The 128,156-nt window shown below is 41.0% G+C and overlaps 1 protein-coding gene and 2 long non-coding RNA genes across 6 annotated transcripts; 1 reads left to right on the top strand and 2 right to left on the bottom strand.

The window, feature by feature from the left end:
- Nucleotides 1-20,185: 20,185 nt before the first annotated feature.
- On the bottom strand, nucleotides 20,186-27,653 carry LOC139084564 (uncharacterized). The gene is made up of 3 exons (XR_011542049.1): nucleotides 27,414-27,653; nucleotides 27,038-27,252; nucleotides 20,186-21,884 (listed from the first exon to the last, which is right to left on the bottom strand). It is a non-coding gene; the product is annotated as an uncharacterized lncRNA (long non-coding RNA).
- A 68-nt stretch (nucleotides 27,654-27,721) lies between these two features.
- On the top strand, nucleotides 27,722-78,357 carry SMAD4 (SMAD family member 4). 4 transcript variants are annotated; one of them, XR_011542044.1, is made up of 13 exons: nucleotides 27,722-28,141; nucleotides 41,867-42,245; nucleotides 43,088-43,262; nucleotides 44,657-44,686; nucleotides 49,232-49,444; nucleotides 52,780-52,899; nucleotides 52,994-53,110; nucleotides 54,588-54,638; nucleotides 60,904-61,087; nucleotides 62,717-62,885; nucleotides 70,206-70,344; nucleotides 70,857-70,968; nucleotides 71,815-73,352. XR_011542044.1 is itself a non-coding variant. In XM_070627601.1 (12 exons), exons 2-12 carry the CDS (start codon nucleotides 41,997-41,999, stop codon nucleotides 72,024-72,026), a joined length of 1,659 nt encoding a protein of 552 aa, XP_070483702.1. In that variant the 5' UTR covers nucleotides 27,722-28,141; nucleotides 41,867-41,996; the 3' UTR covers nucleotides 72,027-78,357. The 4 variants fall into 4 exon arrangements, 2 of the variants coding, with proteins under 2 accessions (XP_070483702.1, XP_070483703.1); XR_011542045.1 differs by lacking the exon at nucleotides 27,722-28,141 and adding an exon at nucleotides 28,243-28,517; XM_070627601.1 differs by lacking the exon at nucleotides 70,857-70,968 and having other exon boundaries at nucleotides 71,815-78,357.
- A 23,889-nt stretch (nucleotides 78,358-102,246) lies between these two features.
- Nucleotides 102,247-113,027, bottom strand: LOC139084561 (uncharacterized). Its single transcript, XR_011542041.1, has 2 exons — nucleotides 108,796-113,027; nucleotides 102,247-108,588 (listed from the first exon to the last, which is right to left on the bottom strand). It is a non-coding gene; the product is annotated as an uncharacterized lncRNA (long non-coding RNA).
- Between the last annotated feature and the right edge of the window lie 15,129 nt (nucleotides 113,028-128,156).

Below are 128,156 nucleotides of genomic sequence, written 5' to 3' on the forward strand. Positions count from 1 at the left end.
CATACATTTAGTAATAAAATATTGAAAGCCTTCCCCCTGGGATGAGAGACAAGGATGCACACTTAGTACCACTTCTATACAGCATTGCCTTGAAGGTTGTAATAAGGGAAGAAAAATGAATGAAAGGTATAAGGATCAGAAAGGAAGAAATAAAACCATCATTGTTAGCAGATGATATGATTATGTACATAGAAAATCCAAAAGAATAAACAGATAACCTGTTAGGATTAATAAGTGAATTTACCAAGGCTGTATACTCAGTCAGCATAAAGAAAATGAATTTTGTTTCTATATTCCAATAACAAACAGATTGAGATTTTTTAAATGAAACCATTTACAGGAGCATCAAAACTATCAAAAACCTAAAATTAAATCTCATGAAAGATAGGCAAAAATCTCTCCAAAACTTCTCCATTGAAAATGACAAAACATTATTGAAATATATTAAAGAAGATGCAAATACCTGGAACAATATATCATGTTAATAAATTTGGAAGACTCAGAATTGGAAAGATGTCATCTATCTCTAAATTTATCTGTAATTTCAATGCAATCTCAATCAAATGCTACAGGTTTTTATGTGGATATATATATGATAAAATTGATAAGCTGTTTCTGAAGTTTATATGGACATGCAAAGGATCAAGAATAGCCAGGAAAATCTTGAAAGGAGAATAAAATTTGAAGACTTACACTACCACATATCAAGACTTATTGTAAAACTGAAATCATTCGGAAAATGTAATATTGTTGTAAGGAGGACAAGTAAACCAATAGAGTAGAATAAAGTCCAGAAAAAACTCCACATATATATGGTCACTTTATTTATGACAAATATGAAATTCCTGTGCAATAGAGAAAGGATTGTCTTTTCAATAAATTGAGGGTCAATCAGATATGCATAATGAAAAATAATGCCCGTAATTCCTACTGTAAACAATACACAAAAATCAATTCCAGATAGATTTTTACACATAAACGTGAAGATAACATAGAATAGCTCCTTGACTTGGGGTAAGCAAAGATTTCTTAAACAGAATACAAGCACTAACAATAAAGGAAAAGACTGTTAAAATGGACATTAAAATTAGGATCTTCTATTCATGAAAGATACTATCAAAAGAGTGAAAAGGCAAGCCACAGAGTGGCAGAACATGGCTATATCTGATAAAGGATTTGGACCTAGAATTCAGTAGTAGTTACCTGTTGCTGCATAACAAATGACCTAAAAACATTGTAATTTATCATCTCACAGTTTTAGTAGGTCAGGAATCTAAGCACAGCTTAGCTGGGTACTTCTGACTCTGGATCTTTCATGAGGTTGTAGACAAGCTGCCAGCTGTGGGTTCATCTAAAAACTCAACTGAGAGGGTCCACTTTCAAGCTTTGTCATGTAGTTGTTGGAAGACCTTGGTGCCTTGCCACATGGGCCTCTCCGTGGGGCTGCCTCAAGACATGGCAGCTGGTTTCCCACAGGGCAGGCAAACTAAGAGAAAGTGAGCACTCAAGACAGAAGCCACAGTCTTCTTATAACTTAATCTTGAAAGTAATATCCCATAACTTCTTCCATATTCTATTCATTAGAAGTGAATCAATAAGTCCAGTTCACATTCAAAGGAAAGCGATGACACAAGAGCATAAATACCAGGAGGTGGGGGCCATGGGTTGGGGGGAGACTATCTCAGAGGCTGCCTACCACAAGAATACATTAAAAACTCTTAAAAGTCTTGATTTAGGTGGGGGTTATATGGGTATGTTCATGGCATGAAAATAATCAAGCAATTTCATTGTGATTTGGGCATTTCTCTGTACGTAGGTTATACATCAAGGAAAAGTTGACTTAAGAACATTTTTTACTTACACGTCAATTGTATCTCAATAAAGCTGGAAAAAGAACACTTTTGATGAAAAATTCTAGGCAGCATTCTAAAGATTCTTATTTCCTGGTTATTCAATCAAGCACCAATCTAGGTACCACTGTGAATGGATTTTGCAAATATAATTAAAGTCCCAAGTCAGTTAACCTTAAGATATGGAAATTATGTTAATTCCATATAAGATACGGAAACACCTGACCCAATTAGGGGTGCTGTTTGAAAGCAGAGAATTTTCTCTGGCTAGTAATAGAAGGGTAAAGTAGAGAGGCTTGAAGCATGAGAAGGATTTGACAGCCCATTGCTGGCTTTGAAGATTGAGGGGGCCGCATTCAAGGACCTGAGAGTGACATCTAGGAGCTGAGAGTGGTGCCCAGCCAACAGCCAGCTAGAAAATAGGGACTTGAGTCCTAGAACTGCAAGGAGCTTAATTCTGCCAACAACACGAATGAAGCGTATTCTTCCCCAGAGCCTCCAGATAAGACAGCCCTTCTAACACCTTAATTTTGGACTTGTGAGACCCTAAGCAAAAAACTCAGTCAACAACCACTAACCCTCGCCCAAAGACTTCTCAACGACAAAACAGTGAGAAAAGAAATGGGTGTTGTTTTAAGCTGCTAATTTTGTGGTATTTTGTTATGCAGCAATGGAAAACTAATACAACTGCTATGTAATTTTAAAAAATGTTTTATTATGATATAATTTATGGGGCTGGCCCCGTGGCCGAGTGGTTAAGTTTGCTCGCTCTGCTTCGGCGGCCCAGGGTTTTGCTGGTTCGAATCCTGGGCGTGGACATGGCACTGCTCGTCAGGCCATGCTGAGGTGGCGACCCACATACCACAACTAGAAGGACCCACAACCAAAAAAAATACACAACTGTGTACTGGGGGGCTTTGGAAGAAAAAGGAAAAATCGAATCCAAAAAAAAAAAGATATAATTCAATACCACACAATTCACTCATTTAAAGTGTACAATTCAATGGCTTTCAGTATATTCATAGAGTTGTACAACCATCACCACAATCAATTTTAGAACATTTTTATCACCCCCAAAAGAAACCCCTTACTCTATCATCCCTCAGCCTCCCATCTTCCTGGCCCTCAGCAGTCACCACCAATCTACTTTCTGTCTTTACGGATTTGCCTATCCTGGACATTTCATATAATTAGAATCATACAATATGTGATCTTTTGTGCCTAGTTTCTTTCACTTAGCACAACGTTTCAAGGTTCACCATGTCATATGCATGTATCAGAACTTCATTCCTTTTAATGACTGAATAATAAATATTCCATTGTATAGATATGTCATGTTTTGTTTAGCCATTTATAGGTTGATGAATCAGGCTTAACTCCTTTTTTGTTTAATTGTGGTAAAAAAACACATAATAAATTTTCCCTCTTAACAATTTTTTTTTTTTTTGAGGAAGACCAGCCCTGAGCTAACATCTGTGCCCATCTTCCTCCACTTTATATGTGGGACGCCTACCACAGCATGGCTTGCCAAGCGGTGCCACGTCTGCATCCGGGATCCGAACCGGCGAACCTTGGGCCACCGAAGTGGAACGTGCGCACTTTACTGCTGGGCCACAGGGCCGGCCCCTCCCTTAACAATTTTTAAGTGTACATTATTGTTAACTATATACACATTTTCTTACAACTGATCTCTAGAACTTCTCCATCTTGCATGGCTGAAACTTTATATCCGTTGAAAAACAACTCCTCATTTCCCCCTCCCCACAGCCCAGGCAACCAGCAATCACAATGTAATTTTTGTCACATGACTTGGACATAGTTCAAACATTTGGGTAGCATTTTTATTAGAAAATTATGACCATCTCCATTGACTTATTTATAAAATAAGACTCTCAGTGCTCACATTTATAAAAATGAAAAATAGAGATAGTATGGATGTTGAATGTGGTCATGTTTTAGCATTAAGTAATGTTTATCAATGGATACAGAACTAATTTAAAAAAAAAAAGATGCCCATCTCATTTAAGAAAAAGGAATGATGAAAAATTTCATCAGGAGGACCACGGGTATAGCAGATGAGAGCACAAACTGATATAAATCTGAACATGGTCTTGGATAAGTTATTTCATCTCTTACATCTTAGTTCCTTCATCTGTAAATCTGCACTAGTGGTAGTATTGCTATGAATAAATTGTCACAAAGATTAAATGAATTTTTTTTTAAAGATTGGCACCTGAGCTAACAACTGTTGCCAATCTTCTTTTTTTTCTTTCTGTTTTTTTTTTCTCCTCAAAGCCCCCCAGTACACAGTTGTATATTTTAGCTGTGGGTCCTTCTAGTTGTGGCACGTGGGACGCCACCTCAACGTGCCCCGATGAGCAGTGCCATGTCCGTGCCCAGGATCCGAACCAGTGAAACTCTGGGCCAGCTCAGTGGAGCGTGCAAACTTAACTACTTGGCCACAGGGCCAGCCCCAAGATTAAATGGTTTAACATAAACATTTGGAACTGAAAGGGCTGTATACAAGCTAGACATTATCATTATTAAACCTCAAATTGGAACCTGGAGTGTTTTCTCATGGTTCAGGTGAGCTTTAACTCCCATGGAGTTTTGGAAACTGTCCTCACTGTGCTCCACCAGCCCAGAGGGTGGGTACAGAGTGCCTACAACCCCCGAGTTGGCTAGTCCAAACAAAGATGTGCTGTAAGCGGAAAGTATTTACTGGATTTCAGACATTATGAAAAAAAAAGAATGTAAAATATTTCAGTCATTTTCACATTGATTATATGTTGAAATGATATTTTGGACATATTAGGTTAAAGAAAATATATTATTAAAATTAATTTCACCTGTTTCTTTTTACTGTTTTTAATATGGCTACTAGACAATTTAAAATTACAGGTGTGGCTTACATTGCATTTAATTGGACAGTGCTGCTTCAGACAGTCTGTCTCAATGTCAGCAGTCAGTGATCCTTTGGAAATATAATTCGGGTCACGTCACTACTCCACTTAAAACTCTCCAATAATGTCGCATCTCACTCAAGAGTAAAGGTCAAAACCATGACCAAGATCTACCAGGACCTACGTGATCAGCCCTACTGACTGCACTCCCAACCCCTCTGGTCTAGGGTGGGATCCAGATTTTGCCAAACCTGAAGCTTACACCATAGGCAAAAGGGAGCAAAGGGGAGGAGGCACATGGGTCCTTGCTAAGGAAAAGAATACAAATTATGAATATAAAATTAGGTAAGAATTGAATGTTAATTTAGAATGAGAAAATAAATCACAACAATTTAGTTCAAGTCCCATTCTTCTCCTATCTCTTTAGGCAATTTACCAGACGTTCTTACGTAGAAATGCTTCTAGGTGGCAGCCTGGCTCTACCACCCTACCTAGAACTCTCCACAACTCCCAAAACTGTCCTCAGGAACAGCAGCCCACACAAGTGTCATTGGCTTCACAAATCCTCCTCTGCTCCAACCTCATATCCTGTCATTTCCCCACTCTTTCCATCACCTTGTTGTTCCTCCCACCAAAAGAGCGCCCACCTTAGGGCTTTTCCAGTGATTCCTGAGCTTGAAACATTTCATCCCCAGCTATCCACAGAGTTTACCCTCTCATTTCCTTCAGGTTTCTGCTCAAATGCCATCTCATCAGAGCAGCCTGGCCTGACCACCCTATGAAACCAGCAACCCCTCCCCTGGCACTTCCTCTTCTCTTTACCTTGCTTTGTCTCCATTACACTGTCACCAACTGACATGGTATCTATTTACATGTTCATTTGTTGATTATTTGTCTCCCACCTTTAGAGTGGAAAATTCAAGAGGACAAGGACTTTAATCTTGATGCATATACCCAGCACCTAGAACAGTGCCTAGCCCTTGATAGACACTTGAAAAATTCTGTTGAATGAGTGAATCCATATAAATCGAATGACAAGGAAGCCCTTTCATTTTTCAATATGGAATTGATTCTTCAAGAAAATAATTTACTCTGCACCCCCAGCCCACATCCTCAATTGTCATTATTTAGGACCTACCAGGTGTGTGGTAGCTATTGTTTTTGGCTACCTGGCATGCTTCCACATCATTCTATCCCCAATCCCACACTCAGCTTCTGCTTGGTACCCTACTTCCCAGCCCCAGGTATAAGCACACATTCTAGGCTTGGCCAATGGGAGTGCTCCAGAATGATTGGTCAGAGCTGAGCTCATGACTTAAACTTGCCCAATCCAAGGCTTCCTCAAGATCGTTTTCACTGGAGGTGGGGGAGATGAAGTAGCCCCTAGACTGCTGTGTTACATCGTTCAGTTAGAGGGCTGTGAATGAAGGACTCTGGGGGATGTATTTTCCCCAGGCAGAGCAAAAGATGGATGGAAAGAAAGGGAGTCCCAGCAGCATGGAGCCCTGGATCCAGTCTCCGGAGCTCCTCTGCTTCCTACAACTCTGCTTTCCTCTTTCTTCAACCCATAAGCTCCCCCAGCATCCTTCCAACACATTTCTTTCTGCTGTAACAAGTGCTAGTTGGGCTCCTGTCACTTACAATTAAACCTGCTCACTAATATGATGCATCAGGCTCTGGGCTGGTTGCTGAGGATGTAACAATGACTTGGACACTATCCTTGCCCTCAAGGAGCCCCCAGGAAGAGACAGGAGGGAAATTGACTTGCAATGCAGTATGGACATACATAATGGGCTTGGGACTCACCAGAATTCAAGGCTCTGACACATCTCTCATGACATTGGTCAGCTTCTCTAAGTCCTTAAGACGATTCTATGATCAAAGCAACCTAAGATTCCAAAGTACTACAGCCCCTGTTCAAATCAATAAGTATCATCTGAGCATCTATCATGTGCAAGGCTCAGCATAAGTGCTGTGATACAGACCTGCAGAACATTCTCAGAGGGGTAGGGGCACATGTAAAAAACAAAGACGAATATATGATAACCATGAAGTGAAGTCATAGGACATTCTGTTCCTTCCTATCTGTGTCTTTCTAGAAGAGCAATTTAGTATGGTGGCTAAGAGCATAATCTTTGGAATACCAGCATTGTCCTAGCCATGTGACCTTGGGCAAAGGCACTTAATTTCTGTGAGATTCAGGATCCTCTGTAAACTGGATAAAAAACAGTATCTATCTCACAGTGTTGTTGGGAAGATTAAATGAGTTGATATCAGTAAAACACTTAGAATAGTGCCTGGCACATAGTAAGTCCTCAATAAATGTTAGCAAACAATATTATGTTGAAATTATATAGATTATAAACTCCTAAAAAGCAAGAGCCCTTGCATTCCTTAGCTCAGCTAACATGTAGGGACCACTTGAGATTTTTCTACTTGCTCTGCTCAGCAGTATTAATTTATTAGCAGATGCAGGCATTGTCTTGCTTGCTGTTTTCTCCATCTGCTCTAAATTTAGTACTAAATAAAGACAGTTGTGGGGTGGAGGAGGTTTTAGAGATCTCTGGTTCAAATCCATTGGGTTTTGTTTTATTTGAAAGCTGTAATCCAGAAAGCATTTAGAAGCTGCTGAACACCATTTTTAGGCATATTTTGCAGAAATTTGTAGCATCTATTTACACTGTTACGTGCATCCATACTTTGAATTTTCAACCATTTACATATAGTAATATCCTAACCAATGTTCCAAATTTGATGCTACTCTATATATGACCCTGCTTAATTCTTAACTCATTATAATATATGCTTATTAAATAAATTGATTTATGAGAAGCAATTCACTTTTCAGTCTTGGTAAGTAGAATAGTCACAATCCTACAATCCCAGGTTTGAATAAAGATATCTAAGAATAGGGCGTCATAATTTAACTTTACATTTGTATAGTGCATAATAATACTTATGTCTTTGTACCTTTTTAGTGCTTACAACCACTCAGTGAGGTAGGCAGGCAGGGGAGTATCATGAATTCCATTTTATGGATGAAGAAATTAGAACCAAGAAGTGTTAAGCAACTTGCCTTTTACTAAATGGTAATAAATGGCAGAACCAAGACTATACTTAGGTTTCCTGACTGCTAGCCAGTGCCCTTTCCACTCTATTGGTAGAGGGAAAAGTTAGGAATTCTCATTTTCTTCCATCAAGTTTTACAGCCCAACTCTACTAAGGACCTGACAGTGCTTGCCAATGGTGGTCTGTGTGTGAGCCTTCAGTGAAGCCTGGGCCTCCTTTGGTCAATCCCATTTTGTAAATGCTATAGGCCCTCCCCCTGGGCAAGGAGGATTTATACCAGGCAAATGTTGCACATAACAGTGTTTAACTGCATCTACTGGAACTGAGAAACTTTCGAATTGAAAGATCGAAAACAATCATAGATGAAATAACTTGAATAATGGGAGATAATCTTGTAGTCAATATCAGCTTCTTTGCTTCTCACTTCAAGTTAAGGATGCCTATGAAACCCCACATAATGTGGCAGCAGAAGGTATTTTGTAGACAGAACTTTGAACAAAAGCAATTATACAAGTTTTTCAGAGGTTGTTTTCACTGGAAGAGAGCCACCACCCCAGAATTTCTCATCATTGAATCGATGGGAGGGAGCAGGATTAGAAGTAGAAAGGGAAGTAGCCTGAACACATAGTTGATGGGGACTGACTCTATGTGGTTGAGAGAAAGTGTTTATACAGTAAAGGAGTTAGCCTGAGTAGTAGAGACAGAATGACTAAAATCTCTATGCAATTAGTATATACATTATGACCAGACTCGTGTAAACTGGCATAGACAAATATGAAGCATTTGATGTTGGACATAAAAATGGGTGAAGAGAAAGCCAGACAATGTAAAGGATCCATTCCACATAACACCTCAGTATGATATTTAGGAGTCTTCATATTTCAAGACACTGAAAACCAATTCAATGAGCTCGAACAATAACAGAATTTATTGATTTCTTATAAGTCAAAAGAACAGGGATGGTACCAGCATCAGAGCTCAAAGGATATCAGGGTTTTCCCTCTCTCTCCTTCTAACTTTTAACCTGCTCTCCTCTGTTTATTATCCTCTTTCCTACTGCATGGGCTTCCTCATGTAGTCATAGAAGATGACTTCCAGCAATGGCAGGCCGATGGCCCAACCTAGCAAAGCAATCCCAGCACAAAGAAAGAGCATGACTTCCATGTATAAATTCCCAGAGGAGGATTGTGACTGGCTAATGCGGGTCATATGTCCACCTGTGGACCAGTGTCAAGCTCTAGGGCAACTGAATACCAGGACAGGTCAATCTTTGGTCATGTTTCCACACTTGAATCAAAGCAGATGGAGTGTGCTACCAGAAAAGCGGTGGTGAGGAATTTGGCTGGGTTATCGTAGTCCACTGCAGCAGTAGTTCCCAAATTTACCTGCAGATGAAAATCACTTGGACCCCCATTAAAAAACGGATGCCTGGGCTCCCTATTCAGACCAATGGATCAGAATTTACAGGGGTGAGGGACAGTAATTTGTATATTTAACAAATACTCCAGGTGTATGAGTTTCCTATTGCCACTGTAATAAATTATGAAAACCTTAGTGGCTTAAAACAACATGAATTAATTATCTTATATTTCTAGAGGTAAGAAGTCAGTTTCAATGGACTAACGTCAAAGTGTTGAGAGGACTGGTTTCTTCTGGAGGTGCTGAGGGGAGAATCTGTTTCTTTGCCCTTTTCAGCTTCTAGTGGCTTTCTAGTGGTATTCTTGGCTTGTAGCCCCTTCCTCCATCTTCAAAATGCATCACTCCAATCTCTGTTTCCATTATCACATTGTTTTTTCCTCTGACTCCTCCTGTTTTCCCTTTAATAAGGACCATTGTGATTGCATCAGGCCCACCCAGATAATCTCCCCACCTCAAGATCCTTAACTTAGTCACTTCCACAAAGTCCCTTTTGCCATACAAGGTAATGTTCATAGGTCAGGGATTAGGACATGGACATAGTTGGGTCATTATTCAGGTAATTCTTATTATCAGGTAAATTTGAGAAACCCCACAAGGAATGGTTAGTTAACACCAGAACTGCAACATAAATATTCCAAACTACAAATACTATACAAGCATATTAATTATTTAACTGTATATAATATATAGATGTCCAAATTGAGCGGCCCAACCACCACGTTTTTTGCATGTATCAATAATTCATGACATTTTATTGTTGTGTAGTAGATCATTGCATGAATTTTCCACAATGTTTGTACATTCACCTGTGGATGGAAATTTGGGTTGTTTCCATTTTTTGGCTATTTTGAATAAAGCTACTATGAACAATTGTGTACAAGTCTTTGTGGAGACATATGTTTTCATTTTGGGGGGATGATATCTAAGAGTAGAATTGCTGGGTCATATGATAAATGTACATTTAATTTTTTAAGACCCTGCCAAACTGCTTCCCAAAGTGCCTGTACCAGTTTATACTCCTATTAGCATTTCAGGTGTTCCACATCCTCATCAACCCTTGGTATGGCCAATCTTTTCTTTTCTTTTCTTTTCTTTTTTCTTTTGAGGAAGATTAGCCCTGAGCTAACTATGGCCAATCCTCCTCTTTTTGCTAAGGAAGACTGGCCCTGAGCTAACATCCATGCCCATCTTCCTCTATTTTTTATATGTGGGATGCCTACCACAGCATGGGGTTTGCCAAGTGGTGCCATGTCTGCACCCAGGATCCGAACTGGTGAACCCCAGGCTGCCGAGAAGCGGAACGTGCGAACTTAACGGCTGGGCCACGGGGCTGGCCCCTGGCCAATCTTTTTAATTTGGCTATCCTAATGGACATAAAGAGGAATCTCGTGGTTTTAATTTGCATTTCACTGATGACTATTACCATTGGGTCTCTTTTCATGTGATTTTGGCCATTTGTATATCTTCTTTTGGCTTTTTTTTTTTCCTTTTTTTATTTGTACTATTTCTTCCCAGAACTCTTTCCCAATTTTTTTGAGACTCTGCTAATGCAAATGCCCTTGAGGCAGCAGTGGTAGCTTCATCCATGGTGGTTTCTGCTAAGTGAGGTCTTGGAAGGAAGTGGTGATGGTAGATGAGGTTCGGGAGGTGGGGACTGGTGCGGTTAACGCTGAGGGCAGAGTGAGGATGAGCAATGAGAAGCTGTTGATCAGGAAAAGTCCTGAAGAGAGCAGTTGTTTGGGTAAAAATGAAAGCCTCTCCCGTTGTCTTAGGGCTTCCCTCCCTCAGTGGTTCCTGTTGAAGTTTTGTTATTTGCAACCAAAAGAGGAGCAACTACTGTAACCTAACAGGTCACTGTGCTCCCTAGACATCTGATCCGATAGAAACTCTGACAGTCCTGGGTAGTAGACGTGAGACTTCCTTGGATTTTTGTCTTCTGAGCCTCCGTTTTCTTATCTATAAAAATGAGTTAATGGCACCTTCCTCACAGAATTGCTGAATAGCTGAAATGAGATCAGACATTGTAAGGTTCAAGTGTGAGGTGTAAAGCGTTGTTGTTCCTAGAGCTGTTACCCTGGAAGTGACTGACAGCAGGGTTCGCTTTGGTAATCTGTTAGCTTGTGAAATGGTATTCCATTTCTGGATCCTTTTTGCCAACTTCATTGTTTCCAGGTGAAAAAGTCTGAAAGCCACTTGGAAATAAGAGTTTGACAAAAAGGGATGGGGCAAAAGAGCCAATATTTGACTGATTGGTGAATGTAACTCATTTGAGTCTCACAACAACCTTAAGTGTCCTTTGAGGATAAGCTCAGGAGTGCAACTGCTGGGTTTTAGGGCTCCCAAGCCTTATTTTCACGCAGTACTGCCGACTGCTGTCCTGAATGACTGCCCAATTTACACTCCACCAAGAGCACCTTAAACATCCTGTCGCCACACTCACTGCCAGTTGTTAGTAGTAGCTGATTTTCTTTTTTCCAATATGAGAGGTATAAAATGGTATTTAGTTTTAATTTACATTTCATTGATTACTAATGAGGCTAAACATCTCTTTGTAGACTTATTAGTCATTCAGCTTTCTCCTTCTGTGAATTGTCTCATCATGTCCTATGTTCATTTTGTTTTCTGTTAGATTTCCTGTCTTTTCCTTAAAGCTATCTTGAGGTAGTGTTTTGAATGTTATAAATCTTGATTTTGTGTTGATTTTGAATATCACAAATAACTTCCCATTTGATCACCTATCCATTAGTTCTGTTTATGATGGCCTCTATAGGACATAAATATTTATTTTTGATTTAATCAAATCTATGGATTTTTTTCACTTTAAAATTTGTACTTTTGGCATCCTTTTTTTTCCCCTGAGGAAGATTTGCCGTGGGCTAGCATCTGCGCCAATCTTCCTCTATTGTGTATGTGGGTCACTGCCATGGCCTCTGTCAAGTGGTGTGGGTCCACGCCCAGGGAACTGAACCCTGGCTGCCAAAGCAGAGCACGCCGAACTTAACCACTAGGCCAATGAGCTGCCACAAAAAGTGACTTAATTATTTGTAGATATGTGTTCTTCCATATATATTTAAGAATCAAATTCTCTTCAACTAGAATTTTGATGCAATTACATTTAATTTATAGATGAATATTGGGAGAATTGCTATTTTACAATATTAAGCTCTTCTATCAATGAACATAAAACATGTTCTCATTTATTCCATTTTCTGAATTTGTTTTTTTCTTTCTTTAAAGAGGGAGGGAAGTGGCTTAAATGAACCATATTTGCCTTCCACAACATGTATTTATTTATTTTATGCTTCTTTTTTTTAGTGAGGAAGATTGTCCTTGAGCTATCATCTGTTGCCAATCTTCCTCTTTTTTTTTCTCTCCCCAAAGCCCCAGTACATAGTTGTGTATCCTAGTTGTAGGTCATTCTAGTTCTATGTGGGATTTCACCACAGCATGGCTTGATGAGCGGTGTGTAGGTCCATGCCCAGGATCTGAACTGGCAAACCCTGGGCCACGGAAGCAGTCTGTGCAAACTTAACAACTTGGAGACGGTGCCAGCCCCTGAATATGCCTTTAATAGAGTTTTATATTTTTATCTAGATAGTTTATGTGTATTCTTTGGTAGTTTAATTTCTACATATTTTTTAGTTTTATGACTACTGTAAATGGTTATTATTTACTGAGTTTTGAAGGTGTAGAGGAATATTCTTGATTTTTGTATGTTGCCCTATCTGGCAACCTTCCTAAACTTGTATTAGATCTAATAATTTGTTAACTCTCTTGGATTTTCCATGTAAATGACAATAACAAGTTTCTCTCTTTCCTTCCAATCTTTAGTCTCTCTCTCATGACATTACATTAGTTGGTGCACTATCTTTATGTTAAACAGCAGTGGTGGTAGCAAATCTCTTTGTTTCTGAATTAGAAGAGGTCACATTGTTACCAAGCAAGGTTGCTACCTAACACACTCATAGAAAACAATACGATGGCACTGGCTTTTGAGAAAAGAAAGAGCTTTATTGTGAGGTCGACTGGCAAAGAGACAGGAAGAAAGGGCTCAATTCTATCTCCTCCATCCAAGGTTTGGGGCAAAATTTAAGGAGTTAAAGGCTACCAAGCTGCAGCTGGGCCTGTGTAAGCTGACTGCTAGTTTCGAACCAGTCCATATATGGTAATCAAGCTACTTGGGCTGCTGGAAGCCAGATTTTCCTTATTGAAGGCCTTCTTGCTTCCAGTGGCAACATTTCTAAAGATTCTTGATTCTGGGGTCATCTGGGCGTTATGGGTTCCTGCCTGGCACATTCACAGTGCCATCTCTATTATTGAGCAAGGTTTGATTAATCAATAACCTGTTTTAAGGAAGCAAAACAGTTTAATCTGGTTAATGTTTTATGTGCTGTTTCAACATCTAAGAGTTCACAATGCAGAGCCTCTGATTTCTAGATCCTTTTTTAAAGGGCTACCTGATTAGGTCAGGCTCACCCAGGATAATCTCCCTCTTGATTAATTTAAAGTCAACTGATTCAGAACTCTAATTTATGTCTACAAAATCTCTTCACATCCTTTCATATCCCTTTGCCATATAATGTAACTTAATCACGGGATTGACATCTCATCATATGCACAGGTTCTGCCCACACTCAAGAGGAAATTATACAGGGGCTTGTCTCAATCGGGATCATCTTAGAATTCTTCCTACCACATACTTCCAATTCAAATTCAGGACTACATAACCTCTATCTTACATTTGTATCTATGTCCATACATCTATATCTCATTTCTGCCATGTCAAAAATCTCAGTTCTCAATACCACTAATATAACTACTCATTTGCTTTATCCTGCAACACACACTGTCTCAGAATAATAATAACAAAACTCCACCATCAATATGATTATCAAAAATAGTTTTTAAGATTTTTTACGTGTGTGTGTGTGTTGCAGTTCCTTTGTCCTTCAGCTATGTCCCCCTAGGGATGTAGAATCAAATTATTTGTTTTAAAGTCACTTATAATAGCTCCTCCCTCTGCTACCAACTTGATACAGAGTTAGGTTCATTTCCTTCAATTTTTTTTTGAACTTTTTAGGGATTGCTTTTTAATTTAAATTTAATTTTTAAATTAAATTTTATTTCATAAGTGTGTTAAATATTTATATAATTCTACAGTAAAATCCAGAGAACAAGGTATATTTGAGAATTCTAGCTTCTCTATCCTTGTCTCTTTCCTCCTAAGTAACTTTAAACATTTTTTTATGATTTAGTCTCCCACTGTTTTCTAATATAAGCAAATATGTATATGTTTATATCTGATGGGGTGGGGGATCTCATTATGATTTCAAATTTTTTAATGGTTATTTTTCTATTCAAAATTTCTGTTTCTCCTTGTGTCATTAGGTATTTTATAGGTTTACAGCTGTGTATCCCTTTCATCTAGACTTTCAAATTTATTAGCATGTAGTAAGTAGTTCATAACCTTTTTAAAAATTCTATGTTGTCTGTAAATTATTTCCTCCTTTTTATTTTGTGCTCTGTTTACTTGTATATCCTCCTACTTTTTATTGATCTGTCTTATGATGGGATGGTCAATCTCAGTAGACCTTTTCAACAAATTATCTTTTGATTTTGTTATTCATATTCATTGCTTTTCTCCCCTATCCCCAACACCTCATATCATTGATTTTCACCTTTATGTTTATTATTTCCTTTCAGTTTACTTCCTTAGGATTTTTGCACTGAACACTTAGCTTATTTGGTTTCAATATTTCTTGGTTGTTAAATACATGTATATAACACTATAAATCCCCTTTAAGTACTGCCTTACCAACACTTTGACACATAGTGCTTTCATTGTACTTTGTAATTTTCCTTATAATTTCTTTATTCTTGTATTTAATAGTCTTTTTTACATTCCCAGACTTTTAGGAATTTTAAGCTATTCTTTTGTTATTGATTTCTTTTTTTTTTCCCCAAAGATTGGCACCTGAGCTAACATCTGTTGCCAATCTTCTTTCGGTTTTTTTGCCCCTCTTCTTCTCCCCAAAGCCCCCCAGTACATAGTTGTATATTCTAGTTGTAGGTCTTTCTGGCTCTGCTATGTGGGATGCCACCTCAGTATGGCTTGATGAGTGGTGCCATGTCCGCTCCCAGGATCCGAACCTGTGAAACCCTGGGCCACCGAAGCAGAGTGAATGAACTTAACCACTCAGCCACAGGGCTGGTCCCTACTGATTTCTAAATTTATTGCATCATGGTCTGAGAACATGGACTGTATGTCAATTCTTTGGAATTCATTGAAGTGCATGACTAGTACATGACAGATCTTTGTGACTATTCCATATATTCTTGAAAAGAATGTATATTCTTTATTTGTTGGGTATAAAGCTATTGGACTGAACTTACCAATTGAATCATTCAAATATACTTTATCTTCACTTTAAAAAAATACTGTTTGATCTATCAGTTTCTAAAGTAATATATTAAAACCTCCAATTATAGTAGATTGTTCTGTCAGTTGTTACTTTATATATTTTGAAGAGACATTGTTAGTTGCATATAGTTTGTAATCTTTATAGCTTCTTGATCTACTCTGCATATAAAGTCGTCTTTATTACGACTATCTTATGATGTTTTCCACCTTAAGGTCTATTTTGAGTGATATTAAAATTGCTACTCTGGAGTTCTTTTGATTCACTGGGCACTTTCCTAGGCAGTTGGACAATAGCATGGCAAGCAGCAGGATGCCCCTGACTGCAAGCTCAGCTCCTATGGTTGGAGTAGGCAGCCTCAGCTGTCTCTGATCCCGCACTGCACCCTGCTCATTTTCTTATTAGTTTCCTCCCCCACATCTGTCTTGTTCATTATTATATTCCCATCTTGTAGCACAGTGCCTGACACCTGGTAGGCACTCAGTAAATATTTGTGCAATAAATGAATACACTCAAAGAGCATACAGCCTTGACTCCTTTAGGAACAGTTATAATTTAGGAGCACTTACTACATGCTAAATCTTTTCCACACATATTACCTCTCTGATCTTATCTCCTACATTGCTCCTCTCTCTTACCCTGCCCTAGCTGTGTGTGATGATATCTGCTTTTACAGATAAACTTACTGAAGTGGAGAAACGTTCAGTAAACTTACTCAGGAGCACACAGCGAGGAAGCCAGGACTTGAACACTTGTTGGTCTGACTCCAAAGCCCATTCATAACTTCTCCTCCACACTACAGTCTCCTAATGAAGTAGCAGGTAAACATACAAGAGAGCAGGAAATCAAGGGCCAGTGGAGTGGCTTGCAGTTTCTTGGATGAGATCAGCTGGGATGGAGTCATTGATAGGAGGAGAGTTGGGCATCACGGATGGGTGAGATTTGGAAAGGTGGAGGAGGAAGGGAGGGCACACCTCCAGCCTGAGCCTGTGATTGTCTGCCGTGGCCTTTTCCTTGGCTGAAGAATCAGTTCTGATTTGGGGGGAGCAGTGAGGATGGAGGGCAGGCTGCAGGGGAGGATTTGTAAGCCTGCATTCCTGGGCCTTTGGGTCAAATCCTCCAACAAAGAACCCTTTCCAAGGAGCCTTTGTGGACCGTGGTTAGGACTGGAATCAGGACTCGCATTCTAACTAACCGGTGTAGCCTCAGGCAAGTTCAGACCAACTTCACAGCTCTCCTGTGATGCCAATTATCTGTGTGCTTGGGAGGGCAGAGGGGGCATCCAGGCTGGAGATGGGCTTCTGAGCCAGGGCATCTTTCTTAGAGAGGATCGGTGGGGATTATCGTTGAACCAGGTAGGAGCTGACCTGGGAACCAGCCTCCCTGAAAAGGAGTAGGGAGGGAAGCAGCTCTTACTACCTTTGGCCTCTGGGGCCTTCGGCCCTGGGGTGCTGAGTTCTCATTTCCTTGCTGAGTAAAGATATGTGCCTGGATGCAGAAGTTCTGAGTGATGGAGGAGGCTCCCTTAGCCCCAGTGTGTCTTAGGAGCGACCCTGGATCCTGCGGCACTTCTCCACTTGGGTCACTGTGCAGGGCAGGCTCCAGTGTAGTTAGAGGTGGGGAGGGAGCAGAGGGCAGGAAGTGTGGGGACAGTTAAAAGGCAGCAGCTGGATGCAGCTTGTCAGAAGTGCCAGGGAAGTGAAAGTCAGCCAGGCAAAGGAAAGGGGAAGAAGCAAAAGCAGAGGTGGCAGCAGACATTAGGAGAAAGGGAAAGAAAAATCCGAGTGGCAAGTGTTCTGGGTGCTTCAGAGAGGTGAGGGTTCTGCTGGCCATCTTTTCTTGAAGGAAAGGGGCTGAAAGGCTGAGTCTTGGAACCAGCTATCCTTATCTTTCCCACAGCTGCTTCCTGAGGAGTAGATGGGAGGTACCTGCTGCTCAAATGCTCACAGCATCCTTCTTCTCCTTCAAATACCTCATTTCCACCTCTAAAAGGTGGCACTTGATTATCCTCGAAACTTGAAAAAAATAGTAACTGTAACTTTGGTCCAAGGCAAAGTTAATTATTTTCCTCAAGGTTGTCTCCCAAGAAAAATGCTTTAAAAATAAGAAAAGATTGTGGTGATGTTAAAGTAAGATATTTTCCCCCTCAGGGTTGAAAGCTAAAAACCCTTCACACAAATATTCATTATAAGATTCTGTCACTAAAATGATGCTGCCACACACATGTCAACTCTATCTTTCTTGTTTTTGCTTTTGATAAAATTGTCATTTCCAGCACTCCTTGCCTGCAATGTTCTCTCATATGCCTGTGACACTGAGTGAGACTGTTAGATGCCAAGTTAACCCGTTGGATTAAAAACTGTCTAGATTTAAGGCTGATTTTGAGTCTCCTAGGGGAAGGGAAAGAGATAAATTATAACTGTTTCAGTTCACGTTTGTCACCATTCAATTCCTCACTCTAAAGTATGGCGTCCAGTAGGCTCACTCTGAAGTATGGTGCTCAGGATTCAAACCGACGAAACACTGGGCCACCTGCAGGGGAGCGTGCGAACTTAACCACTCGGCTATGGGGCCGGCCCCCGATGGTTCCGTTTTACCACGTGTAGATTGAGAATAATTCCTGCTTCATATTGTATCAAATAAGTTAAGACCTACAGCAGGCTTGACACATGGCAGGTGTGGATAGGTTAAACAAGCAGCTAACACTAATTAGGCACTGGTCAGTACCACGCTAACTGCTTACACGCACGATCTCATTTAGTCCTCCCTACAGCTCTGGGACATAGGCTCTATTTTTACTCACATTTCACAGATGAAGAAACTGAAACTTAGAATAATGTGTCCATGGTCTCATAGCTAGTAAGGAGTGAAATGGGGACCTGACCTGAACCAAGTCAGTCTGCCTCCAAAGACTATTTGCTTAGTAACCATGCCAGTGGTGCTTACCTAAATGTAAACTTTTAAGTTAAAGTTTATATAGCATAAAATTCACTATTTTAGCCTTTTTTTTTTCGTGAGGAATATCAGCCTTGAGCTAACATCTGTTCCCAATCTCCCTCTTTTTGCTTGAAGAAGATTGTCACTGAGCTAACATCTGTGCCAATCTGTCTCTATTTTATGTGGGATGCTGCCACAGCATGGCTTGATGAGCAGTGCTAGGTCCATGCCAGGGATCTGAACCTGTAAACCCCAGGCTGCCAAAGCAGAGTGTGAGAACTTAACCACTATGCCACCGGGCTGGCCCCCATTTTGGCCATTTTATTTCCCCCTCAGCTTTACTGAGATATAATATACATATAATAACATATAACATTGAGTAAGTTTAAGGTGTGCAATGTGATAATTTGATATATTTATATATAGTGAAATGATTACCTATAATAAGGTTGGTTAACACACCTATCACCTCATATAATTACAATTTTTTTGTGGTGAGAACATTTAAGATCTACTCTCTTAGCAATTTTCAAGTATATAATACAGTATTGTTAACTATAGTCACCATGCTATATATTAGAACCCCAGAACTTATTCATCTTATAACTGAAGGTTTCTATCCTTTGATGGACATCTCCCTATTTCCTCCACACCCCAGGCCGTGGCAACCACAATTCTGCTCCCTGTTTCTATGAGTTTTAACCATGTACAATTTAGCATCTTTTAGTATATTCACAGTGTTGTACAACCATCAGCACCATCTAATTCCAGAACATTTCCATCACCCCAAAGAGAAACCCCATCCCTCCCAATTACCTCCTCTCCTATCCCCTGACAACCACTAATCTACTAATCCACTTTCTGTTTCTACGGATTTGCATATAGACACAATAGAACACCACTGAACAATAAAAAGAACTAACTACTGATACACACAATAACATTTTGGATCTCAAAAACCTCATACTGAGTGAAAGAATCCAGATACAAAAACCACATACTATAAAATTCCATTTATGTGAAATTCTAGAAAAACCAAAACATTAGCAACAAGAAACATGTCAGCGGTTGCCCAGAGCCGGGAGTATGGAGGTGGGGACTGACTGCAAAGGGGCATGAGGGAACTTTCTGGAGGGACGGAAGTGTTCTAAAACTTGATGGTGGCTGCATAAATATACATTTACCCAAACTCATCAGACTCCTTACTTAAAAAAGTTGATAATATTTAAATTATATGTCAATAAGACTGTAAAATAAAACCTCCAAAACCCAAACATATCTGGCCCCCAATGGAATTCATCAGCACGTCTTCCTTCCTAGTCTGGCCCCAAATCTATCCTTCTGGCCTTGTCTCCTGCCTCTGTCCTCTGTGTTTCATTCGACAAACATTCTCTGACACTTGCTGTGTGCAAAGCCCAGTGTTAGGCACTCAGACAAAGAGAGGAAAGAGGATCTGTCTTGAGGGAACTGACAGCATCATCTGGGAGCAGAAAGAAAGGGCACTGAAACCTGACAAACATCAGGGCTCCTGGAGAATTGCTGAGTCTTGAAGGAGAAGAATATGAAAATATGGTCCAGTCACTTTGAATTTCAAGTTTGAATTAAGTTTCAGTTTAATTTTTTCAATAGGTAATATAATTACATAGTTCAAAAATAAAAGAAATTATACGGTGAAAAATTTCCTCCCACCCATCCCCCATCTGCCCAGGTTCCACTCCACTCCATAGAAACATAATTATTAGAAATATATATTATTTTCCCTTCTTTTTAGAAGAAAATATAGAATAATGTACACACTGTTCTGGACCTTGCTTTGTCATTTGGCAGTAAACCTTTGCGATATCTCCATATAGGTACAGTGAAAATTTTCACTCTGCTTTACAGTTATGTAATGGTCCTTTGTATGGATGTGCCATGATTTATCTATCCAATCTCCTTTTGGTAAACACTGAGTTATTTCCAATAGTCTGTAATGGCAAACAATGCTGTAATGTGTAACCTCTTATAAGTGATGTCTTATGTTTTGTTTTGTATATGGCAAGTATATCTAAGGCTACACGCTGAACTTTTTAAAACCACTTTGCAAACACACTAACCACTTTCGTATCTCTAGGCTGTTTTGTCTGCCTTGAAAGTCCTCACTCAATCCTACTGGCAAATTCCTACTTTACCTCAAGATCCAGCTCAACTGCTACTTTCTTGTAAAGCCTTCTGAATTCTCTTAGACAAGATCAGGTTGCTCCTTCTCTTTTCTCTCACAGTATTCCATTCTCACATCATCAGAATTGTCTATTAACACTTCACTCTTCCCCTACTAGACTGGGAGCTACCCAAGGTCATGTGCTATAGTGGATTTATCTCTGAATCCCTTAGTACTTGGTACCTGATAAGTTTTGAATAAAACATTCATTGCAGTCAGGACTGAAAAAGGGTGTTGGACTGCTCCTGTCCCTCACTTGCCGCTGCCTCCCAGCCTCTGTTAATACTTACAGGACTGCTATTAGACAAAGGTGGGCTGTGATTTCCCTTCCCCTCCCACCTAATTCCTTCCTTCCTGCCTCCACCCCTTTCCCCCCTTGGGATTCTGTCCACAGCTGCCCTTGTGGCCCTTGCTGGATCTGGCATGGAGAGCAGCTATTATAGCTTTTTAGAAAATACATAAATAAATAAATAAAATGGAGCCTTGGCTCCACCTATCTTCTCTCTTCCTCACCAAGTCTTTGGCTTCCTCTAAAGCTAGAAGAACAAATCACCTGATAGTCAAATGCCCATAAGGCACCCTCCAACATACCTTCCTCCACTTTAAGCCATAGGAGATGACAGAGTTTACTATGGTGCTTTTAGAAATGTGTTCAGGTTAATCAATGTTAAGTGATTTTTCAAAGGCAACTTGGATTATTTTTAAAAACATCGGGTTAAGTCTAAAATGTCTTGATGCTGATCTGTGCCTGGAGCTGTCAATTGCTAGGTCATTTCCACGTTAACATATTACTCTATTGCTTCCTAGTGGGCAGTGCTGGAGGTGAGAGCTCTCTGTCTCCACCTCTGGGATGAAAAGCTTAAAGTTCTGTATTCTCCTCACCCTTGGGAAGCTCCCATTCATAGGAGGGAGAGCCATCAATGAAAACAAAAGGGAAAGACAGCTTTCAAGTCTTTGCCTGCTCAGGTCAGAGATGGATGTGGGAATGGAGATGTTTCTCCTGGAGAAGTCTCAGGAAAGGTGGTTGCTTAGCTTCCTTGCAGCGCTTTGGGACTGTGATCTTCCAAATTTCTTGCTGGCTCACCTCCTAAAGAAATTAGAAACTGTGTTTCTTCTTCTATTTCTAAAGGTCACATCTAAAATGTTTCATCTGAAGTTTAAATAATGACAGAGTTTGTTATTTCTGGCATAGTATAAGTATTGGCATTTTAAAATAAGATTGTTACATCATTCTTTAAGTGTATCCAAGAGAATGTAAATATCATAATGCATTTATCATCTATTTAAAACATACATGAACAAGGTTTTCTTTAAAAGAAATTTTACATCACTCTTCTTCTACTTATCTTTTGTTTCCTTTCAACTTGCTCCTGAACATTTTAATATAAGATTTTTAGGCTGGAAAATCTTTTATTGATCAGCCTATCATATTTCCCTACAAAAAATTTTTAAAAAGATCTTTTGACTGAGTTTTTAAGTTTAAAAAAAAACTCATCTTGATTTTATATTGATACAATTTTAAATGCTTAATTGATCTAAACAACATAAAATATTACAAATTTTGATAATCTATTAAAATTAAAGTGTAGAATATTTTTGCCAGAATGAAAGAGGATTCAGAGTCAATTCTATTCCTAGTTTTCACTTGTATGGATAGAAGCATGAAATACTTTGTTCATTCACTCAACAAATATTTACTGAGCACCTCCTATGTGTAAATTGCTACTCTAGGCACTTGGGATACATTAGTAAACACTATAGATAAATCCCTGCCCTCATGGAGCTTATATTCTAGTGGCAAGTGATACACAATATGCAATAAGCACAACACATAAGTAAATAATACAGCATGTTAGAAGATAAGAGCTACGGGAAAAGCTATGGGTAAGGGGCATCTGGAGTTCAGAGTGAGGGTTCAGAATGGGTTGTGATTTTAAAAAGGTCAGGGTGGGCCTCATTGAGAAGGTGATATTTGACTAAAGTAGCTGAGGGAGTTAGCAATGCAGATATCTGCAGGAAAGTTGTACCAGGCAGAAGGAACAGCCAATGCAAAGGCCTTAACTTGGGAACACTGCTGTTATCATCTAGGGTCAACAAAGGAGGTCAGTAAGGTTGCAGCAGTTATCCAAGAGGAGAATAACAGGAGGTGAGATCAGAGAGGTAATGATCAGGGTGGGGCAGTGATGCTGATCTTGTAGAACCCTGTAGACTGTTGTAAGGACACAGACTTTTACTCTGAGTGAAATGAGGAGCCATTGCAGGGATTTAAGTAGAGGAGTGACATGATCTGACATGTTTTAGGAGGACCACTCTGGCTCTCATGTTGAGAACAGACTCTAATGAGCAAGACTGAGATCAGGGAGAGCTTTTAGAAGACTAATCAAAGCATGTGATGATGGTGGCTCAGACTGGGGGAAGCAGTGGAGGTGGTGAGAAATGCTGTGATTCTGGACTAGACAGGAGATATAAAAGAAAGAGGGAAGTCCAGCATGACTCCAGGGTTTTTGGTCTGAGCAACTTGAAGGACGGACTTGTCATCAACCAAGATAGGAAAGTTGGTGGGTTGAACAGGTTTGAGGGAGAATACTGTTCGTTTTGTAGCATGTTAAGTTTGAGGTGTGCAGTAGATTAATGGGTACCAGAATCTAGAGTTCAGATGAGACGTCTGAGCTTAAGATATAAATCTGGGAGTTGTCATCATACACATTATCATTTATCTTAGACAGTATTGAAAGTTAGGAGACTTGATGAGATCACCAATAAAATGAGTATAGACAGAAAGAGAAGCAATCCAAAGAATGAGCCCTGGGCCACTGCAAGGTTAGGAGGTCTGGGAGAAAAGATGGAATCAATAAAGAAGAAATAAGACAGGGAAGGAGAGACCAGTGATGAAGGAAGAAAAGCAAGAGGGTGTAGTTAAAAACAAAAGGTGAGGGGCCGGCCTGGTGGTGCAGTGGTTAAGTTTGTACATTCTGCTTCTCGGTGGCCCGGAGTTCGCTGGTTCAGATCCCAGGTGTGGACATGGCACCACTTGGCAAAGGCCATGCTGTGGTAGGTGTCCCACATATAAAGTGGAGAAAGATGGGCATGGATGTTAGCTCAGGGCCAGTCTTCCTCAGCAAAAAGAGGAGGATTGGCAGTAGTTAGCTCAGGGCTAATCTTCCTCAAAAAATAAAATAAACAAATAAAAACAAAAGGTGAATCAAGTGATTGGCTGTGTCAACTCTTAGAGTCAGGTCAATTAAGATGAGAGCTGAGAATACATCATTGGACTTAGACAATGTGAAGTTCATTATTGATCCTGACATGAGTAGCTTTGATAGAGTAGTAAGGTGAAAGCAGGAATGGAGTGTGTTTAAGAGACAGTGGGAGACTCTCTCAGCTGAAGAACTAAAATATGCCATGGATGTAACATTGTGTGTGTTGTTATGATTCCATTACATATGTAGGTAGTCTTATTATACACATTGTATTTGCCATGTTTTTGAACTTTATATAAATTGTATCATATGGCACGTATTCTGCTGCTGCAGAATGGGAGGAGAACTAGAGACAGAAGGTACAGAAAACTCCTTTAGAAGTTTTGTTGCAAACGAAGCAGAGAAATGGGGCAGTAGCTGACGGTGGAAGTGAGTCAAAGAGAAGATTTTGTAGAATTGGAGAAACAACAGCTGCATATAAGCTTATGGGAATGCCCCAGTAGAGAGGGAAACACTGATAATATAGACGAGGGGGGATAATTGCTGGAGGGATGGTGATGATCTTGAGCAGGCAAGATGAGATTGCCTTAGCGGAGGGCCTGGCTTTAGCTAGGAGCATGGAAAATCAACTATGTAATGGAAAGGAAGGTACAGAAGAGGATTATGTGGGAGTTTTCATCTCATTGCTTCAATTTTCTCAATGAAATAGGAAGCAAGGTTATTAACTGAAAATGAGGATGAGAGGGAAGGAGGTGTAGGTTAGAAGACAGAGAAGGTATGAAATCCAGAAGAATGGAGGAGAGAAGCAGGATTCCTGGGCAGCACTAAGGGCTCACTTGAGGTTCACAGTGATGAAATTAAAGTGAAACTAGTCAGTGTAATTGTGTTTTTTTCTCTAGCCACATTCAGATGCATGGGTGCTGGCATGGAAGAGATGGAGAGCTGGCTTGAATCAGGATTGTGGTTTTGTCCAGCAAGCACAACAAAGGGGGAGGGGGAAGGGGCTGAGGGTATATGCAAGAGAGTGATTGTAATGACTGGTCAGGGGTTTAAGCTGGGTTAAGGATGGGAGAGAGCAGATATGTAGGTTGAAGAATTGCTGGAGTCAGAGTACTACAGGGAAATGTGGAAATATGAGGTGGTGTTCACTGTGTGATATGTTTGGCACTGTGATGATAAGGAAGTTGCAAAGTTTCATAAGGCTCCGGTGATTATGCCCATGAGAGTGAGTGGCTGAGTTAGGGTAAGACAAGATCCTTGGAGAAGTCAAGGAGCTGAGAGGTCAGAGTATTGGGAAGATCATCTAAGTATATGTTATAAGCACCTAGAATTAAGGCAGAAGTGGTATTGGAGTGACTGACAGGAACAAATGGTGAAAAAATGAAGGGGAATGAGAGCACTGTTGAGGGCTACTGGATTACAAGATTTAAAGCTGCAGGTTAAAAGGGAGGAGAGAGAGGGATGGTCTGGAAGCAACGTTGAGGAGCAAGGAGGACACCTACCTCACCTCCAGGCACAGTCTAAGATGCTTTTGGTTGAAAACACAGTTGGCACTACTTGAAAGGGGGAAGTGGAAGCAGTGTCCCAGGGGAAAGTCAGGTTTCCCTTAAGCAAGAAGGTGAAGGGAACCTGAAGAGAAATTCTGAGGCAGTTGAGTTAAAGGGATTGTCATTTGCATAAATAAACAGATGGTGTGGTGGACATACCCTAATGTGGCCCCATATTATCCCCACATCCTGGTGTTCATGCCCTTGTGTGGTCTCCGTCCTTTGAGTGGGGGTGGGACTTGTGATTGCTTCCAATCACAGCAGAGTATGGCCAACAGAGTATGACAAAGGTGACAGGATGTATGTGATCATGTGTACTTGATTATGTTACATAAGATTGTAACTAGTGTCTTACACTGAGACTCTCCCCCTCACTGGCTTTGAAGAAGCAAGCTGCCATATTATAAGCTTCCCTATGGAGAGGGCCACATGTCAACAAACTGAGGGGGCCTTCAGCCAACAGCCAGCAAGGGACTAAGGCTCTCAGTCCTGCAGTTTGCAGGGAACTGAATGCTGCCAATAACCACCTGAGTCTGGAAGTGGATCTTTTCCCAGTGAAGCCTCACTTTGTGATCTTGTAGAGGACCCAGATAAGCCATGCCTGGACTCCTCCTGACCCAGAGAACCTGTGAGCCAATAAATGTGTGTTATTTTAAGCTGTTAAATTTGTGATAATATTGTTATATAACAATAGATTAATACAGATGGGAATGGAAGAAGTTTAGTCAAAGCCATGTTACTCAATTCTTTTAACTCCTTCTGAGGTATATGGCCTAAGAATCACATGTTGATCTGTTATCAATTCACCTGGTTAGGTCTTTCTTCAATTTCATTGATAGCAAAGAACTGCAAACCACCTGCCTTGCAAAAGAATTTATAACTCATTCATTTGTCTCATTCACTTTCTTGCACAGACACCAATTTTTGAATTGTCCCTTTGAATTGCCCTGGAGGTTTTTACATCTTCGGTAGACAGTAACTGGTGCAAATGTTGACTTTTTTTCACGAGGTGGGAGAAGGGCAGTTTTGAAAGGGAATGCAGTGTTCTCAGGTGCTTTCTCAAGATGAGCACTTCCAGAAAATAGTACATATAGTGGTGGAAGATCTGGAATGAATTCCCTTAAAACTAGTCTTGGAAAGCCTTCATGAACCCCAGGGGTAATGGAACACCAGTGAAGATGATAGTTTTAGAGGCTTTCTGGTAGAAGAGAGAAGAGCCCAGGCTGTGATGGCGAGGACAGCATGGGGCCAGGGGGTGGGGCACTGTGTGTGAAAGGTAGGAGGGGCACTAGACAGTTTCTGGGGCATGAGACTTAAGAAATGACTTTAGACCTTTCTAATAATTAGTCTTGGTGAGATCTGCAACGGAACTATTTCCTGGTTGGTGAAAAATATATATAACCAGTATGTGTTTTCTGAAACTGTTTAAATATAAAAGAAATGCATGCATCTTGTAAAATGTTCAAAGAAGCAGAGTTTACGCCTTTCCTTACCCAAGAGGTAACCTAGTTAACAGGTGTGTGGCAGGTCCGCGAAGGTCCCCTCCAACTTTGAGGTTGCCCCTAAATCTCTTCCAACAAGAACCACTCACTTTTCGTAACATCTGGCCAAGCTCTCAAATGTGTGATTCCTTGACTCCATTGTGCATCTCTTTAACTCAAAGGGGAGTCTCTCGAGTGTAGACACTTTTGGATCTAGTGATCCAGGGCTGGTGGAAACGGAAGGAGGGTGCGGTCATCGCCAGTTTCTTCCCAAAGTAAACCGCTCCAACCCCCTTCTCCCTGGGGCTGGCTGTCAAAGTCTAATATTTGTGCCCACGCAGGTCCTCAAAACACAAGGCCCGGCAGGTCGCTATTTATAAACACTTACTGGATGCCCACTATACGCCGAACTCTCCTGCGACGCTTGGGTACTTTTTTGCAGAGGGATGCCAATTTCTCTCAGGACCACTCCCTCCAAGCAACCCTTCCCCGCACCATCGTGCGGCAGCGCGCTCCGCCCGGCCCGAGGCCGGGTCGGGACTGCCGGCAGCCAGCCGACTGGTGCTGCCCCGCGGGCGCCTGCGCAGAGCGACTCGCCCGTCACTAGGGGCGGGAGGCGGGGGCAGCCGGGAGAAAGGAAAGCTGCGGGGGGAAAAAGGGCCAAACCCTGAAATTACCCGGATGTGGTCTCCGCGCGCGCATGCTCAGTGTCCCCTCGACAAGTTGGCAGCAACAACACGGCCCTGGTCGTCGTCGCCGCTGCGGGAACGGAGCGGCTCGGGTGCCGGAGCCCGCGTTCGCGCCCGCCCGTTCTCCTCGAGAGGCCTTTCCCGCCCTCCCTCGGCTCCGCGGCCGCCCAGGGAGCGGAAGCGGGTGAGGGGAGCCGGGCGCCCCGCGAGAGAGGCCCCCCGCCGCGGGGCGGCCCGGGAGCTCGAGGCGGCCCGGCCCGCGCGGGCAGCGGCGCGGCGCTGAGGAGGGGCGGCCTGGCCTGGACGCCTCGGGGCGGGGGCCGAGGAGCGCTCCGGGCCGCCGGGGGAGCGACGGGCCCGGCGCCCCCGCGGACGAGCCGCGGCGGGAGAGTGGACTCCCCTCGCCCTCGCCATCGCCGGAGCCCAGGTAACTCGCCATGTCCCCTCCCCTTCCCCCGGCGGGCCCGCGCACCCCACCCGCGGCTTCCCCGCCCCGGGGCGGGCTCCCGGCGGCGGCGGCGGCGGCGGGGAGCGCGCGGGAGGCCGGCGGGTCCGCCCGGAGAGCGAGCGCGGCCACCGGCGGGCCGGGCCGCGGTGCTTCGCGTCCCTCGGGCTGGGGGTCGGTCCTCGCGCCCCGGACTCCGCTCGCAGTTTGTCGCAGGATCAAGTTGAACTGGGACGGGGACTCCCGCTGCGGCCGCTGCGCCTCTTTGTTGTTCTGGAGTAGTTTCCCCGGGCTCCCGGCCGGGCGCGATGGGGCGGCTGGAGCGTGTTGCCTTAGGTCTAAATGAAAGTTGTGAATGGTCGGTCTTTATTTCTTTTCTCAGGCAGATTTTTGTTTTCTCTTTGTCCCGTACTTTTTCTTCTTGGTCGCCAGTTTATGTTTCTGGCTCTGATTTGTTTACTTACTTTTTGAGTATTGTGGGTGATGGCGGTAGGCAGGAAACATTCTTAGCACCTAACTGACCACCACCCCCCCCGCCCCTAATAAAAAAATAAAAGACATAGTTACCTTATTGTTAGGACTACAAGTCCTGAGCGTAAAATTGGTGGAGGGTGGAGGGCGGTGGCTCCATCACATTCCCCAAACCGCTGTTATCATTTCTCAAGCTAGATTTTCAAAGAAATGGGTGTGTTTGTTAACCTCAAAGCTTTCTTAGCTGGTACAGAGAGGTTTTAAAAAATCCTATTGAAGATTGATAGCTATTTTCCCCCTGAAAACCCTAGTAAAAATTTTTTAATTGAATATATTTCTAATTAATATTTAGTTTTACATTGCCTTTAGCTTTTGCACCATAGTTTTAGGTGAAACTGGCAGTTATTTAGGAATAATAAATATAATGGGGAATCGTTTTAATTAGTCTGGGTTGACTTTCTGAGGGCATGTAGTCTTGGCTAATTTTTGTTGACAACCTTTGACTTTTGCCAGAATTAGCGTCTTTTTAGTTTCAGTAGCCATTTGATTATTCGGGTGTTTCAAAAGTAGGTTCAGTACTTTTTGCTGGAAGAAGCCGTTTGGTCTTAATAGAAATTACAGAAATGCATACGTTCATAAAGTAATGAGATTTAGAACATTGCATCTGAATAATTTTAATTGTGGATTTCATAAATTGCTTTTGCTGTGTTGTACTGAGACTAAATATACTTCAGTTGAAATATAGTGTAAGAAGTTTTAACGTGCGTAACTATTTTTTTCAGCTAGGGATTTATTTTCTCTTTTGGAAAGTTCTAATATGATTAGTACATGACATTTCAAGTTGTAAATGATTGATATAATTAACATTTTAAAGTATGATTTCTTATTAATGTTTCTTCTGTAAGTTCTCATGATTTTGCTTTTTTATGTGGGTTTATTACAGAACAAATGTAATACAGGCAGCCAAGCGTTTAAGATTTGGAGTATCTTTAGGTCTAAAGGTGGTGATGAATTATGTAGGTTTAAGTTGTTGGAATTAAAACTAAAAGCCCTTCTAGAGAAAATTGATATAACATTTTGTGAGTCTATTAATAGAAGTGGCTTTTTCTTTGCTTTCCAGGTTTTTGGATGAGGTTGCTTTAAAGACGTATTACATCTTAATTTTTAAATTTTTGAAGTGGGAGTGCCTAAGTAAAAACTTCTCTGTTTAGCTAAGTGCCTTTCTTGTAAATCTTGAGCTTAGAAAAAAACTGCAAATCAGTTTCAGATTTAATGAAAATTTGTGCTGAGAAAGTCACTTTGAAGTTTTTTGGTATAAGTTTTATGTGGATCGTTGACCTTTTCTGATGGCTTTGCTACTTGAAGCAGTTCTGCTTATACTACGAAGCAGCAAATCTTATTTCTAAAAATCTACGCTTCACTTTCTTAAGCTACATTTTAATTGAGCTTTTTCTCCATTTCTATGTGAATTCTTTTTTCTGCATTCCCTTCAGACTTTTTTTCTCCCAAATTAAAGAGCAAGCATTAAAAAACTAATTTATGCTGCCCAGTCACACTCCAGCTCCCCAGTTTGGAAGCTGTTTTTTCTGATTGAGCTGGTGTTATAGTAACATCATTAGACACTGTTCTAATTGAGCTGTGAATTGCTGAGGCCTCTGCTGGGGCAGTTAACCCTACGGGATCTGCCTCATGCATTACATTTAAATTGCATATTTAGTCTTATCTAAAATTTTGCCTATTTTGGTGAAACATACGTTATTTTTCTTATGTTTAGACTGTAATTATTTCAGTTCTGTTTTGTCCCCCTCGAGTTCATGCCTTATTTTCATTTTTCTTTCAGTGATTTTAGAGTGAATGGTTCTTTAAGCATCTTATGTTAATTTCAGTGCACATTGTACATGTTTGGATTTCCTTTTTTTCCCCCCTAGAAGATTGTGTAGTTAGGCAGAAATTTTTGTTTTGCTTAAGTGATGATTAAAGGTGACTCTGAGGTATTGCTTAATCATGTATAAAACTAACCTGACTAAAGCTGTTTTATTGATTTCATTATTTTCTACGCTAAATGAAGGTTAAAGAAGTTAGGTTAGCATAACACAGAATTTAATACAATTTTGTTAAATTATCAAATTTTGGGCTTTTTATTCAACAGTTGAAGAAGATTTGCTTGTTTTAAAAAGAGAAATTCAGACAGTTGACACATATGTCTAGGTATCATTCATTTGAGCAACTTTCAGTATGATGCTGTTTGCATCATAATATGCCAAAACATATGCTTGATAATGAGTCAGATTTAGAATTTTTGGATTTTTTTCCCATTCTAAAATGTGTAGTTTTGGTGATGGGAAATGTGGCTGAATTCCAGTTTCTCAGGAACAAAGTATTTTAGGTTGTGTCACCTTGACACTATTACATGGTGTGATTGGCATCCAGGAAAATTTGTTTTAGTCATGAGAGTACATAAAAACTAGTGTAGTGCTTACCTGTGTAAAACTCAGATGACAGGTGGTTAGAATCTTATAATTTAAGTCTTATTTGTTACTGCAAATTGTATCGTAGGTCAGATAGATAGCTACCAGAGACTGTTTGTAAAGTGTCTATTGTTGCATCTTAATTTAAAGTTGGTGATAATTGTAAATACCTTTAAGCACAAGGACTATGCTTTATTTTCACATTTTAAATGAGATTTTTTTGCAGTTTGGAAAACTTGTAACTGTCTGGGGTTCATCTTTTTATTGCTTTTTTTACTCCCAAGGTTTAGGGCCATGGTTCTCAACCTTGGCTGCACTTTGAAATCTCTTAGGGAGCTGTACAAAATACTGATGGCTGGATCCTACCCCCAGAAATGTGATTCATTTGGTCTGGGGGTGCAGCCAGATCCGAGTTCTGAAGTGGTTTGGCTATTAGGGTCCTGTAACTGTTGTTTTGAGCTGTTTCATCTGTGTCTGCTTTACATTCCTTAATACAGTGATACACACATGCAGAACATCGTCATCTCACATCTAACTTAATGGGTCCCTTGAAGGTTCTGCCATGTTTGTTTTGCTTCCAAGTCTGTTCCTCCATTTGTCTCTCTCTCCCTCCCTTTTCTCACCAATTCTTCATTTTTCAATTCATTTGAAATGTGTGGTAGCAAGTTTTAGGAAGCTGTATTTCCCATGATGAGAAGGTGGTTTATCATCACTCTTCTAAATAGGAAGTTGATCTTCTTTTAAAGTACTCTAAAATGCTTACTTGAGCTCCTTTTAGAGACTAATGACTTTGTTTAGGTGCTAAAATTAGCATCTAAACGCCCAGTGGCATTCTGCCTTCATAGGGGGTTAATTTGCTTGGAAACCATAAAATTTTCTAGCCACCAATTAACTGGTCACATCACTGGTTCCTGAGAGGCAAGTTGCATTGACTGAGCTTTTACTGTGAGGGGTTAACTTATATACTGTGAGACAGTTGCTCAGCAAGCCCAACTAGTTAGCAGTTCTTTAGTGATCATCTAGGGGGACATATTCAGTTCTCCATTTACATCCCAAGTGCTAGTCTAAGAGTAGTTGCATCTCCGTCTCTGGAAGAGCTATTTAAAAAAATAAAACAAAATATTATTTGTCCCCTCCCCACACCCTGTCCCAACACACACACACATTCAGAATAGGAATGGAGTGGAGGAGGCATGGGAATCTGTGTTATAAAAAAAAGTGCCTCTTGGGCCTGGCCTCGTGGCATGGTGGTTAAGTTCATGTGCTTGGCTTCAGCGGCCTGGGTTCATGGGTTCAGATCCCAGGCATGGACCTACAGCGCTCATCAAGCCATGCTGTTGCGGCATCCCAGATACAAAATAGAGGAAGATTGGCACAGATGTTAGCTCAGGGACAATCAGAAAACCCCCCCAAAACCAAAAAAAGTACCTCTTGATTTTAAAGACTTTGGATATTTTGGTATACTTATCTTTATTGCTTCATTTGTTTTGATGTAGGACAGGCTTTGTTGTGCAATCATTAGTGCGCTGGACTAATTTACTTAAAATCCTTCAAACCCCAATATGCATGTTTAGAATGCAAATCTCAGTTATGATTTTTGAGAAAAGGACTATTACTGAATATTTGTCTTTGTAGGAAGGTGTGATTTCTGTATCTTAATGTGTATGAATGTATATGATTCAGGTCTTTTTCAGGCCAAAACGTATTTCTAAATGTAAAAGTGAATTAAGGATATTTATCAGTGGTATTCACCAATGAATTCTAGAGCATTAGATATTAATAGATGGCCAGTGATTGTGATAATGCAATCATCTGGTGAAAGGATGACTGGAAGTAGTACTTAATGGGGTAAGATAAGCCAGGAACCATTGTACATAAACACACTAGGTGGATCTATGTCATAGATAGCCCCTACTAAAGCTAGCTGAAGGAAAAATTTTGTGTGTATAGATGTTGAAATTAAGCAGCTTGCTAATAGTAAATAAAAATGACATAACTTCTATGTAGTTAGTCTTTTTAATCAGTTGCATATATTCATGATGGTGTAAGTTTCACTATCTTTTTCATAATTGTAAAGTGAAGTGTGTAGTCTGAATCAGTGCTTTTGTAAAGCTGACAGCACCTCAGACTCCTGAGTGCCTTTTAAAGGTAGGGCCTCACTCTTGATATATATTTAGTAGGGCTGGGCTAACCTGGGCATTCTGATACAGCCTCTTTTGAAAGAATAAACTAAATGTCTTGATAGCCTCCTTCATTTAAAAGGTTTTATGAAATGTATTTTTCAGTTTCAGTTATTAAAGTTCATCTTGGTTTCCAGTCTTTTTAAACAGTATTTCCCAAAGTGTGGTCCACAGACTCCTGGGGGTCCCCATGACCCGTTGCTTTTAGGTGTGCATAAAGTCAAAATTACTTTTGTGGTAGAACTGAGATGTTATTTACCCTTTTACTGTGTTGACATTTGCACTGATGATGAAGAAGCAGTGGTGGGTAATGTGCAAGTATCTTAGCATGCATCAAGGCAGTGGCACCAAACTATATGAATCCTTATTGTGTTCTTCACAGCCAAACTGATGTGTTAAGTGGTTGAAAAAATGTCAGTTTCACTTAAGAGTGTCCTTGGTGAAGCAGTAAAGTTTTAATTTTTAAAATCTGTACCCTGGGGTGCATGTCTTTTTAATATTCAATGTGATTAAATGGAAGTATGCATAAAGTACTTCTGCACATTGAAGTACAAGGTTCATCTCTAGGAAGAGCACTTGTGTGATTGAGCTGCAAGCTAAACTAGTTAGGTTTTTTAATGGAACACCATTTTTATTTTTACTTAAAAGAATTACTGATGGATAACCATAGTTACTCAGACTTGGATATTTGGTAGCTATTTCCTTGAAAATGAGTGAAGTGAGCCTGCCACTCAAGGAAAATAACTATTTGTTGCCAATGATAAAATCTGATCTTTCAAGTGAAAATTAGATTTTTGGAAAACTTGTATCTGCCATCATGGGCTTGCCAGCTTCCTGATACTTAAAGACTTTTCTGATGAGATTCGTGGTGATATTAAGGAATATGATTTAAAAAAAATACATATTGTATATGGAAATGTGTCAGTATTTGGAAGATCTGTATAACTCATTGAACCAATCTTTTTCCAAATGACCAATGCATGATATTACCAAAATCATGCATGTGTAGGAGATCCATTCAAAGTACAATACAGACCAATGGATTTTTATGTAACCAAGCCACAAAATTCATTGATATCGTTTCAGATTCCACATTACAACTAACCTTTAAGAATTGCCATTTGTTGCATTTTGGTATTGAATAAAAGATGATGATCCAGTATTATCTAAAAAGGCTACTAAAATACTCTTCTCTTTTCCAATTACTTATCCACGTGAGCCACATTTTTGTCATATACTTTAACCAAAACAACATATCACAACAGAGCGAATGCAGAAGCAGCTGTGAGAATCCAGCTGTCTTCTATTAAGCTAGACATTAAATAAATTTGCAAAAAAGGAAAACAGTGTCACTCTGAATACTGATGTTTTTTTATTTTGGAAAATAGTTATTTTTTAGAAAACATTTATATTAACTCAATGACTTTATTATTATTTTAAATTAATAAAATAAATATTTAAACATTTTTTAGGTTTAATTTCTAATATGGTAAATGTCAATAGATGTAACTCACATAAGCACAGGCTATTTGGAATGCCCAATAACTAAGAGTGTAAATAAGGGGACCTGAGACTAGAGAGTTTGACAACTGCTATTTTAAAGTAACTAGTTACCTGTATTATCAACTGGGCTACTGATTCCATTGTTTATGTGGTTTGTATTATATCGCTGCTATTTCTGAGAATGTTATTCATTCAATTTTTGTTCACTTATTATGTATTAGGGAACATGTAGCAATCAAACTTAAGTAAAAAGGGGAATTCATTTGTTTGGTCTGGAAATAGAGCTAGCCTCAGAGTGCTGGATCTGGAGTCATAAGCAGCCAGTATCACAGGACTCTTGGCTTTGCTTTCCTTTCTGTTAGTTTAGGTCTCAGATAGGCTCCAGGTTACCTACTCCCAACTTCAAGTCTAGCAGAAAGAGAGGGTTTTTCCCTCTGCAGTTCCAGCTGAAGTCCTGGAGCTGTATCATTGGGCTGATGTGTGTTCTCTCCCATCTTTGAAGCAACTAGTGTGGCTAGGTGGTGGCTCTGGTTAGTCAGGCTGGGGATTGTCCCACCTGCCTACATGGGATATTCTCCTTGGAAAATCAGAGCACTTTTACAGAAGGGGAAATATATGCTGGAAGACAAAAAACAGATGTCAACTAGAGGACTTTGTTATTTCTTCTTTTAACAACCTCTAATTTGTCAATCCAGAAAAATGCTAATTATTAAATAAGATTATTGAAGGTGAAGCTAGTGTACCAGTATGACATTTAAATCTAAGACCTATGGGTAAACAAGAAGCATACTTCTAAATTTGTCTCTTGTAGTTTATCTTAAAAGTTAATCATGGAAACATTCTTTGTTTTTGCTTTGATTGTATTATTCCTGTCTCAGATTTTTATAATCATGAATACCTGCCTTATAGTCCTTTGTCTTCTTGGAGGTTCTCCTCCACCTGCCCTCAGTTTGACGCGCCTCAACTTTCAGATGTTCCTCTGTGTAGAATCTAGGCTGTAATTTGTGCTGCAGGCAGTTGAACTAATAAGCCTGCACACCTTCTGGGTTTTTCCTGCTTATAAGCCTGTGCTTAGAATTTCTTCCGAGTGACATTTCACCAGGCCCAGCTTTCCCCCGCACCTTGTTAAACTTAAGCACTTTTCTCAAATATTCCCATATTTAGTTTATTGATCATGGATCAAAATGCCCATAACTTCTAGAAAATATACTTATATGTTTGTTTCACATATGTAATACAGCCAACAATCCAAAAGTAAACAGACATTGGAGAAATAAAAAAATATTAACATTCATTAACTAAAATTTACAAATTTCTGTGCAAGTCTCTCAGGCCAGCACTCAGCCTGTTTAATTTTAGAGTATCTTAATTAGCTTGGCTATCTGGCTTTATATCCATGGAGTTGCTGTTAGACCTATGGTCAATATCAGGTGACAGCTTGTGATTAATAGCAAGCTAGCGACAAAACACACAATAGGCAGATAGATACAAGAACAAACCTCTCTCTCTTCTGCTGATATTCTACCTCCCATTACCCCTGTCACCGTGAGTTTGTCCTATTACAGTGACTTTATCTAATATCTGTATGTTAGAGACTTCCAAATAGGCCTAACTTCTCTACTGAGCTCTTCAAACTCAGCATACTGAATTTGGTACTTAACCTCTTTTAAACCTTTTATTCTTCCTTTATCGTTCAGTTAACCTGTCTAGGAAATGGATCATTTTTTTTTTTTGATAAAGATTTTATTTTTTTCCTTTTTCTCCCCAAAACCACCCGGTACATAGTTGTATATTCTTCGTTGTGGGTCCTTCTAGTTGTGGCATGTGGGATGCTGCCTCAGCATGGTTTGATGAGCAGGGCCATGTCCACACCCAGGATTTGAACCAACGAAACACTGGGCTGCCTGTAGCAGAGCGCGCAAACTTAACCACTCGGCCACGGGGCCAGCCCCAGAAATGGATCATTTTTTAACTGTCCCTTCTTTTTGCCCCTTATACGTAGTTGATTAACAAATCTAGTCTGTTCTGCCTAGAAATATTTCACTGGTTCCATTGCCCATGCCTTTAATCTAGTCCCTGTCACTATTCTGATCACTGTCTCCTAACTCGTTGTCTGTTTCCCTTTCCAAAGCTATTCTCCATGCTCTCACTATAGTTTTCTTTCTAATGCTCTTATTCCTCCCCCTCTTTCCCATCATGAACCTACTCTAGACAAAACATCTGCTCTCTTATCCCTGTGCTTTTTCCTATGATTTTCCTTTTGCCTGGCAAATTCTTCTTCACATGTGGTAGTTATTAGTACTGTTACACCAGTATTCTGACAACTCTCCTCCAGCACATGGTAGTATTGCACTTCTCTGTCTCCCTCCCTCACCTTGAAATTAGGCATGGCCCAGGGTTTCTCACCCTCAGCACTATTGACATTTTGGGCTGAACAAATTTTTGACTTGGGGAGCCATCCTGTGCATTGAAGGATGTTTAGCAGCAGCCCTGGCCTCGACCTACTAGATACACAGTAGTCCTCTGCCTCCACTTACCCATTCCAGTTGTGGCAATTAAAAATGTCTTCAGACCTTGCCAGATGTCTCCTTGAGGGACAAGGTTGTCCTGGTTGAGAACCACTGGCATGGCCATATGATTTTCGCCTATCAAATGTGAGCAGAAGGGATAGCCTTTAAAAGACAGTGCATGAGTTATCCTATCTCTTCCCCTGCCATTTAAGGATATATGTAGAGATGGAGCCTTTGTTAGCCTGCCTAATCCCTGAAAGATGACAGTGAGCAGTGCTCCCCATTTATCTGTGATGGACATATAGCTTATGCAGAAAATAAACCTTCCTTTTAAGCTACTGATGTTTTGGGGGTTGGTTGTCACTGCAACCTAGCCTAGCCTAGCCTAGCCTGACTGATACATCATGCTAAGACAGCTTACCTGTGGACTTTTCCATGTTTTCTCATTTATAGTCCCCAAACACTTTAATACCTACCTCTTTTAGCATCTATTAGTTAGTGTAATAATATATTTGTACCTTCTAGATCAGTGGTTCTCAGTTGAGTAAGTACTGCTCTTTAAGGGATGTTGTGGAACTTAGTGGGAGGGACTTTGGTGGATAGGGGTGAGGGATGTCATCCTGCAATGTGAGAGACTGTGAAGAATTATCTTGCATCCCACAATACTTTGAAATGCCCCAGAAATTCACGTGGGAGGAAAGCATATAATTAGCCTAGTACCTAACTCCATCTTAATATATACTCAATTTTTCAGGAATTAAGTTTCTCTTAATTCACTTTCTTCATTGAAGTTTTGTTCGGAACTTTATCAGGAGTTCACCGTTTTGGAAAATCCATGTCACCAACTGCAGTGCCATTATGCTATTTGAGTTGCCGGAGCAACACACCTGTCTTGGGAGGTCTAAATTTGTAGCTATAATATTTGTGATGATTCTTCATATAAGTGCAAGTATCTAACTGCTTTATTGTACTTTGTTGATATTCCTGAGCATTTGTATTGAAATACACATTTTATTACGTTATTTTTTTCTCCTTTATATTACAATTAGGGCATTGTTAAATTTTTAAAAATATGTGTAAGTATGTTAGAACTTTGTTTCAGGATAACTACGGGGGTGATATAAGTTACTTGTTACAAAAATGGGATGTTGATGTGAGAATTGAGAACCACTTTCTGATTATATGTTACTTGTTTTTATAACTGTGTGCTTTTCACATGATAGATGCAGTGTTTGTTGAATTGGCCAATTTATGGCGCCCAGATTGCTTTTATGAACACTGTTGCATTTGATTACCATAGCAAGCCTGTAAAGTTGGTAAGGCAGATATTGTTCCCATTTTACAGATAAGAGAATTGAAAGATGTTAACTTGCTGCTATAGCTTTAATTAGAACATGTAATTTTATTTATACCAGTCTAGTGGTCTTGTCTCCTGTCATTCCATACTGCTCTTAAAAAAATTATAATCTAAAGCTATTTAATGTAGGAAAACATCCATATACCCCTGCTGGCATTATTTTTTATACAAGGAACTTTTAAATTATGTTTCTCGCACTTGTGGTCATAGGAATACAACAAAGACAAAAACATACGAGACAGTTGTTTAACAAAGCAAGGATGTTTTCAAAGAAATTTGTGGTTAAAACAGTTTCTGAGATATCATTAAGGCCCCCAAATAACTAAAATTTTAGAAATGATAACATCTGATGGTGAGATTTCAGTGAAATAGTTACAAACACTTTAACTACATTATAAGTTAGTACAGATCTTCTGAATGTCATATCAGAAAATGAATTCAACAACAAAAGTATTTATACTCTTCAAAACTTGTTACAAGGAAATGCCACAGAATAAAAAAGCTATAGTCAATCCACAAACATTTGCCTGGTGTATGTCAGGAACTGTGCATGGTGTTCGGAATTTCTAATGTGAGAAAGTGTGGCTTTTTTGAACTTCTAGATGTGTAGTAACAGAGTGTGAGAAAAATGCATGATCAAATAACTATAATGTAATGTGTTGAGTTCTAATAGGTTTGCATTTTAAATTTGCATGAGAGGATAGAGTGATATACCAGGAATACACAGTAAACACACCAGGGAAGTAATTCTCCAGGATTGAGGGGAGAGGAGACAGTGTGTTAAGGGAAAACTCTTGGAGAAATTGAGACATTTAAGCTGCACTTTGAAGGATGGCTAGGACTTTACCAAGGGGATAAAATAGGATTGGATGTTTTAGGCAAAAGAAATAACATAAGCATTAACCTGAAAGCACATGCAGAAATGCATTCATTTGACAATAAGGAGCACTTAAACGTCCTAGGAATTGGACATACAATGATAAGTAAGATAAGTACAATCTTTCCCCTAGAGCTTTCAGTCTAGAAATTAAAATTGTTGTGAGGTTGGCATTCAGAGAGTTCAAACTGGTGGTTCTCTTGGGCCAGATTTGAGTTGAAGGTGTGTTTTGTTTGGCATACACAGTGGTTTCTCTCCATCTTCCTTCTTCCCCTTTCCCCTCAAATAAGTTACTGATACTTAAACATGAGATTTCACATACGATTGGGCATTGAAGATCTGGCAACAGTGTGCTAGCATTCTCAAATGCCACTTTTGCCGGAAATGAGTAGTGGCTACCCACTTTATATGGGTGTGTACTTGTACTCTTCAGTACTTTTCTTTACACCTGGCGCATTTTATTCACTTAAATAATTTGCCTGGCTTCTGTATGCCTTTGGGTTGTGAGTCCTGGGTAAGTGATTTACTTCTGTCCCTGCCTTCCTAAATTTTCTCTGACACATTTTAATAGGAAAAAATGTGTAATATGTTTTAGGAAAAGCTTTTAAAACACTTAAACATTTTAATGTTCAGACAACAGCTGCTTTTTACTGAACATTATGTACGAGGCACTTTATATAGATTTTCTCCTTTGAGCTTTATATGCTCGCCTTTTAACCCAGTTGTAGAGAGTTTAAGTAACTTAATTTGTCCAGCTATTTAGTATGGGAGCTGGGATTCTAAACCCCAGAACCCTCCATGCATGTAATCTTTAGTATCTGGAAGGTGTACCTGCAACATGTTATTTGTTGAATGTGGGCAAGTGCTAAAGTATTCAAAGACATAAGAAAATCTACTTCTCTGCATGGGGCTTTTAATTAGTTGAGACAGGCATTTATGTAAAATGGCTAACAATAGAGAGGAGCATGTGTTAAATACCAAGTGATTGATATAAATTCTGAGGAAGCCCCAAACTACAGCAGTGGCAGGCTGAATAGAAAGGAGACTGATAGAAATGACTAAGGTAAAGAATTATATGTCTTTGTGAAGGAATGTTCCAGTAGTGAAAGAGAGAGGTGGGTCAAAGATGATTCGCCTATTCTGGATATTTCATATAACTGCGATTATACAATATGTGGCCTTTTGTGACTGGCTTCTTTCACTTAGCCTATGTTTTCGAGGTTCATCCATGTTATAGCATGTCTTAGTACTTCATTTTTATGACTGAATAATATTACATTGGTTTTTGTGTGGACATAGGTTTTTCAGTAACCTTGGGTGGAATTGCTGGGTTGTATGGTAACTCTATGTTTAACATTTTGAGGAATTGTCAGACTGCTTTCCACAGTAGCTGCACAATTTTGCAATCCCTCCAGCAATGTCTAAGGGTACCATTTTCTCCACTTCCTTGCCAATGCTTATTATTGTCTGTCCATTTGATTTACCCAACCTAGTGGGTGTGAAGTGGTATCTCCTTGTGGTTTTGACTTGCATTTCCCTAATGACTATTTATTTATTTTTTTTTTTTTGAGGAAAATTAGCCCTGAGTTAACTACTGCCAATCCTCCTCTTTTCTCTGAGGAAGACTGGCCCTGAGCTAACATGCATGCCCATCTTCCTCTACTTTATACGTGGGACGCCTAGCACAGCATGGCTTTTGCCAAGCGGTGCCATGTCCACACCCGGGATCCAAACTGGTGAACCCCGGGCTGCTGAGAAGCGGAATGTGTGAACTTAACCACTGTGCTGGCTGGCCCCCCCAATGACTATTGATGTTGAGCATCTTTCATGTGATTATTGGCCATTCTTTTTGGAAAAATGAGTATTAGTATCCTTTGCCCATTTAAAAATTATTATCCATCTTTTTATTGTTGTCTGTGGTCTTTTTTAAGAAAGATGGGTGTTGTTAACTGATAATTAGCATTTGGTACCAGGTGATGGTGAATTTTTCATGTGTATGTGTGATAGACTTAGGTTTTACGAGTCATTAATCAAGAATATTTTAAAGTGCTGGTCTTCATAAGTAATCCTGTTAAAAAGTCCTGTTAAGCTTTTACTTTAGGGTGACTAGTACAGTTAATAAAACTTGATTGAGCATGCCTCTATAATAATGAGAATGTCTAGCTTTAGTATTTTTGGAATATCAAAAACAAAATTTTAATTGTCATTTAAAACTCTAAGCACCAAATTTTAATTATGCACACTCAGCCTTTGACTTAACTGGAGCGATTCCATCTTTTCCCAAGTAATTGAATCTACTTTGTGAAATGTATTCTCATATCTGTGTCTCATTTTTTTTTAGGTTATCCTGAATACCACATGACTAACAATTTTCCTTGCAACATTAGCCGTTGTTTTTCACTGCCTCCAAAATATCGAAATTGCTCCGGAAATTGGAGACGTATTTGACTTAAAAGAAATAACTTTAACAAATGGACAATATGTCTATTACGAATACACCAACAAGTAATGATGCCTGTCTGAGCATTGTACATAGTTTGATGTGCCATAGACAAGGTGGAGAGAGTGAAACATTTGCAAAAAGAGCAATTGAAAGTTTGGTGAAGAAGCTGAAGGAGAAAAAAGATGAATTGGATTCTTTAATAACAGCTATAACTACAAATGGAGCTCATCCTAGCAAATGTGTTACCATACAGAGAACGTTGGATGGCAGGCTTCAGGTTAGTCTTGTGCTAGAGTTTTTCTGTATCTTTTGTAGTAGCATATTAAAAAAATTCATATTTCCTCTTGAGTTACTGTGGGATAATTTAATGCTTACTCCATCTCTTCAGATACTGTACATCCTATACCAGTATGCATTATGGGAATATATGGAGGAATATGCCTTCCATATGATAAAGATATATCTTAGAAGTTTTTTAATAAAAAAGTTCAATGTAGAAAATTTGGAAAATAAAAATAAAAGTGGAAGAAAACTCACACCTTTAGCACTTCCTTGTAGCCTTTTCTTTTTTGGTATTATATGCACATTTTAAAAACTGAGTTATACTTGGTCCTTTTATAATTTAGAAATCTGATATTGTATGTTTGGTACTTTTATATGAAAAACAATCTGGAAGAATTCAAGCATGTCTTTAAAAGTTAAGGAATTAAAAGCTCATATTTTACAAATTTACCTTTCGTTTTCACTGATCACCTTTTTCATGTAGAACTAGGTAATACATTTCCTGTGCTTAATATTTTTAAAGAAACAGAAATCTTATGTTGTTTGATTTAAAATTTTTATTTCTAGATTTTAGGCATGGTTTCTACAACAAACTCCTACTTATTTTTGCATTTTTTAAAACCTTTGCCCAAGCCTTAAAATCATACTTTAGTTCATTGCTTTGTGACTATGGCCAAGTAAGTTATTTTGAACTTTAGTTTTCTCATTTATGAAATGGGGATTATAATACTGGCTTTGCAGGATTGTAAGGATTAAATGAGAACATATATAATAAAGTGCCTTGTATATGTGTGACACATAACTGATGCTCAGTAAATGGTCATTTGTTTTTCCTAGGTGGCTGGTCGGAAAGGATTTCCTCATGTGATCTATGCCCGTCTCTGGAGGTGGCCTGATCTTCACAAAAACGAACTAAAACATGTTAAATATTGTCAGTATGCATTTGACTTAAAATGTGATAGTGTCTGTGTGAATCCATATCACTATGAACGAGTTGTATCACCTGGAATTGGTACGCAGACTTTGCTTTTATCTTTAGAAAGATATTTATAGTGTTTTAATTTTTCTAAGTTAAATTATAAATTTGGAAATAGCCTAGGATTTCAACCTAAGGTTAAAGACTCAGGCTTTTTTTTTATTGAGGTTATGATAGTTTACAACATTGTGAAATTTCAGTTGTACATTATTATTTGTCTGTCATCTTATATGTGCGCCCCTTCACCCTTTGCGCCCATCTCCCCCCACCCCACTTCACCCTGGTAACCACTGATCTGTTCTCTTTGTCCCTGTGTTTGTTTATCTTCCACATGAGTGGAGTCATACAGTGTTTGTCTTTCTCTGTCTAGCTTATTTTGCTTAACATAATACCCTCAAGGTCCATCCACATTGTTGTGAATGGGACAATTTTGTCATTTTTTTATGGCTATTATTCCATTGAATATATGTACACACCATATCTTCTTTATCCAGTCATCAGTCGATGGGCACTTGACTTGCTTCCACGTCTTGGCTGTTGTGAATAATGCTGCAAAGAACATAGGGGTGCATAAGTCTCTTTGAATTGCTGATTGCAAGTTCTTTGGATAGATACCCAGTGGTGGAATGGCTGGGTCATATGGTAGTTCTATTTTTAATTTTTTGAGAGATCTCCACACTGGTTTCCATAGTGGCTGCACCAGTTTGCATTCCCACCAGCAGTGTATGAGGGTCACTTTTTCTCCACAACGTCTCCAACATTTGTTATTTTTTGTCTTGGCTATTATAGTCATTCTGATGGGTGTAACGTCATATCTTAGTGTAGTTTTGATTTGCATTTCGCTGATGATCAGTGATGATGAGCATCTTTTCATGTGTCTGTTGGCCGTCCATATATCTTCTTTGGAGAAATGTCTATTCATATCCCCTGCCCATTTTTTTTAACGAGTTGTTTGATTTTTGTTGTTGAGTTGTGTGAGTTCTTTATATTATGGAGATTAACCCTTTGTTGGATATGAGTTGCAAATATTTTTTCCCAGTTGGTAGGTTGTCTTTTCATTTCAATCTTGTTTTCCCTTGCCTTGTTGAAGCTCCTTAGTCTGAAGAATCAGACATTTTTAATGAAATATAAATGTTTAAATTTGAACTTGGGAAGAAACTTGTATTTTGACTGCTAAAGTTAAGTATATACAGCTGATATTTTGCCCATTTATAAGATTATTTTTGAAAAAAAGATGGAAAGCATTATATCACTTAATACTTAGTTTATGTATTGTCAGGTAGCATTTATACCACTATTCTTGAATTGGTGCATGAAGTTTTGAATCTCTGTCTTAAATTTACATTCTGTAATTTTAAGTATAATAGAAAATATTTTCATGGTAATTATTAATGTTTTCTTTTCTTTCTTTTCTTTTTTAAAAAATTAAGATCTCTCAGGATTAACACTGCAGAGTAATGGTACGTAATCTGTTTCTTGTAACTTTGTTTTCTTTATCCTGTTCCCTCTATTTTTTTATTGACCTAGAATTAGTTTGTATGCGTGCTCGTAACATTTAGAAGGAAAAAACTTACTGCTTTGAAAATGTAGATTTTTTTTTTTTTTTTTTTTGCCTGTATCAGCATTTAAAACTGGATTTAAAGAGGCTGCTAGCTCTTTGGACTTAAACTACTATTTATGAACTAAAGTAGTCTAAAAAATGTGATGGGGAACATAAAACATATAAAGGAAGAATATTTTTTGAATTGGTAAGAACTGGCTATTTTGGAAGAAAATCTCATAGAGCCCAGAGTTTAAATGGGTATAATGTTTAAATGGCTGTAATGTTTGGTGATTTGGAATCATGTATAACATATCCTTTAAGAATACCAGTATTCTAATTTTTCTTCATTTCAGCCTAACTTATTTTTATGTATGATAGATAATTTTAAGGATGATTTAAAACTGCATATATTAATACTTTTTTCAGTCTTGTTATATTTTGAGTGAATACAACAAGGTTACTTTAAAGTATATGCTGATCACAGATGATCTAATCTTATTTTGAGAAGAAGAAAGTGAGGTTTTTTTTCTTTTTTTTAAGGAAAAAGTGTTTTGAGGTGGGAAAATAAAACACAAATGGGAATGTTATGTTTTTTGTTGGGGTTTTTGTGTAATATTTGAGAACAGACATCTGTTAAAACTTTATCTCTGTTACTTAGAACATGTTAGTGGACTAAAACTTCTGTAAGAACTAATTAATTTGCAGAGAAACTCTGATGAAGAGTCACTATCATCTTAGAAGGGTGTGCCATTGTTTTGGAGGGAAGCTAGTAGCTTAGCACCTCTTTGGTTGCAGAATCATAGAGGTGGGTCAGAAATACATCTGACCTTAAACAAAGTTTAAGAAGAGCATGAAAGTCTACTTGTCTTTATTTTCCACTTTTCTTCTGTGTCACTAATAATAGGGGAATATTCTAGTGCCTTTTGGTACTTGTTAATGGTTAGTAGGTTTCTGATAACGGTGGGTTGGTCGTGGTGGTCTAGGAAGGGTAGCTTTAAGATTGGGGAAAGCCCTCCTCTTCATCACACAGACGTTGTTATCAAGTCACTTCTTTTCTTTGAAAGTAAGCACTCTTCAGATCTTCACCATTCTTCGTGTTTTTGGAGAATTAAAGGATTTAGCCCTATTGGTGTTAGGGGTTGGGAGACTAGTGATAACTATATCAGAATCTCCCTAGAGAGGTGATTGTGAAGGGGTCCACTTCTGAAGACTCATCACACTCCTCTGGTATCCTAAAATGCTCCTATGAGTACCTGTTTTTAATGGGATTGTGTACGTTGATAGCCTCTTTTTAGTGGCTCGAGGGCTATGTTTGGCCTTGTGGATCCCCCTAGTGGTGGTTATGTAAAGGCTGGCTTTCTCAGAAAACCCACAGGTGTTTCTCAGAGCTCCTTCTAGATTTGGACAAAGGAATAATACAAAGCCAGGTAACTGAAAGCTACGAAAAGGGATAATTTATTCACTTTTGAGTTGGGATCTTGCTGGTAATCATTTCTAGCCTCTCTCATCTCTTTCATGAAACTTTCCGTGACCACATTGACCTGTGTATTCATTTTAACAAATATTTAATGAGCATGTATTGCCTGGTACTGTGTCAGATTCCAGGGATGATAGGATAAATAAGATGTGTTTTCTCCACTCTAGAGGGCTCATAGTCTAGTGGAGAAGAGAAAAGGTAAATAAGACAGTGACAGTACCATTAGGCAAGTGCTGTGGCCTGTCCTGTCTGCTGGTGGTGATAAAGAGCACAGGCCTAGGATGAGCTCAGAGGCTTCCACTTTTCTGTCCCCTATACAGTCCTTACCCCTCATAAGACATTTTACAAATAAATGTGTACGTGTATAACTGCTCTAAAAATATGGTTCAATTATTATAGCTAACACTTACTAAGTACTCACTTTGTGTCAGGTACTGAGCTAAATGATTTACAAGTGTTGTGTCATCCTTCTCATACCCCTACATGGTAGGTGGCATTATCCACACTTTGGTGGATGAGACTGGTGCCTGGAGAGGTCAAGAAACTTGCCTGAGATCAGACAGCTGGGAGGAGCTGGAGTAGTATGTGCTTGCTGTTATGTATGTAAACAGTAGAAAAATATTACAGAAGACTGTAAGCTCCACGAGGGCAGAGGGTTTTTTTGTTTGTTTAATGATGTATCCCAAGTGCTAGAACGGTACCTGGAACATAGGTGCTCAATACATATTTTTTTCAGTGAATGAATTTGTTGAATGCTAGTCCATAAAGAGAAATACTAAATAGTTTGGTGTCTGTTTTTCTGGACTTTAAAAATATATACTATATGTTTTTTTTTAATTTTATTTTTTTGAATAGGCAATACATGATCCATAAATCAAAATACTATAAAAAGGTATACAGTGAAAAGAAGTGCTCCCACCCCTGCCCCCATTCCCCCCTACCTCAGGTAATCACTTTTATTAGTTTCTGGTGTTTCCTTTCAGGGTTTCTTTGTGCAAAAACACATGTATTATTTCCCTCCTTTCTTAAACAAAAAGCATATGGTATACTGTTCTGGACCTTGCTTTTTTACTTACAGTATATGATTTTTTAAACATGCATATGATCATAGTGGACAATAGTGTTTTGTAACCTACTTTTTTTTTCTCTTGGCAAACTTGTATTCAGATATCTATCCTTGTTGATACCTGGGAAACGTATCTTTTACGTTATTTGATTAAAGAGACTTGTAGACTGGTAGAAGTCCCAAACTTACATTTGGGAAGGTTTAGCCAATGTATTAGACAAGAAAAAGTTATGAGGCATAACTCCTTAAAAGTAGAATTCAGGTGTTATGATTGACCATTAAGCCAAAGAATCGATTGAAAAGCAGAAGCAATGGGTATCAAGTTGACCAGCTATATTATCAAATCAATAGCTTTCTCCTTATGTACTAGCAATACTAATATCTTGGTAAGAAGATCCTAGTCTCGATAACAAGAAGAAAACCTAAAATATCCAGGAACTAAAAAGATGTCAGAATCTAGATGAAGAAAATCATAGAACTTTGTTGAAGAACGTAATTTTTTAAAAAAAAGGTTGATTAAATACAGTCATACCCACTTTATGTTCTTAACAATTTTTTCTTTGTGTTTTTATAATTTGACCAACATTAGTGATGAGTGGTTGGGTCCGATTCTTTTTACTGATATATAATGATGTGTTAATCATCCTTTTGATTATTTTCTTGTTTCTGTAGAATTTTCTAAATAGAAACTCTGGAGTAGAATTTATGGGTCTTAAAAATATCAATGTCTGCAAGACTTTTGATGCTTGAAAAAGCCCTTTAAGAGATTATACATAGAAATTTGAACAATGATTTATTCTTATCGCTTTGAAATAGTCTAAATTTAATTAAAAAATAGCCATGTAATTAATTGGTATTTTTGTGTAATGGATTTTTTCAAAGATTGACATAGGGAAAGATAAGGAGCACTATATGCTGATTCTTAATGGAAAAGAGAATGTCTTTTTGTGGCTATTAATTGACTGCTCTAAGAAGAGAACCTACTGTTCAAGTTCAGTGGATTGTAAAATTCTGGAGTAGTGTTAGTTCAGAAGGAGTGAAAGGTTGTTTGCTAAAGATAAAAAGCAAACCTCAAAACAATAGCCCACAAACAGATGGGGAGGTTTTGGGCAGAGAACAATTGACATTATAAATGCAGTTTTAGTTTTCTTCTTTTCCTCACAACAAAGCCAACTATTCCCTGGTTTATTCAAGGAAAAGTGTTATGTTGTATTAGCTAGAGTCTGCCTTTGCTTATTAAGGTGTAACCACATAGGTGAATGATGTTACTTACTGAGTGTTTTCACACCACAAAGTTATCAAACATCATTATTTTGATTTGGTTTCTAGAAGGAAATTTCAGTTTGACTTACCATTTAGGATTTTTCTGTCCAGTTCTAACCCTTTAGGGAACATACAATGCACTTCGCTTTCAGAGATTATGTTCTTTAGCAGTAATTCTAGATCCTGGAATTGGATAGCTATCAAATCCCACTCATAGTTCTACAATGTCAAGTTAGCAAAAAGGTACAGCTAAGTACTTGATCTCACGTTTGTCTTCTCACCTGAATAAGCATTTTCCCAAGCCATTTGGTTTTCATCTACCTCATGTTACATATTTAAGGTAATTACTCTAGGTTAATCAAGAAACTAAGAAATACTTCTTTAGGATCATTGCTGGAGGTTTTTGAAATGTAGTCTAGCTTCAGATTTTAAGGAGCCAGTCAGATTGGTTGATAAAATATATCTGATGCCACTACCTCTAAATAAATAGTTTTTGCTGATAAAGTAGTAGGCTTTTAAAATATTATGAAAAAATTCTGAGTTACAGTTATTTATACTATAGTTGATTTTAGGTAGTCTTGTATTACTTAAAAGATTTTTTTTCCCTGAGAATAGAAGCTTATAAGATTTTAAAATGTGTTTCATTTTCTGTATAGCTCCACCAAGTATGTTGGTGAAGGATGAATATGTTCATGACTTTGAGGGACAGCCATCGTTATCCACTGAAGGGCATTCAATTCAAACCATCCAGCATCCGCCAAGTAATCGTGCGTCGACGGAGACGTACAGCACACCAGCTCTGTTAGCTCCATCTGAGTCGAATGCTACCAGTACCACCAACTTTCCCAACATTCCTGTGGCTTCCACAAGTGAGTTGTAGAATCAGATGTAGTCAGCAAGTTGAATTTCCTTAACCGTTGAATATTTCTATCTAGTCACTTGGAGGAATACTCCAAGTAAGTAAAAATTAAAAGTACTATGGTGTCTTTTATAAGTAAACAAGTATTAAATAGTTTTTTGGGTTGGTCCCAGAAAAAATGGTGTCAGTTTATTTAAATGTTCTTATGTTGATGTAGAGTCACTTGGCATTTAAGTAATGACTTGGATTATAATACTGATTTAAATTAATGGTCTAATTTGTACTTTATCTATTATTTTATGCAGAAATGAGAAGCCTCTTGAGCTTTCAGATATATTTTAGAAAAATATTTAAGTAGTTAATGAGTAGTTTTGAACCAAGATGTGTATAAAAATCTGTGTTCATGGAATTGCAATCTTTTCTTTAATCAATGTTTTTATTTTGCTTTATCTGACAGAATATTAGTTTATAATAGTCATCTCAGTCTCCCATTGTGCAAACTTAGAAAAAGGCATCTTGACAAACTTGTTTATAACATATATCCCTCAAGATAGACGTTAAGTATTTTAGTCAGTTTCTAGTAAAATTTAATTCCATATATTTAACCTTTTTTTTTTTTTTGAGGAAGATTAGCCCTGAGCTAACTACTGCCAATATTCCTCTTTTTGCTGAGAAAGACTGGCCCTGAGCTAACATCCATGCCCATCTTCCTCTACTTTATATGTGAGATGCCTGCTACAGCATGGCTTGCCAGGTGGTGCCATGTCCACACCCAGCATCCGAATCGGCAAACCCTGGGCTGCCAAAGCAGAACGTGCACACTTAACTGCTGTGCCACTGGGCTGGCCCCTATTTAACCATTTTTTTTAACAAGAAGCCTGACAAGAACCTTAAGAAAAAGGTTCTTCCCGTAATAGAGGTGTCACCTTCTCTGCCACATCATGGAGGCAGAGTGGTGTTAGGTTCACCTTTTCTTGGGGCCTGATCAAGGCAATAATGACCTGGTTCCATTAATACTGCTGTTTATTTTCACAGTCACCAAAGGCTGGGCAGTTTGCTGCTTGGCAAATGTAGTAGGTCTTTTTTTAATTAATCACAGAGCAGGATCTTGGCATTCATACGGTGTTACTGCATCTGGTTGCTAAGGAGATTGTGGCTAAGCCCACATCAGCGGTAGATTGTTGATAGATCTGGACTGATACTTTGTTAGCTGCTACCAAAGGGAGCATTATTCTGTTTACTTTAATATCACATCGCATTCAACATAGAAATTTGATCTTTGGAATAAATGGAGGACTGATTTCTATAATTGAATTTTCACGTAAAGTATACCCAATTTCCCTATCTTTAATTCATTTCACCTCTTCAAAGCAGTATCTTTTGGATTTGCTACATGAGATCACAGTCTCACCATAGATAGCATATTCTAAATGGGTCATATAGGGTAAGCACATACTTTAGAACCTGGCCTGTAACCACTTGGTGCTTCTGTTATCTGTCTTACTCTGTATTTGCCAATTTGGGAATATAGTTGACAAACAGAGTGGGTAGCGATGGAGAATAAAAGAAGGTACATTACAGCCACTTGAGCATAGATTAGTGGAAGCGCACAGCCAATTACCTCTGTTGATATTATCTGGAGATTGAATTTGCATGCCTTTGTTGATGATTGCTAAAGTGACTTAATTTTAACTGTTCTCTTCCTTGGGGCCAAGTCCTGTTGAAGACCAGAAAAAGTGATATAAATCAAATGCAAATAATTTTGTTTTGGTACTTTTTGGATGTTTTTTCACCATTGAATGGTAATTACTTTAGGTTTTAGAATTTGTGGAAAATGTTCCCTTAAATCTCAAAAAATATTTGATAGAATCAAAAGAAAGAAAAGAAATTGGACTAAAATAGGGGAATTAGAAGACTATTTTACATGACCTGATTTAGTTGAATTGTTTAATTTTATCTTATGTAGTTGGAATTGTGTAATGGAAATACTCAGTCCAGATAACCACAGTGGGCTACTTTACAGTTTATGTTCCTTTGGCACCTGAGTATCTTCAGAGTTTCTTTCTAAATCCTTGTAAATTAAAATAATTTAATTCCTCCTTATAGTGATAGTTTTTCTAAGTTAGCTCAGAGTATATAGCGTGAACAGAGTATATAGCATGAAAAGCAAAAGTAAAAATATAATTAACCTTTAAAGATAACTTGCAAAAAATTTTTTTGGATGAATAGGAAGGGAGGTTTCTAAAAACATCTTTAAAAATAAATAATTTGGGAAATATTAAAATATTCTCTTAAGCTTTTAATTTTACAATCTTAGCCTTAAGGAAATGTGATTTGTAGAGAGGAGAAAAATGTTCCTTTTCCTGGATATGTTGAGCAATGGTGTCATTTACTCTCTTCTATCTGATTGTATGCCCAATTAGATGACAGAAGATTGAGGTGAATCCAGTGGACAAATAACAATTATGAAATTTCAGTGTTTTCTAAATGAGATGAACAATTGACTTAATTAATGCTTGCTTAAAGAAATCAAGCTTTTCCCACTAAGAAAAAGCCTTAAAAATGTAGGTCAGTAAGCAGTATCAGAGAATGTTTTGAATAGCGTAGAAGTCAGAGGAAGCTTAGTCCTCCTGGTATGTTACATATAGAGAGGGCAACTGGTTTCCTGTGAATTCAGAAATATGATAGTATTCTTGGAAAGAAGTGATTCTTGGTTTTTAAAAGTATGTGAGAGAATTTCAAAGTAGACGGATGGGTTTTTTTTTTTTTTACTAGCAAATGCTATATGATTGGACAGTGCAGTTTGACCTTTTCTTTTTTAACTTCCTCGCCTTACCCATCACATTCCATTTAAAGTATTTGCCTGCTCTGCTTTTCTTTTCTCAAACCCTAGCATTCTGCCATTACCAGTACCAGTGCTGATAATGAAGTTTTCAGTTTTCAACATTTTCTTGAGCCTGGACTTTGGGAGTCCTAATCAGAAAGGTCCCAAACTGGATGGAGTTTAGTGGCCAGGAGTGAGCTGATATGCTTCTGAAGAAGTTACTATGATAGGCTAGACATATAGTGGGATTTTGCTGGCATTTGAAGAATATTTGTGAAGAAATAGGCCACTAACATTAGCTAGACGTTACTTAAGATGGACTAATTTTGAACTTCTTCAAGTTAAGATTAGCCTTTATAGATGACTTTAGGGTTTTTTATTTGATAAGCCGTGGATGAGTTGCACTTTTTGCTCATCTTTATAGATGTGACTATCAGATATAATTGGTCTTTCATTTACTGTGTAAAACCATAGGATTGCATCTATAAATGTACCGTATTAATGTCTTCTTGTTCCTCTAGGTCAGCCTCCCAGTATACTGGCAGGCAGCCATAGTGAAGGATTGTTGCAGATAGCTTCAGGGCCTCAGCCAGGACAGCAGCAGAATGGATTTACTGGTCAGCCAGCTACTTACCATCATAGTATGTACATGCTTTTAAAAATCTTTTAAGTAGTTGAGAAAAAATAGGCAGACTTCATAAAAGCAAATTAATCCATGTGGGCCTTAATTTTTAGACAGCACTACCACCTGGACTGGAAGTAGGACCGCACCATACACACCTAATTTGCCTCACCACCAAAACGGCCATCTTCAGCACCACCCGCCTATGCCGCCCCATCCCGGACATTACTGTAAGCTCTTGTTTTTGTTGTAAGGGCCTTTTCTTTTTGAGGACTTTGTTTTCTTTCTGTTTTTTAAAAAATGGTTTCACATCTTTTATTCATCTTGCAATTTAGTTTGATCAAATGATTAGTGCTTTTTAGTATTTTTTGTAAACAGTATTATTTATTTTCCATAGATTGTCATACCTTTGTTTTAGAGGAGTGATGTTTACTAAATACATTTATTTCTTTGTTGCTGATGTTTCATTAACACCACATTGATTTCCATTCATTTGTTTGTTTGTGTATGTTCTTAGATCTCATGTGTATCTGTATATCCACCCTAAGTGGATTGAAACCCCTTAAGTGTCAGGATCTCAAGGTTTCCCTCACCATAGTATTCGGCATACCATAGACTCTCAGCTGTTGAACCTAACTTTACTCTGTGCAGGCTTGACTGGGAGGGGTACCCTACTGATAACCATAGCTTGCAGATTCAGATGGAATAGGAACATTGTTCATTTGGCTTAGTACAATCAAGAATGTAAATCTCTCATATATATCAAATCCTTTTTCCTCCATTGTAAATCTTTCACATGTATTAAATCCCTTTTCCTCCATTATAAGATTAATAGTACCACAGAAAAGTTGGAAAATACAGAAGAATGTAAATAAGAATAAAAATTACCCAGAATCCTGCTACCCAGAGATATCCACTTTTAATATTTTGTCACATTTTTACTTCCAGTCATGTAAATAGGTATATATATAAATTTGGGGGGGCGGGGATCATACTGTGTATATATTATTGTATCCTGCTTTTTTTCAGTTATGGTACTATTTGTCCATGTCTTAAGAGAATGTAGTTTTTAATGGCTGCCTGGGCCTGCATAGTGGTTGGGGGTGCTGAGTTTGGACCCTTCACTGGCTGTGTGACCATTCTCAAGTAATTTAACCTCCCTAAGCCTTAAGGGTGATAATAGTAGTATGTACCTCAAGGGGTGTTGTCAGAAGTAAATGTAATAATTCACGTGAGGTATTTAGCACATGTCTTAACACATGATAATCTCTCAATTATGTTAGCTACTGTTCTATTATGCAAATATGCTTAATTTAATAAACCATAAACACTTGTTTTTAGAATGAGCCTAACAATTTGAATTATTATATATTGCATTATAAATTATACTGTATTACATGTTACTGAATAAATCATTTATAATTTACATTAAATTTTGTGTGTACGACTATTATAAATTACTTGATAGCACTTGGCACATAGCACTAAAGTGTTAGCTGTTGAATATCTGCTAAAGTAATTCAAGAATATTTTCTTGTTATAATAATGAAGTACTCTAAGCTAGGCTTTTAAGTTCTTAGACATTGCATAAGCTTGATCTAAACAACTCCTAAGGTACAGCAGTTATATTTAACTAAAGTTTATTAAAAGTTTTAGCGTTGGAAAACTTAATAAATAAAAATGGGATTTTTATTGTCTTTTCTTTAGGGCCAGTTCACAATGAGCTTGCATTCCAGCCTCCCATTTCCAATCACCCTGGTAAGTATGTTTAAAATTGATTCCCTCTATTTAGATTTCTTTATGGTGATTGAAACACACACACACACACACAAGTTTTAATATAATTATAGAGTAACTTAACTTTGCAAAGTACAGTACTCATTGTGGCATTAGTTAATCAACAGTTTACAAGTAGCCAATATAGTCAAACTGTTTATATTTGATTCTTTTTAACTGTCTCTGAAAGAAGAGACAAGAACTGTGTTGTCAGCTAAAATATAGCATACCAAAATGTTGGTTTTAGCATTGAATACGTAAATATTCAGCAGAAGAAAACTAGGTTTCAAAATGGAACAGCTGTAAAACTATAGCTTAAAAAAGCTAGGGAAGAATCTGAAGTAGATACTCAAAAGCAAAATAATTCGCTGTATCTGTCTTAGAAGATAAGATAGAGTCAGGAATCTCTGGTTAACCAGAATTTGGAAACAATTTGATTAAATTATGTTCAAATGAGTAAATAGCTAAGTAGATGCCCTCAATTAAAAGTTTGAATGTAACTTTTTAAACTATGGAAACAATAAAACAGAAACTTTGGAAATAGAAGAAAATGCCATAGACTTTTAAACATAAATGTAGGATTTGATTTGTTTTCCTCCCCTCCACCTGTTTACAATTTCAACTCATCACCTTAATTCTTTTCTCCTAATTGAAAAAAAATTGTTTTATTATGAAAAATTTTCAGACACCAAATACCAGAATAGTATAGGAAACCGCCCTCCATTGTAATCATCCCTCAGTTTCAGCTCTTATCAACAGATGACCAATCCTGTTTCGTTCATACCCTTACCTACTTTTCATTCACATCCTCACCTATTATTTTGAAGAAAAGCTTATATAATCATTTTATATGTAAATATTTCAGCATGTATTTGCAATAAAGATTTTTTAAAAAATATGACTACAGTAACCATAATGATCAAAGAATAACTTATAGTTCCTCAAATAGCTCTACGTAATTTTCTTTAACAGTGTTCTGTTATTTATTGTAGTTCTCTTTTCTTCTAGCTGTTAAAAAAAGTTGAAGGTAAAATCTTACTGCTTGTAACTCTTCTCATATTTCAGTTTAAGAGATTTAAGGAATTTCTGGGTCAAAAGGCCAAATTGCATTACAGTATCACAATCAGAGTATGAGAACCATTTTATCATGCTCACGAGCAGTAGGTGTGACAGTTTAATAAACTTTTTGCTGATTTAGGAGACAAATATGTTTTGATTAGGAGAAAAGTGCTGCTGGTGGGGCAGAAACATTTTTTAACCATACATATTTACTAGTTAAATTATCCTCTTCAGTGGATTTTCTTTATGTTAGTTACATATTGCCAGTGGTTTTAAACATTTTTTGTGTGGATGAAGAGGTCTTGCCTTTTTACAGAAATTTTTATTGAGAATTGTAGTATACAGAAAAGTGCATTAGTATGCATACAGCCTAATAAATAACAGTAAAGCCAACACCTGTGTAACCATCACCCAGACTGAGAACTAAAACACTGCAGTGCTTGGCCATACGATACAGTCCAAATTCCTTAGCTGGACAGAAAGGAGTCTCCGATCCTGGTCCCTGCGTACTTCGCTAGCCTCATCTTCTTATGCTTTAACCATCCTGAACTGCTTACCCAAGCTTGCTCAGCTGTATCATTCCTCTGTGCTTTTTTTGCACGTGTGGTTCTCTGCCTGATATGTCTCGTACTCTATATTGGTTATCTGTTGTTCTGCAAAAAATTGCTCTCAAAACTTAGCAGGCTAAAACAGCAATAATAGTTTAGTAACTCAGTTTCTCTGGGTCAGGGATCTGAAAGCGGCTTAGCTGGTTTGCTCTGGTTCAGTCTCATGAGGTTGCACTCATGTTGTTGGCTTTGACTGCCATCATCAGAAGGCTCTTCTGGGACTGGAGGATTCACTTTGAGGGTAGTTTACCCACATCCCTGGCAAGTTAGTGTTATTGTTGGCAGGAAGCTCTGGTTTCAGTGTAGACTTCTCCCTAGAGCTTCTTGAGTGTCTTCACATGACAACCAGGTTCCCTATAGTGAGTGGTCAAGAGAAAGCAAGACAGACCCTCGGGGTCTTTTAAGACTTAGCCTCAAAAATCACATCATCATTTCTATAAGATCATCTTTGTGGGGAGGGGGACCATCCAAGGATGTGAATATCAGGAGGTGAGAACCACACATTCCTATCCTCCTAAATGTGGCATACTCTTTTAAGATCCAGCTCGAGTACACCACTGTTGGGAAGCGTTTCCTAATCCCTTGTGTCCCCTGCTATCCAGTACTTTGTAAATTACAGTTATTAGTTTGCGTATCTGTTACCCTTGTTTCATGAATGAATAGAAAAGACACCAAAGTAAAAATATTTGTATTAAGTGTATGGTTAATGCAGCCCCTTAAGGTCTGATTAAGAAATGCTAAAATATTCTGCCATAGACTTAGGACCATTTGGGCAGGAAATATGCATATACCTCTGAATATATAAAATATTTTTAATAGTTAAAATCATCAATAATGTATAGTGAATCTATTTTGAGAAATTGCTTTTGAATATAGTTGCATAAATATTTTAGGAAATATAGGTAATATAAATTGTAGAAAATAAAAGTAGTATTCATCATTATCTTAGTGTGAAACATTTCAGACAGGTCATTTACTTGGTGATTTCTATGTTTTGACTTTGATAACTAAGTTGAAAAAATATTTCTAGAAAAGATTAATCTTTTCTTTTTTATGGACTCTGCTTTTGCTTTTTCTTAAAGCTGAGATATATTCATTAAATTAAATATTGATTACAAATTAAAATGAAGAGCTTCCTCAGTGTCTTCGAAGTTGTTTTGATAATTCGTAAATGGATTAAAAATCCACAAGTTTCCAAGTTCAGGTTGTGTTCTAGTACTTTGGAACTATTCGCTATTCAAGAGAGAACCTTTATGTGTTCATAAAAGATTCTCATAGGGCATCTCTTTCAGATCTAAATAATAAAATGAATAATTCATAATGAATCTCTTAGGAGCTTTAACCAAATTTTTAACCTTTTCTTGAATGACTGTTTCAGAAATTGAAGATAATGCTTTGGAGACTTACATTTCCCATTATAATTGAACAGTGTTTATTTGGTAAAACTGTGCTTTATAATACATTTCCCCATTACAAAAAATATTTAGCTAAGTTCTTGTATTGTTAAAAAAAATTTCATGTTCTTAACTCAGTCTTTTAAAACTTTTTCTCTAGCCAGTGATGAACAGCCCATAGGCTTCATGAGACCAGCTGAACTTCACTAATTTAGGGACAAGAAACTAAAAATATCAACGTCAGCAAGCACATAACAATCCCACTCCCTTTCAGATGAGTTGGGGCTCTAAGAAAGCTCTCTCTGAACGGAGTAATTCTCTCCTGCTATTGATGCTAGTTTTGAGAAGCTGCAGGCTTGTTGCTTATATGGCATTTGGTCCTTGGAGCAAAAGAGCAGAGAGAGATCCAGAAAGGCTTAATGAGTGTGTGTTTCCTGTTATCTTCTCCTTTTTGAAAAATAAGAATGTTCCCTCCCAGCTGTTTAGCAAATTTGAAGTAGAAAAGTTTTTCACCTAGTATTTTGTATCCCAACACTGCCAAGGTCTCTGGAACCCACTTAGATAACCTCTAGCCCGTCTTTTCTCACAGATAGTAATGCCCTTCCTCCTACTTTCCTAGACCTTAATAGTCTCTTAATAGATGGTCCTTTTTCATCCCTGGTCTGTGGTGCAGCTCTGATGCCAGTTTCTTTTTATCCTCAAATCTCTTAAAACTCTTCTTCCCAATACTAGCAGGTCAACTCATACTAAACCTGTTCAGAGATGCAGCTTTATATAACCATCATTGTTGTCTGGTATCTGAAATATTAGGCAGACAAACAAAACCAACCCTTTGGTGAGTGGGAACTAATAAGATACGGTTTAAGTCCAGTTGCAGATGTTGCAATTCATGATGATAAAAGTATGTTTTTCTTATTTAAACATGAAAATTATACAACTCCCTTTTCTCCCCCTGAATTGACTCTCATGGAAAAAAGTCTGCTCACCATGGAACTTTACTTCTGGATAGTGTTCTTCACTATGAACGAGGAAATACATGTACTGGGGCCCCATTTTTTACCCAGCATTGCAAACATTCATGACTTCAGGGCATGGTTTGTAACAAAATTTACTCTTTGGACTGGTTGTTTAAAGACCTCTTTTAAGTTCTGTTACTGTTTTTTTGCTGCCAAAACACTGGATAATTATCATCTTATCTTAGACAACCTCTTTAGTTTTAGCTTCCACCAGTATACCTGAAAGGTTTGCTGAAGCTTCTTATCCGTAGCATAATGTGATGTCTTTAATAAAGAATTTTACTTTGAAAAATAACTTGATAAATATTTCAAAACTGGCTTTTTAAGAAGGCACTTTAGTATATCACTAGTTTTCATGTTTTTATTAATTTTTTATTAAATTTTTTTATTAAATTATTAAATTTTTATTAAATTAAATTTATTAAATTAAATTTTTTATTAATAGTTTTATTAGTTCTTCTAATGTTTTATTCTTCCTTGGAAAGTACTTTCTTCCTTGACAACATTTTGAACAATTAGATACATAGATTTTATAAGATTTTTTTAAAAATGTATTTTAAGCATCAATCATACTTCATTTTAAGATATTTTGGGATTTTGAAAAGGTGCACTTTTTTGTCATTCTAAGTTGAAAGTTGAAAGTTTGATTGCTTCAAATTCTACTTCATAGGTCATAAGTGGCACATTAAGCTGCAGATAAATAATTGGTTTATCAGCAGAAAACTTTTATTCTCTAACAAAGGGCACTGAACTTTTTTTTTCCTTAAATATGTCAAACCATATCCACTCTAGGGCCTTTGCATTTGCTTTCCTCTTGAAATGTTCAGTCTTCACATGGATTCATGGCCTTTCGGGTCTCACCTTCTCAGAGAGGATGGACTCTTACCATCTAGTCTGAAATCTTCCCACTCATCTTCTGTCCCATGCCCTGTTATATTTTCTTGACAGTGTTTATCATTACCTGAGTTATCTTGTTTATTTGCTTGTCTGCTTCTGCATCTCCATGAGAGTAGGGACAATAGGTGTTTTATTTGCTGCTATGTATGTTAGTGCCTAGAATGATTCCTAGATTCTCCATAAATACCTGTTAAATTAGTTTAAAAAGGAAAACCAAATAATTTCCGTGTGTGGGCTCTATGTAATAATCATTGTATTCAAACAAAAATTAGAAATATTTGCTTGGTTATGTTTGTAAATCAAACCAAGTAATGTCTCCTTTTTTCCTCAATCAGTCATAATTGTTTTAAATCATCTGTTGTTCAAATGAATACACTAAATACATCTTCAAAGTTAAAATTGTAGTAGTTAACATGAATTGATTTCACCAAAAATACAGATGGGACAAGTGACCCAAGAGAGTTGAGAATTCCTGCTCATAGCAACTGTGTAGTTGGATTGTAATTAACCTTGGCTCTGGTCTGGAATGGCTGACTTCCTTATGCCCTTTCTCTCATTTAGGGATCTATAAAAATATACCATGGATTGATGTTATTCAAGAACACTTCCCTGGAATATGTCTTAGAGTCAGTGTATTTTTAAACAATAGAAGTTCAAACTGCGTAGAAGATAGTATATGCAGTCAAATGAAACAATATGGTAAAATAATTTATGTTAGGTTGTGATTACCTCCATTCTATAAATTCTCAGTTGACTGGGTCCTTTAAGGTAAGAACCGAATTCTAGATGTCAAAAATGACTCTGGAGGGCCAGCCCGGGTGCACAGCGGTTAAGGTCACATGTTCTGCTTTGGCCTGGGGTTTGCCAGTTCGGATCCCAGGTGCGGACCTACGTACCACATGTCAAGCCATGCTGTGGTAGGGGTCCCACATATAACGTGGAGGAAGGTGGGCATGGATGTTAGCTCAGGACCAGTCTTCCTCAGCAAAAAGGGGTGGATTGGTGGCAGATGTTAGCTCAGGGTTAATCTTCCTCAAAAAAAAAAAGACCCTGGAGTTTCAAGAATACTAGGTACTGAGCTGAACAATAGAAGACATGGAAATGCCTACTTTTTAATGCATTGTCATTTTAATTAGATTCTTTTGGGTGCTTTTCAGATGCTTCTCTCTTCCCTTCACCCATTCTTTTAAGAAAAGTTTGACTTAGGAAGTGAAAGTGAAAATCTCATATTTTTCTCTCATGGGTGGATGTTCTCTCCCATTCTTTCCTACAGCTCCTGAGTATTGGTGTTCCATTGCTTACTTTGAAATGGATGTTCAAGTCGGAGAGACATTTAAGGTTCCTTCAAGCTGCCCTATTGTTACTGTTGATGGATATGTGGACCCTTCTGGAGGAGATCGCTTTTGCTTGGGTCAACTCTCCAATGTCCACAGGACAGAAGCCATTGAGAGAGCAAGGTATTAATTGTTAGTTATTTTAAAAATTGAATATGTTACATAGTCTTTATTTTGAAGTTATATATTTCAGTGTAGATTATGTAAGTTTTCAAATATAGATAAAAGAATAAAGGTCATCTTGAAAATTCAGAATTTGTAAGCATTCCATTTTAATTGTAGATGTTTGTTATTTAAAATATGATAAAGGGGCCGGCTCCATGGCCGAGTGGTTAAGTTCCCGCGCTCCGCTGCGGAGGCCCAGAGTTCACATCCTGGGCGCCGACATGGCACCGCTCGTCAGGCCACGTTGAGGCGGCGTCCCACATCCCACAACTAGAATGACGTGCAACTAAGATATACAACTGTGTACCGGGGTGGGGGGCGTTGGGGAGATAAAGCAGAGAAAAAAAAATAAAATAAAACATGATAAAGATAGTCTTTTTTTGTTGTTGTTAGGTTTCTATGTTTTGAATGGTAACTAGACCTTTTAGAATCCAGTTTGAAACCTAATTTTTATTTCCTCTGATCATATATTTTTTCTACAAATCTATTGAAAGGAAATAATATAAAATAAAGACATGTTTCTGCAAGTGTTATTTATAATGTTGGAAAACTGATAATAAAAGGGAAATGGTTAAGTTAATTTTGATAAACTTTCGTTTTATGTAGTCATTAAAATGTTAATAAAAATTTATATAATCAAATATAAATGCCTAAGATGAAATATTACAGGAAAAGATAAGCAATTTTAGGTCTTGTCTGATCTCACCTCGTTAAGGAAATGTGCATGTGCGTAAGCACATAATCATGACTCTGTTGCTAGCTGTGTGACTTTGGCAGATTACCTACTCTCTAAGCCAGTGGCGTGTAATAGAATTTTCTGTGGTGAAGAAAATGGTTTATATCTATTCTGTCCAGCACAATAACCACTAGCCATGTGGCTATTGAGCACTTAAAATATGGCTCATGTGATTAACTGAAATTTTAAATTAATTTGAATTAATTTAATTTAAATAGCCACATATAGCTAGTGGCTATTGATTTGGGAAGCATAGCTGTAAGACTTAGTTTCATCATTTATAAAATGGGAATGGTAGTATTTATCTCATTGAATTGTGAGGGTTAATTGAGAATTTATGTTAAATGTTCCTGACACATAGTAAGCGATATATATATGCTCATCATTATTATATATGAATAAGATATTCATAAAAGGAGGAAATACACAAAAAATGTTAACAATGGCTATATTTTGGTTATGGTGGTATATAATTTTCTTTTTTTATTATTTTTTTTTGGTGAGCAAGACTATCCCTGAGCTGATATCTGTTACCAATCTTCCTCTTTTTTTTGCTTGAGGAAGATTAGCCCTTAGCTAACGTCTGTGCCAGTCTTTCTCTACTTCGTACATGGGATGCCTCCATGGCATGGCCAATGAGTCGAGTAGGTCTGCACGTGGGATCCGAGCCCATGAACCCAGCCGCCAAAGCGGAATGTGCGGGACGTGTGGGACTTCAACTTCTCAGCCACAGGGCCAGCCCCTCTTTGTTCTTTTTAGTTTTTCATTATTGGGTATGCTATATAATCTGAACTAAAATTTATTTTTAAATACTTATCAAAATGGAATGTAATTCCCTTTTTCTTCCTAAGGTTGCACATAGGCAAAGGTGTGCAGTTGGAATGTAAAGGTGAAGGTGATGTTTGGGTCAGGTGCCTTAGCGACCATGCAGTCTTTGTACAGAGTTACTACTTAGACAGAGAAGCTGGGCGTGCACCTGGAGATGCTGTTCATAAGATCTACCCAAGTGCGTATATAAAGGTTAGTTGCAATTTTACTCAAATATTTTAGACTTGGGAAGCTGTATTTGTTGTTTAAAGAATCGAGATGGAGGTGGGAAAAGTAGAAAAATGTCTTTTTATGTGTTAAATAATCAGAAATTATGTTTGTGTGTAAAAGACATTTCCTGGGGGCATTTATTAACATGATTGGTTATTTAGTTTTGTGGTTGCATTTATGCCCTCTTGTTTTATTAGCAAATTTGTTTAAAGGTTTTAGAGTAATGCACAGGCTCTTGAAAATACTAAGTGAAACCTCCCAACTTGTATTCCTTTGATATAAAATATGTGAAAATCAGTCTCTGGAATTTTATCTTAGACAACCTTCAGGATTTTATGGGAAGGAATTCTAAAATTAATAGCTTTTCAAATTAAGAACCTGAGAAATGAAAAATTCTTCAAATCTAGGTTTTTTAAGGTTGGTTATTTTAAGCATTAAGTGAGTTTTATTTACTGTATCATTTTGCAAATTAAACCTGAGGTATTTTTCATTAATTATTACATATTCAGCCCATTTCAATTTTAGTTTATAACATACATTGTTTTTGAAAGAGGTGGTTAAATATATTTTTAATTTCAGATTTTTCACAGTCATCTTCATTGTTAGCTACTGAAATTAGTGGAATTAACTGTACCTCATCACTTACTCCTAGGAAATTGCTTAGCATACAGATAATAGCCAAATAGTGTCTGCAAAAGTGGAATTGCTTGATTGCCTTTCAACAACAAACCCAGTATCTCATTTGTGTCATTTGAAGTGAATGGACAGAGAACTCCAGTGTTGATTGAATATATACTATGTGCCTGACAATAGCTATGAGCTTATCAGATGTGGGATGGTATTTAAAACATTTGAGCTTAAAAAATGTGGAATTATGTATAATTGAAGTAATTTATAGGATTTTCAAATAAATGTAACATCTCTATTTTGGTACAAGTGGCCCTTTTTCAACCCCTAACAGATGAGGCATGTCATCTCTTGATAAACCACTGTCATGGATGTATTTTTATAGTAATCTCAAGCTTTTGCTATGAGCAATAAATAACTATTTTGTGGGACATTTTAGTGGAATAAAAAACAGTTTTCCATTTTTGTCATATTAACTGAGATCTAAAAAATTCTTCTGTTTTCCAAGTATATTACTGTTCTTTAGAAGAATCTTATTAGCCAGAAAGAAAGAGATGCAGGTATACCCTAAATCTAACCATTGGCATTTTCTTTGTTTGCTAATGTTTTGGGCAGCCAGAACTAACGAATCTGTATATTACTGTTTAGCTTGTCAGATTCTCACCAGAAATGATATTACTGGGGTGAATTGTGTGCAGATAACATGGACCCCTGGGAGGAGTGCCCACCCATTGAGAATACCCTCCTCCAGACACACATACACACACACAAACACATTTTTCCCTTTTTTATTAAAATGGAGAAAACATGGGTTCGGAGAGCCATTCTTTCATTTTACAAACCAAGAAGCTGGAACTAAATTATGGGTTTTTTTCTCTTCTAAGGTGTTGATTTTTTTCTTGCTTCTCTCATGACATAGTCATCTTACATTTGTGAAAATCTGATGTAATGAAATGGCATTTTACAAGCTTTAAATAAAGCAAATGTTTGATTTCTCTTTAAGTCGCTTTGCTCTTTTGCTTTCAAAAGTAAGTAAGATCTATTTTGTTTTGTGTTTCTTAGCACTTGGCAGTCAGGTTTTTTAATAGCTTTATTAAGATACTGAGATATAATTCATATACCATATAATTTACCTATTTAGAGTGTGCAATTCAGAGATTTTTAGTATATTCACAGAGTTGTGCAAGCATCAACACAATCAATTTTAGAACATTTTGTCACCCCAGAAAGAAACCCTATACTTTTTAGCTGTCATCTCCCAAACCACCTATTTCCCCCAGCCCTAGACAACCACTAGTCTACTTTCTCTCTCTTCAGATTTGCCTATTCAGAACATTTCATATAAATGGAATAATATAATGTAGTCTCCTTTGACTTCTTTCACTAAACATAATGTTTTCAAGCTTCATCTGTGTAGCATGTATCTGTACTTCGTTCCTTTTTATGACTGAATAATATTCCATATACCATATTTTATTTATCCATTCATCAGTTGATGGGATGTATGTGTTTCCAATTTTTGGCTGTATTATGAATAATACTGCTATGAACATTGACGTACAAGGTTTTGTGTGAACATATGTCTTCCTTTCTCTTGAGTATATACCTAGGAGTGGAATTGCTGGATTGTGAGGTAACGGTGTGTAACTTTTTGGGGGACTGTCAGACTGTTTTCCAAAGTGGCTATACCTTTTTACATTCCCATCAGTGGTGTGTGAAGGTTCCAGTTTCTCTCCATTCTCATCAACACTTGTTATTATCTGTTTTTTTGATTTTTAGCCTTCCCAGTGTGTGTGAGGTGATAGCTCATTGTGGTGGTTTTTGATTTGCATTTCTCTGATGATCTTAAGTCAGGTTTGTTTTTGAACACATATGTTAGAGGAAGAGGCCAGTGGATGCTTCTAAACCACAGGTGGGCTAGGTTGAAGGTTATTATGATTCCTCATTTAAATTTCTTCCCAGTTACCATATATTATGATTCTTACCTCCAGGTCAGGTAGCTTAGCAAGTCCTTAATTCAGTCTTATGTGTTCAGATGCCCAATATACCAACACAATCATCTGTTTCTCTTTATGGATTACTATTTCTTGGTATTGATTTAAACTGAGAGTGTTGGAATTAAGCCTGATGAAAGAAAAATGCCAAAATTTGACTGCTGATTGAAAGAGAATATCCTCAAGATGGTGACAGTGATCTTTATAAGACACTCACCTGTGTTAAGTAATAGGTTTGGAAGAACCTTATATGAATGAGTAACCACAGGAAGTATGTTTATATAAATTAAAGCAGAGGTAAGTTGTTTATTAGCTCAGGAGTGGTGATCAGAAATATCTTCTACATCTGAGCTAGAAAGAAAATTTAAAACCTTTGGTTACTTTGAATTGTCTTTATCAGCATTTCAGTAATATTCTGAAAGAAAGATGGTTGCATTTCAGTGATAGCCTTAATTTTACTATCTGGTGTAACAGATGAAATCTATTATGGTATAATGGATCAGATATAGTGTACATTCAGCAGAGAACCCAGATTTCAGATACGATTGTACTCATGCACTGCAAAATGACATTTTAGTCACCAGAGGACTGCATATATGACGGTGGTCCCATAAAATTAGTACTGTTACTACTAGGTGTAGGCTATGCCATCTGGGTTTGTGTAAGCACGTTATATGATGTTCGCACAAGGATGAAATCACCTGATGATGTATTTCTCGGAATATATCCCTATTGTTTGCTGACGTGTGACTGGATAGCCAATAATTATGTGTCTTTTGGTTTCAGTGCTGTAATTACGTAAATAATCCACCATGGAAGGAAGATTTGCTGAGGTGTTGAATGCATCATTTTTACTACATCTGCAGATAAAAGTCATAATATTTAGATTTGATCTTTGTGGTTACCTATAATATGTGCTGCTATTAACAGATTTAGGCTAAAACAATCATAATTGTGATTGTTTACAACATATTGTAAAGAACCTGCGTGTGAAGATCTGTTGTTAATTTTTTAATGACTCATAATGAGGATGGGGTATGTTGAGAGCATATGTGAACCCAGGGAATTTATAAGTTTTATTCCCTGCTTCTAGATAGTAAGTTTATATATGTACAATACTTGGTTAGTGATGGTTAAAATAATTTTTTTTAAGTTGTTGTAAAGACCTAAATGTAAAACACTAAACTGTTGAACTCCTACAAGATAACATAGGAGAAAACCTAGATGACCTTGGGTATAGTGATGGCTTTTTAGATACAACACCAAAGGCATGATCCGTGAAATTTTGAAACAGTTGATAGGCTGGACTTCGTTAAAAGTAAAAACTGTTCGGGCCAACCCTGTGGCCAAGTGGTTAAGTTTGCACCCTCCACTTTGGCGGCCCGGGGTTTCACTGGTTCAGATCTTGGGCATGGATGTAACACCACTCATCAAGCCATGCTGAGGCAGCATCCCATATAGCAGATCAGAAGGATCTACAGCTAGAATATACGACTGTATACTGGGGGGCTTTGGGGAGAAGAAGAAGGAGGAAAAAAAAAGATTGGCAACAGATGTTAGCTCAGGTGCTAATCTTTACAAAAAATTTTTAAATTAAAATCTTCTCGTCTGAAAAAGACACTGTCAAGAAAATGAGAAGAAAAGCCACAGACTGGGAGAAAATATTTGCAAAAGACATCTAATAAGGGACTGTTATCTAAAATATAGAAAACTTTTAAAACTCAACAGTAGGAAAACAAACAACCTAATTACAAAATGGGCAAAAGACCTGAATAGACACCTCACTGAAGAAGATATACGGATAGCAAGTAAGCACATGAAAAGATGTTCAACATCATATGTCGTTAAAGAATTGCAGATTAAAACAATGAGATACTGCTACATACCTAGTAGAATGGCCAAAATTCAAAACACTCACACCACCCACCACATTCTAGGAAGAATGTAGAGCAACAGGAGCTCTCATTCATTGCTGGTGGGAATGCAAAATGGTACAGCCACTTTGGAAGACAGTTTGGTAGTTTCTTACACAGCTAAACATACTCTCTAGCATATAATCTAGCAATCACACTCCTTGGTATTTACCCAAATGAAATGAAAACTTATGTCCACACAAAAACGTGCACATGGATGTTTATAATTGCCAAAACTTGAAAGCAACCGAGATGTCCTTCTGTAGGTGAATGAATAAATAAACTGTGGTACATCCAGACAATGGAATATTATTCAGCGCTAAAAAGAAATGAGCTATCAAGCCATGAAAAGACATGGAGGAACCTTAAATGCATATTACTAAGTGAAAGAAGCCAGTCTAAAAATCAGGCTACACACTATATGATTCCAACTATGTAACATTCTGGAAAAGGCAAATCTGTGGAGACAGTAAGATGATCAGTGGTTTCCAGGGATAAGTGGGGAGGGAAGGATGCATAGGCAGAGCACAGAGGATTTTTAGGGCAGTGGAGCTACTCTGTATGGTACTACAGTGTTGGATACATGTCATACATTTGTGCAAACCCATAGAATGTACAAAACCGAGAGTGAAACCTAATGTAAACGATAGCTTTGGGTGATAATGATGTGTCAGTGTAGTCTCATCGATTTTAACAAATGTGCCACTGTGGTGCAGGATGTCAGTACTGGGGGCGGTAGTGCTTGAGGGGGGACAAGCACTTTACTTTCTGTTCAGTTTTACTGTGACCTAAAACTGCTCTAAAAAATAAAGTTTGTTAATTTCCTTCTAAGAAAAAAAGTGGTTGTAGAGCTATTCGGCTTTCTAAATATTTGAGTCCCTGCTTTGTGCTGTGGTAGGTAATGCCTTCTGAGAGTGTAAAGCCCAGTGGAAAAGTTCAGAATCTAATGGACTTTTGGGAAATGTTGAAAAGATAGTGGTTTCTGTTTTGGGTGTTATGCGATTTCTGATTTCCAGACCTGACTTTGTCATGTTTTCTGTCCTGAAGTCTTTTAGGACTAATAGTATAGCCAGGTAATGCGTATACATATACATATATATATATTTGTATATTGTGTGTGTGTGTGTATATATATATATGACAAATTCATAACTCTTCAGAGAACAGGATAGTCTAAATTTTGTCCTTCATTGATGCTAGAAGATAGGCATTGAGTAGACGAATAAGTAAATAGGAATGTGATTTGTTATTTGGAGAGGGTGGTTTTGTTTATGGTTGTTGTACGCTCTTATGGTTCATGTAAATACCATGGTTAAAGACAATCGGTTTTTTCAGGCATCTGAAAATTAATGGTTTGAGTTCCAGACCTGTTGTTTATCTGATAAGTAGTATGTTACTCATTCTTTGATTTCTTTTATTGTTAAGGATATTATGGTTGTTCATGTTTGGGTTTTGTGCATACTAGGAGGATTTTTTAAAAATTTAATTATTCTGTGAATAAGGAATATAGTCACATGGTTCAGAAATTAAAATACAAAAAAAAATTTGCGTTGGGCAGCCTTGCTTCTATTCTGTCTTTGTCTTCCTTTCCTACAGCTTCTATAGATGACCGCTCTGCTTGTGTAATCTTCCAATGCCTTTTTTTTTTGGTGAAGAAGATTGGCCCTGAGCTAGCTCCTCTTGCCAATCTTCCTCTTTTTGCTTGAGGAAGAGTGGCCCTGACCTAACATCTGTGCCCATCTTCTTCTATTGTTTATATGTGGAACACCGCCACAGCGTGGCGTGATGAGTGGTGTAGTTTGTGCCCAGGATGAAAACCCGTGAACTCCAGCTGCCAAAGGGTTGTGCACTAAACTTAACTACTATGCCACTGGGCCAGCCCCCCAATACTTTTGTTTAATTCAAATATAAGCAAAAACATTTAGGATGTTGGTTTTTTCCTAGAAAAAAGGGGATGTGATTTATCCATAATTTGTTGTTTATGGAAAGAACATTCCAGTACTTGCATGAGGATAAGGATAAAAGTGGCAGCACCTTCCTTACTATGCTAGCCATTGGCATGCTGATAAAGAACCCTGAAATGATTTATGAACTCCTTACTCTTCCTGAAAGGTACATGGCTACAGGGGAGGCCAAAACCAAAAAGTAACATTTATTGACAGCTTACTGTATACTATGCCAGGTTTACAACAACCCTGTGAAGAAGCATGTACACTTAGCATTTCATTTTATAGGTAAGAAAATTGAGGTTAAGAAATTTAACCCATGTAATTAGCAGATATCAATGTGCATCTTAAAAAATACAGATATTTTCTTATATAGTGACAATGTCATTTATTACACTCCTCGAAATAGCTAGAATGATAAGGAAAAGAAGATGACCATATGACCAAGGCCATCAATTCAGCCTAAAGAAAACTCTCAGCAATTTGGTTATGAAAGGGTGGGGGTGATTTCTTAACTGTGCGTTTTACACACATGGGTGATTTTTCACAAGGACAGTAACAGCTGACCCACTGAACTAGATCAAAAGGATATAGAGGCACGTGGCAGCCAAAGCTGTCCCGATAGGAAAGTGTGCCTCTTGGTGAGCTCCAAGCTGCCTTTCCTAACCGTCAATTACAGTCTACATAAAACTTAAAATGTTTAATTATTTTCTTCTGAGAGCTAAAATGAATGTGTGAGTTTTAAATAAATTGTGCATTGGTTTTTGATGTATGGGATCTTTTCTGATAGACTCATAGCATTAAACTCTCATTTTTTTAAAGGTCTTTGATTTGCGTCAGTGTCACCGTCAGATGCAGCAACAGGCGGCCACTGCACAAGCTGCAGCAGCCGCCCAGGCCGCAGCCGTGGCAGGAAACATCCCTGGCCCGGGCTCAGTAGGTGGAATAGCTCCAGCTATCAGTAAGTATGCTTTTGATTTTCTTTTTCAAATGTAATAGTTGGTGTTTTATCCTGATTCATTCAGTTGATTAGTTACTTTAAGCAATAATAGAAATTATAGTTCTTCTTACTGGGATAATAACATTTTTGAATTCGTAAAAAACTGTTCTTCTGTAATAGTTGCCTTTGTCTAGGACCCTGTTTTTATTCTTTTTGTATCAAAAAGGGAGTATGGGATAAAGGAGAAACGGGGTTGTTATATTGATCAATCTCCCTTTTTTTGTTGATGCTTTTAATTCCTGCCTCACCAGCCAGAGTGGGTTGTAATCACCGACATGCTGGGCTTTATTCTGGAAGGAAAGCGTATTTCAATTTCAGAATTAGGCACCTCTCCAAGTTTTTTTTAAGTATGCTAAGCATGGAGAAAACTAAGTGAGGGTGGTATTTTGATAACTTGTAGACTTTTTTTTAATTTTAGGGTAAAATTGAACTGTGTGCCAGGTTTCACACTGATGGGGAATTTTTTACTGCAGAGTTAAACTCCTGACTATAGACTTTTATGATGGAAACACGTGGCACCATCTTCCACGTCTGAAGGCATAACTAGTGATTCATTCAACCCCTGTTCTTAACCTCTTCAGTGTGGTAAGCAAATCACACTGGCTAAGAAAACTGCAGTGGCCCTGCAGGTTTCTCTACAGTACATGCAAATTCCTCCCATTAGTTTCATTGTAATATTGATGAATGCAGATTGACTATATGACTGTATGTTCTGACTGGAAAATTAGATGCAGAGTCTCCATTGTGACTGATGTTCAGGAGTTTACAATTTAGAGGTAGATAAGGCATATTCATTTAGAGAATTTGATTTTTTTAAAAATTTCCACATTAAACCATTAATTTACTAGTTTTGTTGTTATAAACATGCTTTTAGTAAAAAATCCAGAATTATTAAATTTCTCATTCTTACCTACTGCCCCTATTGAGTAATTGCATATTTGTTGCATTGTGAAATTGAGAGACAGACATCATTTGGGTTGTCCAAGAAGTATTAGTAGAACCAGGACTATTAACTCTCTCATTATTAGTCATGTCTTAGTCTGAACTAGGCTGTTCAGACAGAGAGTAAGGTTCTTAGAACCAACCTGTGGACATGCACTACCTCTTAAAAACAAGTTGTTTCTTATCCCTTCACCTCCACTTCTAACGAGAGAAATAGGTGGGGTGTTGGTGGATTGTGGTGTGGTGATTTACTTTATAATTGGTGATAGCTAGAAGATCTGTGTGGAATGTAAATTGTCTTAACCCAAAAGTTTTCAGTCCCTGTTGATAAAGTTTAGATCTGCACTTAACTTCTTGGCACTTTGACAGAGAACTTATATGCTGGGGAGAATGAAGTGAAGAAAGCTGGTCACTTTATTAATGTAAGCTGTAGGGAGGATGGGAAGAGGTCAGCCTGGCCTCTGATGTCTTCCAAATCTTTTCTGTTAGGTTTGTCAGCTGCTGCCGGAATTGGTGTTGATGACCTTCGTCGCTTATGCATACTCAGGATGAGTTTTGTGAAAGGCTGGGGACCGGATTACCCAAGACAGAGCATCAAAGAAACACCTTGCTGGATTGAGATTCACTTACACCGGGCCCTCCAGCTCCTAGATGAAGTCCTTCACACCATGCCTATTGCTGACCCACAACCTTTAGACTGAGGTCTTTTACTCTTGGGGTCCTCAACGTTATCAGGATGGTGGACTATAAAATGCAATCCTGTTTATAATCTGAAGATATATTTCACTTTTGTTCTGCTTTATCTTTTCATAAAGGGGTGAAAAATGTGTTTGCTGCCTTGCTCCTAGCAGACAGAAACTGGATTAAAACAATTTTTTTTTTTTTCCTGTTTAGAACTTTTCAGGCATGGCTCAGAGCTTGAAGGTTAGGAAAAACACATTCTTATTAAATCTTCACCAGTTATGTATGAAGGAATCATTCCAATGCTGGAAAATTTAGCCCTTTAAAATGTCTTAGAGCCATTTATATGCAGAACATCAGTATGTGTGTTATTCTACACAATAAATTCAATATTGCTGATTTTAAAGGCAGAGAAGTTCTTAAAGTTAATTCACCTATGTTATTTTGTGTGCAAGTTGTTACCGTTGAACATACTTTACTCCAAAATACTGTGCCATGTGGGTGAGTTAATTTTACCAAGAGCAACTTTACTCTGTGTTTAAAAAATAAGATAGTAATGTATTCTAACCTTTTATCCAAAATATTTTTTTGCAAGTTAAACTAGTGAAGATGATTTCAATTCAGATTGTCTTGCGACTTCAGTTTTATTTTTTGCCAAGGCAAAACACTAATCTGTGTATATATTGAGAATTCCTTAAAATTATCAGACAAAGAAGTACCACTTAGAAATTACATTTGTTATCCCTGTTGGATAACTATTTATCAAGAAGTGAACTTTGGCCCTGTTAAACAGTTAGATGTATTCTTCTGTATTTCTAGGCACAAGCTTAGTTACTAAGAAGCCTAGAAGAGGAATTTCTTTCCTTCATTAATTCATAGGGAAAAGTTTTGTATTTTTAAAAACACTAAAAGCAGTGTCACTCCACCTAACATCTCACTGTTCTGCAAAGGTGGCAATGCTTAAACTAAATAATGAGTATTTTGGAAACTGCTAAATTCTATGTTAAATACTGTGCAGAATAGTGGAAACATTACAGTTCATAATGGATAGTTTTGGATATTTTTGTACTTGATTTGATGTGTGACTTTTTTTCGTATACTGTTTAAATCATGTATGTTATGACATTGTTTAAAATTCAGTTTTTGTATCTTGGGGCAAGACTGCAAACTTTTTTATACCTTTTGGTTATTCTAAGCCCTTTGCCATCAATGATCATATCAGTTGGCAGTGACTTTGTATAGAGAATTTAAGTAGAAAAGTTGCAAATGTATTGACTGTACCACAGACACAATATGTATGCTTTTTACTTAGCTAGTAGCATAAATAAAACCGAATCTCAACATTCGCAAGTTGAATTCTAGGTTTGATTTTTAAGTTTTTTTTCTTTTGCACTTTTGAGTCCAACCTCAGTGGCAAGACACCTTCTACTAAATGACAGGCAACAGCCAGCACTATTGGGCAGCTCTGGTTTTCCCTCACGCTCTACCAGGACTTCCCCCGTGGACATTCTGTATTCGTGTAGAGTGGGTTGTGTTTTGAACACTTATTTTACTGTAGCAAAATGGGACTGATTGTCTGCGAGATAAATAGGTTGTCTATGGGATAAATAGTGTGAAGTAAAATCAAGGATTGTCTTTCAGATACTTTTACTTTTTCCTTGGAGGGCCTTTCTAAGCATAGTGAGATTCTTTAAGGTGTGTTGCAAGTTTGGGATCTAAGAAACACTTGTGCATGATAGTCATCCTTAGATTGACTTAAATGACCAAGTCTTCTACTTCTTGCTCAGAAGGTCTTCTTAATAAGACCGTCCTAGAAACCACCGAGTTTGCTTATTGCCGTGATTTAAACATGGATCTTGATCTGAGCTACATGTCTTTTTTTAAAAAATAACTTCTCTACAAACTCATTTGTACTCTTGAGTACAACACTCTTGTTAGAGACCTAGTTTTATTCTGTACGAGTTTGGTGATTTAAGTTTTATTGGGAGATTTAAAAAAAAAATCTGCGTTCTCTAGAAATTGTTGACTTTAGGTCCAATTTACTGTGAATGAAGAATAGAAATGAGAGAAGAGAGTTCTAGAATAACAGATTTTTAAAATCCAGATTATTTGATTAGAACCGTAAGCATGCTATGATATAATCCACTGCCTCCTTTTCTACTTTAAGGAAGGTTTTCATGTTTAATCATCTGGGGAAGGTATGTGGAAAGTATTTGCTCAGACGTCTCTCTTTGAGGCCAAGCCACCTGTCTTGGTTTCTTTCTGCTAAGAGCCATAATAGTACTGCAAGTACGTAGAAGTACTTCTAGTTAGTAATTGCTTTATATTTGTACCTAACTTCAGTTGCATGCTTTTGGAGAAAACATCTAGTATGTTATGATCAGTTATTCCTGAGAGCTTAGTTGTTAAGCGGTATTTCCATTTCTTAGAGGTGGTCATCTTTGAGGAGTAAGACTAAAGAATCACTAGGTTTAAAGTTTTATGGCTACTTTAAGGGATAAAGTAGTTTCTGCAGTTCTCCGAATCTGATTATTATGAGGATATGGTTCTGGGTGGGTTTTCTCTAGCTTGTTCATATCTCAGAGACTCTCAAAATGTTGAATTTCAGTGAAAGCTGAGTGAGAGATGAACCAAGTATGTACCTTTATAATCCAGTACGCGGCCCATTTCACTTTTGTCCAGTGCCTTTCAGTGCATTATCAAAGGGAATCCTTAATAGTGTTGCCTTTATTTTCCAGGGAGTAGATTCTTTTGTGGGATATAGTCTATCTCATTTTTTATACTATATTACCCCTGGTATACAAAGATAATGATGATAAATCACTGCCATATAACCTTGTTTTTCCAGAAGTACGGCTTATTTGTATTGACCTAACCGCTAAATAGGTTGCCTATCCCATTCCTCCTGTAAACTTGGTAGGTTTACAGTTGGGTCTGGCCTAAGGATAACCATATTCAAACCATTCAAGTAAACTGAACACATATTAGCTATGTAGTATTTCAAAGTTAGAAATCCATTTTTGTGGGGAAGGGTGTGGTATGGGCGGCGGGGGGAGGGGGGGTTGTATTTGTAATAGAAATTTTGAAGGCAAAATAAAATATCCTGTCTTCCAGATGGTAAATATCTTATTTTAAAAGTTTATTGCAGTTATCTTTTTGACCGTGCCCATCTGGAGAAGGGAAATTTTACACTTTCTCATGGTGCTCCTTAAGTATCTGTGGAGGTTAAAGGATATAAGGTAAAATATTTCCACTCCTGGTTTGGTGGTAACTGATTAGTGGTTACCTACCAGCTATTATGCAAAGTCAGATTAGTTCAGAACCTTTTTGAGAGCCTTTTGGAAGAAGCAGTTTTATTCTGAGTAGGGCAGACTCCTTTTTGTTGATAGTTTCTATAGTTGCTCCCTTCAGCATTCTCATTTTACTGGCATTTTATTTAACGATAGCAAATTGGGAAAATGGTGAATTTTAGGTCACTGAGGTAAATGAATATATGAAAGCAGTTGCCTCTAAAGTCAGTTAACAACTCTTTTGTACATGGGGCTTGGCTAAGACTAGCAGATGGTAGCATGAAGAAATGCTTTTTTTCTTTCTAAAGGTAGAGCCTGTCTTGTTGCAGATAGCTATCTGTAAATAATTGCCTAAATCTTCCTTTGCTAGATTGTGGAAAATATGAGAATCTTTTGAGCAAGCCTTTCCATTTTTTTTCTGATGACTAGATAATTCTTTTCTCCTAAGATATATCAGGAAGGATGTGTCAAGTGAGTGGCCTTATTCATGGCAGCATCCTTGGGCCCAGTCTGGTCCCTAGCACTTGTCCCAGTGCTGCTGGGTTGTTTATCTTGTTTATCTGGTATCACTGTGGAATGGAATTTTCCACATAATCCAAACTTGCCTTATTTAAGCAGTAACACTTTTTTATTTTAGCCATTCTTTTGATGGAGTTATTTAATATGTATATCAGAGAATATACTGGATATACTGTTTCATTTTGTGCCTGTCTTTGTAGACTTCAGGGGCTGCTAAGACAGGCAGGACTGTTTTGCCTTTACTGAATGGTCGCAGACTGCTATGGTTTTGAATGGTTAGTTTTTTAATACACGCATCCCCCAGCCTTCTCCCTTTCTGACAGCAACCGCTTCCTGTGTACCTCCTCTTAGTAGTTTCTTTTTCCCATTCTGATTCATTTTTCTCACTGCTTGGGCAAGGAAACCAGATGACCAAACTAACTGAACTTTCTTTAAAACACAAGGACAAACTGGGATGGGACCCAAGCAGCTTTCCTGTGAAGTCTTGAAAAGGACTTCAGTGCTTTGACTTTTGACGTCGGTGGACGGCTCAGAGTGCTTCCTGATTCTTGCTGAGTTTCAGGTAGTTGAAGTAGAGAGAAGTGAGTCTGTACTCATATTTTCCCCCTTTGAAAGATTATGAAAGGTTTTGTTGCTTCCACTCGAATGCTGCTCACACAAAAACTGGGGTCATAAGGGTTCCTAAATTAGCGTCAGTAGCCAGAGCCAATACCATTGCCTAGAGGACACCAGCAAAAAAAAAAAAAAAAACCCAACAGCAACAACAAACGGAAACAAACCCTGGAAAATGAGAGGGTCGTTTTTGTTTTGTTTTGTTTTGGTGTCCCTTTTGAGCCCTATCTCCTGGCCTTCCTCCTCTGCAGATATTTTTGACCTCTTGGTGCCTTTATGAGAATTGAGGGTCTGATATTTTGTCCCAAGGAGTAGCTAAAGTAATTGCTGATGTTTTCAGGGATTTTAACATCAGACTTGAATGAACTTTCTTCCCTGTTTTTTTTTTTTAAACGTAGGAAGGACTGAGGAGAAAACTCTGGTGAAGACAATCATTTCTCTCTATTGGTATGGATAGTTTTCACAGTTTAGTTAAGATGCTTCTCAATAGGTCCCAGAGTCAGTGTTGTTGTTCTGCCTGAAACTAGTGGCTCTGGGCTGGGGCCAGACAGTCGTGTGCTCTAGTTTGCGCTCTGCCACAAATTGGATGTATGACCTTGGGCAAGTCGTTTACCTTCTCTGGGCCTCAGTTGCCTCATCTGTAAAATGAGGGAGTTGGACTGGATGAGTTCTTCCAGCTCTGAAATTTAAGTGACCTTGCCTACCTTGCAGCAGCTTTTGATTTCTTTCTTACCTTTGCTCTGCTGTTTGAGGGGGCTTTTTACTTATTTCCACATTATTCACATGAGACTAGGCTTGATATTTTATTACTATTCTCCTATGGACAAAAAGTTACATAATATGTCCTTAAGACTTAAGTTCAACCAAAGGCCTAGCACCACCTTGGGAGCTGCAATAAATAGTTAAAAAAAAAAAATTACTGCGAGGGGGGAAAAGCCTTCATTTTATTTTCTCATCATCTTTATTCAAGGTTTATTAAGGCCTTTTTTTGAGTCATGACATTCTCCTTTTGGGTTGGTATGTGTGTGACACCATCCTCTTAAGTGCTGTGTGCTAGTAATTTTTTTTCAACTAAAATGGATTGAAAACTTACTGTAAATGCCTGATGATATTAGAGGTCATTACTTTGCATCTTTGGTTTCTTAACTCTTCTATGCTCAAAACAGGGAAATTCCTCTGAACTGCATCAACTGAAATGGTTTCTCCGACTCAAGAAAACAATACAAGTGGATGATTATTCACTTTATTCTTGGCTCTTTTTAGGTCCATGTTGATTTGAAGACTTTTGGCTGGAGCATTCCTTTCAGAGTTCTCTTCCAGCTGATCCTTGGATGAGTATAATCAATGAACTTGGTTTTTTCAAGGACCTGGAGAGCCTTCCTTGGGGATGGGTTGAGGGTGGGGTATTGGGGAGTCCTGGTAGAGGCCAGCTCTGTGTTAGCTGGAGAGGAAGGGATGAAACCAGCTGTTCTTGCTATGGCTGCTTGTCACTGATAGAAGGACTCATGGACTTGGATTGGTTAAAAGGCTAAAATGGAGTTGGAAAACTTCCTCCAAGTATTGGGTTCTGTCCCATGCCTTGGACATGTGATTTACAGGAAAAGTGTGAATACTTATAGATGATGAAAACCTGGTAGGCTGCAGAGCCATTTGGAGGAGGTGACTGGGGGTTGGGGACAGATTTGTGGTGGTATTTCCCAACTCTGTCTCCTCCACTGAAGTCAGAGGAATGCAGCTATGCCAAAACCCAGAAAAGAGCCACACTTACCTTCTGCTTTTGGGAAAACTGGTCAGCTCCAGCTCCGGTAGTTCCTCTGTGGCTTTCTGTATACTTTTGCCTGGTTGAAGTCTGTGGCTAAAAAATAGTTGAACCTTTCCTAAGAACTCTGTAACAAAGTATGTTTTTGATTAAAAGAGAAAGCCAATTAAATCATTATGTGCTCATTCTTTTTCTTAAGCTTGTGGATGTTTTGGGTCTAGAAAGAATTCCTAATCACTTAGAGAATTCTCAGACTTGAGGACAGCATTTTCCTTCATTCCTTTGTGACCATTGAAATGGGAAATATGGCATTTCAAATATAATCATGGAAGAACAGTCTCCATTCTTTTCTCATTTATAAAAGGAGAGGGTGGAGTGATGGTGGTTGGAGAAAAAATGGGTTGCTAGGGAATTATGAGAGCCAAGATGCTTAAAGGAGAAATGAAAATGGAAGTTGGAGACCTTGTCATTGCCCATCTAAGGATTAAGGAAAGCTATCCCCCCTTACCCCACCCCACACCCCCAGCTGCCTTCTTTATGAAATGGGGGTCAACGGGACAGGATCAGATAACAAGACTCTGGCAATGGCTTGTAAAAAGCATGTCCAAATCAATATTTTCTTTCTGGTCTTGCTGATGTGAGTTCCAGAGATGTTTACCAGGCCAACAAGAACCAAGAGACTCATTCTCTCTTGACCTGAAGTGTACAGTATTTCAGGCTAGAACTTGAAGAAAGTAGGTTGGCATTCTGTTGAGGAAAAAAACATCCCTGTTTAGAGCACTTGAGGAGAAAGGGCACTTGTATGTATTCTTCATCTCTCTTTGCCCTCAGCTCCTCACTCTTGATTCTTTGTGCTCTATTCCCTCTCTCACTTCATCACACCTCCCACAAATGGCAACCTCAAGAGTTAGGACATTCCCAACACCCCTGGAAACCCTTCCCACCCCCGTCTTCTCACTGTGATAAATTGCAGTGCCCTTTCCCTTCAGCCCCTTCTGTTCTGAAAGAATAATTATTTTGGTTCTGGCCCTAATTTGGGGGTGACATCCACTTCTATATTTTGAGGTAGTCCTGTTGGGCTCCCACTTGGTCTTAGACAGAGGGACAGGATTGGTTCAGGGAGACCAGAGGATTTCATGCCAGCAGACTTAACCTGAAAGAACAGTTAAAGCAAGTTCTCTAAACAGGAAGGAAATGATAAAAGAAGAAAAGTTGGAACATGAGGAAGAAATAAAAAATGTGGTAAGCAAAAATATGGGTAAATACAATAGGCTTTCTTAGCTTGTTTTCTAAATTGTTTGATAGTTGAAGTGAAATTATAACACTGCCTAAGCTGATTCTAAATGTATATAGAATATTTGAAACTACTGAAAAAAATATGGAAAATGAGAAACTCAGAAATACTATAGATAAATTGAAATTCTAAAAAATGTTAAAGTAACTCACAGGCAGAAAAAAAAACCAAAGAGAAGTGAAAAATAAAACGGCAGGCTTAAGCTCTAACATATGGATAATTACATTAAATGTAAATGGTCTAAATATACCAATTAAAAGATATTGGCAGAATGGATTAAGAAACATGACCCAAGTATATATTTTCTACAAGAAACTCATTCAAACATAATATATGCAAGCTGAAACAAAAAGTATTGAAAAATATGTATCAGGTAAACATTAATAAAAGAAAAGCATGAGTGGCTATGTTAATATCAGATAAAGTAGATTTCAGAGCAAAGAAAAATACCAGAGACAGGGACATTATATAATGACAAAAAGGTCAGTCCATCAAGAAGACATAGTACAAGCATACCTTGGAGATCCTGTGGGTTCAATTCCAGAGCACTGCAATAAAGCAAATATTGCAATAAAGCAAGTCGTGAATTTTTTGGTTCCCCTACTTATACTATAGTGTACTCTATTAAGTGTGCAATAGCATTACGTCTAAAAAACAATGTACATACCTTAATTAAAAAATATTTTTTTGCTAAAAAGTGCTAAGTAACATCTGAGCCTTCAGCAAGTCGTAATCTTTTTGCTGGTGGGGGGGTCTTGTTAAAAAAAACACAGTAACTGCAAAACACAATAAAGTGAAGTGCGGTCAAACAAGGTATGCCTATAGTCCTAAATGTAATCCTAAATCCAACAGAGCAAAATGTGGGAAGCAAAAAATGATAGAACTGAATGGAGAAATAAATCCACAACTGTAGTTGAGCACTTCAACACACCTTTTTAAACAATTGATACACCTAAACATAAAATCATCGAGGATATAGGAGAAGTAAACAATACCATCAACCAATATGGTCTAATTGACGTTTATAGAACAAGCCATCCAACAACAGCAAAATACGTATGCTTTTTAAGTGCAAACACAACATATACCAAGATAGACTATATCCTGGATAGACCCAAAACTCAACAAATTTAAAAGAATTGAAATCATATAGAGTATTCTCCAGCCACAATGGAATCAAATTAGAAATCAGTAATAGCACGACAACAGGACTATCTCCAAACACTTAGAAACTAAACAACATACTTCTAAGTAATCCATGGGTCAAAGAGGAATTCTCAAGGGAAAGTTTTTAAAAAATACACGGGGCTGGCCCCATGGCCAAGTGGTTAAAGTTTCGTGCGCTCTGCTTCAGCAGCCTGGGTTCACTGGTTCAGAGCCTGGGTATGGACCTGCTCCACTCATCAGCCATGCTGTGGAGGCATCCCACATACAAAGTAGAGGAAGATTGGCACAGATGTTAGCTCAGGGCTAATCCTCCTCAAGCAAAAAAAGAGGATTGGCAATGGATGCTAGTTCAGGGTGAATCTTCCTTACCTCCCCACCCCAAAATACACTGAACTGAATGAGAAATGAAAATAAAACATACCCATATTTGTAGGATACAGCTAAAGCAGTGCTGAAAGGGAAATTTATAGCACTAAATACAAACATTAGAGAAGAAGAAAAATCTCAAATCAATACTGTAAGCTTCTGCTTCAAACATGTAGAAAAACCCAAAGCAAGCAGAAGGAAGGAAATGAAATTGAGCAGAAATCAACAAAATTGAAACAGAAAAACAATGGAGAAAATCAATGAAACAAAGAGCTGATTCTTTGGAAAGATCACTAAAATTGACAAACCTCTAGCAAGACTGACAAAAAAAGAATACACAAATTACCACTACGGGGAACAAAATGGGATATCAGGACAGACTGTAGGCATCAAAATGATCAAAGAGAATGCTACAAGCAACTTTACACACACAAATTTGACAACTTAGATGAAATTGACCAATTTGTTGAAAGACGCAAACTACCACAGCTCACCCAAAATGAAATAGATTATTTGAATAACCCTATAGGTATTAAGGAAATTGACTTAATTTTAAAATCCCAAAAAAGAAATCTCCAGTCCCAGATGGTTTCACCAAACCTAATTCTACCAAACAAAGAAGAATTAATGCAACTGCAGTCTTTTCCAGAAAATAGAAGGGAACACTTCCCAACTCGTTTTATGAATCTAGTATAACCTGATACAAAACCAGAAAGACAATGCAAAAAAAGAGAACTACAGACCAATTATCCCTTATGAATATGTATGCAAAAGTTCTTGACAAAATGTTAGCAAATAGAATTCAGCAACATATAAAAAAAGAGTTATATACCATGACCAAGTGGGGTTTATTCTGGGAATGCCAGGCTGGTTCAATATTTGAAAATCAATCTAACCACCACATTATTGGACTAAAGAAGAAAACTCTCATCATCACATCAATTGATGCAGGCAAAGCATGGGACAAAATCCAATACCCATTCATGATAAAAACTCAGAAAAATAGGAATAGAGGGAAACTTCCTCAACTTTATAAAGAGCATCTACAAAAAACTTACAGCTAAGATAACTTAATGGTGAAAAACTGAGTGCTTTTCACCTAAGATCAGAAAGAAGTCAAGGATGTCTGCTCTCACTCCTCTTATTCAACAGAGTGCTGAAAGTTCCAGCCAGTGTAATAAGGCAAGAAAAGGAAATAAAAGGCATACAGATTGGAAAGGAAGAAATAAAACAGTCCCTATATGCAGATGACATGATTGTCTATGTAGAAAATCCCAAGAAATGTGTTTTAAAAACTCTTAGAACTACAAAGTTAATCCAGTGAGGTCACTGAATACAAGATTTACATACAAAAGTCACTTATAGTTTTATTATAAGCAATGAACATGTGGACACAAATTAAAATACAATACTATTTACAATCACTTAAAATAGAAACATAGGTATAAATCTAAAAATGTGTATAGGACTTGTATGCTGAAAACTACAAGTGCTGATGAAATAAACCAAAGAAGGATCTCAATAAATGGAGAAACATGCCATGTGTTCATGGATTGGAACACTCAACATAGCAAAGATGTCAATTCTCCCTAGATTGATATACAGTTTTAAAGTGATTCCTATCAAAATCTCAGCAAGATTTTTATGTAGATACAGACAAGATTATTCTAAAATTTATAAGGAAATGCAAACAGAGTAGTTAAGATAATTTTAGCAAAGAAGAATAAAGTAGGAAGAATTAGTCTACCCAAATTCAAGATATGTAGTCACAATAATCAAGATTGTGTGGTATTGGAGGGATAGACACATAGATCAATGGAACGGAATAGAGAACCCAGATATAGACCCACAGAAATAGACACTACTAACTTTTGACAAAGATGCAAAAGCAATTCAATAGAGAAAAGATAGTTTTTTTCACCAAATTGTAATGGAGAAAATGGACACACAAACAAAAAAATGAACCTTGAGCCAAGTCTTATATCTTATATAAAAATTAACTAAAAATGAATCACAGACTTACATGTAAAACCTAAAATTATAAAACTTTTAGAAAAAATCTTCAGGATCTAGGATTAAGCAAGAAGTTCTTAGACTTGACAACAAAAGCATGATCCATAAATGGAAAAATCAATAAATTGGATTTCATCCAAATTAAAAGTGTTTACTCTGTGAACAAAGACTGTTAAGAGGACGAAACAACAAGTTACTGACTGGGAGAAAACATTTGCAAGCCATATATCTGATAAGGACTAGTATCTAGAGAAATCTCAAAACAATGATAAAAAATCAGTCCAATTATAAAATGGGCAAAAGAGATTTCACTGAAGAGGATATACAGACAGCAAATAAGTATATGAAAAGATGTTCAACATCACCAGCCATTAGAGAAATACAGTTAAAACCTCAATGAGATATCACTACGCACCTGTCAGAATGGGTAAAATAAAAAATAGTGACAACATCATATGCTAGTGGGGATGTAGAGAATACAGATCACAAATGCATTTCTGGTGGGGATGTAAAATGATACAGCCCCTCTGGAAAACACTTTGGCAGTTTCTTTTAAAAAACTAAACATGCGGCTACCACATAGCCCATCAGTTGCACTCCTGGGCATTTATCCCAGAGAGCTGAAAACTTATGCTCACGTGAAAACCTGTGCCTGAATGTTTACAGCAACTTTATTGGTAATCGCTAAAATCTGCAAACAAGCCAGATGCTCTTCAACAAATGAATGGTTAAACAAACTGTGATACACCCATACAATGGAATACTACTCAGCAATAAAAAGGAACAGACTATCGATATATTCAGCCACCTGGAGAACTCTCCAGAATATGCTGCTGAGTGAAAAAAGACAATCCCCAAAGATTACAAATTATTCCAATTAGAGAATATTCTTGAAATGACAAAATTACAGAAATGGAGACCAGGTTAGCAGTTGCCAGGAGCCAAGGATGGGCTAGGGTGGGAGGTCAGTGGGTGTGAACATAGCAGGGTAACAGAGGGACCCTTGTAGTCATGGAAATATGTATCTTGACTTTATGAATGTGGATGGCCTGGTGTGGTATTGCACCATAATTTAGCAAGATGTTACTGTTGGGAATTTTCCTGTATCATTTTTTACAACTGCATGTGACTCTATAATTCTCTCAAAATAAAATTTTAATTTTTAAAAAGTCGTTATTATGAGGCATATATCAAAAGCTAGAATTTTTTACCTCACCCTTCTCTACTCCCATTCCTGTTTCTTAGCTCTTTTTCTGGGTCTGCCTCCATCTTTCTAAATCGTATACTCATGTTTCCATTTCTTGACTTTTTAAAATTTATGCATCCATTGACTTCCTACTCTGAAAAATGAGGATTTAGCTCTCTTGCGTCATCACTACCACAATTACTACTCAATCACTGATAGAATTAAATCATAACTTTTGATTGATTCCATATTCTCAGCTGAGCCACTTGGTGTACATTTTCTTTCTTGGATAACTTTTTATTTTTGCTTTTTCCCTGAAGTTAATTGCCTCAATATTTTAATTTGCTTATTTTTCTATGTAGCTTTTATTATTATTATTATTGATGTTGTGATAGTTTACAACATTGTGAAATTTCAGTTGTACATTAGTACAGGGTTTGTCTTCCTCTCTCTGGCTTATGTCACTTAACATAATACCCTCAAGGTCCATCCACGTTGTTGTGAATGGAATGATTTTGTCTTTTTTTATGGCTGAGTATTATTCCATTGTATATATATATATACCATATCTTCTTTATCCAATCATCAGTCAATGGGCACTTAGGATGCTTTGACGTCTTGGCTATGTGAATAGTGCTGCAGTGAACATAGGGGTGCGTAAGTCTCTTTGAATTGCTGATTTCAAGTTCTTTGGATAGATACCCAGTAGTGGGATATTTGGGTCATATGGTATTTTTATTTTTAGTTTTTTAAGAAAACTCCATACTGTTTTCCATAGTGGCTGCACCAGTCTGCACTGCCACCAGCAGTGTATGAGGGTTCCCATTTCTCCACATCCTTTCCAACCTTTGTTATTTTTTGTCTTGTTTATTATAGCCTTTCTAATGGGTGAAAAGTGATATCTTAGTGTAGGTTTGATTTGCATTTCCCTGGTGATCTGTGATGATGAACATCTTTTCATGTGTCTATTGGCCATCCATATATCTTCTTTGGAGAAATGTCTGTTCATATCCCCTGCCCATTTTTTGATCAGGTTGTTTGATTTTTTGTTGTTGAGTTGCGTGAGTTCTTTATATATTATGGAGATTAACTTTTTGTCAGATATACGATTTGCAAATATTTTTTCCCAGGTAGTGGGTTGCATTTTCAATTCTGGTTTCCCTTGCCATGTAGAAGCTCTTTAGTCTGATGAAGTCCCACTTATTTGTTTTTTCTTTTGTTTCCCTTGTCCGAGAAGACATGATGTCTGAAAAGATCCTTTTAAGACTGATGTCAAAGAGTGTACTGCCTATATTTTCTTCTAAAAGTTTTATGGTTTCAGGTCTTACTTTCAAGTCTTTGATCCACTTTGAGTTTATCTTTGTGAATAGCATAAGAGAATGGTCTACTTTCATTCTTTTACATGTGGCTGTCCAGTTTTCCCAACACCATTTATTGAAGAGACTTTCCTTTCTTCATTGTATGTTCTCGGCTCCTTTGTCGAAGATTAGCTGTCTGTAGATGTGTGATTTTATTTCTGGGCTTTCAATTCTGTTCCATTGATCTATCTACCTGTTTTTGTACTAGTTTCATGCTGTTTTGATTACTATAGCTTTGGAGTATGTTTTGAAGTCAGGGATTGTGATGCCTTCAGCTTTGTTCTTTTTTCTCAGGATTGCTTTAGCAATTTGGGGTCTTTTGTCACCCCATATGAATTTGAGGATTTTTTATTGTATTTCCATGAAGAATGTCATTGGGATTCTGATTAGGATTGCATTGAATCTTTAGACTGCTTTGGATAGTATGGACATTTTAACTATGTTTATTCTTCCAATCCATGTGCATGGGATGTTTTTCCATTTCTTTATGTCATCATCAATTTCTTTCAGAAAAGTCTTGTAGTTTTCATTGTATAGGTCTTTCACTTCCTTGGTTAAATTTATTCCAAGATATTTTATTCTTTTTGTTGCGATTGTGAATGGGATTGTTTTCCTGAGTCCTCTTTCTGTTAGTTCATTATTAGAGTATAGAAATGTAACTGGTTTATGTAAGTTGATTTTGTACCCTGCACCTTGCTGTAATTGTTGATTATTTCTAGTAGCTTTCCGATGGATTTTTTGGGGTTTTCTATATATAAAATCATGTCATCTGCAAACAGTGAGAGTTTCACTTCTTCACTCCCTATTTGGATTCCTTTTATTCCTTTCTCTTGCCTAATCGCTCTGGCCAAAACCTCCAGTACTACGTTGAATAAGCGTGGTGAGAGTGGGCATCCTTGTCTTGTTCCTGTTCTCAGAGGGATGGCATTCAGTTTTTCCCTGTTGAGTATGATGTTGGCTGTGGGTTTGTCATATATGGCCTTTATTATGTGGAGGTAATTTCCTTCTATCCCCATTTTATTGAGAGTTTTTATCATAAATGCATGTTAGATCTTGTTGTATGCTTTCTCTGCATTTGTTGAGATGATCATGTGGTTTTTATTCCTCATTTTGTTGATGTGGTGTATCACATTGATTGATCTGCGGATGTTGAACCATCCCTGTGTCCCTGGTGTAAATCCCATTTGATCGTGGTGTATGATCTTTTTGATGTATTGCTGTATTCAGTTTGCCAATATTTTGTTGAGAATTTTTGCATCTATGTTCATCAGTGATATTGGCCCGTAATTTTCCTTCTTTGTGTTGTCCTTGTCTGGCTTTCATATCAGGGTGATGTTGGCCTCGTAGAATGTGTTAGGAAGTGTTCCATCTTCCTCAATTTTCTGGAATAGTTTGAGAAGGATAGGTATTAAGTCTTCTTTGAATGTTTGGTAGAATTCTCCAGAGGAGCTTTCTGGTCCTGGACTTTTATTTTTGGGAAGTTTTTGATTACTGTTTCAATCTCTTTACTTGTGATTGGTCTATTCAGGTTCTCTATTTCTTCTTGGTTCAGTTTTGGGAGGTTGTAAGAGTCTAAGAATTTATCCATTTCTTCTAGGTTGTACCAGCTGCTGTGCTTGGTGGGTGGGGCCTCCCCACTGGGTCTGAGCCTGTGCTGCTCCCTGGGACTGTGGTGGGATTGTGGACTCTCCCGCTGGTGGAGACTGATCACATAGGGGCTCAGGCCTGCTGTCCACCTGCTCCCATAGTCCCACCAGTTGTGCTGCCCCTTTGGCAGCTGCTGTGATAATGTGGACATTTGTGGTAGCTGGGGGCACATTCACCTGGGCTGCAGATATGCCACTGTGTGTTCCTAGGCCGCACCAGCCTTTGAGCTTGGTGGGTGGGGCCTCCCCACTGGGACGGAGCCTGAGTCACTCCCTGGGCTGCAGTGGGACTGTGGATTTTCCCACTGGACCAAGGAGGTATCACAGGGGACTCAGGGCTGCAGTCACCTGTTTCCACAGTTGCGCTGAGGCACATACCCACTCTTGGGACTGCAGTGGTGCTATGAGAGCATCAGCCAGGAGAGCAGTTGCTCACGGGAACTGGGCTGTCTGCGGGCTGGAGAATTTTTACCTATCTCTACCTCCTCCCCGGGGATAGTCCATCCACCGTCCGATGTATAGCAGTGTGGGTCTCTAGGCATCCTGAGGTGCTGTGTGAGCATCCTCCGTTGATCAGTGAATGTCCATTTAGTTATAGTTCAAAGGGGGAGAGACAAAGGGAACTGCTCACTCTGCCATTTTGCTGACATCACTCCTGCAGCTCTTTTGTCAGCCCCGAACTTTGCAATGGAACAATTAAATTCCTTTTACGATGGAGAGTCACCTCACATAAGATTTGGTTCCATTAATTAATTACTTTTCTGGAGTGGCCCTTTGTCTTACTGCTCCAATTTGGATGAGGCCTGCCTCATAGCCGTCAGCCATGGTCATCTCTCCACCACTAGTCATAGGATTCTTGAGGATTACTTCCTTGGGACCAGAAGGTGAAGGTGGGAGGTGGGGGATATGACACCTGGGTGAGTTTCCAGTGAAAACCTAGAGAAGCAGGCAAAGCTAAAGGCATTTCTCAAACAGAAACTTAACAGAAGGTGCAGGAGGGGGATTTAAAAGAGGGAAGGTGGCCATGCCTCTCCCCAGGAAGCTAGCTGAGGGGACTGGGAGTAGGGGTTCCAGCAGGGACAGAGTCCATCCCCTAGTCCTGGGGGCAGTGACAGCTGGCATCATCATCTTGGAATCAGAGTCGCCCAGTGTGGTGTCTAACCCATTCTATACCCAGGAGTCAGGACAGGTGGTAGGAGCTCCCACTGTACTCGGAGTGTCCAGGGCTTACTACTCATGTGCTTTCCCGGATTCCTTATAATTTTGTAAGCATCCCCATTTGCTATAGTTCTTGGCAGTAAAACTTTTAACTAAATTAATATCATGTAATACTTGATAAATAAAAATGAATGAACATAAGATATAAGATACAGAGTGTAATAATAAAATGAACAGCCACAAACTCACTCCCCCTCTTCAGAACTAGAACAGTTGTGGCATGAACAACCTTTAACAAATCTCTTGTGGGTGCCCAGGGCTCCTGGGGCCTTGGGGAAACATTTAGTTGAGGGACACCTGCAGGACTGGCATGGCAAACAACTGGTTGCCACAGCTGCCACCTTAGGCAGAAAATGAGGGCAGCTGAGGTCACAGAAACACAGAAGCAGCTGCTCAAGTGAACCCCTGCTCATCACGTGCTGCCCAGAAGCTGTGGCTCTGAAGAGAAAGGGAGGCTCTGATATTGTTCTTCTGGGCTGTGAGCAATCCTGGGGAACAGATGGTCGTTATGCCTTCAGGTCACACAGCATGTGGCCATGGGGGGGGGGCACCACCCACTTCCTACTTTTCTGATGGCTCTCCCACTGCTAAGCTTCTCTTCTGAAAGTTCCTAAATCACTGAGCGATCCCTCTTACTTTTGAGATTCTAACTTACTCTACCCAGTTTAATGCTTGTGTAATACTATCTTTCTGTTCCCTCTTGTTTCAGAGAGTCTATGTAAGCATCTTGCCTAGACTGTGAATTCCTTAAGGCCATGATTTAGCTAGTAAGCTAAGACATCAACTCTGGCTAATTTAAGCAGAAAAGGAATTTATTAAAAGGATCCAACTTAGTAATTAGAATCTCAGCTAGAGCAGAAGATATGGCCTTGGAGTCCACAGAGCCAAGCACTGCCTGTATCACTTTGCAGAACTGGTCTGCTGGGCCCTGACACGGCAGTCAGATTTGCCAGCAGCGCCCACACCGGGCCCTGACGTTGTTGCTGCCTCTGGAACCTGGAGGGAACTGCCCCTGCCACAGCCACCCTCACCAGCATGGATTCTTCACAGTGCTCATGTCTTTTCAGTAGTCTGTAAGGCAAAGTCTGTGTCAGGTACATCGATTGGAGAGCCTAGATCACGTGTCCACATCCTGGCTGCAAGACAGGCTGGGAAAGCAAGTTTTTGGCACATTCTGCTTCTATAGTGGGAGGTGGGCTCTCCTCCAGAAGGTGGGAATTCTTCAAGACTGGGGAGCTCAGATGCTGAGGCAGGGACCATGGCTTGCGCTGCTTTATGTCTTTGGTAGAGCCTAGAATGGTACTTGTCATAGGTAATTAGTAGGTTGTTCCTAACTTGTTATTGGGGCATGACTGAGCTAAAATCTTGCCCAGGAATGATCCACAAAATAATAGATGGTGCACACATTTGTCACTATTTCTGGTTTTCAACTTAATAGGTTCTTTATTGAACCAGCCTGCCTGGAGGCACTTAAGAATATCAGAAATCTAATATTTTGGTAAAATGTCAAGCCTGTTTTCAGTTTTTCACTATTATGCATAAGGCTGCTATGAACATTTATGTACAAGTCTTTGGATGGATATCTGCTTTTATTTCTCTTGGGTAAACTCCTAAGAGTGAAACTGATTGCTTGTATCCTAAATGTGTGTTGAACATTTGAAGAAAGTACCAAACTCTTTTCCAAAGGGGTTGCATCATTTCACTTTCCTCCCAGAAAAGAATGAACATTTCATTTATTCCCCATCCTCACCAACACTTGGTACTGCGAGTTTTTCAAATTTTACCCATGCTAGTGAGTATGTGGTAGCATCTCTTTGTGGTTTTAATTTGCGTTTCCTTGATGACTAATCATGTTTAACATCTTTTCATGTGCTTATTGGCCATTTATATATATTTTTGTGAGTCTGTTTAAATCTTTTGCCATTTAAAAAATTGGATTGTTTGCCTTCTAATTGACTTGTAAGATTTTTAAATATATTCTATAACAAGATCTCTATCAGATACATGTGCTGTGAATATTTTCTCCCAATCTGTGGCTTGCCTTTTCATGTTCTTCATAGTGTCTTTCAAAGAGAGGTTCTTAAATTTTAAGTCAACTTTATCAAGCTTCTCATTTATCATTGTGCCATTCATATCCTAAGAAGTCTTTGCCTACCTCCTATGCGTGAAGATTTTCTCCTACGTTTTCTTACAGAAGTTTTATAGCTTTAGTTTTTATACTTGAGTCCATGATACATTTCAAGTTAATTTTCGTATGTGCTGTGAGGTAAGGGTCAAGGTTTTTTCCCATAAGACTATCCAGTTGTTAAAGCACCATTTATTGAAAAGTCTGTTTCACCCATTAAATACTTTGGCATCTTTGTCAAAAATTAATTGTTGAGTAACTTTACAGTAGAGAAACCTGTCAAACATTATTTCAGCCATCTGGTCAAGGTTCATATCAAGAGGGATTGTGTAGATTTCACTTTCCATCCGGCATATTTCCCTTATTCCTGAAGAATGACCTTAACGTTTCTTATAGTACAGGTCTGCTGGCAAGACATTCTTTCAGCTTTTGTTTGTCTGTAAAAGTTCCACCTTCATTTTTGAAAATTCCACTGGATAAAGAAGTTTAGGCTGATGGTTTTTCCTTTCTGCACTGAAAAGATGTTACTCCATTGATTTGTGGGCAAGGATGAACTTGTGTGTGAACCGAAAGAACTTCTTGCTCAGAGCAGTAACAACTGCTGTTTGGGTCTGCTGAGCAAGGGATCCCTCTCCTAAACAACAAACAAACAAACAAGCTAGTGCTGGATGAGGCTTCCATTTCTACTCCTGTGTTAGTGACTGGAGCAGGAAACAGGCTTCATTGCCAAGCTCGGAACATCACTTCCGAAACCGGCTTTTCTCCCAAGCAGGGCCTCCTCCCTAGAGACCACAGGACCCAACCAGAGAAGCCACCTCCCCATCTGTAAGCTAGTAACCCAGGATCCCTGGGCACTTTACAGGAAGCCAGAGGCTAAGAGGAGGATAAACTGGAGTTCCTGTCACCACAAGCATCTTGTCACACTCTGAGTCTTACTGTAGCATGTACTTGGCACCTCAGCCAGTAATGGGGTCACCTTCTAAATTCCCACTTACACTTGCAACTATTTCTGGGCTTTCTGTTCAGTTCCATTGGTCTGTCTGCCTATTCCTGTACTATTCCCATACTACTTAAATTCCTACAGCTTAATAATTTAATATGTAATATGATTTAATATCTGGTATATTAATATATTTTAAATCTCTGAATATGTAATAGTATATTTTAAATCTCATAGGGCTAGTGCCTTCTTAATGTAAAAGGTTCCAATACAGAGACACATAGAGGACAATGTCAGAGCCCTCTTTGCTGCTCCCCTCCCACCGCATTCTCACTGAAGCTAATTCTTCACAGATGTTTTATCTTTCCATCTTTCTCATCTTTTCTCAATGCATTTACTATCATACGTATATATTTATACACATATGTAGTTTGTTTTCTGCTCACATCAATGGAATCATAATACAGTATTTTATCAGCTATTAGAAACCATCAATAATAATATGCACCAAGAAGAGAATATACTGCCAGGTAAACTATGACACAATGCTTTCTTTTCACTTACAATTTTTATTTTACATTTATTGAAAGAGTTTGTTTAAAATTATTTACATGAAGCTTTTTTTTTGGTATTATATCTCATGTCCATATGTTAAATGGAGAATACAAATAGAATAAGGTGGTTCAGGTGTTGGCTAAAATCTCTGAGTGTCAGGAATTGGACCCTTCTGAATCTCTTCTGACCCCGAATTGCCCATGACTGTTTTACACCCTGTATCCTTCTTTGCACCATCAAGAGCCTTTAGGCGTTCCCTAAAAGACTGCTTCACTACTGTCTTAGGGAGTTTCTTCCAAGTTGTTCACGCTCATTCTGCAATTTTTTTTTTTTTAGGAAGATCAGCCCTGAGCTAACTAACGCCAATCCTCCTCTTTTTGCTGAGAAAGACTGGCCCTGAGCTAACATCCGTGCCCATCTTCCTCCACTTTATACATGGGATGCCTACCACAGCATGGCTTTTGTCAGGCGGTGCCATGTCTGCACCCGGGATCCGAACTGGTGAACGCTGGGCCACTGAGAAGTGGAACGTGTGAACTTAACTGCTGCGCCACCGGGCTGGCCCCATCATTCTGCAATTTTGGATGCTGGCACTTTGTTGATCTCACCAGAAGTTAACAGGAGGTTTTTAGACAACAGACAGGACTCGTGTTCCTTTATCAAATGGTCCTTAAATGGTTTGTTAACTGAAAATTTCAGGGTTCACATATGCTGAGGCGATATAGCTACAACTTACGTGGCACTGGACCAACAGCACTTAAACCTTGTGATTGATTGTAAAGTGACTTCAGATTTTCAGAGATGTTGAAATGTGATAAAAGGTGTGTCTCAGAATCAATTGAAAAAACTTACGTCAGTATTGTTCTGTAACTTCCTCTTCTCATGTAATGATATGTACAGGAGATCTTATCACGTTGGTTCATAGAGACCTGCCTTATTTTCAGTATAAAAGCTGCAGTATTCCACAGTACGAATAGACCCCAATTTATCTAACCACTGTTCTATTATGGGGAGCTAACTTGTTTCCAAATATTATACAAATGCTGCAATAAATGCCTTTCATGTGCCTCTTCGAATATTTCTCTAGATAGCTATTTAGAAGTAGAATTGTTGGATTGAAGAGTCTGTCCGCTTAGAATTTTAAATTGGCCCCCAGAAGGCCTCATCATTTTGTAGTCCCAACAAATGTGTATTAGATGCTTCCTCACTCTCACCCTCGCCCACGATGAGTATCATCAACTTAGAAATGGTGCCAATCACGTGGGATTGAGAGGGACATCTTACTGTGATTTTAGTCTGAATTTCCCTGATTACTAGTAAGGTAAGAAGCTTTTCATAGTTTATGGCCCATTGACTTTTTTCGGTGAATTGCCTTTTCCTAATCTAGTTGTTTGTAATTTTTAATTTATCAGTACAAGCTTTTGTATATTCTGGACCTGGATATTGATCCTCTGCCTGTTATATATATGTCAACAGTTTCTTCCAGGTTGATTCTTGCTTTTAGCCTTGTTATTGGTCCCAATGTGTAATTGAATTTTTGAATTGATGTAGTCAAACCTCTTGGAAATTTCCTTTACAGCTTCCATGTTAAATGTTTTGCTTCGGAAAGCCTTCCCTACCGAAAAATTGTACAAATATTCTTTCAATGGTTTTGTAACATTGTAGTACTTTACAGGTTGTATTATTTGTACATATAACCTGGTTATTTAGGGATTTATTTTAGTCATTTAATTAAGCTGTAATTTATATATAGTGTGAGGTGGAGAGATCTAACTTGAATTTTTCTAAATGGATAACAAATTGATTCAGCATCATTTATTAAATAACCACCATTTATTTAGTGATTTATTTCTCAATATGCCTCCTTTATCATGAACACAACTTTCATACACATATGTTTAGTTCTGTGCCTGTTATTGTATCCCATTGGTCTGATTAATCTATCTGTACCCCTGAGCTAATACCAGGGCATTTCTATTCTTCTGGCTTTAAAATAAACTTTAATGTCTCCTCGGGTAAATTTCCCCTCATTGCTTTTCTTTTTCAGTTGGTTGGGGGGGAAGCTGTTTCCAGCCTTTAGAGCTTCCTACAGTGGATTGGGGGGTGTGCTTTGTCCTGGCGGTGCCTGCGGAGTTGACCACCTGTGTTAGTTTTCTATGGCTGTATAACAAATTACCACACACAGAACAGATTAACATAACACCCATTTATTAGCTCATGGTTTCCATGGGTCAAGAGTCCAGCACATTTTAGCCGTTCCCCCTGCTCAGGGTCTCATGAGGCTGAAACCAAGATGTCGGCCAACCATGTCCTCATCTGGAGGCTCCGACTAGGGAAAGACCCTCTTCCCAGCTTCCTCAGTTGTTGGTCGAATTCACTTCCTTATGGTTGTAGGACTGAATGCCTGTTGTCTTGCTGGCTGGTGGTTGGGAACTGCTCTCAGCACCTAGAGGCCACTCTCAGGTCCTTGTCATGTGGCCCCTCCATCTTAGCCCTGGAGGACCTCCCCCGAGTCACATCCCTCTCACACTTTGACTTCCCCTTTTGTGACCAGCTGGAGGAAACTCTGCTTTTAAAGGGCTCCGGTGATGAGGACAGGCTCACTCAGATACTCTCTCTATTTTAACATCAACTGGGCCGTATATCCTGACCTAATCACAGGAGTGAAACCATCATCTTCACAGTCCTAGGGATTACTCAGGGCAGGCACACCTGGGGTGCGGGAAGTCTTGGGGGCCATCTTAGAATTCTGCTTACCACACCACCTGAAAAGTGTGCAAAAGAGAGAACTTTTCCATTGGGCAGGAGGTTATATTGGAGCCCTGCTCTGTGCTAGGCACAGGTGTTTGTGTGTGTGTGTGTGTATAAAGGACCTCTGAAGAGGCCCAGGTGTAGTTTCCACAAGGAGCTCCTAGTCTGATAGAATCTGAGCCCTTGAAGGAAGCTTGGGGCACCTGCCTCCCTGGACATATTCTTTTCTCCAAGCGAACATCCCCAGCAACCTCAGCCATTTCTTAAATAAGTGGCCTCTAGACTTTTCTTCATTACTCTTTAGTAGGAGTAGAGGGAATGGGGGAAAGACATAAATTTGCTTCAGACTGGAGCAGTGTGTGGTCAGTGCCTTAAGTGAAGGCCGACCAGAGCCACTGGCCTTCTGAGCAGGAAGCTGGAGGATCAGGGAAAGCTTCCTGGAGGAGGTGGCCTTTGAACTTGGCCTGAAAGATTGGGTGGAATTTGAACAGGAAGAGCTGGATACAGGAAGGGGACTCCAGGTACGATACAGCAAAGGTGTGAATGTGAAAGTCCAAGGGGTATTTCCAGGAAGAGGAAGCAGCAGTGTGCGTGGAGCCCCAAGAGTGTGCGAAAGGAGGAGCGGCAGCAGGAAAGGAGAGTTGGGGCTGGGCTTAAGGCTTAAGGCCCAGGCAGAGGAGTTTGGACGTCAGTTAGAATGTGAGGTCAGGGGCCGGCCCCATGACCGAGTGGTTAAGTTCGTGTGCCCAGCTCTGGCGGCCCAGGGTTTCATTGGTTCGGATCCTGGGCATGGACTATGGCACCACTGGAACCACGTTGAGGCAGCATCCCACATGACACGACTAGAAGGACCCACAACTAAAATATACAACTATGCACTGGGGGCATTTGGGGAGAAAAAATAGAAAGAAAAAAAAAGGAATGTGAGGTCAGCTTGACTTATTTTGACTTTAGAATGCTTCTTGCCACTGCACAGGAAGGAGAGGCTATATTCCAAGTTAATATTCCATTTTAACACCTAACATGAAAGAGAGAGCGAGGAGCACAGGCACTTTAGCCTGGAGTAAACACTGTCATTACTGTGACCACAAAAGCATCACTGATGGACTAATAAAAAGGAAAGGAGTCACGGATGAAACAAGTACATCTCTGCAGTGTGTAAGGCGACACCACCTCATAAATGCTGCCAACCTTTCACTCGCTGGACAAACCAAACCCGCGAGCTTTAATTTTAATTGAAAGTCAAACCACAAGCAAATTGCCCTTGACAATTATTATGGGTTGAATTGTGTCCCTCAAAAGGCTATGTTGAAGTCCTAACTCCTGTGCCTGTGCGTGGGACCTTATTTTGAAATAAGGTCTTTGCAGATGTGGTCAAGTTGAGATGAGGTCATTGGGGTGGGACCTAATCCAATGTGACTGGTGTGCTTGTAAAAGCGAAAGGAGACACAGGCTGACACAGGGAGAGGGCTCCTCGAAGACAGAGGTGGAGACTGGTGATGCATCTACGAGCCAAGGACTGCCAAGGCCTGCTAGTCACCCCCAGAAGGTGGAAGAGGCAAGGAAGGACCCTGCCTACAGTCGTCAGGGGAGCATGACTGTGCCGACACCTTGATTTTGGACTTCTGGCCTCCAGAATTGTGAGAAAGCAAGTTTCTGCTGTTTTTAAGCCACCTTGTTTGTGGCGCTTTGTTACAGCAGCTCTAGGAAATTAACACAGCATTCATTCATCCGTTCTTCAAAGGTCTAACGGGTGCCCACTGAACCAGGCTCTGTGCTGGGGGCTTCAGGCTGGCTCTCCGTGGAGTGAGATGGTGGTGGCACATGTCACAGTGTCCTTAAGGGAACCCACTGAGACCTGGAACGAGAAGGCTGAGGGGCACACGGGCGGCATGAGAGCGAGTCTGTGACATCACCCAGGACAAGGTCAGGGCAGGAGGACTTGGCTGAACACCTCCTGGGCTCCTGGAGTCACATTTCCTTGGTACACTGAGGATCAACAAAAGGGCTACTTGGACAGGAGATGGAGTAGTGTGCAAAACCGTCCCCTGAGGGTGAAACAGCACTGTGATAGTAATCTCTGCACGGGTATACCTCAGTCAGTCACTGCAGACGCCTGGGGCCTGTATATCCTGGTCCAGGGGTCTTGGCATCCATCAGACCTGAGGTTCCTCATCCTTCACCTTCATCGACTTCTATCAATTCTTTAAGCTTCAGTTTGTTTATCTGCAAAACATTGACAGGTATACTTAACATCTTAGGTCTGATGAGAGGATAAAATGAGAAAAATGTATGTAAAGTGCTGAACAATGTGTCTGGTGCACTGGGAGGGGTTCATAAAGCTTCCCTATCGCCACCATCACCGTCCCCATCATCCTCACCAGAAGCCCCTTAATGGAAAATCAGTATGTGTTGGGGAAGCAGAGGCCTGACTACCAACGTGCCCACGGGCGGGGCTGTCCTTGCATCCTCATTTGGGCACTGGCGGCCTCCTCCCGTCATCCTCACCCGTGCACGCTCCCCGCGCCTGCCGTCTCGGGCATGTCCAGAGAGCCCCCGATCCAGCCTCAGCGAGGCTGACACTCTGAGCTTTGGGCACCGGCAGCCGGATTTCAGGTACGAGGCAAGCCGTTTGCGGGGTGACAGTGTGAGGCAGAGGACACCTCAGTCCCTGGGGAGGCTCTTCTTCAGCACTGGCTCTGAATTCCCACAGAACTGCCAGCAGGAACTGGAACCGTATATACTAGGAGGCCAACAGGTGGCCAGGGGACAGGCATCCTGGAGGGAGACTAGAGCCAAACAGGAGTGACATTCTGCTGCTCGCGGGCCCCTGGCACTGAGCCGGCTGGCCCCCAGCCTGGGCAGGGCTGGCCCCCAGGAGGGGCGGCAAAGCCTGGGCGCGCGGCCCTGGGGGCGAGCTGGAAGGGGACGGAGGAGCGCGGTCCCCGGCAGGGTGGAGCCGCGGGGCGGGCGCGGGCGACGGAGAAGGGACAGAAGCGTCGTGGAGCGGCCGAGGGAACCAGAGAGGCGGGGAGGCGCCTCCGCTTCTTGCGATGACCACCAGGTGTCGCCATTGCCCCGCGAAGGCCGAGCGAGCGGCGGTCCTTTGAGGCTCCTCCTCCCCCAGCACCTCCGGAGTTAGATGTCGTCCTGCAAAGATGACACCGGTCGGGTCCTAGCCTTGAGTCGCTCAGTGACAAAGCCCGATGGCGAAAGCCCACGCGGGCCAGGCCCACGTGCTGCTCGCCGCGGCCCGGGGACCAGACCAACACGGATGCTCCCGCCACCTAGATTTCGGCATGCTAAAGAGCTTTAATTAGATGTTGCAAGAATTCCTGGGAGATAGCCAATGACAGCTGTCGTTTTAGTTCAGAGGCTCAGGCTTGCCGAGGAACTAGGCCAAGCCTTTACTTGCCCAGAATCTGGAAGGTAGCGAGTCTGAGCTCCGCTCAGGACAGAGGCCCCGCTCCCTGGGTACCGTCCACCTACGTTGGAGGTGGCAGGCTCCGGAGCCCTTTCTCTTCCCAGGGCTCAAATGGGCTCCGCAGGGTGGGGCTGGTGTTAGAAGTCTCCCCCTAGTGCTAATGGCTTGGCTTTCAGAGCATCAGAAGGAAACTTGTTACCCCACCCGGTCTCAGCTCTCCAGAGAGCCGCTGTCACTGAAAGGCCTGGGGAGGCCCCCCAACCCCACCCGGCCGAGCACAGGCAGCTACACGCCAAAGAGGAAATGCTCGAGCCAGGCCCGGGAGGCAAGAAAATAACAACACTAATAAAAATAGCAACAGCTGACATTTCGGAAGCACTTACTATAAGGCAGGCACTGTTCTAAGCACATTATCTGTAATTATTCATTTGATCCTCGCAGAAACTCTTGAGTATCATCACTGTTCTACAGATGAAGAAAGTGAGGCACAGAGATCTTAAGTCTCTCTGGGTCTCAGTGTCCTGAAAATTCAATGGTTTTGAAGAGAAGTGCCCTAAAAGACCCCCTGGGAAGGGGCTCGGAGGACCAGTGGATCGGGAGGGAGGATCCCCACCCCCCCACCACGTCAGCCATAAATTATTTTACTGAAATAGAAGGCAATTTCAGAGTGGGTAAGTGGCAAAGTGTAGGGGTGAGACCAGGAAAACGTATTTTTGGATACGCTGCTGTGGGACCACAGCATCAGAAAATTTGCTGGAGAACCTACAGGAAATGGCTTCTAATGAGCCGCCCAGTGACTTTTTCTCTTAAAGCGCCCCTGGTGGGAAGGGCCGGCAAGCTACCGCCTTAGCAAAGTCCCTCGGAGGTCAGCTCTGGAAGGAAGGCTTCCCACAGTGAGAGAGCCTCGCGGTGTGGGCAAGGGGAAGCTTGGCCATTAGACACGAAGCTGGAAGGGACACTCACTGAGTTACTGTCCTGCGTGGTGGTCCAGGAGAGGCCTCCTATATGTGTGGGCATTTGTGGTGTGTGAACTGCGTGGTGGAGGCGATGCTGGGCTGAGGCGGAACTGGAAGGGCCGGTAGCAACGGTTTCAGGCTCCACAACAGTCCCAGAACTACTAACGATGTCAGAAATTCCATCACCCCAGGGAAGAGGACACGGCGCAAGGCTGGGTCCCGGTTTTGCCCCCTTCTGAATTTAGAAACTTCTTCTCTCGATGGGGCAAAGCTCGCCCCGCCCGCCAACTTCCTTCCAGGCTCAGCGTCCTGGTTCCACAGGGAGCGCATCTAATGCCCCAGGACAAATGAGCTCATAGGACGCGCCTTCCAGGGCCCGGGGAGGTGGAGTGAGGGCCGCTGGCGGAGGGCGGGTTGTGGGTGTCGGCCCTTTCCAAGAGCCGCCTCTGCAGTTAGAGCTCAAACTGCTACCAACTGTTGCCTCGGGCGTGGCCGTGGGCTGGGGCATGAGAGCACTGTCACGTGAGTCCTCACACCACTCTTCTGGGTCTGCAAATAGATGTTGGGTACATTTCTCTTTGAGAATGATGTGCCCCTCAACCGGCGGTGCAGGGACCTTCAAGAAGAGTCCAGTCCCCCGATTCCATTGCCAGCTGCAGAGCAGAAGCATCCTCTCCATGCCACTGCTCTGATGGGGTCTCTACTCGTGCTACCTGGCATGGCTCTCACCCACCACGTGTTGACTTGTTTCCAAAGAAAGAAGTTGCCCACGTTTGGGCCAGTCCCGATCCTCCCTGACAGCCACAAACAATGCAGTGTCAAGCACTGAGAGGTATTTAAAAAACACTTATTTAATGATGTAGTAGAGAGAACATGAGCTTTGAAGTTAGACCTGAAAGTAAATCTCAGTACCACCACTTAGTCAAAATATTAGTGCAAGTTTCCTGATCTCGGAAACAGCGGGAGCGGTCATGGTGGGGAGTGAAAACTCTATTACAGGACGTTGGGAAGATGAAAAGAACACCCATCGCGGGACTTCTCACAAGCGGGAGACAGAGGCAACCGAAGCGCCTGAATCTTCAGCTGCAGGGTGCCCAGTAGGATTTCCGGTTCCGGCCCCGCCCACTCCCAGCGCAGACTCCTCCCTGAGGTCTTTGCTTGGCCTTGGGGAGCGCTCTCTTTTAAGTGACATCGCCTCCATGGCCACAGGCTTTTCGCTGGCCTGGTCCCCAGAACGAAGACCTCCCCACTGTATACCCTGTTTGGAATTACTTGAGGGAGAATGTGGGAGGGAATTAAAATAACAGAGGCTAATACTTTGGAGGGAAGTCTAAAAAGACATAGATGATTAAGTCTGGGAAAGAAGAGACTGTAGAAAGGACTGAAGAAAGAAAGTGAGGCTTCAGGTCAGACAGGAGAACTTCCTGCGGATGGAACAGTGGGAGAGGGGGCCCAGGGGCTCAGCAGTGGTCATCAGCAAGAACTCTAAACCCAGACTGGTGGGGTCTACTCCCAGCATTTCCACTGATGAGCCTGGCCTGTCCAACTGTGCCTCAGCTTCCTCATCTGTAGGATGGGGAGAGTCATAACCCTCGTAGGGTGTTATAAGGATGAAATGAATCAGTGTATACAAATCACTGAGCAGTGCCTGACTTGTGGTGAGTGTTCTGTAAGCATGAGTGAGTATTATTTTTCCTTTGAAATGTAAACTTAAAGAATTTGAGAATACAAGCAGGGAGGGCCCATAGGGACATCCAACCTGACCGTTTCTTCCACTGGTGAGGAATCGGAGCTGGGTGGGCTGCTCTCCCCGCTGGCCCCTGAGTGGATGCTCCAGGCTGGGTCTTGTGCCCTCCACCCGCTGACTCCTTTCTCTGCCAGCTTGCAGCAGAGTAAGCACTGTTTAAGCAGCCCTCCTGGGATTTTGGGGCTTGCCGTAGAACAGCGCCTGGGCAGAGGCACCATGGCCTGTCTGTGTGTTGGTCAGGGGGCCAGGGACAGACGATCCTACTCAAAATAGTTTAAGCAAAAAAATAAAAAGGTAAGTGTCATGTAACAAGGAAGTTGCGGATGCTTCTCAGGCACAGGTGGATCTGGGGCCTGAAATGATTCCATCAGGACACACTCTCTCCTTTGCGTTTCTTTAGGTGACTTCATTCTCAGACTGGCTGTCCTCATGGGGCGAAGGGTGGCCACCAGCAACTATAAGCTTACGTTGTCCTCATGTTTTAAAATGTAGGTTTTATTATCATTCAGGTGTGGTGAGGCCAAAGGTCAAGAGATGACTGCTGTTGAAGAGACAGTCTGTTACTCGTGGTTCCCAGGATGAGGGGGCAGCACATGCCATAGGGAGGTCACATGGGGAAGCACCAGGGTTGGTCAGGAGGAAACTGTGGGCAAGAGCCTTTATTGAGGTTTTTGTGGGAAAGAATGGGCAAGTGGGCCAAGCAGGCTACGCAGGTTTAGGATTGGTTGGTTTGGTTAGTTTGAATAATTTCAGAGAGCTCTGGGGTGTAGGGGCTGCCTCTAGGTGTCTGATGCCTGCCCTGGCTTGATTAGGGCAGAGGACTAGTGGCCCCCAGGGTAAGAGCCCAATAAAGGAGGCTGGAGGGTGGGCTGTGCTCTCTGGATTGGTTCGTTAGCATATGAAAGGCAAGCTTGCAGGAGAATCCTTTGCTATCTCTAGGAATTGGCTAGCTCTGGGAGGGCAGTCTCTCCAGGGTCAACAAGGCCCTAGATGTCAAAGAGTCAGAAATACAGGAAATAAAAGGACATGATTAATGCACCTCACAATTAGCCGCCCCAGTAAAGAAGTTGGCTCTCTCAACATCATTAGCTAATGGCCGGGAAAAGCTCTGATTGGCCCGCTTGTGTCATATGCTCAACACCAAATGCTGATGAGGACGTCTCATACATTATTGATGGGAATGTAAAGTGCTACAGACACTCTGAAAACTGTTTGGCAGTTTCTTAAAAAACTTAGGAGGCACTTACCATCTGACCCAGCAATGGCACATTTAGAGAAATGGAAGCTTAGGTCCACACAAAAACCTGTACATGAATGTTCATAACAGTTTATTTGCAATAGTCCGCAAAAAGCCAGTCTCAAAATGTCACACTCTGTGTGATTCCATTTATACAACATTCTTGAAATAACAAAACTAGAGAGATGGAGAAGAGATTATCGGTTGCCAGGGGTTAGGGATGGGGGTGGGAGGGGTAACACGAGGGAAACTTTTGTAGGGCCGATGGGGGTGGTGGGTGTGATGCAATGGCATAGCGCTACACCTAGTGTACCAAAGTTAGTTTCCTGACTTTGCTACTGTACAATAGTTACGTAAGATGAAACCACTGGGGGAAACTGGGTGAAGGGTACATGGGACCTCTCTGTTCTATTTTTGCAACTTCCTGTGAATCTATGATTATTTCAAAATAAAAAGTAAACAGATCTTAAAGAACTCTTAGCTCTAAGGGGAGATAAAACCCTTCTGTGGGGGCTCAGGCAGTGTTCCGTCAATGAACAATCACAGTGGCCTTGAGGAGAGGGCGGGGGTCCTGGCTCTGTTTCTCTGCATGTGTACTGGCAGGTCTCTGTTTTGTTCTTCCCTTGACCCCGGTTGCAGCCATGACCGTGCTAAGTGACAAGCTTTAGAGCTGATCAACCTTGTTAGCTTCGGAAGTAAAGAAACAAAGATGGTGGGTCTTTGGAAACAAGGAAGTTGATGGAATTTTATGTATCCAACCAAGGTGAATTCTACCTGGCAACCTGGGCAACACTTACGATGTTCAGTGAAACAATTAGGAGAACAATTTTATTGCCCTTTGATTGTATCCATACAATATAAAAGCATCAATGAATATATCTGTGTTCTTACAACAGGAGGGTTAGGGTGGGTTTCCCTCCTCTGCATTTTAAACCATTTATGAAGTTGTTTGTGGTATTTTTAATTTATTTTAAATTTCATTTTGTTTTTTAAATGTATACTTCGAGATATATTCCTTCTACCTTGTCCCCCAGTAATCACTTTTGTTAGCTTCTTGTGTATCCTTCCATATTTTATTGATAGAAATCCAAGCAAACCTGAATAATATACTTATTTTTCCTCATTCTCCCGTAAAAGTGGCATTCTAAACGCATTGTTCCTGCTCCTTTTTTTCACTTGCCGATCTTTCCGTATCTGTGCATGGTACTTTTTTGTAAACTAACAGACAAAGGGGAACAAACAAACAAGCAAATGTAAGTGTGAATGTGTGACGGCCAAGGGAGCAAGCAATGAGGATCCTGCGTTTAGAGGCTCGCCTGGCCGGTCCAAGCAGTTCAGGCCACCTCACTCCCAGATGGTCCTCTCCACTCATTTCCTAGTGAAATGAAGGGCTCACATCCTTTGCCATTTACCCGGCAGGCGTTGGCAAGTATCTGTTTCCATGATGGGCTTCTGCCAGCTTCTGGGGCATCTGCCTGCTGGGCACTTGTCACTTCCTGTCTTACCCCCAACCCCAATAAAGTAGACTAATTTTTAACAAATAAACAGCCTTAGTTTTAACTAAACCCCAATTCTCTCCCCTCCCAAGGCAGCCTGCCCTCTCCTGCCTGCTCATTTGGCAACAAGAAACAGCCCATAGGTCTCCTGGGACAAGGAAAAGCTTCCTAGCCCTTCAGTGGGGGAGTTGAGAGGGCCCCTGCTTCTGGGGGTTGCCCTGTGCCCTTTAGGGTGCCAGCCTCATGCGGCAGGCCTTGTCTGGGACTCTGCTGGGACCTGTCCTGAAAGCTGGAGTGTCTGGGGGTGGCTGGCCCCCCACCCTGGGAGACAGGACTGGGCTCCAGGGCCCGGAGGGTAGGATGCCATCAGGGACAAAGATGGCCTGATACCTGGAGAAGTAACAGAAATGCCAAGCTGACCATCCTGCCAGCGGTGACCGCCCTCTCGGTCGTTTCCTGCCCTCAGCATGGCTTAATTTGAGTCTTTCTCCCTCCTGCGCCTGGATGTGGCTCTTGGAATAAGCCATGGGGAGGCTGACTGTATCGAATTTTGCCCCCCAGAGGTACGTTATCAGTCCTTGGGGAGAAGCACCTGCAGCCCTGGCTGATGGATCCCCGTGACTCGGTCCTGGAATGTCAGAGAGCTGGAAAGAAGCCCCAGACCTCAGGACACCCTGGCCCTGGGGACCCCGCTCCAGAGCCAGCTCCTTGTATTCAGTGGGTGGTGGTCTCTCAGCGCCTCAGTTTCCTCATGGAAAATGGGCAAAATGGCCACTTTCCCTTTTGTTGTGGGATGCAGCAGAAACAAGTTAGGTCAGAGAGCAGTCTCAAGTGGCCATGGTGAGGAGGGAGGTGATGCAAATAGGTGGAACAGCTGGGTAAAAGATTTTTTCTGGGGCCAGCTGGGTGGTGCAGCTGTTAAGTGCACATGTTCTGCTTCGGTGGCCCAGGGTTCGCCAGTTCGAATCCCAGGTGCAGACCTATGCACCGCTTGTCAAGCCATGCTGTGGAGGGCATCCCACATATAACGTAGAGGAAGATGGGCGTGGATGTTAGCTCAGGGCCAGTCTTCTTCAGCAAAAAAAGAGGAGAATTGGCAGCAGATATTAGCTCAGAGCTAATCTTCCTCAAAAGAAAAAAAAAGATTTTTTTCTCCTGAAACATGAAACCCTCTTGGCTTAGCGTTTATGTCTTCACCTTTTGATAGAGACAGAGGTATGAAAACCACTTCACTTTCCTCTTTCCTCTGTCTAAGAAAAACTGGGGATCAACTTGATTACAGCTGTCAACCGCTCTGGGCCCCTGTGAGGGAGAGGATGGCAGGGTGGGAGCTGTGGGGAATCCAGCAGGTGACATCACATCCAAAGGGGCAGCCCCTGCAGAGTGCCAGCGGGCTGTTGTCAGGCAGGAAAGCGAGCCTAGTGTCACCAGGTCTAATTTTTCTGGAGAAGTTGGAACCTGTATTTTTATTGACATTTCCTAATGTTGAAATGTTGGCAAATGGTTCAAAAAATTGTAAAACATCTCAGGCCAATCAAAACAGATCTGCTGGCCAGATTTAGGGCTCAGGCTGCCAGTTCATTGACCTCAGACCCAGACCGCTTCAGGGCCCTGTGCTGTCTGCTGGCGTACACACAGCCATTTCCACTGGCCCCAAGAAAGGTCTGTGGACTTGCCCTCTGCACGCCCAGCTGTCATGCATCTATGAGACTCTGAAATACTTCAGTATTTATTTACTTTTATTGAGGTGACATTGGTTTATAACTATATAAATTTCAGGTGTACCTCATTCTATCTCAGCTTCTGTATAGACTACATTGTGTTCACCACCAAAAGTCCAGTTGCCATCTGAAATACTTCATTTTGAAGCATAAAATATGAAGAATTTTCCGGAAGTTTGGCAGCCATCTTTTGACAGGAGCAGGTTGAAATAGCTATGTGCTCTGCAGTGACATTTGGTGACCCTAAGCCAAGCCAGTCACTTCTCTTGGGGCCTCGGTTCTGTCATGTAAAATGAAGGAGTCCAACTAGACGTTCATCCAGATCAAATCTTCATTGGCTCTAGGACCAATTTTTTTGGTAACATAGTATAAAAATGCAACAATTTCACTCATGGTTTTAGCTGAGTCTCTAAGGCCACCTTGACCAACGGAAACATGATGTGAGCCTCAGATGGAATTTAAAATTTCCTAGCAGCCACATTAAAAAATTAGAAATAGGTAAAATTAATTTTAATAATACATGTGATTAATATAATATATAAAAATATGATCAGTTCAACATGTAATCAATATAAAAAACTATTAATAAGATATTTGACATGATTGGAAACCCAGTGTGTATTTCACACTTACAGCCCATCTCAAGTGCCCAATAGCCACATGGCTAGTGGCTACCATATTGGACAGCACAGCTCCAAGGCAAGAAGCAACAATGATTCTCACATCCCGTGTGAGATGCTAATCACCTAAGCAGGAGAGAGAATCCTGCAGTTCACCTAGTGGGTGAAGGCAGCATATACCTTCCCCTCCTCCCACCTAATTTTTCTTTCCACTGAAAAAAGGTCTTCTTGGTGAAGGGCAGCCACCCCATGTTCAGTTTACCCAGCATCCACTGCTCTCTGACCCAGGCAATCATGTGTCTGTTTTCACCCTCCATCCATTGGCTCTGGGGACAGTGCTCAGTAGGCAAGAGCTGCAGGGGAGAGATGGGGAGTCCTCCTGGGACATGCAGCTGACCGCTGCCCGTAGCCTGTGAGAGCCAGCGGGAACATCTCCCTGTCCCTGACCCCACCCCTGCAGGAGCCAGGGGCAGCTGTGAGCAGCAGGAAAGGAGAGACGTAGGTAGGGAACAGAGAAGACACCCACCCAGGCCCCTTTGGAAAGGCAGGCCCCCAGCCTGCAGCAGCCCTAGGGGGACGGTAAGCCCTAGCTTGATGTGGAGTTTGGAAGTCCCAGATTATCTCACCCTGCTGGGCTTACTCATTGTGGAACAAAGGTTATTTTCATTTCTAAAAGTACTCAGAGGATTTGCTTTAAAACATCCCAGAAAAACAAAGTGTGTGTTGGGGGGAGATGGGAAGTGATAAAACAAACACGACTGTTGATAATTGTTGAAGCTGGGTGATTGGTTACATTGGGGTTCAGCATACCATTTTCTTTATTTTCGGTCATGTGTGGAAATTTCCATAATAAAAGTTTTTAAACAGTGACCAGAGGACTTTTTAAAATTGGGAGTGATCAGGAGGGGCACAGAACCTGCCAGAGATTCACTTACGGGCAAGATGAGAGCTAGCCCCACAGAGCAAGTTTCAGTGGGGAAATTAGGGCAAAAACTGTAAAATAATAAAATTGTTTTCTGAGCACACCCCATGAGACCCGCTTGTCCAATGCACTGGTTATTTTTTCTGGGTTGCTGAATTTATATGTTCCCATCTGCCAACCATTCCCCTCCCCATTCCTGGGGATGCACCTCTGGCTGAGACTCCCCAGTGCTCACTCAGCAGGGCTCCCTGACTTTTTTGGGTGATTTGATGACATAGTAGCTTCTTGCAACAGATGCCCAGCTGGATGTTTGCGAACTGCAGAGGCCCTCGGAGCCCAGAAAGACAACCTCTGTGAAGAGACTGCGCACAGCAGGGGCCATTAGTCCCCAGGATCATTTGACATTTTGAAATGAACTCATGGATTCCCATAAATAAGCTTGAACACCAAATCACGCCTGGGGCAGGGTGGCTGTGGCTGGGAGTCCCCACTCTTCTGCATGTGCCGCGGGATGCTTGGTATAGCATCTAAATGTGGATAAAGTGAGCAGGGCGCGTGTGAAGGGGACTGGCTGGCTTCCTCGCAGCCCCTCCATTTGGAGCACAGTCCCTGGCAGCTCCAGCTGTGTGGGTGGACGAGTTCAGTTACATCCACGTTGGTGACATGCCGTTCCTGGCTCCTCCACATGAATTTAGCCCTCAAGCCTGAGGCCCAGCGGGCCAATGTACCCATCATACCACCCTTTCTCGGGCCTGGAATGTGCTGGAACGAGAAAAGGCATCATTCATGTGGAGAACCTGCCTGGCACTGAAGCTCACACCTGAGGCCGCCGTGGGCTTCTCAGCTTCTCTGAGAAACAAGCCTTTCACTTAGAGTTTTGCCTTTTTTTTTTCTGAGTGAATTAGCTAATACGTTTTGAAGACTCCCTGAGTGCTAGGTATTGTTCAGTGCTCTGTGTGAATTATTTAATCCGCGCTGCAGCCCTGTGAGAAGGGGATCATCATTTCCCTGCTGTAGAGATGACAACCGGAGGCTCCCAGAGCTTACTGCTGAGGGACTCGCCGAAGGACACACACGGAGCGAGCTGTGGTCAGACTCAGATCACTTGCGATCCCGCCTCCCAGCGACCGGCAGGAAACCAGGCTCAGGACCGGTTCGAATCCAAAAGGCCCTGATGCATGGAAGGCTCTGGGGTGGGGTTCCCGGCTGAGGTTCTGGGAAAGGCCAGCAGCATCCCGTTTCTAAAGCTGTGCACTATGGGACATTCCAACACACCCGTGGCAAAGTGTGGCCCTTGCCAGGCAGGGGTTCTTGGGTGACCTGGGAGAAGAAGTGATTAAGAATAATCTACGATGAGGTCAAATGTTTCCTTTGAACCGCAGGAGAGTTGTTTTCTGGGCGAAACCTTCCTTCCAGTCCAGGTGGCCACAGCTTTCATTTGTTTAGCAAATCCTTCCGTCAGTGGTCCTGCGGAGGCTCTCTGAAGAAATGAACTAATAACGTCTAGCACTTCTGCGTTTACGAAGTGCTTTCCTTGCACGATTTTGCTTCTTTCTCCATAACACAGCAGTAGGCCTTCTAGACCCATTATAGAGATTAGGGAGCAGAAGCGCACGGCGGCCAGATCTACTGCAGCTCCTCCAGGACTCAAACCATGAATCTGAAATTGGATTTTTCCAATTAAAAAAAAAAAATGGAAAAAGAAAAGAGACGCCAAGCTGGTGGGATTTGAGTACAACCACCCTGTGTGTCTTAAGGATTTCTCTCAAGCCTAGTGCCTCTGTCCTTTCTTGATACGCACATCCTCTTCCCCCCTCCTCCCAGGCCGTTTTGCTGATGAGTAAAAAGATCCTTTATAGTTACTCACCTTGAAAATGACGGCAGCATTATAGCTGGACTCATCAGTCCGTGCACGCATAAGTCTGGAGGAGCAGGCTTCCGGGGCCAGATTTCAATCAGTGTAGACCCTGACAGGCTGGCTGATGACTTAGGACTAATTAAACATGGCTTTTTCACTGGAGTACTTAGATCCCTCACAGGGGCACAGAATTCATCGCAGCCTTCTTACTAAAAGCTAAGGAAGGCCCAAGTGGGGAGGCAGGTGGGTGGGGAGGGAGTGTGACTTGCCAGACTCGGGACCATCTTGGCCCCGTTGGGCCCAGGACAGTTACCAGTCCCCTTCTGAGAGGCAGACAGCCCTGCCTGCCTGCTTGATTTCTTAGAGCTCTTTTGTGGATTCTTTTGCCTTTTTTCTCCCTCTTTGCTGTATCTCCTGGGCCTCTGTCCCTTCCCCTGCCCCCTCCTGCCTGCAGGGAAACTCAGCTGTTAACCAGGGGACCCACAGGCCTTTCCTGTTGACAGAGAGCTTCCGTGCAAGCCTTGGGGGCTTCCTTTGCTGACGAGGTTGCAGACAGGTGGAATAAACTTCTCCAAGGTCACGCAGAGCCAAGATGTAAACCCAAATTTTCTGCCATGACCCCGAAGTCTCTCCACTCCAGCACTGAGAAACAGCACCCCTCCCTCCTTACCTCCTACTGCCCGTGATGTCTTTAAGATTCATTGCCAGTGAGAACATTCATCGACCAGGAATTCTCAGATTTTTACTCACAAATACATATTTCCCCAACTGGACTCTAAGCCCTTTGGATCAACTCAATATATTGTAAAACAAACAAACATACAAATAAACACGCTGTAAGCAAGCAAAAAAGAAAAAGTGCATCTTGTCCCCGGGTAGGACCTTATCCTTAATCTCCTAATCCTTTCCCCCCTCCCTCCTGGGCCCCCTCCCCTCCACAGCTAGAGAGGGTCTAAGGTACAGTTTCTGTTTCCAAAAGAGCCTCTCAAAGGTGCCAGATACTGACTTGTTCATTGAGAGCTCCTCAAATCTGGGGAATGCTCATTTGTTTGCTTGTGTGGGATAAGAAAAGAAAAAGAAAAAATATATATATGTATTAGTTGTGCACAGAGAACAGAATCCGGTTGATGTGTTTCATCCATTTCACTAATTATCCTTGATCTCTAAATTGTCCCATATTTGGCCGACTAGAGTTCTACTTGCCTCCTGTGTCTTTGTTAGCTGTTTTTCCAGCCCCTGTGAAAAGATACTCCAGGCTCAGCTTGTACATTCTTGTCCCAGACATTTCTCCCGGAAGCACTGGTTTCTTTTAGTGGGAAATGGTACACTACTGTCAAAATTTAGTCAGTGAAAACGGTTAAAAAGATCACTCTGTGTGTGTATTCCAACCCCATCCACCTCCTTCTCCTCTTTTTTTATGGAGCACATAGTTAATACACATTATTCTCTCTCTTTTATATCCCTCATGTAGTCTTAGCTTTACAAAACACACACACACACACACACACACACACACACACACACACACACACGGTTGTCCTTTTGGTTGTCTAGACTTCAGTCTCTGCTAGTTTCCTAAGGGCTATAGAACCAATCTTCCCTGAATTTTCGCATGCTGTTGTCTGTGATATTTATATTCAAGAGTCAGTTTGGCTAGAGAAAAAGCCCTTGGCTCTCATTTTCTTTCCTTGAGTATCTTTAATATGTTACCCATTTTCTTCCGGCAAAAAATGTTGCTATTGAAATGTTTTTCAGCAATTGAATTTTCTTTTCCTGATAAGTTATTTGGTCTTTTTGCCTTGATGTCCAAAGGATTTTTCTCCTTTTTATGGTCACTTTATTTTATTTTTTTGGTGAGGAAGATTGGCCCTGAGCTAACACCTGTGCCAATCTTCTTCTATTCTGTATGTAGGACACTGCCACGGCATGGCTTGAAGAGCGGTGTAGGTCTGCACCCAGGATTCAAACCTGTGAACCCAGGCCGCTGAAGTGGAGTGCACCAGGCTGGCCCCTCTCTTTTTTATTTTTAAAGTCCAATATTTTACTAAACTATATCTTGGTCTTAGTCATTTTGGGTCAATTTCTCCAGTTAAGTGGTGTGCCCTTTTCAATTCCTTTCAGATTTTTGTTTGTTTTTCCTAAAGTTTCTGGGAGAAACGTGTTGCTATATCCTAACTGTAGTTTGGGGTTTGCCTATTTTTACTGTTAGTTGTAAACATTTTGCTTTCTACATTTTTGAGGCTATTTTATCATGTACATACAAATTTAGATTTGCTCGATCTTTCTGGTTAATCAATCAAACCTTTATTATTATAAAATATCTCTTTATCTCTAGTAATACTTCTTGCTTTTAAATCTATTTTTTCTGATATTAATATGGCTACTTCAACTTTCTTTAGATTTTTGATTGCTACATATTTTTTCTATACTTTTAACTTTTAACCTTTGGTTATTTTTTAATATTAGGTGTGCTTTCTGTAAGCAGCTTATAATTTTTTTTAATCAAATCAGACAATCTTTATCTTTTAATTGGAGCATTTAGGGCCTTTGCATTACATTTAATATAATTACTGATTTGCTTGAGCTTAAATGTTGTTACAGTCATGCGCTACATAATGACGTTTTGGTCAATGGGGACCACATATATGACGGTGGTCCCATAGATTAGTACCATAGAGCCTAGGTGTGTAGCAGGCTGTACCCTCTAGGTTTGTGTAAGTACACTCTACGATGTTCGCACAATGATGAAATTGCCTAATGATGCGTTTCTCAGAATGTATCCCTGTCATTGAGTGACATGTGACAGTATTTGCTCTCCTTCTGTCCCAGTTAGTCTGTTTCCTTTTCTTTTCTTTCTTGCCTTCTTCACTTCTTTTTAAATTATTTCATTTTTTCCTTTCTTAGTTTGGCAATTATATTTTTAAAAAATATGATCTTCAGTGGTCAAACAGGGAGATTACAATACTCTAAAAGAAATTAGTACTCTTACCTCCTCTTAGACAATGTGAATACCTTAGGAAAACTTTAATTCCACTTACTCCACTTCTGATATACATGCTGTTGTCGCCATGTCTCCCTGCCCAGCAGCCTGTGAAGCTTACTTCTGTCTCTCATCTGCCCTCCATGTAATCAGCAAACGCTCCCCAGCTCTGAATGCCTGCCTTACCTACCTGAGCTTCTGCTCTCCATGAGATCTTGACCCAGTAGTTTTTCACTCTCATGTTAGCTCTCTGATGCCTTCAAGAAATTTCATACTTACTCCCGCTTTCCCAGTTGTCCTTGGTGAAACAAATGGTCTGATTACCTATTCTGTCATAAATGAAAGTGGAAGTCTGAAGCTATGAACTGCACTCTACTTGAGGAAGACCTGTCGAGCAGGTCTGGAGGCAGGTATTGCTGCTAAGGGAGTAGCTGAAATCCCATAGCTCTTCTGCATCTGTGGTGGCTGGGAAAGGGGACTCAGGGACCCAGCATGTGATGTTGTATTGGGTGTGTGTGCCAGCCAGTCCAGGAAGCTGCACGTATTGCTCAGCTGTCTGAGTAAACACAGTCCAAAAGGGCACCTGAGGTGGCCTGTGCTGTCCTGAGCAGACTTTGGATCAGTGCCCAGGGCCCAGTGCCATTGGGGCCTACCTAGCCTCTACAGGTCAATATGAAAATAGTCTCTTTGTTCCACTTTCACAAAGATGAATACAACAAGTGCTCCGTGCTGGTTCAATAACCTGTAGTTCAAAGACAGAAGCCTGGGCCAAAGGTCACAGTGAGCCCATTCTTGCCAGAGGCTGAGGAAGGGTGAGAGACAGGCCATTCTTGTCTCTTATGGCCATTCCAGAGTTTCCTTATGAATACGAAGGAAGCTGCCACTGCAGGTGGGGGTCCAGCACCATCTTCACTGACGAGGATACAGCTCAGAACTTCCACACCTCGTGCAATGCCTTTGTCTTGCAGTTAGGGACTGAGCTATGTTCCCCCCAAATTCATATGTGGAAGTCCTAACCCCCAATACTTCAGAATGTGACTGTATTTGGAGACAACGCTTTTAAGAAGAAATTGATGCTGGCCCTGATATCAGTTCCCCTACATTAAACCCAGCATATATGGGGTTAAAACCAAAGCACTCTTTCCCTGCTTACTCCCTGGCTCCAGAATCCACTATCTGCCACGGAGACAAACAGCCAAGGTCACCCACCTGGGTTCCTTACCCTCTCCTCTTCCTTCCTGCAAACAGCACCCCAAGGCGGAATGCAGGCTGGTGGGAAAGCTCTGACCATCAAGGCCACTGACTCCGCCCCCCCCGCCCCCCCCCCCCACCCGCCTCTCTAAGCAGCCACATTCCTCACAAACCTTTAAAACCCCTCGCCTCCCCTCTTTTGGGGAGATAAGACCCAATGAGACAAATTTGAGGGCTCACTCTCGTCTCCCGGCTGATATTATCCGAAATAAAAACCCTTTCCTTGCCATAAGCCTGGTGTTCCAGTTTTTATTTGGCCTCTCTTGTGTGGTGGGTAAAGAACCTATGTTTGTAGGCGGTGACAAAATGATTAAGGTTAATTATTACTGGCAGCGAAGGAGGCCATGTGGGCGGTCCCTAACCCAATAGGACTGCTGTCCTCATAAGAAGGAGAGACACCAGAGATGTGCATGCACGGGGGAAAGGCTGTGTAGGGACACAGCAAGAAGACAGCCACCTGCAAGCCCAGGAGAGAGGTCTCAGGAGAAACAAACCTTGATCTTGGACTTCCAGCCTCAAGGACTGTGAGAAAACAAATTCCTGGTGTTCAAGCCTCCAGTCTGTGGTACTTCGTTATGGAGGCCCCTGCAAACGAGTACACTTGGGGTGGGGTCAAACCATCTCTCAGCCGAGAGGAAGTGGTGGTGAGCCCCTCTCTCCTCCCTGGAAATGCCCCCAACCCCACCTGCTCCTGGGGTATCTGGCTTTTGGAAAATCACTCCCCAGTGCTTTGCTCGCTCTGTTTGTGTCTGGGTCTGTTTGCCGGCCTTTTTTCATCTTCCTTTACCAACCACCCCCTTCTGAGTGAGAAGCTTCTAGCAGGTTCCTGTCTCAGAAGGTGGAGAGCCCAGATCTCTGGGGTTTCTGTCCCGAGGGGACCTGGCACCTGGCTCCCGGCTCTGCTGGGAGCACCAGAAGGACTGTTGATTGGACTTGCTCCTCGCTGGGGTCCCCACGCCTCGGGTAGCAGGCACACCTAGCCGCCTCATGGGCTTGTTCACTGACTTGCAGGAACTTATGATTTCAGACTGTAAACCTCTTGCACTGAGACGTTTCTTGTTTTGCTCCTGGGAACTGGGTCGCCTGGGAAGTCTGAGAGACAACTCAAAGGGCTGTGGTCCTTGCCCTCCTGGCCATGACACCTAGACCTCACCCCAGTGACCCCCAGCCCTCTGGCGAGGGAGGCCAGTGAGCGCTCAAAGCTGCCCTCCCCAGGGAGGAGGTGGAGCAGGCGGGGAGCCCGGGATGATGACTTCACCTGCCTGCAGCTGCTCCCCCGAGAATGTGTGTGTGTTCGTTCAAATCGTAATTCATTTTGTTCATTAGGCAATAGCACATGCGTGAAATTCCCTTTTTACTTAGTGACCACAAAGCGCTAGAAACTAAGATTTCAGGCACAAGTAATGATGCTGGTAATAAGCAGTCCCTGCTTAAGCTCAGCTCCTACTCAACACACAAGTGATAAACACTTCCCACCTCCCGTGTGCTCCCTCTCTCTGCTGGTCCTAAATCCTTCAAAGACAGTTCTGGAATTCTTCCAGCATAAACTTTCATTGTAGGTAATTCTGTATTATCTGATTCAAACACTGAAGTGACGATTTTTAAATCTGAGTCATGTACAAACCTCTTTTAAACAAAGGAAACCAAAAGTTTTATGATTCCCCAGGGTTGACTTAAATTATTTTGCTTATAATATTACTTAAGTATGAACACAAAATCATTTTAACCTCGTATACTTTAATTGCTCTTACACAACTCCAGAAGCAAAACCAGTGTACAAATGAAATAAAAAAGTCCCTAGAACACCGCTGGAACTCATGTGATTTTTCTGAACCCAAACACTGTGACCATGACGGGCAATGACACTAGCCATGTGGTGCGATGACGCTGTTCTTCCATGTCTTTCCTCTACTGGAAAAATTGCAAACATTTCGCTCGTACAGAACACCATGACGTTTAGGAACAGAATCCGCTCCTCCATTCTTTTTTACAATACTCTTTGGCCCCGAAATCTCTAGAAACAGTTATGAGATGATCTTTCGTATGATATGGAACATATTTATATTAAGTTTTAAGATTTGCATCCAAATGAAAATTAAAATTCTCATAGAGGAGTCACAGATCTCCTGAATGTGTCTGGTGCTTTCTCCGGGTGTTTGTAGACCCCAGTTTGAAAACCCCTGGATGTGAGGGTCTGGCCTTCCTGTGGGAATCTCCTTCACTGCTTCCCTCCGGCCTGCCTTTGTCTCTCAGCTGCTCTCATGCCCTGTGGGGCTGAGGTCCTGGAAGGTGGAAGGTGCTAGGCGGAGGACGGCTTGTCATTTGTGTTTGTTTTGCTTGTCCTGGGTGGAGCCAGGCTCCCTTTACATGTGCGATTCAACCAAAACACCAGAGCTGTTTAATGCCCCAGGGAATGCCCCCTGACCCCCCAGGCGCCCCAGCTGTCTGCGGAGTGTCCCGGCGTCTCCAGGCTGGGACCGGCCGAGGGAGGGGCCTCTGCCGCACAGCTGATGCTGCCTGGGGACTGGCTGCTAACTGTGTCTCCACCAGAGTGAAAAATAAAAACTAGCGACTCACCCGACCGGAATAGCAACGGGAGACGTATTTAAAAACAGAAGCACCTGCTTCAGAATTGCGACAGGAAATGAGATTTCAGAAATGCCACAAGGAAGCCGGGGCGGCCCTCGTTGTACTTCCCTCGCCTCCCGCGTCAGCCGTCCTCAGCGGGGCTGCCCCAGGGGATGCCCGGGTCCCAGCGTGGTGGCTGCGAGGCCCGGAGGCTGGGGCCTGGCGCGGGGTCAGGGCCGAGGGGGCCCGCCTGGTGCTGTCCAGCAGCCGGTCCTGCCAGGCTGGCCTCAGGGAGACACCACAGTCCGGTGCCAAGCTCTCGGGGGTAACAGAAACTCAGGGAGCTGGTCGTGGAGGGAAGGGGTACCTACTCGGGCGAGCCTTCCCTGGGTGACTGTACAGCTCCTGGTGGGTCCTCTTGACTGATGACATCTCTTTAGAGGCCTCCGTGGGCTTTGGGGGAAGCAGAGGGGCGCCGTGTTCAGTTTGGGGCAGAGGTCTCCAAAGTGGGGCTCACATCCCAGAGGGTGTGGGAAATAGTCCGTGGGGGCAAAGAAAGAAGACAGTCCATCTATTGAATGTTTTACTTCAAAAACAAAAAAGAAAGCTATGCACCGTGACTAATGCTGAACGCTGCCGGACTCTGGCGCCCCGCGTTGTCATGTGGGGGCCCCAAGACGGGGAGGAGCTGTGTGGGAGGCACAAGTTGAGTTTTGCAGCTCACTGCAGCTTACATGTGCCCAGCGAAGGGAACTGAGAGAGTCTATTCCCTATTCTTAAGTAAACTAGCTCTTACAAAAAGGACCGCTGGCTTTAAAACATTGTTGAAAAGGAACCTTGGACTGAAGATGCCGCTAATATGGAAATCACAGTGAGCAGCCCCAAATGGCAGAGCTGACCCTTTTCCTGGCCCTACTATGAGCTCACTGTCAGCCAAGTTATGAGGTAAAAACAGTAGTACTTTGAGCAGATCTGACAAAGAATTGGCCAAAATTGAAATTATCCAGAAGACTAAATGAAATATGCCTTTACATTTGTAAGGATGCATGTTGAGTGATGCCTGAAGTGCATACCGTGCCATGAGAGAGTAATGTTTAAAAACATTGTTAATTTCTGGCTGGCCAGTGGCATAGGGGTTAAGTTCACCGGCTCTGCTTCAGCAATGGGGGGTTTGCAGATTCAGATCCCAGGTGTGGATCTACACACTGCTCATCAAGCCATGCTGTGGCTGCATCCCACATACAAAATGGAGGAATATTGGCACAGATGTTAGCTCAGGGAAAATCTTCCTCACCAAACGAAAAAAAAATTAATTTCATCTTTATCTCATCCTTTTAAATCTTCTTTTTTTGGATGTTTTACATTGTATATAATATAACAATACATTCATGCACTGCATGATGACATTTCAGTCAATGATGGATCACATGTATGATGGTGCTCCCATAAGATTAGTACCTTAGAGCCTAAGTGTGTAGTAGGGTACACAATCTAGGTTTGTATAGGTTCACTCTGTGATGTTCGCACAACGATGAAATTGCCTAGTGACACATTTCTCAGAACGTATCTGCATCGTTAAGCGACGCATGACTGTAATCCATAGATATAATTTATAAAATAAATAATCAGAACTTGTGTGGATGCTCGAACAGCTTTTTGTCCCCTGGTAAGGGTGGACGACAGAAGAACTTGAGGACAGCTGATCTAGTACAGCGGTTCTCAAACTTTGGGTGCCTCAGACGCACTGGGAGGCTTGTCAACACGCAGGTGGCTGGGCCTGCCCAGAGTGTTTGATTCCGGAGGTCAGGTGAGGATGGTATGTGAGAATTTGCACTTCTCACAGGCTCCCAGGTAATGCTGATGTTGCTGGTCTGGGGCCAGTGGGTCTATAGAAATGACCACGGCAGGGGCCGGCCCCGTGGCACAGCGGTTAAGTTCGCACGTTTCGCTTCTCGGTGGCCCGGGGTTCGCAGGTTCAGGATCCCGGGTGTGGACATGGCACCACTTGGCACACGATGCTGTGGTAGGCGTCCCACATATAAAGTAGAGGAAGATGGGCACGGATGTTAGCTCAGGGCCAGGTTTCCTCAGCAAAAAGAGGAGGACTGGCAGTAGTTAGCTCAGGGCTAATCTTCCTCAAAAAAAAAAAAAAAAAGAAACGACCACAGCCTGAGAAGAAGCAAGCTGAAGGCGCGTGAGGCCCACCGCTGCGGAGTCACCCTTCCTCTCGCTGAAGACAAGGGTCCCTGAAGACCAATGACATCCCTCCCCAATCTGCCGCACTGCCGGAGATGGATTCCTTAGCTTAGGCCTGGCTTTGCAACCGCCTCTAGAAAGGGAGGAACTAGAAACAGCGCTGAGGAAGGGGCAGGGATGGGAGGAGCAGGGCTTCTAGTCCACCTGTCGGCCTCACCCTGAGGACTCGGCTGACCATGCTCAGGCTTGGCTGTCAGAGATCTCGATCTGATGGATTCCCGGTTCTAGCTTTTGAAGAAGATGACGTGTGCAACAGGAAAAAACATATTATTTCCCATTCTCTTGCTGCCTTCTAAGAAGGGTGAGTCTTGACAGCTGAAGGCTCAGTGAAGTGGTCAGTATGTAAGCGTGGAGGAGCTGAACTGCCCTGTGAGGGAAGGCGGCGGGTGGCAGAAGCTGGGTGGGTTGGAGGCTGCTGGGAGAGGGGAGGAGGAGGAAGCTGTGGTCAGCACTGGGGAGACACGAGAAGTTGTGAGTGGTAGCAGGTGGGCCACATACCGCCCCTCTGTCCCCCCACCCATCATCAGCATCTAGGGCAGGGATGGAAGGCTGAGTCCAGCATCCCACATCCGGTGGCAAATGCCTGGCGCAGAGGTCCTGGGCCTGGCACAGTATAGGTGCCTTCCCCATCTCCCTCTGCCCTGAAGCTCCCTTCCACACATCTTCACATCCAGTTTTCTTTTTCTAAATATTTTGATAGGAGACTCTTGAAAGCCAGAAACAGTGACACATTAAAGGCTGTAGTTTCAATGGCAAGATTTCCAGCACAAGCTGGGCAGTAGACAGTCAGCGTCCCTTAGATTGGGCCCCAATCACATCCCTGTACATGCAAGCCGCTTACTTCTGAGGGAATGCCTACTGTGATATCAGTTTTCTGCACCTGCCTACGTTGGCTGCCAATGAAAATGTTAGAATCCCGGCCCCAGGCATGCAGCCTGCAGGGAGGAGGGAACAAGCCGCAGGCAGCTCCTGCTTAGCCCCCAGCGCAGCCTGTGCCAGGTGCTGACTGGCTGCGGCAGGGGTGGGGGGCCCCTGGGCTTCCCCTTCCTCAGCACTCCTTCTCGTGGGGCCCAAGCTTTGTCTTTAGGGTTAATTATGGAGCCTCCTTTACCCCTGACTTAGTGCCCATAAAGGGCTGGTAAGAGCTGTATGGGAAAGGCCGTGGAGTCTGTGAGAGCTGGGTCCAAGTCCTCACCTCACCATGAGCCTCAGTTTCTTGCTCTGTAAAGTGGGGTGACGAGGGTGCCAATTGTGGGTGGTCATGAGGATGAAGCGAATGTGTGCGGAGGGCGGGGCCTCTGCATGCTTCCTTGCGTCCTTACTATGTGCTGATCCAATTTGACTAAATTCCAGAAACGCCTGGGGGTTCCTCCTCTGAAAGCTGAACTTGGAGAATCTTACCCAGGCGTTCCTGGGGCCTCTGAAGGCCAGAGACCCCTTTCATTCAGTTATCCACGCAGCAACCAACCACTGAGTGCTGACTGCAGGTCAGACAATCAACTACAAATGAAAAAATGAACAAATGGTGATAAAAGCCTTTCCGAAAGCCTCTCTGGGAGGGTTATTCATGCAGAAGGGCCTTGGGGCTCTGGTGGGCCTCCCTTGAGACACGGCTACCGGGCGGGGTGGGGCCAGGGCAGGCAGCCGGCAAGGCCTCCAGGCAAAAGCAGCAGCAGAAGAGCCACAGAGGGGCTGCCGGGCCTCAGAGCCCACAGTGCAGAGGGGAGGCTGAGGCCAGAGGGGCTAGCCCAGCCCCCTCCTCGCTCTGGGCGGGCGTGAGGCCTCGGGTCCCTGCAAGAGCCCTTCTCCGCACACCTCAAGGCGTCCTGGTGTGCCGGAAGCTTCCGAGCCACAGCTTTGCCGTCAGACCCAGATGCAAACCCTGCTTCCCTGCTCTGCCCTGGGAAAGTCATTTTAGTGCTCTGAGCCTCCATTTTTCCATCCTTAAAATGGTGAAAATTACATCTCCTTATTCACTCAGCTCAGGAGAATCAACGGGATAATAATAAGAAGTGCTTTCAGGAGGACAGCATCTTACACCTGCTGTCTACCATGTGGCAGATCCAAGTGTCAGTTTACAGAGGCAAACTCCTCCTCAAATGGGCTTTTGTATTTTATTTTATTTTATTTTATTTATTTCTTTTTTGAGGAAGATTAGCCCTGAGCTAACTGCTGCTAATCCTCCTCTTTTTGCTGAGGAAGAGTGGCCCTAAGCTAACATCCATGCCCATCCTCCTCTCCTTTATACGTGGGACGCCTACCACAGCATGGCTTTTGCCAAGCGGTGCCATGTCCTCACCCAAGATCCAAAGCTGCAAGCCCCAGGCTGCCAAGAAGTGGAACATGTGAACTTAACCGCTGCACCACCTGGTCAGCCCCTGGGCTTTTGTATTTTAAAGACAACAAAGCAATAACAAAACCCCTTAAATGTAACAGCAGCGTGGCGCAATCTGACCTTTCGGCCTCGTGATGCCAGAGCAAGGATCCTCAGAGCTCGACGTGGGGAGAGGAAAAAGGAGCTGACTATTGGTGCAGCTAGGCGCTAGAGGGGGGAACAGCTGGCCAGTGGACAGCAGCGTAAAGACACAGTGGGTGCCCAGATGCAGTGGCTGCACAGACCGTCCAGTGGGCAGCTACCCACCTCTAGATGGGTCCAGGGGACTGCACTGAGACATCAACAGCCAGACTGCAGATGGCAGTGACCTGTCTGAACCCTGCCTCACTGCCTGGGGCATTCGACTGTCTCCTGCTCACTCAGTTTCCCCACCAATCCTTTCATCAGAAGCTTTACCCGCAAAGAATAGCCACCAACAGAGGACATCTTAGAAAGGAGTCCGGCCCTTTGCCTGTTTTTGTATGGCCTATGAGCTAAGAATGCTTCTCACACTTTTAGACGCTGTGAAATTCTTCTCAAAAGAAGAAGAATATTTTGTGACATGAACATCATATGAAATTCAAATGTCAGTGTCCATAAACAGTGGCTTGTTCATTTGTTACGTAGTCTATGGCTACTTTTGTGCTACAATGGCAGAGTTGAGTAGTTACAACACAGACTGTGTGGTCTGTAAAACCTAAAATATTTATTATCTGCAGAAAATATTACTTGCAGAAAAAGTGTGCCAATCCCTGACTTAGAGAAACCCTCCTTCCAGGAGCATTTGTGCTTTAATTCACACTCCTGCCTTAAACAAAGAGATGAAGCTCTAATGGTGGAATTTAGGCATCTATCTATGACAGGTGGCTTCCTCTGGTCGACCTTTCCAGGGGACAGTGTGAGAAAAATCAGAGCCAGGTAACAAGGAGGCAGCAGGATGGAAAGGAGAAGACTGTAGTTTCTAATTCTGGCTTCAACTAACTAATAATTATGTGATTTTGAACAAAAAGGCTTTTCAAGTCCTTGTGCTTTTCTCATCCATTCAAGATCTGCCCTCTTGACCTCAAACAGGAATAGCTGTGAAATGCTTTGAGACCCAAAGGGTCTCAAATGCAAAGATTAGCCAATTCTAGAGCATCCTGAAAATATTCATTTCTTCCTTCCAAGGCAGGGTAGCCACAGGTATGGCGACCCTATTCTCATCTGAGTCAAGATCCTGGTTTGACAACAAGTCTAATGTAGATCCTTGGCATTTGTGCAATTGACACAGTCATTCCCAAGCCAGCCAGAAGATCCCTGACTGGTGGATCTGTCATTTTGCTGAGGCACAGATCTGAGTTACTCACCTGCTACTGAGTGAATCCAGTGGATGGCCCAGCATCCTTATCCCAGGACAGCTCACTGTTCTTTCCCGGTTGTAACAGATGTAGTAACTTTTAAGTCATCAAACACTTCCTTTGTAAATAAACGCTCTGAATTCATAATACCGGCTGTCTCAAGTCTCGGGAGGGACCACCCGTGAGGGTCGTGGGTCTACAGTAAAGTAATTATTCGCAGCCAGGAGACTCTGGCCTGTGGCAGCCATTTCTAGACTCTATAACATGCCTTTAAGAACGACCCCAGAAAGTGGCTTCCTTTCTTGGCAGTCTCAGTTTCCCATTCCTAGAACTAGCTGATTCCAACGGCACCTGATGACCAGAGTCACCTGAGGGGGCCTGAGGCCAGGAATGGATGACAACCACCTTTTATTTGGACACCAAAGTACACTGCAGCCTGAATTGCAATCACACCTTGCAATGGTCCCAGAGCATGCAACAGAATTTGCACTTGGCGTTTATTTCCGTCCCACTAACAGAACACGTGTGCTCTTAAAAATGCAAAGCCACACCCGAGACCATGCCAAAGACACTTGCAACAAATTGCATCACCTGGATTTTTTTGTTTATGATAGCTTGCCCATGTCAGCAGTGCCAATTGGCCCGTTGTGTGCTATTTTAAACCCTTCTCCTTTTCTCATTTGTGCCCAGGGCACACAAAGCTGCCCAGAAGGAAAGACTTCAACAAGCCTTAGAAGAATGCACTGAAGTCCTGTTTCCTAAACCCCAGGAGAAATGTGAGTGAGAGGGGAGGACCCAGCTAGCTGAAGACAGAGTCCTTTTCACATGTCTGTTTCCCCAGGCCACACGCTTGGCCCAGCCGACAAATGTTAGTGGGTGGGAACAATGGAGGGTGGCTGAGTAGCAAGGAGAGGCCTGGAAAGGGGCGTGGGCACGAGGAGGGGGTGGAAGCACTTCCTGAGGATTCATCCTGGCACAGAGTTTTCAGCTGCCTCCCCCAGAGCCCCATCCCTCTGCCTGGCCAGGTCCTATTGGCCCTGGCAGAAAGAGCTGCGGGCGGGACCAGTCATTACCCTGTCCTTACCAGAACCCCCATCCCAGGCCAGAAACCTTATTGAAGCAAGCTGCTCTCTTTACTGGACCCTCCAGTCAAGGATCTGGACTACTGGGCTGAAGGTCACCTTTTTTCTCTGATGTCACTCCCTGGCCAGTGCCTGAAAAAAATACCTTGCTTCCCTCTCCTAGTCTCTTCTCCTCTTCGGAAATGGCACATAGAGCCCACTCTAAACCCACATGGCGTTTGGGCTGGCTAGGCTGGCTGCCCTGCATGCTCACACCTCCTTGTGGCCAGCCTCCTGCCTGGCTTCATTTTGGAAGCTGCTGACTACACGGCCAGCCTGCCTCCCAACCCTGAAAGGCCATTCCTCAGGTCCACACTGATGCACCTCGTTAGGATGGAGGTCCTCTATGGGCCCAGGTCCCTCGTAAGGCCTCCAGGATGTCAAAGCACAGAGTGTGTCGTGGGGATGGTGGGAGGGGAGGCAGTGGCGTGGGATCAAGTCTACCCAGAAAGGTGCTCAGTAGAGTAACAGATACACGGATCTCCAGGAGAGTCTGATTACTATGAACCCTATGGAATAGACAGGTATTTTTTATGAATGAAATATTTCACACGCAGGGGACTTTGTTTTACCATAGGTGATATAAGCTGTGAATTCAGAGAGTTTTAAATGCTGAAACCGTTCTGAGAAAAGTTAAGTTCCAGGTTGGCACTGTGGGAGGTTGTTCCAACCAAACGGGCAGCGTGGGCTCGGCTTCTCCCATCCTCGTTCTGGCATCAGAGCCTCCCCATCTCCAGTTCTGGCACCCTTGCTGAGCCTCATTTCCCCCTCATCTGCAAAACAGGGTAACTATCCTGCCTCATAGGACTGGCAGAGGGCCAAAATAATCACATATGGAACTCTTTCTGGAATGAAGGAATAAAGTGGGGCATTTAAGTGAGAACGTCAGAAGCCCCCAGGTGTGAGGAGGCTGGAGGAGCAGAAGATTCTCTCCCTGGCTTGGGCTTTAGGATCCCCCGCTCTACTCTCTCAGGGTTTCCCTCATTTGTGGCATCTTTCCTGATCAAAATAGGTTAGTGGAGTGGAACTTTTTGTTCCTGTTTTATTTGTGTTTAGAAGCAACTGCAACTATGCGGCCTATGAAGTCCCTCAAGAACCTGACAGTAGGGAAGTCCATGTGCCTATTCGAATGCGAAAGGCGTTCCCAGAAGCCCAAGGAAGACCGTCAACTGTTGTCACGCTGGAGGATGTCCTCTCACGACATAGCTTTGGAGACGGTGACAACATGAAGCATTCTTAAAGTTCTAGAAGCCACCAGCCTCAAACAAAAGCAGTACCACCAGAGGGGCTGCGATACGGGATAAACATCTCCCAGGCACATTGAGTTTACTCTTGGAAGGGTAAACGGAGAGTTAAGTCATTGAAGATATTTCAATATCAAATATGGATGTGCTTCGGAAAGCGGATTGTTCACTGATGAAGATTAAATACAAGTCTTCAAAGAAATTTTGGACTTGTAGCTTAAAGCAGTAGTCTGCAAGTCTGGCCTTGAACTCCACCCTCACCTCCTCGCTACACATAGCCTCGCCTGGCCCACCCCAAGACAGAGTCAGGACCTCAAGGGCTAGGCTAGAAAGGCTCCCGGGTGACTCCAACGTTCAGGTGGAATTAAGCAGCGTGGGCACAAGGGTGTTTTCCTCTTGAAACTCAGGGTAGGAGGTGGAAGGGTCTGGAGCGCATGCCCTCAGCACTGGTTTGTCCCTTTGTAGATGAGGTATGATTTCTTCAAGATCTGGGTGATACAGTGACAAGTCCACTGAGATTTGCTGGCTCAAACCAAAGTCAGCATCAAGCCCTGGAGGATGAGGAAGTCCGCTCAGCTTATCTCCAAATGGCCTTGGGGCTACGCAGCGTGCCCTGACACTGGATACAGTCACTGGACACCTAGGACCAAGGAATCATATGTGTCTCTTCCCACCTTTTGATATTGGGGAGTAAACTATCTCTGGATGTCTCTCCAAGCCCTGTAAAAGTAAGACGGCATCCCCCAGCCCCTCCTGAGGCCTGGAGGTGATGCTTCTGAAGAACTCTGGTTCCTTCATGGAACCAGGGTCAAATGAGAAAACCAGAGAAAAATGAGACTTCCCAGAAAGGCGCAGATGTCCTGTTTTCAAGTAAGATTGTGGTACCCAGAACATGGATGCTTAGGCAGCTTAATTCTTCATTGTTTGTCCCACAAATAACTATCTTTCACCAAACAGATTCTGAAGCAACATGATGGGGCTGCCAAGCTTACATGGGCAGTCTGTCCTAGGTGGCAAGCACAGTGGGGGCAGGACCTAGATACAAAGCAGGCCCTTGGGGCTCGGTGGTCTGGCTCTGGCAGCAGAGCAATCTCTAGAGTCCCTGAAGTGCAAGAGACATCGTTGTAGAGGGGGCCCGAGACTCAGGAAGATTGATTGTGGCATCGCAGTTGGAATGTAAGCTGCTTGAGGGCAAGGAAGCAGTACAGAGCAAGGGTGGTGATCACAGACATGAGAATCCCACCAACCAGGGCTGAATGCCAGTTGTGCCCCTCACTGTGTGACCTTGGGCAAGTTGCTTCATCTAAGATAGTCTTCTCAATGTAAAATAGGGGGGTACTACTTCCCTCTCAGAGTGTAAGGATTAAATGCAACTGTACATTAAACATTTAGCAGCATGCTTAAGTGCTCAGAAATGGTGGTTAGCCATTTAACATTTTTCTGTCATTTGCCCATAGAAGTCTAGTACCCAGGACTTGCTCAAGTAGACTGGCTAAACGAGGGCTTGTCAAACGTTTTCTAATGCAATGGTTCTCAATAGTGGGGGCAATTTTGCCCCCCAGGGTACACTCGGCAATGTCTGAAGACATGTTGGATTGTCCCAACCAGGTGTGTGTGTGCAACTGGCATCTAGCAGGTGGAGGAAAGGGATGCTAAAACATCCTACAATGCACAGCAGAGGCCCCTCCCTGCCCCGCCAGTTATCCAGCCTGAAATGTCAGTAGCGCAGAGGCCGAGAATCCCTGATGTAAAGGAGGGAGAAGCTGGGATCAGCCCACTCAGATGAGGGGAGGGAGGGAAGCAAAGAGGCTTACAAGTCTGGGATCTGGCAGCAAGTGAAAACTGTCAACATTCCTGAAGAGGAATCCTCTTCTCCATAGGACACCTTTAGCGGTTATAACTCACAGGGTTAAGTTAGAGAAACTGGATTGAGAGTTAAGACTCATAGGTGAGTGGACTGATTTAAATAGCTTTCTGGTAAGATGTGAAAAGCAACAGAAATTAGAGGGTCAGAACGGAAAAGCAGCTGGGGGTTGGCATGTGGTCCAGGAAGAAAAAGGGCATCACGGAGTGGTACAGTAGATGAGGTCTGAGCCGTTTTTTATTTTCTTTCTAGGATAAGGCAAACTACATACTGAGAAACTATAGGCAGCAAGTAAAGGGAAGTTTCCATGATTCTGGAAAGACTAATTTCTCAGGAAGTCAACAAAGTTATCCGGCTGGGCCAGTTATCTGCTCATGCTTGGCCTCAGAGATGAAATTAAAGACCTAATAATCCTGACTCCACCACAGTTTCGGCCAATTGGGACATTTCATGTGCTTGGCAGAGCACTTTAGAGCCCAGTATGAGTCCACAAACCAATTTCGAAACAAGAATTGGTGTCTTAATCTAGCCCAAGTCCTTCATGGTCATGATAGTTTGCGAATATAAATTAATCCTATTATATTAACAAGTGCTGCTGAAATCTTTTGATTGGCATGCCCAGGAATGAGAGAACTGCCAAGTTAAGTGAACAAATGCTCACACCGGAGGTGTAAGCAACTCATGAGACATTTTCTATGAAATCTTTCTGAAAACATTTTTAGATCTGGGGATTTTTATTTTTACCTTAAGCCAGTTACTTAAACTCTTAAGCCTTAGCTTTTTTTCCTCTGCAAAATGGAGATAATAGTTCCTACACCCCTAGGGCTGTGGTGAAGATTAAATAAGATTACGCACCTGAGTTCACTTTGTACTAACTGGGTCACCAACTACACCTCGTGTTGTAAAACCCAAAGGCTTTTTACTTTTGCTTTACATTGCTCTTCAGCAGCACTTCAACAGTATTTTTTCAGGGTCATGCTGGCTTTTAAAAAGAACCAGAACAAGAGAGATGCTACCTAGGAAAGCAAATTATTTATTTCACAGCATCTCTAGGTTTTAGTTTCTTACTTGAGATTCATACAGTCCCCACAGGTAATTATTTCCATTTTACAGATAAGGAAGATGAGACTCAAAGTACACAATCTGCAAAATATGGGCTAAGATGTCTTCTACTGAAGATAGAAAATATGGGAATGTGAATGGAAACAGAGTCCAAAGCTGGAAAATAAGCTTTGTAGGCCTAGCCCAGGAGCAGTTTCCAAGAAAAGCATGGGAAATGAGTGAAAACTCAGATGCACTCTAAAAGGTGGCCCGCTCCATTCCCTTCAGGGCTCTACTTGGATTTAAAGACTCAGAGAGAGACCTGGCGTCCAGCTGATTCCACCTATTACCTGGAAGGGTTTACCTGAGGGTGTCCAAACGGCAGTGGTGGCAGAAGGATGCTACTCCTGGGCAAAGTTAAAAAAGACAGGGGCAAGAGCTGAGGGGAGGTGACTGCAAAGCTAGAGGAAATGGAATGGAACATCAAGAAAGGCTTGCCTACTAGTAAATAAAGTAAAAGTCAAAGGACCAGTCCTGTAATCCTTAAACACAAAAACAATCTTTGACATGAAGATAGATATTTTCCACAAAAAATACGAGGAATTACTTGCTTGGGAAGAGAAAACAAAATATGATCCTGACTCGAGTCCTCACCACAAGCTTCTAGGCATAACGCTAAGATCTCATTGGTTTTCACACGGTTCAAGAAAAACCAATGGGAACAGGCCAGGAAAATCAGACACTTTTGGAGTTTGCTTTCTCTTCAAATGAGATGGTGGCCCTCAGAAGATGAATTCTGAGAACCTTTATCCATGAACTGAAAAGGCTAATAACCTAGGAAGATCTGTCTAGCCTCTAGATAACTGGAACTTCCACAAGTAAAAGGAAGCATCCAAAGCAATACCATTGGGTGACTTAAAGTGCGAAGTTTCCAAGTACAAATTCTGTAACATACAGACTGACAAAGGAAAGTTGCACCTAATCCAACACAACCAAGACTCCACTCATAGTCCATTCTTGGTTTTTCATCAAGGGCCAGATACAGAAAAAGGAGTCCCTAACTGAGGCAGTAGACTGTTTTAAGAAAGCAGCATTAAGAGCTGCTTTCAGACACCCACACAATTATTTTCACACATACACAATTCTTAAAATTATTTCCAGCAAGATCTTGCAGACTCCACTAACAAGAAGACAGTTCGAACCAGCCCATCTCTCCAGTTTTTCTCTGTGGTTTTCAATAGTCTTAATTTCAGAAAACTCTACTCCATGAATGATACTAACAACTTCTTAATAAATAGTAAGCATGGCTCTTTCTTAACTCTATTATCATACTC

Source organism: Equus przewalskii, chromosome 7, assembly GCF_037783145.1.
Source record: "Equus przewalskii isolate Varuska chromosome 7, EquPr2, whole genome shotgun sequence".
NCBI classification, from domain to species: domain Eukaryota; kingdom Metazoa; phylum Chordata; class Mammalia; order Perissodactyla; family Equidae; genus Equus; species Equus przewalskii.

Coding starts and splice junctions, on each gene's coding strand:
- SMAD4 (XM_070627601.1), top strand. CDS start 41,997: ATGGACAATATGTCTATTACGAATACACCAACAAGTAATGATGCCTGT. Junction 54,639..60,903: donor TCCCATTTCCAATCACCCTG/GTAAGTATGTTT, acceptor TCTTTCCTACAG/CTCCTGAGTATTGGTGTTCC. Junction 70,345..71,814: donor TGGAATAGCTCCAGCTATCA/GTAAGTATGCTT, acceptor CTTTTCTGTTAG/GTTTGTCAGCTGCTGCCGGA.